Here is a 144,179-nt window from a genome sequence, read left to right on the forward strand (position 1 = left end):
TGTACTCAGTGGGTAGAGAACATAATTCTTTTTTTTTTTTGTATATTTTTTTATTGGAGTTCGATTTGCCAACATATAGTATAACACCCAGTGCTCATCCCAACAAGTGGCCCCCTTAGTGCAACTAAAGAGTCATGTAGCTTTGAGCTCATTGTTTTGGTACAGATGCATGTGTAAATAGGATATTAATCTGCATAAAAAGAGAAAGGATCAAAATAAAGAAAGGGGCAGACACTTGAGAGCCTTTGATTCAAGAGATAGTGAAGGGAGAGGAGGGAAGAATAACTGTCTTGGTAACTGATGACACAACATTCCTCCATTCTATCACCATATGTCTTTGATAGGAGCATTTAATCAATTTAGATAAAAAGTATTTTTAAATTTTACTTAAATTCAATTTAATTAACATATAGCATGTTATTATTTTCAGAGGTAATTTAGTGATTCATCAGTTTCATATAACACACCGGTGCACATTATATCCAGTGCCCTCCTTAATTCTCATCACCCAGTTACCTCATCCCCCGCAGCTCCCCTCCAGCAACCTTCACTTTGTTTCCTCTAAATTATCAGTCTCTTATGGCTTGTCTCTCTCTCTCTTTCTCTGTTTTCATCTTATTTTTCCTTCCCTTCCCCTGTGTTCATCTGTTTTGTTTCTTAAATTCCACATATGAGTGAAATCATATATTTCTATTCCTTTGACTTACTTTGCTTAGCATAATAATCTTCTAGTTCCATCCACATTGCTGCAAATGGCAAGATTTCATTCTTTTTGATGGCTTTTTGGCTTTTTTCATTCTTTTTGATTCCATTGTGTGAATGTAATAGACATCCCCCCCCATTGTGTGGGGATAGATAGATGATAGATAGATAGATAGATAGATAGATAGATAGACACACACCACGTCTTCTTTATCCATTCACCTATTGACGGACATCTAGGCTCTTTCTGCAGTCAGTTTGGCTATTGTGGACATTGCGGCTATAAACATTGGGGTGCAGGTGCCCCTTCTGATCACAATGCTTGTATATTCTTTAGGAAAATACCTAGTAGTGTAGTTGCTGGGTCCTAGGGTAGCTCTATTTTTAACTATTTTTTTTTCAAGATTTTATTTATTCATTCATGAGAGAGGCAGAGATATAGGCAGAGGACTCCCTGCAGGGAGCCCGATGTGGGACTCGATCCCAGGACCCTGGGATCACACTCTGAGCCAAAGGCAAATGCTCAACCACTGAGCCACACAGGCATCCCTGTTTTTAACTACTCAAAGAACCTCCGTATCTTTTCCAGAGTGGCTGCACCAGCTTGCATTCCCACCAACAGTGCAAGAGGGTTCCCCTTTCTCTGCAACCTTGCCCACATCTGTCATTTCCTGACTTGTCAATTTTAGCCATTCTGACTGGTGTGAGGTAGTATCTCATTGTGGTTTTGATATGCATTTCTCTGACAACAAGTGATATGGAGCATTTTTTCGTATGTCTGTTGGCCATGTGTATGTCTTCTTTGGAGAAGTATCTCTTCATGTCTTCTGCCCACTTCTTGACTGGATTACTTGTTTTTGGGGGGTTGAGTTTGAGAAGTTCTTTATAGATTGTGGATACTAGCCCTTCATCTGATAAGACATCTGCAAGTATCTTCTCCCATTCTGTAGGTTGTCTTTTGGTTTTGTCGGCTGTTTGCTTTGCTGGGCAAAAGCTTTTTATCTTGATGAAATCCCAATGGCTCACTTTTGCTTTTGTTTCCCTTGCTTTTGGAGACATAGCTAGCAAGAAGCTGCAGCCGAGGTCAAGAAGTTGTTGTCTGTGCTCTCCTCTAGGATTTTGATGGTTATCTTTGTGTATGGTGTAAGAAAGTGGCCCAGTTTCATTCTTCTGTGTGTGGCTGTCCAGTTTTCCCAACAGCATTTTTGAAGAGACTGCTTTTTTCCATTGGATATTCTTTCCCACTTAGTCAAAGATTAGTTGACCATAGAGTGGAGAGTCCATTTCTGGGTTCTCTGTTCTGTTCCGTTGGTCCATGTGTCTGTTTTTGTGCCAGTACCATACAGTCTCGACGATCACAGCTTTGTAATGCAGCTTGAAGTAGGCATTATGATACCTTTGATTTGGTTTTCTTTTTCAACATTCCTCTGGTGATTCAGGGTCTTTTCTGGTTCCATACAAATCTTAGGGTTATTTGTTCCAACTCTGTGAAGAAAGTCCAGGGTATTTTGATCGGGATTGCATTGAATGTGCAAATTACTCTGGGTAGCATAGACATTTTCACAATATCTCTTCCTCCAATCCATGAGCATGGAAGTGTTCCCATCTCTTTGTGCCTTCCTCAATTTCTTTCATAAGTGTTCTGCAGTTATTAGAGTACAGATCCTTTACCCCTTTGGTTAGGTGGATTCCTACGTATCTTATGGTTTTAGCTGCAATTGTAAATGGGATGATTTCTTGATATATCTTTCTTCTGTCTCAATGTTAGTGTATAGAAATGCAACTGACTTTTTTTTTAAAGGTTTTGTTTATTTATTCATGAGAGATAGAGAGACACAGGCAGAGGCAGAAGCAGGCTCCACGCAGGGAGCCAGACATGGGACTTGATCCCGGGTCCCCAGGAGCACACCCAGGGCTGAAGGCGGCACTAAACCGCTAAGCCACCAGGGCTGCCCTGCAACTGACTTTTGTGTATTGATTGTATATCCTGACAATTTGCTGATTTCCTGTAAGAGCTCTAGCAATTATTGGGTTGAGTCTTTTGGGTTTTCTACGTAGAGAAGCAAGTCATCTGTGAAGAGAGAGAGTTTTACTTCCACTTTGCCAATTTGGATGCCTTTGTTTCTCATTGTTGTCTGATTCTGAGGCTAGGACTTCTAGTACTATGTTGAATAACAGCAGTGAGAGTGGACATCCCTGTCGTGTTCCTGACCTTGGGGAAAGACTCTCAGATTTTCCCCATTGAGAAGGATATTGACTGTGGGCTTTTCCTATATGGCTTTTATGATATTGAGGTGTATTCCCTCTATTTCTACACTGTGGAAAGTTTCATCAGGAAAGGATGCTATCTTCTGTCAGATGCTTTCTCTGCATCCATTGAGAGGATCATATGGTTCTTGTCCTTTCTTTTATTAATCTGGTGTATCACATTGATTGATTTGTGGATCTTGAATCGCCCTGTAGCCCAGGAGTTAATCCCACTTGGTCACTTGGTCCATTAAAAATTGGATAATATTTTAAATGTACTGTTGGATCTTATTGTCTGAAATTTGGTGAGAATTTTGGCATCTATGTTCATCAGGGCTATTGGTTTGTAGCTCTCCTTTTTGGTGGGTTCTTTGTCTGGTTTGGGGATCAAGGTAATGGTGGCCTTATAGAATAAGTTTGGAATTTTCCTTCCATTTCTATTTTTTGAAACATCTTCTTTAGATGTTTGGTAGAATTCCCCTAGGAAGCCATCTGGCCCTGGACTTCTGTTTCTTGGAAGGTTTTTGATGACTGCTTCAATTTCTTCTCTGGTTAATTGTCTGTTCAGATTTTCTATTTCTTCCTGTTTCAGTTTTGTTAATTTATAGGTTTCCAGGAATGCATCCGTTTCTTCCAGGTTGCCTAATTTGAATGCATATAGTTGCTCATAATGTTTTTAAATTCATTTGTATTTCCTTGGTGTTGGTTGCGATCTCTCCCCTTTTTAAAAAGATTTTATTTATTTATTTATGAGAGACACACAGAGAGGGTCAGAGACATAGGCAGGAGAGGCAGACTCCCTGCAAGGAACCCAAGGTGGGACTCGATCCCAGGACCCTGGTATCATGCCCTGAGCTGAAGGCAGGCGCTCAACCGCTGAGCCACCCAGGCAGCCCCAATTTTATTTTTAATGACTTAAAAATATAGTATTTATTGTGGGAATAATCATGCATATATCTTAAAGACCTTGATTGCTTTTTGCCTGGATTGTAATAGTCTTTTTTAAAAAAGATTTTATGTATTCATTTGACAGAGAGAAAGAGAGAGAGCGTATACACAAGCATGGGGACTGGCAGGCAGAGGCAAAGGGAGGGCGAGAAGCAGACTCCCCATGGATCAGGGAGCCCGATGCGGGGCTTGATCCTCCTACCCTGGGATCATTACCTGAGCTGAAGGCAGACACTTAACCGCCTGAGCCACCCAGGCACTCCATGGATTGTAATAGTCTTGGAAACCAGTTCGCTGCTTGCTCTGCGTTTCTTCTAGTCTCTTGAACACTGTACTTAACATCTTCTTTCTGAAGTACTGCTCAGAGTATGTCAACAGTCAGCTCAGACATATTTAAGACTCTCCTTTGCTTACTAAAATAAATTTGAACTCCTCACCTTGGTTCCTATGACTCAGCAAACAATCCACAATGTGTTTCCTTCGGCCTTTTGCCATAATCCCTCCACTCCATTTCAGGATTCTGCCTTTCTCAAACCTAATTATACACTGTAGCCTAATCTCGGTTTGTACTTTCACTCTTTCATGCTTTGTCCATGAGGATCCATTCTATCTGTGCCTCATGAAATTCTTTCTTACCCCACAAACTCACTTCTTGTTTCTTTAGTCTTTCACTTCTTGAAATTACCCCACTCAGAATACTGGGTGTTGCTTGATTTATTTCTTTTTTTTTCTTTTTTAAAGACAGATTTATTAAGGTATAACTAAATAGCATTATTTTATTTATTTTCATATTCTCAGCTTGTGAGTCATAATGGGTACACAATATCTGATGGAATGAATAAATGACTAACTGAAAGAGTATTTCTTCTTGACACTTATTGTCTCATTTTTATAATTATATTTGGTCTCTCTCTATTTCTCTCTGTCTCCATACGTCCTACCTGATCATGGAAGGAGCTGCCAACATGTTCCTTTTGAGAAATCCACCATAATTGGACCAAACTATATACAGGCATTCCTTAGGGAGCACAACTATTTATCCTACCTTCAACCAACTATCTAGTAAGAGAGACAGACACATGGATGTACACACGCATGTGCACTTGCATACACACACACACACACACACACACACAAAATGGCAATACAACTGATAAGTACTTGATTAGTACTCATGATTTATTGAGCAACAAACACCTTTAAGGTTGGGGCAGATCTTGCAAAGTAGTTCCATTTTCCAAAGAATAAAATTTTTGCATGTGTGTTGAATATCCAAACTCTGTTTTGTTCTGTTTGACTCTTCAGTTATCTTTCCTCTTTCATTTATGATTTTATTCACTTGAGTCTTTTTTATTTTTACTAAGTCTGGCTAGGGGTTTATCTATCTTATTAATTCTTTCAACGAATCAGCTCTTCGCTTCATTGATCTGTTCTACTGTTCTTCTGGTCTCTATTTCATTGAATTCTGCTTTAATATTTATTATTTCTCTTCTCCTGGTTGGTTCAGGCTTTATTTGCTATTCTTTCTTCCGTTCCTTTAGGTGTAAGGTTAACTTGTGTATTTGAGATTTTTCTGTTTTTTTTGTTTGTTTGTTTGTTTTGTTTTTTTTAGGGAGGCTTGTATTGAGATGTATTTCCCTCTTAGGACTGCCTTTGCTGTATCCCAAAGGTTTTGAACAGTTGTGCTTTCATTTTCATTAGTTTCCATGAAACTTTTAAATTCTTCTCTAATTTCCTGGTTGACCCATTCATCTTTTAGTACGATGCTCTCCAAGTGTTTGAGTTCCTTCCAAATTTCTTTTGTGAGTGAGTTCAAGTTTCAAAGCATTGTGATCTGAAAATATGCAGGGGACAGTCCCAATCTTTTGGTATCAATTGAGAACTGATGTGTGACCCAGTATGTGGTCTATTCTGGAGAAAATTCCATGTGCAGTTGAGAAGAATGTGTATTCAGTTGCATTTGGAAGGAATGTTCTGTATATATCTGTGAAATCTATTTGGTCCAGTGTGTCATTCGAGGCCCTTGTATCTTTGGTGATCTTCTGGATAGAAGATCAGTCCTTTGTGAGAGTGGAGTGTTGAAGTCTCCTACTATTAGTGTATTATTATCTATGTATCTCTTTACTTTGGGTTATTAATTGGTTGATATAATTGGCTGCTCCAACATTTGAGGCATAAATATTCATAATTGTTAGTTCTTCTTGTTGGATAGGCTCTTTAAGTATGATATAATGTCCCTTTTCATCTCTTACTACAGTCTTTGGTTTAAAATCTAATTTATATGATATGAATATTGCTACTCAGCTTTTTTTGAGGTCCATTTGCATGGTAATTAGTTCTCCAGCCCCCTCATTTTCAGTCTGAAGGTGTCTTTAGGTCTAAAATGAGTCTCATGTAGACAGCATTTAGATGGGTCCTGCTTTTTTATCCAGTCTAATACCCTGTGTCATTTGACTGGAGTATTTTGCCCATTCATGTTTAGAGCATTTTGCCCATTCATGTTCAGAGTAACTATTTAGAGATATGCATTTAGTGCCCTTGTATTACCTGTATCACCCTTGTTTCTGCAGATTGTCTCTGTTTCCTAGGGCTCCCTCTTTGCTTCAGGATCCCCCTTAATATTTCTCACAGTGTTGGTTTGGTGGTCACATATTCTTGCAGTTTCTGTCTGTCCTAGAAGCTCTTTATCTCCCCTTACTTTCTGAATGACAGCCTTGATGTATAAAGTATTCTTGGTTGCATGTTTTTCTTATTTAATATCCTGACGTTATCATGCCAGCCCTTTCTGACCTGCCAGGTCTCTGTGGACAGGTCTCTCTTAGTCTAACATTTCTCCTGTTTATTAGGAATCTCTTGTCTTCAGCTGCTTTCAGAATTCTCTCTTTATCTCTCAAATTTGCAATCTTAACTATTTTATACCAGGTGTTGATCGGTTTTTGTTGATTTTGGGAGTGGTCCTCTCTATCTCTTGGATGTGAATGTCTGTTTCCTTCCCCAGAAAGTTCTCAGCCATGGTTTGCTCAAACATACCTTCTGGCCCTCTCACTCTCCGTGCCCTCTGTAGTCCTAATAATACGGATTTTTTAAACTATAATTTTATTCTCAGAACCTCTCCTCATGGACTATTAGTTGTTTTTCTCTCTTTTCCTCAGCTTCCTTCCTTTCCATCAACTTGTATTCTGTCACTTATCCTCTCTTTTGCTTCATTTACCCTAGCTATTAGAGCATCCAGCTTAAGCTACATCTCAGAGTATTTTTAATTTTTTTCTGATTAAGTTTCTTTTCTGCAGTAAGAGATTCTCTAGTCTTTTATGCTTTTTTCAGGCCTAACAAGTAACTTGATAATTTAAATCCTGAACTTTGCCTCTGACATTTTACTTAAATCAGAAAATAAAAGAAAAAAGACAAAGAGAAAGAAAAACCAAAAAAAGTGTGCAGGGGAAGTGGTAGGAGAGAGAGAATATAATCTCACAGAGTGGACAAAACAGGGTGATTCACTTGGTTCTCAGTGGTATTTTCATCTGTATGTCAGAAGATACTTAATTCCAAGATTATATATTTCTTAAAAAGCAATATATATATATATATATATATATATATATATATTCTTACATATATAATACATATATATGTATTATTGAATATGGTGAAAGGAAGCCAAAAATGAAGAATATATCTATAACACATAATTGTAAAATATGAAAGTTAAAAAAAACCTTAAAAACCAAGAGTTATAATGGTTAAGATGGAAAAAAAGAAGTATTGGAAAATTTTAACCTGAAAGATAAATGAATCATAAGAAGAAAACTTCAAGTTCTATGTACTATTTTACCCTAATCCTGGAGTTTTCCAGTCCTCTTTGGTCAGTAAATTTGCTGTTCTGTTCTTTCAGCTGGTCTTCTGGGGGAAGGGCCTGTTGCACGGATTCTCAGGTGTCTGTGTCTGGGGAGATCTGTACCGCCCCTTGCCAGGTGGCAGCACTCAGTGTAAGCAGTTTATCATGTGAGGTCTTTGTTCCTGGAGCTTTTCCTTGGGGCAAAAAGAAAAAAATTGTCGCATCCTGAGAAAACCCAGCACATGCCAAACTGCAGATTCTTATAGTGTCCACACACTCAGATCCTTCCCATGGGCAGGCAAGGGGACATTGATTTGTGCAACTGCAGGACCCTGCCTGGGAGTACTTTTGCTCACTTGTGCATGAACTCACTCCACCCTCCCAGAGTAAGTGGAGGGTTGCCCCACTTCTGTCCCTTTTAGGGCCCTGGCATAGAGAACATTCATCCTGTTGAGTGGGCACCCATTCCACTTCTCCCAGATGAAGGTGGAGGGTTGCTGCAACCAGTCCTTTGCAAGGACCCAGTATGGTGAGCAGCCTCCTGACTAGTCTGGTTTGTGGTTTATGCATAACAAGCTGAGCCTCTCCCAAACTCACTGACCTGTTTCCCTACCCCAGTGCTTGGGAACTCTGCTGGCTCAGATGCCACTATTCTTTCTGTACCTCTGAGAATATTGAGACCCTACTGTTCCTCCTGTGTTTCTTCCCTTTTTCACCACTGACTACCTTTCAGGCAGGGAATTTTTCTCACAGGAGCAGATTTCTAAAGATCCCAATTTTGAGCCCCAGAGTTGTTTCACTTTCCTGCAGCAAGCTACAAAGTTTCACACCTCCCACCATTTATTTTCCAATATACCCCTTCTTGGGTTTCTCTTCTCTGCACTCCTACCATGCAAGACGTGGTCACTTTTCTATTTGTAGAGTTTCAGCCATTCTTTCTTTACATCTAAGGTTGAATTCATAGGTGTTCAGGATGGTTTGATAGTTATCTAGCTAAATTAAGGGGACTAGATGAAACAAGGACCTGTACTCTTCTGCCATCTTGCCTCCCCTCCTCACCTCATTCATTCTTTACTAGGATGCTCTTTAACAACCATGTATTTGTATTCCTTCCAAATTCTCTCCTGTGCTTGAGTTCATTTTTTAAAGCATTGTGGTCTCAAAATATGCAAGAAATAATTCCAATATTTTGATACTGGTCAACACCTGATTTGTGACCCCGAATCTGTTCTAATCTGAATAATGTTCCATCTGCACTTGAGAAGAATATATTCTATTGTTTTAGGATGGATGGCTCTGAACATATCTGTGAAGTCCATCTCATCCAGAGTGTCATTCAATACCTTTGTTTCCTTGTTGACCTTCTGTTTAGATGATCTGAATGTTGCTGTGAGTGAGGTGTTGAAGTCCCCTACTATTATTGTATTATTATCAATATGTTTAATTTTTTTATTAATTGGTTGATGTAATTGGCTGCTCCTGTGTTAAAGGCATAAATATTTATAATTATTAGCTCATCTTATTGGATAACCATTTAATATGATAGTGTCCTTCTTCATCTCTTATTATAGTCTTTGGTTTAAAATCTAGTTTGTGTGATATAAGGATGGCTACTCCCACTTTCTTTTGATGTCCATGAGCATGATAAATGGTTCTCTGCCCCTTAACTTTCAATCTGAAGGTGTTTTTAGGTCTAAAATGAGTCTCATGGAGACAGCATCTAGATGGGTCTTGTTTTTTATTTTTTTATCCAATCTAATATCTGAGTCTTTTGATTGGAACATTTAGTCCTTTTCCATTCAGAGTAATTATTGAAAGATATGCATTTAGCGCCATTGCATTATCTGTAATATCACTCTTTCTGTAGATTGTCTCTTCCTTTTTGGTCTTTGTTACTTTTGGGCTCTCTCTCTGCTCAAATGATCCCTTTTAATATTTCTTGCAAGGCTGGATTAGTGATCACAAATTCTTTTAGTTTCTCTTTGTCTGGGAAGCTCTTTATCTCTCCATCCATTCTGAATGACAACCTTTGCTGGATAAAGTGTTCTTGGCTGCATGTTTTTCTTCTTTAGCACTTTGAATATAGCATGCCATTTTTTTCTGGTCTGCCAGGTCTCTGTGGACAGGTCTGCAGACAGTCTTATGTTTCTACCTGTGTAGGTTAAGAACCTGTGGTCCAGAGCTGCATTTAGGATTTTATCTTTATTTCTGAAATTTGCAAGCTTCACTATTTTATGTCAGGTTGTTCATCTATTTTTATTGATTTTGAGGGGGGTTCCTCTGGACTGATTGCTTGTTTCCTTCCATTGACTAGGGAAATTGTCAGCTCTAAATTGTCCACAACTTCTGCCCCCCTTCTTTCTTCATCTTCCAAAACCCCTATTATTTAAATATTATTGTGCTTTAGAGTATCACTGATTTCTCAAAGCCTCCCCTCATGATCCAGGAGTAGTTTTTCTGTCTTTTTCTGTTTCTTTACTTTCCACCATTTTGTCTTCTATGTCACGGACTTTGTCTTCTGCCTCAGTTGTCCTAGCAGTTAGAGCCTCCATTTTTGACTGCATCTCAGTAATAGCATTTTTAATTTCAGCCTGATTAGATTTTAGTTCTCTTATTTATGCAGTAAGGGACTCTTTGTTGTATTCTATGCTTTTTTCAAGCCCAGTCAATATCTTTATAATTGTTGTTGTGAATTCTAGTTCTGACATCCTGCCTATATCCATATTGATTAAATCTTTGGCAAAGAATACTATCTCTGGTTCTTTTGCTGTGAATTTATCCTTCTAGTCATTTTGTCCAGAATAGAAAGGAGGAAGTAAAGAGCAAGCCGAAAAAGAAAGAAAAACAGCCAAAGCAGCTACAATAACAATAGTATCTTCAGAAAGTGATTCTGGTGTATGCTGTGTACACTCTGGTGGCGTATTTTGGCTGCTATTTCCCACTGGTCCTTCTGCTACAGAGTTCCTCCTTGCTTGTAGTGGGGAGTGTTCGGTCCTTTAAGTAGATATGCTTTGATTTGTTTGTGAAATTAAGCCAGAAGCAGAAGTTTTGGACCTTTCTTTAATCATTAGACTTGGTAAATGTGGCAGTTTCTGTTGGTCTTCTGAGGGAGGGGCCTTTTGTGCTGGCTCACAAGCTGATTTGCCCTTGTAAAGACACTCCTGCCAGGTTAGAGGGGTGGGGTTTAGCATATGAGACTCCAGCCTTCATTAGAGGTACTGTGTTTCACTCTGGAGTTCTGACTCTGCTGGAAGACAGGAGGGGACATTGTAGAAGGTAGAATATGGACTCACCTCACCTTTTTGTCTCTGAGGAGTGGAACTCAAAGCAGCTATTGCTCAGGAGGCCCTCTTAGAAAAGTGAGCAATCTCCTGTGACCTGGGTCAGTTCCCTGCCCTAATCTGTCTGTGCCCAGGTCGTTGGCATGCCCAGAGCCATATATTTCATGTATTTTATCTTTGGCCAGTGACTGGGACTCAAAGTTCCAAGTTTTAAAGGGCTTGGCAATGTGCTCACCCACTCTTGTCCCCAGTTTGGGAGGCTCAGGGCATCCTCAGCACCTTTCTATCCCCAAAAAGCCATCACACAGTGTGCATACAGACTAGAGATTATTGTAAGCTCACTGAAAAGCTTGTAGCCAGGTTATTAGCCATCTGCACTCAACTCAGTCCCCTACTCCTCTTGTCCCAGAAAAGCCATCACAGAACCATGACTCTATTGTGGCAGGCAGCAAAAAGCAGTGGCTAGGTTATCCACAACCAGCTCCAGTCTCTGCATTCTGCTCATTCAACCCTAGAAAAGTGGCCAATGAGCACACACACAGAGGGTTAAGCCAATTGTGGTTCACACTGAAAAGTTAAGAGCCCTCTGTGCACCCCTCTGGCTCTGCTGCTGATTTCCACTCAACAGTTCCCCAGCTGTCCCCTTGTATCTGGAGAGGACAAATATGGTCCTCCAAATGCCCTCTAGGAAGAGGAGCAATCACTCTGATCAACCCAAGGATCCACTTACCATAGCTTCTTGTATGGTCATCATCTTCTGCACTCTTTCCAACTTTCTCCCTCTTCCTGACTTTGCTCCAGTACTGTGCTTCTTCTGCTTCCCAACTTCAAGACTCCCCAAAGCCCAAATCAGGACTCTAAACCTCACCTCTGCCAAATTCACTCGCTCCAACTGTGTAGCTTGTTTCTGCACTCCTCCGATCCTCTTCTTAGTTGTTTAAAATAGTTGAAGGTTGTATTTGTATCTAAAGGATGAGGCAAAGGTCAGGGTTCTCCTACTACTCCTCCATCTTGGAAATCCCAAGAGTCTACATTCAAATAAATTTTTTTAAAGATTTGTTTATTTATTTATGATAGACATAGAGAGAGAGAGAGAGGCAGAGACACAGGTGGAGGGAGAAGCAGGCTCCATGCAGGAGCCCGATGTGGGACTTGATCTCAGGTCTCCAGGATCACGCCCTGGGCTGCAGGTGGCGCTAAACCACCACCAGGGCTGCCCCTCAAAGAAATTATTGATAGATGTATATTTATTGCCATTTTATTTTGTTTTGTGGTTGTTTCTGAGGATCTTCTGTGATCCATTCTTGTCTTTCTCTCTTCCATGTCTTGCTGATTTTCCTTAGTGATAAACTTTGGTTTCTTTCTTTATATTCCTTACATGTTTATCAGTTATTTTTGATATATGGTTACATTTAAGTTTATATATAACCTCTTCTACATATAAAAGTCTATGTTAAGTCAATGGTCACTTAAGTTTGAACTTATTCTTTTCTCCTCTCCTCCCCATGTTTTAGGTATATGTTATTATATTTTATCTTTTTTGATAAGTTCCTTGACTGCATTTTCACAGAAATATTCATTTTTTACTGCTTTTCTGTTTTCTACCTTTACTTTGTCACTTTTGGTCCCTCCTTTCCACTCAATGAGTCCTCTTTAATTTTTCTTGCAGGGCTGGTTTAGTTGTCACAAACTCCTTTTGTTTTTGTCCGGGAAACTCTTTATCTCTCTTCCCCTTTTAAAAAAGATTTTATTTATCTATTCATGAGAGATACACACAGAGAGAGGCAGAGACATAGGCAGAGGGAGAAGCAGGCTCCTTCCAGGGAGCCTGATGTGAACTCGATCCCAGATCCTGGGATCATGCCCTGAGCCAAAGGCAGATGGCCAACCACTGAGCCACCCAGGCATCTCTTTATCTCTCTTTCTATTCCAAATGATAGCCTACCTGGATAGAGTATTCATGGGCTACAGATTTTTTTCCATTTAAAACTTTGAATATATCGTGCTACTTCCTTCTGGCTTGCAAAGTTTCTGTTGAAAAATCTGCTGGCCTTATGATTTTTTTCCCTTGTAAGTTACTAACTTTTTTTGTCTGTTGCTCCTAAGAATTTTTTCTTTATCACTGTGTTTTTCCAATTTAATGACAATGTGTCTTGGTATGGGTCTACTTTTGTTGATTTTGATGGGAGTTCTCTGTGTCTCCTGGATCTGGATATCTGTTACCTTCCCCAGATAAGGGAAGTTTTTAGCTATTATTTCTTCAAATAAATTTTCTGCCCCCTTTCCTCTCTTTTTTTCCTGTGGGACTCCTACAATATGAATGTTATTACATTTGATGGAGTTACTAAGTTCCCTAAATCTATTCTCATTTTGTGTAAATTTTTTCTAACTTTTGTTCAGCCTGATTACTTTCCATTACTTTGTTTCCTAGGTCATGAATTTGTTCCTCTGCTTCTTCCATCCTCCTGTTCACTCTATCAAGTATGTTTCTTGTTTCATTTATTAAACCCTTTATCTCTTCTATGTTATTGCTTATCTCTGTGTTAAGGATCTCACTCATGTCTTGCAGGCTTTTCTCAAGTCCAGTGAGTATCCTTATGTTCATTGCTTGAAATTATCTATTAGGCATGTTACTTATATCTGTTTCACTTAGCATTCTGGCTGTGGCCTTGTCCTGTTCTTTCATTTGGGATAAGTTTCTCTGTCTGCTCATTGTGTCTGCCTCTCTATGTCTGTTTCTGTGTGTTAGGAAATTCAGCTATGTTTTCTGCTTGTGAAAGTATTGACTGGCACCTGGGGGCTGATGCTGGAGTGGTCAGAGTTGTGAGCCTCGGTGCATTGCATGATGATGGCTGGATGTGGTTGGGCCTGGAGCACAACAGTGGCAGGAGCTGGGCAGCTGGGTGCTGTGGCTGGCCTGGGCACATGGTGGCAGCCATGTACTTGGTGGCTGGCTGGGGCATTCACACAGATTTGACAAAATTTGCCCTGAGCCCTGGTTCAAGGCTACAAGTGTCTGTGCAGCCCTGCCTCCTGCAGATGGGTCTGTGTTCATGCTGGCAGTTGGGGAAATAAATGGCATCTGTCAGCTCCCTCATTTCCAAAGAAGTCCCCCAGCATGCTCCAAAATCAGTATGAACAGATCTGTCTCCTATTTACCCCAGTGTTGGGTAAACTGCCATTTTTATGTTGCTTCTCTACTCAAGCTGCTACCTATTTAAACACATCAAGCAGCTATCACTCACTTTCTCAGCTAGCCCAGTCTTGAGTCAGCTGACCTTTAAAGCTCTGAGTTCTAGGTCCCACTGGTTCACAAACTCATGGAATTCAGCCCCTCTGATTTTTAAAGCTAAATGTTAAGGGTATTAGTCTTCCTTGTGTGAGCTCTCTGGCATGAAGGCCCATTTATCTGCCTTTTGTATGTATGCAGCTCCCTCCATCCTGTGGCGGCCTCACTCTGCCTTTCTGTTTTTTCTAGACTTTCAGATCTAGCTTCTCTGTATTTAGTTGTGGAGTTTGTTATGCCAATCTGTGTGTCAATCTCCAGTTTATTGACTTTAATATGGATGCTATCTAGTTGAAAAATACGAGTTTTGTTGAGCTCAGAGTTCTTTTACTCCTCCATCTTCCATCCATTCTTCTGTTGATGGACACTATTATTTCCCATTTTTTCTCATTTGAACAAAGTTGCTATGAATAAAATTCTTGCTTCTTTGAGTACATACCACAAAGATTGGTATTTTCAGGTTCATAAGGAAGAAATATATTTAGTTTCATAAGAAGCTGTCAGACCATTTTTCAAAGTTGTAATATTTTAAATTACTCCTTATAAAGTATTAGATTTTTCATTGCTTGACATTCTCATCAATATTTGATACTGCCAGTTGTACTTATTTATCCTTTCTGGTGAGTGTGTAGTGCAATCCCATTGTGGTTTCAATTTGATTTTTCTGGTGACTAACTATGTTGAGCATTTTTTCATTGAGTTGCTTGTCTTGTCTTTGATTGTAACAATTTTTTAATATACCCAAGGTACCAGTTCTTTGTCTGTCTGATATATGCTTTTGAACCTTTGCTCTCAACTTGTACTTTGCCTATTATTTTCTTTAACATATTTTTACATGAGCAGACCTTTTAAATTTTGATGCATTCTAAATGTCAATTATTTTTCTCTTATGATTATTTCTTTCTATGTCTCAACTAACATACTTTCCTTTTCTCTGAAGAATTTCTTTTAATATTTCTTGCAAGGCAGTTCTATTGATTACAAGTTCCCTCAAGTTTTGTTTGTCTGAGAAAGTTTGTATTTCTCCTTCACTTTTCAATGATAATTTCACTGGATACAGAATTTTAGATTGGTGGGGGTTTTTTTCTTTCAACATTTAAAGTATTTATTTTCCTTCTCTTCTGGTTTGGCTGGCTTCTGAAGAAAAGTCTGATACAATTATTATTCTTGATTCTTCTATAGATAATTTGTTTTCCCTCTTCTGGCTTATTTCAAGGTTTCCTTCTTTAATTTCCCACACTTTGAATATGATATACCTACATGTAGATTTTGGGGGTATTTACCCTGCTGATGTTTTGTGAGATGACAAAATCTGTGGGTTTTGTATCTGTCAATAATTTTGGAAATTCTCAGCCATGATTAATGTAAATATTTTTTTAATTTAAATATTTTTCAACTCTGCCTTTCTTTCCTTTTCTGGTATTCCTATTGCATACATTGCACCCTTTGTAAATAGCCCATAGTTCTTGGATAGTTTGTTCTATTTTTTCCCTTTTCATTTAAGTTTGGGAAGTTTCTATTGATATAGAAACTTTTATGCTTACGACTCTTTCCTTGGCTATGTCCAATCTACTGATAATCCCATGAAAGTCAATCTTCATTTCTGTTACAATTGTTTTGGTTTCTAACATTTCCTTTTTATTCTTTTCTATCCATCTTTCTAATTACATTACCCATTTGTTCTTGCATGTTGTCCACTTCTTCCATTACAGCCTTTAGCATATTAGTTATAGTTTTTTTTTTTTAAGTTCCTGGCTGATAATTCCAAAATTTCTACCATTTATGAGTCAAGTTCTAACACTTGCTTTGGCTCTTCAGACTGATTTTTTTTTTCTTGCTTTTTAACATACCTTGTAATTTTCTTCTTGAAATCCTGATAAGATATGTTGGATAATAAGTACTGAGGTGAACCAAACTTTAATGTGAGGCGTTATGTTTATCTGGTTGAGAGGCTGTGTTTAATGTTTCTTAGAGCTGTGTCAGCAGCTCAATTTTCTCTAGTGTCCTTTTTTGGTGTTCCCTTTTGTCTTTGAGTTTCCCTAGAAACTCCTTCTTAAATAGTCTTGTAGTTTTCTCAGTTATACTCCACTGTTATTATATTGGGGCGCTGTTAATGTGTTAGTAAGATTTTGAGGAAGAAAACCATTCTATAATCTTATGATTAAGTCTGTGTTTTAGAGGACCAGTGTATCTGGGTGTGACCTTCAGAAAAATTTCATAGCCTTTTTTTTCTTAATTCTATGTGAGACAGGAAGGCTAGATGGGGATGGAGCTGCTGTCTAATTGCCCTTTCCCTACATCAGATAAGGCTCCGGTAAAGTAGACAGAATGTTCTACGCTTATTTCAAAATGGTTACTTCCTACATGCCCTTGCATAGTTGGGATCAAGAGGCTGTTTTTCTCTGTTCTTCCCTGGGGAAAAAAGAAAAAAAAAAAAACCTGGTTGGACTCTTGGAAGTAAAGGAGACACCCTAACGCTGGATCTTAAGGTTATTTTTTTTTTAAAGATTTTATTTATTTATTCATGAGACACAGAGAGAGAGAGAGAGAGAGAGGCAGAGACACAGGCAGAGGGAAAAGCAGGCTCCATGCAGGGACCCCAATGTGGGATTCGATCCCAGGACTCCAGGATCACGCCCTGGGCCAAAGGCAGGCGCCAAACTGCTGAGCCACCCAGGGATCCCTTTAAGGGGTTTTTAACACTCAAGCTCGTCTACACTTAGTCTCCAGTGATTTTTTCAATTACCATTAAGTGTTCCTACCAGTTTATAGCTCCAGTGGATTCTGCTCCTGATAGACTGTGATCCTCTGTATTCACATGTCTCTATAGTTTTCAAGGCAGTGGTCTGCTTTGTGACTTCAATTCTCTCATTAATCTAAGAACAACAACAAAAAAAATCTAAGAACAATGTTTATTTTAAGTTTTTTCAGCTTTTTTCTTGTAGGAGAACAGGAGAGAAGACTTCTATGCTTTTCATATGTTAGAGCTGAAACCAGAAGTCTAGTACATTAATTTTTGAAAGTCAAATCAATTTTTAATTCTTGGGAAAATATCATTTGGTCATAATTTATTATTATTACTATATTATTTTAGTATTTCTCGATTCAATTTGTCAGTATTTTGCTTAGGACTTTTGTGTTCATGATTAATATTGATCTGTAGCCTTCTTCTAAATATTCTTTTCAGGTTTTTAAAAATCAAGTTGGGGTGCATTCTTTCCTGCTCTGTTTTCTGAAAGTGTTTATGTATGATTAGTATTATTTTATTTTAAATATTTAGTTCAATTCACTTATGAAGCTCATTATTCTTCTGTTACTACTTTCCTGCCTTTCTTGGATGAGTTCACATTTTATTATTATATTTAATTTCATGTATTGGCCTTTTAGCTATGTATTTTTTAATACTTTAAAGGGGTGCTTTATCCTAGAGATTATAATGTGATCTAAGTTATTGTTGTCTATCTTCAAATAATAACACACTAACTGACAAATAGTATAAGAACCTTACAAGTCTTTTTCCAGTCCCCTATTTTATTCTTATTGTCTTATATTTTACTTCTAGATATATGATAATTCCCATAATCCTTGGTTAATATTTTAAAAAGTAATTTACACATTAAAATTAAAGATATGCACATATACACGCTCACCTCACTGTGGTCTGTGTTTTTCTGCAGATTTAGTATTATATCCGGTATTGTTTCTCTTCAGCCTGAAGAACTTTCAGTGTTTCTTATAATACAAGTCTTCTGAAGACTAATTCTGCTGTTGTCACTCTGAAAATGTCTTTATTTTACTTTCCTCTTAAAAGGATCTTGTCTCCTGATAGAGAATTCTAAGCTGAGTGTTTTTGGTTTTCATCTATCACTTTATTTTTTTTAATTTTTTTTTCATCTATCACTTTAAAGATGTCACATTGTCCTATGTCCTTCATTGTTCCAGGTAACTAACATATTGACTATTATTTATATGGATTTACATTGTATGTAATGTGTCTTCTTCTTTTTGACTCAATCTACCTAAAAGCTAAAAATCTACTTTAAAAATTTACTACTTAGTTTTGTTTTTTCAGCAATCTGACTTTTGTATTTGAATAGATGTGATGTTTATGTTTATCATGTTTGGGGATCATGGAACTTAAAAGGTCTGTGGATTGCTACCTTTCATTAATTTTGGAAAGTTTTAACTATCTTTTCAAATACATTTTCAAATATTGTTCTGTCATATATATTAAGCCATTAAGTTTTTTGATGGTTTGTTATACAACCAAAGGGAAGTGAAAGAGTAATTGGTACCCAGAAATGGATGTTGTTTCAATAAACACCTGAAATGTGTAGAGTTATTTTTAGGATTGGCTGGTGGTGGGAAGTTGGAAAAATGTTGAGGAAACTATGACAGAAGACTGAAAAAATGGGAACCCATTTGGTGAAATAGTCATTTGTGATATTTGGAATGTACTTAAACAAATGTTGGCTATGGGCAAGGAGGTCTCCCAGTGGAAACTTGAAAAGACCAACTGCTTCTATGTAGCTGCATATAAGGTAGTACAAAATGAGGAACTCAAAAGAATTAGTCAATTTGCAATTTAAATCATATGGGACTCAAACCTAATGTGTTTGATAAAACTTTTGAGGTTCCTGGGATGAGCATATGTTTCAAATGGAAGGAGTATGAATAATTCTTGTCTCTTGTGGACTTGAGGTAGATCTTTTTAGTGACTCCAATCATCCCTTCTTCGTATAACTATGCTCTCTGTCATGCAAATTTTCAGTACCTTTCCACTCTGACTCTGAGCTTGGTCATATGACTTTCTTTGACAATAAATGTGGTTGAAATATCAGCATACCAGTTCTGAGCTTAGCCTTTTTAAGAAAAGGTTTTACTTTTTAAATTTACTTAACAAGTGAGAGAGAAAGTACAAGTAGGCAGAGTGGCAGGCAGAGGGAGAGGGAGAAGCAGGCTCCCCACTGAGCAGGCAGTCTCATGTGGGGCTCAATCACAGGACCTCAGGATCACAAGTGGATCTGAAGGAGATACCCAACTGACTGCACCATCCAGGTGTTTTAGAGATTTTGCTTAATGCACTTGCACTCTTTCAACTTTGCCATCACCACAGTAAGGTCATGCTCAGGTTAGTTCATTGGCCCCCCTGAGAAAAATAAAGTCACATAGTTTAGAGTCAACATAGAGGCACATGAGTGAACTAGATACACCTCATGAATGAGAAGGCCAGCCAAGATCATCCACATTTAGCCTAAATCAGCAGAACACCTCCGAAGCTTAAAAAATATGTTTGTTGAATATCATTGAGAATTTGTGGTTAATTAGCCATTTTGTAGTAATAGCTAACTGATAAAAGGAGTATCCTCAGAGTTTAGAGAAACTCTTTTGTACACTCTGAGAAACTAACCAATTGTAATGCTCTAGGAATGTGCAGTGCACAACTGCCAAGTTTGTGCATTTGGAAAGCAATTCCTCTTCTCTGATTTTTGACTGTTGATTTGCTAATGTGCTTGAAAGTCTGCCATCTGGGCTAAGGCATTACCTTCCTATACTCTGCTATTAAAATAAAAATACCCTGTGAAAAGAGTAACATATTGTCATTATTGACAAGTATTAAACATGCATTTATCAGATAACTCAGTTCGAAGAAGGATATACAGAGCTTGGTAATGGGCAAATGGATATGCCAGGAAGAGTTGGGCAGAAGTGGAGAGGTAGATAGAAGCTAAAAATAAATATTGCTTTTCCACAGTTTTGTCTTAAGATTTACCCTGTCTTGGGGGTTAATTTAATGAATCAAATAATATTAAATATAACTATATTTACACAATATAACTTAAAGCATTGTAGTATATAGTTATAATGGTATATAATTATATATATTTTATATAATTTATATATATTTCATTTTACAGACAATGAAACTGAGTTCTAGTGACCTATAAAAACTGGAAAGGGAAGGGACAAATTCGTAATGCACTTGGAAGTGTGATTAGGAATTGGCTTGGAAACGGATGAATTATTGGACTCTACATCCAAAACTAATATATTGGTTAATTCAATGTATTTATTTATTTTATTCTTGATTTCAAGTTGTTTTTTTTTAAAGATTTTATTTATTTATTTATGAGTGACACAGAGGGGGAGAGAGAGAGAGAGAGAGAGAGAGATAGATACAGAGACACAGGCAGAGGGAGAAGCAGGCTCCACTCAGGGAACCCTACGTGGGACTTGATCCCAGGTCTGCAGGATCATGCCCTGAGCCAAAGGCAGGCGCTGAACCGCTGAGCCACCCAGGCGTCCCTGTTAATTCAACTTAAATTTTAAAAAAGGAATTGGCTTGGTTTTGAGCACAGCAACTTTGTCCCTAGTTCTCCAGGATATGGCTGCATAATAGATTTTTAGTATTTATTTCATTTTACTTTTTTGCTTATTAAATTTTACTCTTCTCTTATTTGGGGGGACACCATCAGAGGTTTTTTTCCTTAACTGTTCAATGATCTATTATCTGGGTGTCTACTTACTAGCTCAGATCAGAAATGATGTACTCAATTTGCTCATTGTATGAGACATGAGGTGCTTGACTGGCCTTGCATTAACTTGATCACTCAGATAAGATGTCATAAGAATTGTTATCTTTCTAGTATGTCCACTGTCCTGGACTCCTTCTGCTATCTAGTATAATATTAAGGAATACTTGGATTTTACCCACATTTTTTAGCCATACATTGAAGTCCCTTTCCTTGAATAATTTGTATATCAGCAATGAGGATCACATCCATGGTTTGCTCATGGTTAAGCTCCATGAGTATGACCCCAAGATTATTCCGTTGGTGCCAATTCACTTGTCCCCATCTTTTGAACCTAGATGATGTAAAATGATGAAATTATGTGAAAATATTTACTTTCTCATTTGGGCAGATAAGCTTAATTTTTTTTCATGAATAGAACAATTACAGGATAGCAAACATGAGAAAATTCATGTGATTTAGATAAAGTAAAATGGAAGACTAAAGAGGTGCTCATGTTTTTGTTTCTTCCATTTCCTATAGATTATAGGAATAGACTAGCCTAAACCACATGACGTCATGCTCTTCTATTGAATGTTTTTCATGTCTGAGTATTCCCAGAGGGAAGAAGTTCATTACACAGCAATGGCCATGGTCTCAGTTGGCTGAAACAGGTTATCCAAAGGCTCCATGAAACATCACTATTCCATGCTAGCTGTATAATCCAATTTAATTTAGTTTAATAAGCATTTTTGTCCAGTGTTTGAATTAGTATTGACTAGTGTAGAATGAACAATAGTAGTCATGACATAATTTAATAGTAAGGAGTAATGTTTAATGGTGTTGCACAGGAAATATCATGGTGTGGAGGTTTTCTTTTTGTTTGTTTTTGTTTTTTGCAATTAAGGAATTTGTTTTCATTTGGACTCTAATTGGGTTATGAGTAGTGATTGCCCTCTAAAGTAGTGACATGCCAAAGAACACAGAGTGGTGTTGAGTTTAAAGAACTGCAGCTTCATTAAACACATGACAATCTTATACTAGCAATTAAAATAAACAGTCACATTTACCAGGACTAACAGGGGAAGAGAAATTTTGTAGGGACTCTAAAGAGAACCTGATGTGTTTTGGGGTTCAAAGACTAAAAATTATATACAAAGAATATAGAGAATCTGAAACAAGAAAATGGCCTCCCTGCTCCCAGCATCATTAGAAAAGACTTGGGGAACATATAGGGTTATAAGTAGAATAAGGATAACAACAGATGACCTGAGCAGAGACAGAAGTCATGTAGGTTATTATTGGGTGCATAATGAATAGGTATTTGAAATTGATGTTATCATCATCACCACACTGATATGTTTAATACTTATTGTAATGTAGGCTTTTTACTAAGTGATTTATGAGTTTCAGTTTAACCAATTTCTCAAAGAATTCTATGAGGCATATTCTCTTATGCTGACTTTTAAGATAATGGAGAGGATAGCTACATTGTCAGGGATCACACAGCTAGTGTATAATGGAGACATTACTTAACTACATTGTTCTTTATTCTGATCTTAATCATCACACAACATGGCCTCACCCATTAATACTATATACACAGCTTCTATTTCACCATTTGGGTTCCTGCCTCCCAGCAAGTTTGTTATTATCTGTTTTAGAGTTAAATATGCCTTCCAAATATATTTGTGTATAGATACTATAAGGAATGCACCCTTTCTACCCATTGCACTCAAAATTCTGGTAACCAGAGTTGACAGAAACAGGTTTGCTTTACAGAATGGCCTGCTTACAAGAATTAATTCTTTCTGGACATGCTATTACAGTCCTTATTGCAATAATTTGAGGTAATTTTCTATCCACACACACACAAAAAAAAACTACTAAGGCAAACGTGTAAAATCAACTTACAGGGGCATGTCTAGAAGAAAATGATGATTTTTTTTAAGTTAGTAAAATATTCTACATAGAACAGAACAGTCTGGCACTCTGACACTGCCAATGCAGCAAGAACTCTGCTATCAAGATGTTTGATACAAGATAGTTCTTTCCAGAGAACTAGAACACTGTAGTTGTGATTTGAACATTGAAAATCCTCAATGCTTTCTCTTCACTGTTTCTTTTTTAGTTAGTTGGAATGTATTTGCCTTAAAAGACATTTCCATTAGATAAATATCTAGTAGTGCAATTGCCAGGGCATTGGATAGCTTTATTTTCAACTTTTTGAGGAACCCCCATACTGTTTGCCAGAGTGTCTGCACCAGTTTGTATTCCCACCAACAGTGCAAGGAGGTTCCCCTTTCTCTGCATCCTCACCAGTAACTGTTTTTTTCTGAGTTGTTAATTTTTAGGGGCACATGCACCCAAAGGGTTACAGCAGCAATGTCCACAAGAGCCAAAATATGGAAAAAGCCAAGATGTCCATCAGGAGTTGAATGAAGAAGATGTGATATATATATATATATATATTACTCAGCCATCAAAAAGAATGAAATCTTTCCATTTGCAGCAACATGAATAGAACTACAGGGTGTTATGTGAAGTGAAATAAGTCAATCAGGGAAAGACAAATATTTTTTTAATTTTTTAAAAGACTTTATTTATTTATTCATAGACACACACACACACACACACACAGAGGTAGAGACACAGGCAGAGGGAGAAGCAGGCTCCATGCAGGGAGCCTGACATGGAACTTGATCCCAGGTCTCCAGGATCACACCCCGGGCTGCAAGCAGCGCTAAAACACAGTCACCAGGGCTGCCCAGGGAAAGACAAATATCATATATTTCACTCATATGTGGAATTTAAGAAACAAAACAGATGAACTTAGGGGAAGGGAAGTGGAAATAAAATAAGATGAAAACAGAAAAGGAGGCAAACCATAAGAGACTCTTAACTAGGAAACAAACTGAGCGTGGCTGGAGAGGAGATGGGTGGGAGGATGGGGCAATTGGGTGATGGAAGTTAAGGAGGGCACTTGATGTAATGAGCACCAAGTGTTCTATGCAACTGATGAATCACTAAACTGTACCTCTGAAGCTAAGAATACGCTATATGTTAATTAAATTGAATTAAAATTTTAGAAAATTTAAAAAGGTACACATACAAATCTGCACACTTCCCTGTAGCAATTAGTTTCAAATTTTTAAATAAAAACTGGAACTATGAAGAAAAAAAAAAGATATTTCTATTGTTTCAGAAGGCCCAGCAGAGGAAAAAAATCTCTATCGAATACCAATGCTAGCTTTAAAAAAAAAAATCATCATTTTCTTCTAGAGATTTTTTTCTCCCTCTGAATAAAAAAAGTGAATCATTTTTGTTTGTTTTGTTGGCATGATTGTATTTTGAGTATGATTTTAAATATGTAATTTAAATATGATTTTATTAGAGTGATTAATTTTGGGTCTTCATGTCGAAACTAGTGATGACTGCCTGTCTGATAATGCAGGCCTTCTGATTATTCTTCCCACCTATGCCTTTTTACATGCTGCAGCCAAAAAGGATTAAAAATGTTCTTTTCACAGCATATTTTCCCTTTTGAATTTTGCCTTTCCCTGAAGGTTCTGATAAAATGATTCACTCTTCTCACTTTGTATTTTGTAAAAGTGATGAAATTGTCTTTTATTACTTCAATTTTTTGCATCTAGAATTCATTTTGTATAAAAAGATATCCCTGCTTTTTCCTCAGGTAATATTCAGAATATTCTTCATTATTTTGAGTGTTAAAGGACTGAGATAAAAAGGATTATGTATATTGGTGGAATTTGATATCATTATAAGCAATTGTTATCTGTAAGTGAAGCTAACTTGTCCCTTTAACACCAATGATTCTATCATATACTCTGTGGTTTTACATGTAGATGTGTATATGCACGTGTAATTTATTCACGAGTACAATTCTGATAATTTGTCCTTAGCATCCTCCCTTTTGCCAGAATTTTCTTTTTCTAGAAGAAAGTTCTGTCAACCCAGTGACCATCTGATAGTAGTAGGAACGTATTTAGGGAATAACTAATTGTGATGTTCTAGCCAAGGTTGTTTTGAGCACAAAGGCATTTGACAAAACCATACAGAAACTTCACCAAAACAAAGTATCTATAGGTATTTCACACAAATTGTGACTGAAAAAGTGAAGGGATAGAGAAACGTCTATTATACAAGTGGATGTCAAAAGAAAGCCAGAGTAGCAATACTGATTTTGAATAAAATAAACTTTGAAACAAAGACTAACAAGAGACAAAGAAAGACACTATATAATAATAAAGGAGACCATTCAATAAGATGTAACAATTATAAATATTTGTGTACCCAACATAGAAGCACCCTAATACATAAAACAATAATAATGAGCATAAAAGAACTAATAAATAATAATACAATAATATTGGAGAATTTAAGACCCCACTTATATCAATGGACAATTATCTAAACAGAAAATCAACAAGGAAAAATTTCTTTGAATGACACACTGGAACAGTTGAATTTTACAGATATATTCAGAACATTCCATCTTAAAACAGCAGAATACACATTCTTTTCAAGTGCACATGGAACATTCTCCAGAATATATCACAAATTAGCCCACAAAACCAGCCTCAACAAATTCAAGATCAAAGTCAACCTATGGATCTTTTCTGATCACAACACTATGAAACTAGAAGTCAACCACAAGGAAAACTCTGGAAAGACCACAAATACATGGAGATTAAACAACATGCTGCTAAAAATGAATGGCTCAACCAGGAAATAAAACAAGAAGATTAAAAAAAATACATGAAGAGGAAGGAGTTAATATGCCAGAGGAGTAGAGGACCATAAGTTTGTCTGTCTGATTCCTGAAATTCAGCTAGATAGTTATCAAATCAATAGAAATCAATTGGAGATCTGAGAAAAGAAATGCTGCAATTCTACAAATAGAAAAGTGACCACTTTTTTGGAAAGTATCAGGTGGGGAGACTTGAATCCAGGGTGTTATTTCAGAGGAATGGCAGAGGGGAGGGACCTTGCTTAAGGAGGCTGCTGTAAAGTATCATAAGCAGCAGAGCACAAAATCAGAACTTTTAGCAGTCTGCTACAGTGGGGGACATCCCTGGCTTAAAGGTGCTCAGGTAGTGAGCAAGGTGAAATCTCAGTGACATTATGACCATAATCTTGTGACATTATGGTCTCAGGATCCCCAGGGTCACAAGAAGAATTGGGGTGCCTGAGTGCAGCAAAGTTCCCAGGCATAGGATTGGGAAAGCCAGTCAAAAATAGTGAGTCTAGGTTCTGGCTTTCTGCTTAGTGTTGCTAAAAATGAGAACTGCTATATGGTCATATATGACTGCTTTCTTGGCAGGAGTCCAACAAAAGGCAGAAGCATATTGAGGCCCTCCTCCCTCCTCCTGGAGGAACAGTGCAGGTTAAGCCACAAGAGTCCATAAAATTTGGGAATTTTAAAACTCAGTCACGTGCCTGTGATAAAAATAGTCACAGGCCAGATGAACACAGAGTTCTGATGGAAACCAGGGAGACAGACAAGTGATTGACTGCTTTTTCTCTGAGGACTCAATGAAGAGTGGAGGGGGGTACCAACTTTCAGCTCCTGGGCTAGAGAGTGGTGTGCTGTTATTTTGACCCCACCCATTCATCCTGAAAACCTTCAGGGAGCAAAACAGCACCACACAGTGGAATCTGGAGCTGCTTATACTGAGCCTAGCCCCCTGGCAAGGGAGGTGCATTTCCACTGGGGCAAAGGCATCTGAGAATCAGCACAACAGGCCCCTTCCCCAGAAGACCAGCAGGAACACCTGACTCACACCAAGTTTACTGATTGTAGAGTGCCACAGAGCTTCAATTCCTACGGAAAACAGTACATAGCATTTTTTGTTTCTTTAAGTCTTTAGTCTTTCAGTATTATTTTTGCAGTTATCTTCTTACTTTTTCAATTCTTTTTTATTCTTTTTTAATTTATAGTTTTCTATGTACATACTTTTTTCTTCCTTTCATTGTATTTTATTTATATTTATGTATGTTTTTCTTTCCTTCTTTTTAGAATCTAGTTTTTTTAACAACCAGACCAAAACACCCATGATCTAGTTTTTAATTTACTTTAGTTTTAGTTTTTTCTTGTTTTGTCTAGTTTTTTATTTTTTCTGATTTGTCTTGTTCTGTTTTCTGTTCATTGTTGTTGTTTTTACTCTTTCTTTCTTATATTCTTTTCTGAACAAATTGACAAGATGGAAAAATTCACCCTAAAAGAAATAATAGGAGATAGTACTCACTGACAGGGAGTTAATCAACATGGATATAAATAAGATGTCTGAACTAGAATTTAAAACAATTATAAAGATACTAGATGGGCTTGAAAAAAGCATAGAAGACACTAGAGAATACCTTACTGTGGAAATAAAGGAAATAAAATATAGTCAGGCTGAAAGTAAAAATGCTATTACTGAAATGCAGTCCCAAATGGAGGCTATAAAAATAAGGATAAATGAGGCAGAAGAGAGAGTCAGTGATATAGAAGATTAAATTATTAAAAAAGGAAGCTAAAAAGAAGAAAGAAAACTACTGGATCACAAAGGGAGACTTAGAGAACTCAGTGGTTCCATAAGGCAAAATAATATCTGAATAATAGGGGTCCCAGAAGATGGAGAGTAATAGAGAGAGGCAGAAGTTTTATTTGAACAAATCATAGCTGAGAACTTCCCTAATCTGGAGAAGGAAACAACCATTCAAGTCCAGGAGGCAGAGAGAATTCCCCTCAAAATCAATAAAAATAAGTCAACAACTCAATAGATAACAGTAAAGCCTTCAAATTTCAGAGATATAAGGAAAATCCCGAAAGCAGATCAGGACAACTTTTAACCTACAAAAGTAGACAAATAAGGCTATATATAGCAGACCTATCCACAGAGCCCTGGCAGGCCAGAAAGGACTGGCATGATATATTCAAAGTGCTAAATGGGAAAAATATGAGTCAAGAATAAATAATAGTGAAAGGGAATATAAGGGAAGGGAGAAGAAATGTGTGGGAAATATCAGAAAGGGAGACAGAACATTAAGACTCCTAACTCTGGGAAACGAACTAAGGGTGGTGGAAGGGGAGGAGAGTGGGGGGTGGGGGTGAGTGGGTGACGGGCACTGAGGGGGACACTTGACGGGATGAGCACTGGGTGTTATTCTGTATGTTGGTAAATTGAACACCAATAAAAATTATTTTATTAAAAAAAAAAGAATACTTTACCCAGCAAGGCTTTTAGAATAGAAAGAGAGATAGAATTTCCAGGAAGAACACAAATTAAACAGATTTGTGAACACTAAACCAACCCTATAAGAAATATTGAACGAGATACTTTAAGCAGAGAGAAAGAGAACTCAAAAGTAACATAGACCAGAAAGAAACAGAGACAATTTACAGAAACAGTGACTTTACAAGTAATACAATGGCACTACATTCATATCTTTTGATAACTGCTTTGAATGTAAATGAACTAAATGCTCCAATCAAAAACCATAACATATCAGAATGGATTAAAAAAACAAGACTCATCAATATGCTGCTTACAAGAGACTCATTGTAGACCCAAAGATACCTCCAGATTGAAAGTGAAGGGATGGAGAACCATTTATCATGCTAATGGACATCAAAAGAAAGCTGGAGTAGCAATCCTTCTAACAGACAAACTAAATTTTAAGCCAAAGAATGTAATAAGAGATAAAGAAAGAAAGAAAGAAAGACACTATATAATAATAAACAGGTCTAGCCAACAAGAAGATCTAACAATTGTAAATATTTATATGACCCTAACTTGGGAGTAGCCAAATATATAAACCAATTAATAACAAAATTAAAGAAACATATTGATAATAATACAATAGTAGGGGACTTTAACACCCCACTCACAGCAATAGACAGATATATATGCAGAAGATCAACAAGGAAACAAGGGTTTTGAATGACACACTGGACCAGATAGACTTCACAGATACATTCAGAGCATTTCACCCTAAAGCAACAGAATACACATTCTTCTGAGTGCACATGGAACATTCTTCAGAGTAGGTCACACACTGGGTCACAAATCAGATATCAAGTGGGATGAAAAGATTAAGATTAGACCATGCATATGTTCAGAGCACAATGCTTTAAAACTTGAAGTCTACCACAAGAAAAAATTTGGAAAGACACTAATATATGAATATTAAAGAACACTCTACTAAAGAATGTATGGGTCAACCAGGAAATTAAAGAAGAATAAAAAAATACATGAAAGCAAATGAAAATGAAAGCATGACAGTTCAAAACCTTTGGGATGCAGCAAAGATGGGCCTAAGAGGAAAGCATATAGCAACAAAAGCCTTCCTCAAAAAAACAGGAAAGGTCTCAAATACACACTTAATTTTATACCTAAAGGTGCTAGAGAAAGAAGAACAAATAGAGCCTAAATCCAGAAGGAGAAGGGAAATAATAAAGATTAGAACAAAAATTAATGATATAGAAATAAAAAAAATAGTAGAACAAGTCAATGAAACTAGGAGCTGATTCTTTGAGAGACTTAATAAAACTGATAAACCCCCTAACCAGACTTTTCAAAAAGAAAAGAGAGAGGAGCCAAATAAATAAAATCATGAATGAAAGAGGACAGATCATGACCAACACCAAAGAAATACAAACAATTTTAAGAGAATATTATGAGCAAATATATGTCAGAAAATTAGGCAATCTGGGAGAAATAATGTATTCTGAGAAACATATAAACTACCAAAATTGAAATAGTAAGAACTAGAAAACCTGAATAGACCTATAACCAGTAAAGAAACTGAAGCAGTAATCAAAAATTTTCCATCAAACAAGAGTCCAGGGCCAGATGGCTTCCCAGGGGAATTATACCAAACAATTAAAGAAGAATTAACACCTATTCTTCTGAAACTGTTTCAAAAAAGAGAAATGAGGGATCCCTGGGTGGCACAGCGGTTTGGCGCCTGCCTTTGGCCCAGGGCGCGATTCTGGAGACCCGGGATCGAACCCCACTTTGGGCTCCCGGTGCATGGAACCTGCTTCTCCCTCTGCCTGTGTCTCTGCCTCTCTTTCTCTCTCACTGTGTGCCTATCATAAATAAATAAAAATAAATAAAAAAAAGAGAAATGAAAACTTCCAAACTCATTCTATGAGACCAGAATTACCTTGATCCTAAAACCAGACAAAGACCCCACTAAAGGAAAATTACAGACCAATATCCTTGATGAACACGAATGCAAAAATTCTCACAACTATACTAGCTAATAGGATCCAAGAGTACATTAAAAAGATTATTTATGGGAATTTGGGTGGCTAAGTGGTTGAGTGTCTGCCTTTGGCTCACACTGTTATCTTGGAGTCCTGGGATTGAGTCCCTCATCAGGCTCCCCATAGGGAGCCTGCCTCCCCCTCTCCCTATGTCTCTGCCTCTCTCTATGTGTCTCTCATGAATAAATAAATAAAATCTTTTTAAAAGGAAGATTATTCACCACAACCAAGTGGGATTTATTCCTGGGCTCCAAGGGTGGTTCAATATCTGCAAATCAGTCAATGTGATATACCACATTAATAAAAGAAAGGACAAGAACCATATGATCCTCTCAATGGATGCAGAGAAAGCATTTGATAAAACACAGCATCCTTCCTAGATTAAAACTCTCCACTGTGTAGGGATGGAGGGAACATAATTTAATATCATAAAAGTCATATATAAAAATCCCACAGAGAATATCCTTCTCAACTGAGAAAAGCTGAGAGCTTTTCCCCTAAGGTCAGGAACATGACAGCGATGCCCATCTCACTACTGTTTTTCAATATAGTATAGAAGTCCTAGCCTCAGCAACCAAACAACAAAAAACAAAAGGCATCCATTTTGGCAAAGAGGAAGTAGAACTCTCACTCTTCACAGATGACATGCTTCTCTATGTAGAATACCCAAAAGACTCCACCCCTAGATCTCATACAGGAAATCAGCAAATTGACAGGCTATACAATTAATGCACAGAAATCAATTGCATTTCTATGCACTAATAATGAGGAAGAAGAAAGAGAAATCAGAAACTGATCCCATTTAGAATTGCACCAGAAATCATAAGATACCCAGGAATAAACCTAATTAAAGAGGCAGAGGATCTCTTAAAACTATAGAACACATAAAAGAAATTGAGGAAGACAAAGCTAAATGGAAATATATCCCATGCTTATGGATTTGAAGAAGAAATATTGTTAAAACATCTATGCTACTCAAAGCAATCTACACATTCAATGCAATCCCTATCAGAATACCCTGGAATTTTTTCAGAGTTGGAACAAATAATTCTAAGATTTGTATGGAACCAGAAAAGACCCCAAATCACCAGAGGAATGTTGAAAAAGAAAACCAAAGCCAGAGTTATCACAATGCCTACTTCAAGCTGCATTACAAAGCTGTGATTGTTGAGACAGTATGGTACTGGCACAAAAACAGACACATGGACCAATGGAACAGAACAGAGAACCCAGAAATGGACTCTTCTCTCTATGATCAACTAATCTTTGACTAAGTGGGAAAGAATATCCAATGGAAAAAAGCAGTCTCTTCAAAAATGCCGTTGGGAAAATTGGACAGCCACACACAGAAGAATGAAACTGGGCCACTTTCTTACATCATACACAAAGATAAACTCGAAGTGGATGAAAGACCTAAATGTGAGACAGGAATCCATCCAAATCCTAGAAGGGGAACACAGGCAGCAACCTCCTTGACTTAGGCTGCAGCAACTTCTTGCTAGCTATGTCTCCAAAGGCAAGGGAAACAAAAGTAAAAGAGCCATTGGGATTTCATCAAGATAAAAAGCTTTTGCCCAGCAAGGCAAACAGCCGGCAAAACCAAAAGACAACCTACAGAATGGGAGAAGATACTTGCAAATGTCTTATCAGATGAAGGGCTAGTATCTACAATCTATAAAGAACTTCTCAAGCTCAATCTCCCCCCCCCAACAAGTAATCCAGTCAAGAAATGGGCAGAAGACATGAAGAGATATTTCTACAAAGAGGACATACACATGGCCAACAGACACATGAAAAAATGTTCCACATCACTTGTCATCAGAGAAATACACATCAAAACTGCAATGGGATACTATCTCACACCAGTCAGAATGCCTACATGAACAAGTCAGGAAACAACAGATGTGGGTGAGGATACAGAGAAATGAGAACTCTATTCTTTGTTGATGGGAATGCAAACTAGTACAGCCACTCTGGAAAATAATAAGGAGATTCTTCAGTTAAAAATAGAGCTACCCTAGAATCCACCAACTGCACTACTAGGTATTTTCCTAAAGAATATACAAACATTGTGATCTGAAGGGGCATCTGCACTCCAATATTCATAGTAGCAACATCCACAATAGCCAAACTGTGGAAGGAGCCCAGCTGTCCATTGACAGTTGAATGGATAAAGAAGATGTGAGATATATATTACTCAGCTATCAAAAAGAATGAAATCTTGCCATTTTCAATGACATGCATGGAACTAGAGGGTATTATGCTATGTGAAATAAGTCCATCAGAGAAAGACAAATACATGATTTCACTCATTATGTGGAATTTAAGAAACAAAACAGATGAACATAGAGAAAAGGAAGGAAAAATAAAATAAAATGAAAAGAGAGCAAAGTAAACCATAAGAGACACTGAACTCTAGGAAACAAACTGAGGGTTGCTGGAGGGGAAGTGTGTGTGGGGGAAGGTAATTGGGTGATGGGCATTAAGGAGGGCACTTAATGTAATGAACACTTGCAGTGTTATTTGCAACTAATGAATCATTAAATTCTACCCCAGTAAATAGTAATACAGTATATGTTAAATAAATGGAATTTAACTAAATAATTTTTTAAGTAAAAATAAATAAAAGAATCACCAGGGTCCTGAGGTTTCTAAAGTCTTACCCAGGAAAAGGATGGTGGTTTCAGAACCAAGGACAGCACCTGTGCCCCACCTCTCCTATACTGGATTTTATTTTCCATCTACACCTGTACGAGTGTGATCAGATTTTCCCAGCCACAGATTAAGGTACACCACTCTAAGAAAATAATACAACCAATACAATAATAGTAGCAATGCCTTATATTTAGAGCTCAAAAATGGTAGACACATATTGTTTCAGTTAATTCCCATTATAACCCTATAAGATATTTTTATTATCCCCATTTTACAGTTGAGAAACAAATTCAGGACAAGAATGTCAAGTGACTTGCCCAAGATCATATGGAAGTAAAAAATCAGAGCCAAAATTGGAATCCAAATTAGGTATTTATTATTGTTCAATTTGACATTTCTAATTACATAGCTCTTTGCCAAAACTATTGTTATCCTGAATAATTTTTTATAATGAAGCACTATTTCTAGTAATACTATCAGAAATATGTACATTTAACTATAATAACACTGTTGATCATTAATTAATCTTGGGACATTGAGCTCCCATGAAACCAGGTAACAGGTGGAGCCCCCAGCAAGGAGTCATAATGAGAGGCTGAGGTGGGTGTCCCCTAGTTAACCACTGCTTTCAGTCTTAACTCATGAGTGACGCAGTTACTGCCACCAATAAGGAAGAATCAGTAAAGGGAATAGTTATGGAAAATTACTGTCTTTCAGAGGCTTTGTTAGGCATTTTTTGCAATGTGTTGAAAATTTGATGTCCACCTTTGAAAACAGAGCTTATTAATTTTTAAAATTATAATACATACTCAAGAGAAAAATAAAAAGGAAAAATCAATTAATTTTAAAATGGCTAAATATAAACACTCTTTCTCTTTTTGTATATTTCTCTTTCTCTAAAAGCCTTTTCTTTATAAAGTTAATTTTATCAGGTCAGGGAGTGAGTTAGGATCCTGGTTCCAGTGAAGTAAGTCCACTGGAGAAGGACAATCATCATATGGTTTCACTTATATTCATAATATAAGAAATAGTAAAAGAGACTATAAGGGAAAGGAGGAAACTTGAGTGGGGAAAAATTAGAGAGGAAGACAACCATGAGAGAGTCCCAACTCTGGGAAACAAAGGGTTACAGAAGAGGAGGAGAGTGGGGATATATAATGACTGGGTGCCGGGCACTAAGGAGGGCACTTGAGGGGATGAGCACTGGGTGTTATACTGTATGTTGGCAAATTGAATTTAAATAAAAAAATTTACAAAAGAAGGATGTAGAGGCAAAATCTCAGTGCTCAGCACCATGTAGGTTGCAGGTAGAGGGGAGCCAGAGAGAGTCAGAGCAGACCCTATGAAAAGCAGGGCTCACGTCAGTGCCTCTGGCTGTTGGATCTAAACACAATGATGCTTCATCTATTGCAGATTCATTCTCTTGACACTTCCATTTCCTACCTATCTCTGCTTTCTTGATTTCCCTAAAAGGATTACCTTTGGAACATTCATATATGGTATTTTTTTTCCTCTGGACAAAGTTTATTCCTTCATTGCCATATTTGAATCCTGTGTCCATGTCATCTGGCTGAGTGATACTTTATTTTTTATTTTTTTTGACTGATACTTTACAAATAATATTAACGACAATTATACATTTAAAAAAAGGGTGGGGGTGGGGTGCCTGGGTGGGCAGTTGAGCATCTGCCTTAGGCCCAGGGTGTGATCCTGGACTCCCGGAATCAAGTCCCGCATTGGACTCCCTGCTTGGAGCCTGCTTCTCTCCCTGCCTGTGTCTCTGCCTGCCTCTCTCTCTCTCTCTCTCTCTCTCTCTCTGTGTATCTCTCATGAATGAATAAATAAATAAAATCTTAAAAAAAAAAGGATCTTGGTTCCCCGTATCATTGTCTCAAACAAAGCTGTTAAGCATTTACTAGCTAAACATATTAGGGCCCCAACTAAACTCATTTGAAGAAAAGATATCATTAGTTTTTAAATTTTAACTTTAAAAAATTTATCTAGGAAGGATTTTAGATAAGACTGTTCATATTTTTTTTTTATCTCAGTTTCAATTATAAACCACAAATATTTGTAGTTGATGTAGTGATCCCACTGAAGGAATCTCAACTCAAATCTGGGGATTTCTAAAACTCCAATATCTACTTGCTGTCTACATAAACACCACTAGGTGGTACTAGGCGATTTTTCTTTTTAATTCAAGTAGGTGTGTGTGTGTGTGTGTGTGTGTGTTCCTTCCTTGGGCCTATTAAAAACAGTGAAAAAAGCGCAAATGGGCTTGAGGAACATTTTGGGGGTGATGGAAAATTCTAAAACTGGATTGTAGTGATGGCTCACAAATTTAAATCTCAAAGTAACTAACAAGTCTTGAGTTACCTCAATAAAACCGTAAAAGGATAAAAGAAAGGCAAGATAAAACTTTCCATACATGGTATATCTTGATAGCATTCATATACTTTGTGTATATATTCATGAGAAAGCTCTCTGCTTACAGCAAGTTAAAATTTTAAATTCATTTATATAATGTGAACATGCTTCCACCATGGTACTTTTAACTCCTTTAATCAGCATCCTTTCAAAATTGCCTAGTAACATCAGAAAACCATCATAATGCTGCAAACAACTAACCAGTATATTTAAATAAATATTTAAAATCTCTGTTCCTAGGCTATGTTGTACACTAAATAGAAACTACCCAATGTTTAGTTATGGCCTTTTAACTTATTTTATTTATTTATAGATTTAATTTTTTTTTTTTTAATTTTAGAGACTGTACATGAGTGCTGGGCAGTGGGGGAGGTAGCAGAGGGAGAGAAAGTCTTAAGTAGACTCTGTGCTGAGTGCAAAGCTGACATGGGGGCTCAATCTCACAACCTGAACCAAAACCAAGAGTCAGTCACTTAAACAAATGCAATGCCCTGGCTCCCCTCTTTATTTCTTTTTAAATTATACTTATTATTATTATTATTATTTTTTTTAGTAATCTCTATACCCAACCTGGGGCTCAAACTTAGGACCCTGTGATCAAGAGTTGCATGCTCCTCTTACTGAGCCAGCCAGTTGCCCCTGGCTTTTTAATATCTTTAACATGCAAAGTATCTCCATTGAAGAGTAAGATTTCATAAACCCACATTTTAAATTTGGATAACATTTTCAGCATTTGATTGTAGGTGTTTTTTCCCTACAAATTAGTACATGACATAGCATATTCTTACTAATCCAGACATCTCTTACCAGGGAACTTAGAGAATTGAGAAGTAAGCAAATCTCGTGTGGTAGTTAAGCATCTCTTAGATCTAGGTTGAACTTCTTGTAATAAAATTTGAACTTTGACAAGTTACTTAACCTCTGTAGGCCTTTTCCTAATCTCTAAATTTGAAATAAGTTTTTCTTATAAAGACTTTGTGAGGATTAAATGAGTTTGACATCAGCAACATAAAGGGGGAAAATGATACTAAAACTGTCATGGCCAATTGTGCTTACCATAGTGGTTACTATAATTTATTTCAGTTAAACTAAATCTCTGTTCTTGTATTTACTGCTAGGAAAGAAGGAAAAAAAACGACTAAAAGCTTTGACCAGTGCTGTTAAGTTTAAGATCCAAAGTACATATATAGCATTTTTTAATAGACTGATATAGTAACTATCGTACCCACAAACTATTGTTTGTGTTATTGCAATGTAACCAAGTTTTCAATTCCCCAGCCTTCCTTAGCCTGCTATACAAATGTCTTGTGTGAGTAGTTTGAAAGAAAAATCAAGAAAAAAGTGCTGAGGCCCATATCTGGCTTTGTATGGAGCAGAAAGAGCAGTTGTAGAGACAAACAAGATAAAATACTTGGAGGAATACACACTTGGGGCTAGTTCCTACTGAGCATAAGCCCTGGAGAAGTATATTCAACTTCTTACAGGATGTGGGATAAATGGTTCTAACCAATCTGTGCTTAGACCCCAAACTAAAAGGATTAAGTAGTAAATGGTTATAATATTTAAATTACTTAGTGCAGTGACTGATATAAACACTCTCACTGTGTATATACATACATATATGTATATACACATACACATACACACACACATATAGTTGAGCCTAATTATTCATGGATTCTATGTTTGTGAATTCACCTATTTACCAAAATTTACTGTAGCCTCAAATCGGTATTCATGTCATTTTTGCAATCATTTGTGGACATGCACAGAATAGCAAAAAATTTGAGTTTCCAGATGCACACATTTCCAGGCCAAGTTGAACAAGGCAGTGCTGTGCCTTCTTCAGCTCTCATATTATTAAGTGTCTTCTTGTATTTATTTTATTTTGTGCTGTTTTTGTATTTTTGTCTTTTTTTGGTGATATCACTGTTTAAATGGCCCCTGAGGAGTGCTGAACGGCTATCTAGTATACTTAAGAGAAGAAGGCTGTGATATGTCTGACAAAGAAAATACATGCATTTATTCAGGAATGAGTTATATCACTGTTGGCCATGATTTCAGTGTTAATGAAACTAAGTTTTATTTTTTTAAGATTTTATTTATTTATTTGAGAGAGAGAGAGAGAGATCATGAGCAGGGGGGAAGGGCAGAGGGAGTAGACTTCCTGCTGAGCAGGAAGCCCAATGTGGGACTCAACCCCAGGAGGCTGGGATCATGACCTGAGCTGAAGGTAGATGCTTAATTGATTGAGCCACCCAGGCACACTAAGTTTCTCTAAACAGAAACACACAGTAAAATACTGCAATACGATCTTGATGCTAACCACTCGGGGATTAGCATCATACTCCATAGATTAAGGGAGGGTCTCCAATAACACCATTCTTACTTCAGATTCCAGCCACAAGTTTGAGCGTGTATACATGGAAATCACCTTTAAAAAATCCACAGCGGGGGATCACTGGGTGGCTCAGCGGTTTAGCGCCTGCCTTCAGACCAGGGCGTGATCCTGGGGTCCCAGGATCGAATGCCACATCAGGCTCCCTGTATGGAGCCTGCTTCTCCCTCTGCCTGTGTCTCTGCCTCTCTCCCCTGCCCCCCTTTCTATGTCTTTCACGAATAAATAAATAAAATCTTTAAAAAAAATCCACAGGGAGTATGATTGTGAGCCAAGTATTGCATTTGACATCAGGGGAAGGCTGTGAGTAGATGGTGCAATAAGGAGAGGGGGTACTTCACAAGAGTTTGTTTCTGCTTTGTTATGTTTAAGGTAGGAAGCAGGAATAACAATGATTCTGGAAGTGGCTACAGAACACCTATAACCTCCTGTCCTAAAGTTGTTTAGGTAGAAGAAAAGTCACCACTTACCTTTAATATCTTCTTCTGAAAATATAATCCATCCTTGTGGATGGATTACTATAAACAATTTAAGAACATTGTGACACCTGAAGTTATTTGTAGCTTTGTTATTTGGAAGCTTCTAATATGTTATTTGCTATTTACGGATTAAAAGTATATGAATATCATATTTCTTTTTTTAAAGATTTTATTTATTTATTCATAAGAGACACAGAGAGGCAGAGACACAGGCAGAGGGAGAAGCAGGCTCCATGCAGGGAACCCGATGTGGGACTCGATCCTGGCACTCCAGGATCATGACCTGAGCCAAAGGCAGCTTCTCAGCACTTAGCCACTTAGGTGTCCCGAATATCATATTTCTAAGAGTCAAATATTCAAGCCCTTTTGTAAAAGCAAGATCTCTACAAAAGCTATAAAGAAAAAATAAAGATCAAACAGTCAGGAAAAGCTACATAACATACATTTGTGTAGTTACCGAGTAAAAAGTCTGATTCAATCACCCTACTTAGGTTATACAGAATTGCCATAAATCTAGAAACTGAAAATTAGGGATAAAATCCCTCTCTGCTTTGGTTATCCAAGTAGAGAGATGTTGTTGGTCTTAAAGACTTGTTAATTTTATTTTCCCCAAGAAATATATTCAGAACGTATTAAAAGGGTAAAAACTATATCCTCAATGAATGGGAAATGTATAGAAAAGAGAAATTATGACATAAACATTCTTCCTAAGAATTTTCACCCTCACTGGTATATTATATACTAGCAATAGAAAAAAATAGTAGGGAGAAAATGACTTAGGAAAACTAAAATCTAGCTAAACTGACAATAAACAGCACATTCAAGTTCAAATATTATTTTAGAATTAAGTAGCTCTTGCACCTAAAAACTGAACCAGAAGTACTAGTTCAATTAAAAAAAAAGTTTTAGGGGATCCCTGGGTGGCTCAGCAGTTTGGCGCCTGTCTTTGGCCCAGGGCGCGATCCTGGAGTCCCGGGATCCAGTCCCACGTCGGGCTCCCGGCATGGAGCCTGCTTCTCCTGCTCCTGTGTCTCTGCCTCTTTCTCTCTCTCTCTCTCTGTGTGTCTATCATAAATAAAAATAAATAAATAAATCTTTAAAAAAAAAAGTTTTAACATCAACTGGAGAACTGTATCTACAGTATGTAATAGAAAGTACATGGTTTTTGCATAATCTTTGCTGTAGGAACATAACAGTTTATATACATTTGAAAGAAAATCAATTAACATTCAAGTAATTGTCAAGGAAGCCCATTAAGACAGGATTGCTTAGGATACTATATGGCATATGTACAATGGAATATTAGCCATTAAAAATGAAATCTTGCTGTTGGCAATGACATGGCTGGAGCTAGACTATTATGCGAAGCAAAATAAGTCACTCAGAGAAAGACAAATTCAAACATTCCAAATGTTGAATTTATTTTAAGACTGTATTTATTTGAGGAGAGTACACGAGTGCACGAGTAGTGGGATGGGCAGAGGGGGAGGGAGAAGCAGACTCCTCACTGAGCAGGGAGCTTGACTCAGGGCTCAATCCCAGGACCCTGGGATCATGACCTGAGGTGGAGGCAAGACGCTTAATTGACTGAGCCACCCAGGTACCCCCATATGCAGAATTTAACAAATGAATGGAGGGGGAAAGAAAAGAGGCAAACCAAGAAACACTCTCCTAACTACAGAGAGCACACCAATAGTTACTGGAAGTGAGATGGACTGGAGGAGGGGTTAAACAGGAGATGGAAATTAAGGAGAGCACTTGCTGTGATGAGTACCAAGTAAATCACTAAATTCTCCACCTGAAACTAATATACTGTATGTTAATTACTGGAATTTAAATAAGAACTTGGGAAAAAATATTGCTTAAAATACCAAACCATTCCCCAAGTAACATATTACTACAAATTGAAGATGGCGACACTGTGAGACTGCCCAGATGGTCCTACCTAGGAGGTAATGGATGGGGTGAAGGGGGCGCCTGGGTGGTTCAGTGGTTGAGCGTCTGTTTTTGCCTCAAGTCGTAATCCTGGGATCTTGATTGAGTCCCACATCGGGCCTCTTGCAGGGAGCCTGCTTCTCCCTCTGCCTATATCTCTGCCTCTCCTGTGTCTCTCATGAATAAATAAATAAACTCTTTAAAAAAAGGAAACCTGGGTGACATTTTTTTAAAAAGGGAAAACAAGTGAGATTTTAAAATTTGCACATGCTACTTATCCTGCTGCCTCTGTTCTGATCAACAGAATTAATGCCCACATTGTCCACTTGATCTGACATTGCTGCCTGATGAAAACATAAACTATGACAAACCAAGATTCAATACCTGCCCATACTAACTCTGGATTTGGTAATAGTAGCAAACTTGACTCAAACAAGCTTGTAACGTGTTTCCATGTTTCAGGGTCTTCTCTTGGACCACTACCACCAAAATAAAATGCTGGGGCTAGCCTGCTGAAAGGATGTGAGACAAGTCATCCCAGTCATCCTGGACTGGCTCACAACCCAGCCCCCAACTGAGCTGACCTGCCAGCTGATTGTAGAAACATGAATAAGTCTAGCCAAGATCAGCAGAATCACCCAACTGACTTGCAAATCCATACAAATAAAAAAGGAGAGTTTTTAAGACACTTACATTTTAGGGTGTTATGCAGCAATAAATGCTAACAGAGTGGTCAGGCTAGCCCATTACTGAGATTGTTCTCTCTGCCTCTGGCATAACCTGGATGGGTTAGAGTTGACCATAATAGGGAGTGGCAAATGGAAGTTAAGACTGAGAACTAAAAGTTATGGTTTCTTTACAAATTCTCAAAGATATTCTTTGACCTGGATCCAAGCCCTATAAGCTATAAATTAAGCCTATTTACCTTAAGCTTATGATCCTCGAAGTGTATGAGGTGATACTGTTTATTCTTCCATAGATTAATAAGTGTCTACATGATGCTTCCACATTCACCATCTTTTTTGTGCCCATCCCAAAGCACTTTGTCATACATTAGTTTAATAAATAACAATTTTAAAGACCCTCCTGGGACACCTGGGTGGTGCAGTCAGTTGATCTCAGGATTGTGAGACAGGTCCCACGTTGGGCTCCACTGCTAAGATTCTCTCTCCCTCTCCATCTGCCTCTGTTCCTGGCACTCACCCTCTCTCTAAAATAAATCAATCAATATTTTTTAAAAAAGAAAAAAGACCTTCCTAACTTCTTTTAGAAACATATAGATTGGACTCAAAACATTTCAGAGTATCCAAACCAGGTCTACCATATCAATTCTGCCAAAAGCAAGTACAACGTAATTAACAGGCATACGCAGACTGTTCAGTTGTCCATTCACACACACAAAAAGCTAACAGCACGAATAACAGAACAAAATTGGTCTGTTATTGCAGGACCCTTAAGACCTGTAGGAGGAAAGTTTAATGGCCCGACATAGCTGATGAAGATTTCTTCCATTCAAGAATGGATAGTATTAACTTGAGCCATTGCTGGCTATATTTTCTCACATTCTTTCTCAGCACTCTCCCTGGCTTTCAAATAGCTCTGGTTGCTTGAATCAATGTAATCCAAGTTCCACTGCACACTCTATACCCAAAGAACTTTTGGAAAATCTTTCTACTAAACAGTGGTACATGGGCCAGCAGCATCACAGACCCTGTCTAGTCCTACTGAATCAGAATCTGCATTTTTAATGAAATCCTTAAATGATTATTTTCACTTACTTCACTTCAGCTTTTATTTAGTTCTTACACTGAGCTATAACTAGGGGACTATGACAATAGGATTCTCTGTTAGTCTCAGCAGCTAGGCAGCCAATCTTAAAAAACTACATCACATAGTATTGCTCTTTCCCACTGTTCACAGTAGCAGGCATAAAAGAGGAATGCTACACAGCCTTCTGGAGCCTTGAATCACAGCTGCAATGAGACTATGAATCCCTCTTCTTCCTCTTGCATTTTATCAGAACTGACTCCACTCATTCACAGCTCTGCTGAATTAAGAATCAGTCCTAGTCCCAATATTTTATCCCATAGTTACACAGTTTTTTTCTACCAGACAGTACATATTTTGAGAACATGTACTGAAAATCTTATGCAGCTTTTAAAAATCCCCCAAACCAAATATGGTGCCTAATATAGGGTAGGTATTTGATAGTATCCTCTCTTTTTATTTAATGAATGAAAATACTTAGGTCACTAATTAAGTAGCTGATTCATCAAACTTCAAATACAAGCAAAACTATCTTACCCCTTCTGAAGTTTACAATTATGTATTTTCACAGACAAGTCATTTTTGTTTCTGCTATAGTCCACTTCTCCTATAAGGTTGATTCCAAAGATTTTGGTACATCTGATAGAAAAATATTTAGGCAAAAAGTTTACATATTTTTTCATTTGTAATGCATATGCTTTTTTCCATTAACAGCTTGTCTTAATCATCTTTGAATCACTAATGATTCCTGTAGTTTTTAGTATATAACATGCACGTAAATGTTTGTTGAATGATTAAGTTATTTTTAAATTACCATGAAGTTTGTTAGCAAATTATAATTAATGAAGAAAAGATCAAATGCAAAACATTTTAATAGGTTGTCAAATATACAGTTATTAGAATTATCTAAATATCACTTATAAAAATCAGTATATCACATTAGATGATTCTATAAAATAAAAACACAAATCACACATTGACAATAACCCCTGCAGTCCAAGAATACCCCCATCAATACTACAAATTACAAACACATTTTAAAAAAGAAAGACATTATTTAGACATTTAAGCCAAAGTAACTTTGACTACACTAAATACATTCATTCATCAAGTACAATAAATTTAGCATAGTCACTAATACAATTTTAGGTGCAATTTCACATGCTTTCATAAATCTTCCAGTACAGCTCCTTATAGTAAAGTGTCTTTGTGCACGCCAATTTCATTTATATGCAGGTGCATTACACATCATACTTGAAACTATTTCACTTCATAATTAAACTTGTTAACATGTATTGTAAGTGAACACCAGGCCAAAATTTAACCCCATGATGACAAAGTTTAACAACTAAAAGTTTTCAAAGTATTTCCTAATTTATTTAATCACATGAATGCTATTTCCTCTTATTAGACACTATCAACATAAGTAACAAGAATTTAAACATCAAAAAAAAAATGGAGACTCCAACCTTCCTAAAATATTAACAAGCATTTTAAGTAACAATACTTCACTCTGTAAGTCAAAAAGTAATTTCATTTTCATTGCCAAATTTAAAATATCAATAATTTGAAGATGAGACTGAGGCCTAAAGTATTTGTACTACTTGTAAAACACAAATTTTAAAAATGTGCAGTAATTTGCTTGTGAATATGTAATGGAATGTTTTTCACAGTAATGTTCTGTTAAAACACTACTCTCAATGGGCAGCCTAAAAATAAACGTACCTTTACCGGCAAGAAAGTGAAAAATTAAGGCCTTTTTATCCTATCTATAATTGCTACCTGAACTCAGGAGTCAAATAGAGGTTATAATGCTGCTAAATATTATTTTTAACCTAATATATTGTCAGTTACTTTGTCTCCGCTCATTACCTTATCTCTACACAAATTCAAATGCCAGTTAACTTTATTATTGTTAAATGCATATTTTTCTGTATCTCTATTTTAATTAGGTCCCCAAACCCACCCCATCTAGACAGAATGCAGAAAATGGTTAGGGCTTTGCCTGATTGGTTCACAACTGTATATTCAGGGGCCGAAAATGCTTTATTCGGTAGACATCCACTAAGTATTTTTGAATGAATTAAGTAAAGCCCGGCCTCCATAGGCAACTCTACTTGTCTTCCCAAAGCACTGATAGACAATTGCTACCTCTTTACATGATTAAATTGACATTTTTTGAAGAAACTATAAAAATATTACAGGATGTAGTGGAAGGATAACTGAGGCTACAAACATCAAATCAAGATTAAAGGCACTGGATAAGGAAGATTATTACAAAGCATTGTAAACAATTTTAAGAGCAAATCAAGTTTTAAATTAACAAATGCCTAACTGCTAAAAGAGTACTAAAATGATGACAATGTTTTAAAAAGTGGACAAAATTTTTGCAATTTCACAAATAAAATTGTTTCATTCCATTTTCTTTCATCCTGTATTTTCTACAATATTCCAAATCCTAGAAACAAATGTCTTCAGTTGCATGAAAATAAAAATTACAACTGAAATATCTCTAAAAATTAATTCCTTTTTCTTAAGTTATATTAGGAATTTAATATACTGACATTATAGAGATAGTATGAAGAACATCGTCTTGGAAATCATAAAATAGTAGGTTACACTCAAAGTAAAAAAAAAAAGTTCTTATTCAGTTGAACATAACCTTAAGCCCCAAAATAGGAAATTGTAGTGTAAGAGGCATAGTAAGATCGTTCCAGACACATTAAACAAAGAATAATGAATACTGAGTTGAAAATACCAAGCTCCATGTTAGAGCCATTTTAATATACACATTTTCACAACTGTTTCTTGCAAAACTATTTAGATAAAATATTTAGCACTTATCAATTTTTAATTTATTTCAACCTATGCAACTTCCCACCCATATTAAAATATCAATTAGTGTAAATACTTCATTATAAAACTATTATCCAATTTAAATTTTTATTAGAGAAATGTATTATTCACTATCCACAATTTTTCAAAAGTCCTTTTCATGAGTGCATTCCATAAGAAATACACTAAAATCATTATTTATGTTTCCTAGGGGGGAAAAAAAACTATGATAACCCTATTAACTCAAACTATATCCTTATTATGCTTATTTCTTAAACATGTACATGTTTAAATATGCTTGGTAAATAGTGATCATTCTTCCCCACAGTGGTAAATTTCAGCATAATGTTAAATAACTGGGCTAGATAGTAAAATATTCACATGTAGATTACATAAATACTTACTCTGTGACATGTAAGGTTGACTAATAAAGTAACAGAAAATGGGTATCGGATAACAGTGATAAAAAAATGTAAACAGAATTAAATGTTAATCTCTTCCCTGAAAAACAAAAGATAAAAGCGCTTCTTGTTTTAGTAAAACAAAAGATGATCTACTGTATCAAAAAGGTAAGACTGATTTTTACAAAACTGTATTTCCAAATATGGATAAAGAAAATCTGGAACAGCTGATTCACACTTTATTGAGCTAAAATGTGCAAAAAGTCTGGTAATACTTAAATTTATTAAATTCACTGTATATACGCTGATACCATCCCATACAAAAAAAGCCTCTTGTTAAGACTCAAAACTGTTAATTATCTGAGCTTAAGACTTATTGAACTACTGTCCGAGTAACAACAACAACAACAAAAGTCTATACTGTAGGAGAAAAAAAGTAAAATTAAAAAATTTTTTACTATTTACTAGGACTTGAAATTCATCCTCACAAAAAAAAGCTACAGCCAATACTCATTTAGACAGTAGAGAAAAATATGAAGTCTCTATGAAAAATACTTATACTGACCCTAAGTAAAAAATTTAAAACAAATTTTGCTATAACAAAATGTATATGAATTTTAAAGTAATTCGGGTTTAATAGACTTACTAAGCATAGAATTCACAGAGCATTTGGTACTTCTGTTTGTGCTTAGGTATTTGCAAAGTACACTTAGAGAGGTTGGGAAAGTGAGATAAATATAAAAAAATTGTGATACTTTCCTCCATACCAAAAAAAAGCTGCTTAGAATTAAAACTTGAATTTGTAATTCTAGGGGAAAAAGAGAGGGCAAAAGTCCAACAGCCCACAAATCTAAAACATTTTCCAGGAATATGACAAAACTCTTAACTACTTAGCAGGGTTATTAGTGAATCAAAGTGCAAGTAATGCTTTCATAAATATCTAACATATTTGTAAATTTAATTTCAAAGTTTTAAATGTTTTCAAATAATAGTTATTTTTTAAAATGGTGATATATGTGAACCACATATAATACTTAAAAAAATCTAATTTTTCCAGGAAAAATGGCATCTCCGCCACCTATTACAAAAGTAAATCATAATCTCTCTCTGGAATAGGATATAAAAACATTTTGAGTAAGAGTGAAATAGAAGCATGGATTTAGATATGCACCAAATTCATAGTGATGCACTAATTTACACATAATATTTTTGGTAACACAATACTGGATGGTGTCCTTCACTACTTATTAGAATTCTGAGAATTCTAACATATATTTATACTAGTGCTGAACCAAATGGGGACATGAATTTTAAAAGAGAAAATTCTCAATAGCTATTTAAAGGAGAAATAAGACAAAGCTTCAATCATCTATGTTTTGAAGCTGCAGTTAGAGGAAACGATATTTATATGGTTTACAACACCTTTCACAATGTAGTAAATATATATTCCAATTTTAAAAGAAAAACATTATGTTCCTGGCAAATAACTTCTCTTTTCTCCTAACCTTGGCAAGAATAATTATTAATGACTCTAATTTCAAGATTTTTGTTGTTGTTGTTGAATTATCTTTCTTGTGAAGTATAATATATTGAAATAGGCATATAAATGGAAATTAAAGAGAAAATCTGCTTTTGGAATACAATGATTCTGAATTGCTTTATTAAGAAGCACCTTTTGATATGCTGGTCTGAACTTTTAATATAAAACAAACAGTACTTAACTGTTCTGAAGTAGAATTTTCTCCAGTTTTAATAACTTCATACATAGTAACACTAAGGACATCAACCTGTGCTCTCTAGATTTTTTAAAGTGTTCAAATAATTTAATGAGTTTAGATATGGCTCATTGTCAAGGTTGGGTGGATAGAGATTTCATGACAAATTGGCTACAGAAAGCTAAATAAACTCTTAATGACTGAATAATGGTTTGCATTTTGCTTGAGCCAAACAGATGTTTAAGCCATGTACCACCACATTCCCTGCTTAACATTCCTAAGTTTCTTTATTCTTCATAGTTTTCTAATGAACAAATAATTAGTTTTCCTGAGTAAGATTATAAAAAAGATAACCCTTCTACCAAAAGTATAAAGACAAAATGTAGACTCACAATACAAATTTTTTACATAGCTTTACAAGTGCAGAGATATCGACTGCTGCTCTTATGATTGCCCCATCCCTTAGAAGACTGCAGCAAAGGATTCAATTGTCTAAAATACTTTGCAGCACAGTAATTAAATGCTTCAGCCCATAAACATATCCCTCATCTATTGTGTTGCTAGGGAACACATGAGCAAAATCTATCATTCGCACTTCTGCTTCTGAAATCTCTTGGCAACCAGTGGGAAGATGATAGAAAACTTTTTCCAGTTGGGAAAGTACATTTCCATTTAAATGTTCCTGTGACATGCTTTTCCACCCATTGTCTTGCTCTATATTTTCAACTTCCAATGAAGTCTGACTGTGATGCTTTTTTGAACACATTTTTCTGTGACGAGCATACATCTTGGACAAGCTTTTGCCTACTGAAGCATCTATTTTCCCATTCTCTGTAGAATTTAACACATGAAAGTTATTATTGTACTCCAGGACATCTGCACCTGACAGTTGCCCTTTGGACAAAAACTTTTCTACCAAAGTTCTGTCATTTGATTTTGTAGTAGTTGGCCGAGATGAACCTTCATAAACAAACAGTAATGAACTTGCATAAAAGTTAAGCTGCTTCTGATTTTCAAACCACTGCAGAATATTCTCAACTTTCTGAATACTGGCAGCAACAGCATCTTTTCTTAAGCAGAATCCATTATGAAAAAACCTGGAAACTCCTATAAATAGGAAAATATTGGATTATAATGAAATTATGAACTCGCTATCACCTGGGAAGTGAATTCATCTTAGATAGAATTCTTCAACTTTTTCCCATCACCCCTTGCAATTAACTGAACAGGTAAAATTCTAGTCAGAGAAACTTGGACCTCAAACTTAATTTCTAGTGTGGAGGACTCTCTTACTAGAAAATGACACTTATGTAAAGTTAAATATGTAAAGTGAAATATACTACTTAGATTTAAAAAATTATTACACTAGGATTGGTAGTTTAGTTCTCTATATTCTCTTGAGGAACGTGATAAGATTTGCTTCATTTGCTAGTGTGAGGGATTTTTTAATAAGGTTATTTGTTTGTTAGAATCATACTCAAGAGCTAATCTAAACCTAGGGTCAAATCACAGGCACTTGTAATAGCATCAACAGGGATCCCTGGGTGGCTGGGCAGTTTGGCACCTGCCTTTGGCCCAGGGCGCGATCCTGGAGTCCCGGGATCGAGTCCCGCATCGGGTTCCCGGCATGGAGCCTGCTTCTCCCTCTGCCTGTGTGTCTGCCTCTCTCTCTCTCTCTCTCTGTCTGTCATAAATTAATTAATTAATTAATTAATCTTAAAAAAATTACCAACAGCCAAAATATCAAATAATGAACTATAATAAATCCTTTTGTTCTTAATAAAGTTGATTAAATCAGTCTTCACAAAAGTTAAGCTCTCTTTGGGGATCAACACTACTCCAGGTTGAATATGTTCTTCAAAATTGAGATTTTTAGATGTTTTAACCTATCAGATTATTAATAATCTTTTAAGATTATTTATGCTTATTTTATTATATTTGAGAATTTATGGGTATATATAATTTGATTTCTGCCCTTAAATAGTTTGTTCCTCCACTCTGGGACAGAAATTACTTATAAAAATATATTCATATTAGCCTGCAAAATATTTTAATAAAGAGCCAATTGAATATTATCCTGCTGTTGGTTAAGCAAACCAAGGCAAATACTGTTAAGATCACACAGTGTATGTTTGTTTTCTATATATAAAATAAAAATTTTTCTTCAAACTATTTACACTACACATAAACTCTTTCCCATCTTAGGCAAAGCTAAGAATAAGCGTTTAATAGAATAATATTTCCAGAAACCTATTAAGGTATTATTGTTTTTGTAATAGCTTGGTTATTTTAGAAGCATGTATGTTAACAGGCTTTATTTAAACTGCTTCTAAAGCCATTTATTTATTATGTAGTTGTAGAAACTTATAATACACAGTTAAACTACACATGGGAGATTTCAATAAAAATACATTATATACAATAATACACATTTTAAAGTTCTCTTATGTAACAGTATACAGTTTTAATACACTATGATTTACATATTAGGATTTGAAGACAACTCTAGTTTAGGACTTGGACTGTATTACTGGTTCACTGATGTCCATTATTTTTTTTTTTATGTATAACAATAAATAAGAAATGAACTAAATGTAAAAGAAAGCATTCATGGATCCATGGTTTTGGTGTATTACAAACCAGGGATTATGATTAATGCGGTTTTATCAATTTAAGGGTTTTTTAGAGTTTACTTATGGATTGAATCACTATAACAAAGAAGAATTAAGATTGAAATTACTTTAGAATCATTTTGAAAACTGTGCAGTAATAGTATGGTTTTTCAATCCTTACCATCCTTTAGAGTTTCTTTTGTTAAACTTCTTCCATAGTGCTGGTTTTGTGTCTCATAGCTATCAGAATGAACATGATAAACCTGTGAGAAAAAGCACTAAATATTAAAAACGAATAGTTCTCGGCTATATGAGATTTATACAGCGATGCAAGGATAGTAAAAGACAGGAAGATCTACACATATTTCATTCTAATGGATTTAAGAAGAAAAATATTGTATTGTATCATATCAATGGATGCTGAAAAGGCATTTAAAAATTTATATACTTGGGACACCTGGGTGGCTCAGCAGTTGAGCATCTGCCTTTGGCTCAGGGCATGATCCCAGTGTGGGGATTGAATCCCGCATCAGGCTCTGCGGGGAGCCTGCTTCTCCCTCAGCCTATGTCTCTGCCTCTGTGTCTCTCATGAAAAAATAAATAAAATCTTAAAAAAAAACATTATGGGGATCCCTGGGTGGTGCAGCGGTTTGGCTCCTGCCTTTGGCCCAGGGCGCGATCCTGGAGACCCGGGATCGAATCCCACGTCGGGCTCCCGGTGCATGGAGCCTGCTTCTCCCTCTGCCTGTGTCTCTGCCTCTCTCTCTGTGTGACTATCATAAATAAATAAAAAAAATTAAAAAAAAAACATTATGAAAGTAGAAAACAGATCCAACACATGGATGCTTAATGCACTTGAAAAAAACTGACATAAAATTATTTAAAAAAATGTATACCCTCTATTGATGAAAACTCTTTAAAAGGAGTTTAAGTGATGAATATTTCCAATATGAAAGAATTATCTATAACATTATCAATCCACCAACAGCTAGCCTCAAGTTTAGAAAAGGAAATAAGGAAGTACCTGTTCTAAAATATAAGAAGCTTTAAGAAAAAGTATTCTACCACAATTTTTTTTTATCATCTATCTAATATTGTTCTGGAATTTCTAGCAAATATAAACTGACAAGAGAAAGGGTATAATAATTTGGAAAGAAGGAGATAAAAATATTAATCTTTGTAGATAATGGTTGTATATTGGAAAATCAACTGAAAAATTAATCAAACAATAAGAACTTGAGTACAAACTGGTATACAGAAATAAGCTTTCATATATACAAATAACCAGTTAGAAAATGTAATGGCAGACCCCATTTACAAGTGCAACAACAAAGAAATAAAACATAGAGATAAACTAAGTAAGTATAAGTCTACATAAAGAGATCTTTAAAACATTCCTAAGACATACACACACACACTTAATGTTCTCAGAGAGGAAATTCAACATCATAAAAGAGATCAATTCTACTTAGTCAACAACTAAAATGTGATTATAACAAAACATCTTTTTTAAACCATATAAGCAAATTCTGAAGTTTATATTAAAAAATAAGAATAGGCAGGAAAAATCCAAATAAGAGTACTGAGGGAATAGCCTTGCCATCCTACTAGATACTAAAATATATTTTATTTATATTTTCCCACTTGATTGAAATATATGAGAAATAATTATATATTTTTAGTGTACATGATTATTTGCTATAACACTGTATAATGATTACTAAGATCAAGATAATTAACACATGCATCACTTCACAGTTAACTCATTTTTTGTGCATGTGTGGTGAGAAGGCTTAAGATCTACTCTCAGCCAATTTCAAATATACAGTACTATATTATTAACTATAGTCATCATGCTATATATAAGATCCTCAGAACTTATTCATCTTGTACCCTCCAACCTACATCTCCCCACTTTCCCCTCCTCTAAACCTCTAGGAGCCACCATTCTATTATTTCCATGAAATCAGCTTTTTTTCTTTAGTTCACTTATAAGTGGTACCACACATCATTTGTCTTTCTTTGTCTGGCTTATTGCACTTAGTATGGACCCTTCAGGTTCATCCACACTGTTGCACAGCAGGATTTCCTTCTTTCTTGTGGCTGAATAATATTCCATTGTGTGTATGTCTGTGTGTGTGTGTGTGTGTGTGTGTACACACCACATCTTCTTTATCCATTCATCTGTAAGTGACACAGGTTGTTTCCATATCTTGGCTATTGTTAATAATGCTGCAATAAACATTGGGAGTGCAGATATCTCCAAGATATATTGATTTCATTAAAACATATTTTTAGAATCAAATACATGAGAAGTTTGTATGTGATAATAGTACTTAAAATCAGTAGAAAAAGATGGATTATTTATTAAATAGCCATAGTGTGATTAGGTAGTGAACTGGAAAAAATAAGTTGTATTTAAACTTTATACCAGAATAAATTCCAAATACATCAAATATCAAAATGCACAAAATGAAATGATAAAAGTGTCCCCACAAAGATGGAAGACTCCTTGAATAACTGATATTAGGGAAAATATTTCCTACCAAAACTCAGAAACTCCCTTTATATACATTGTTTTTTAAAATGTTCATAGTGTTTTTGCCATGCAGAAATCAAAAGACAAGACACAGAGAAAAGGTATTTAAAATTTATATAATGAACAAAGGGCATGATTACTCTTATGGGAAAATGAACAAAGGATCTGAACAGTTCACATAACCCAATCAGCTCTCAAACATACCAGGAGCACAGCCCCTGCCCCAAACCATGAAAAATCATGTCTCAGACTTTGCCAAATGTCTTCCTGGAGCAAAACTGCCCCTGGTTCAAAACCACCACTCTATATATCAAGCAGACTGCCAATATCTACCAAAATATAAATGAATATAAGCCCAGCAATTCCCCTAGGAACTTGTCCCATAAATATGCTAGCATACTGGTGGAATGAGGTAGGCCTCTGTTTACTAATTTGTAATATTATTTAAAAATAGTGGGATCCCTGGGTGGCGCAGCGATTTAGCGCCTGCCTTTGGCCCAGGGCGCGATCCTGGAGACCCGGGATCGAATCCCATGTCAGGGTCCCGGTGCATGGAGCCTGCTTCTCCCTCTGCCTATGTCTCTGCCTCTCTCTCTCTCTCTCTTTCTCTGTGTGTGACTATCATAAATAATAAATAAAAATTAAAAAAATAAAAATAAATAAAAATAAAAATAGCAAAAGACTGCAAAAACAATCAAAGGATTCATCAAAGGTAGTTAAATTGGGTAAAAAGGGTTAAATGATGATATAATAACAGGATATAAAACTGTGGAGACATCTTTATGATTTAAATAGGAAAAAAGTAAGACACAAAATCATGTTCAAAGTAGGTTTTATGATCAAAGAACACAATATATGCAGTATTTGTATATATTAAAAATATCTCTGGAAGGATACACCGGGGAAAATATATAGCATCCTATGTGTAAGGTGACTTCTCACTGTATATGTTTCTATACTTTTGGAATCTGAAGCATACAACAATGTATCTTCTTAAATATTAATATATTTTTAAGAGATTCATTTACTTATTTTTGAGAGAGAGAGTCTGTGCACAAGTGGAGGGAGGTACAGATGGAGAGAATCTCAAGCTAACTCCCTACTGAGCGCAGAGCCTGATCTGGGGCTCATTCTCATGACCCAGTCTTGGTCAGCAGCAAAGATATTTGTAAATCAGAAGATATACCCCAACTTTGAAAATATCTATATATGTAGCCAAAAAAATTTTTTTAAATCTACTTTTCTTTCTTTTTTTTTTTTTTTAAATGGAAAGGAGAATTGGACAGGAGTAGGACAGACTAAGAACAAGACTTTTGAACAAGCAAAAGTTGGGGTGCCTGGCTGGCTCTCTCAGTGCGGCATGTGACTGACCTTTAATCTCAGGGTTGTGAGTTCAAGCCCCACATCAGACATGGAGCCTACTTAAAAACAAACAAAATGAAACACAAACAAAAATGAAAAACAAAACAACAAGAAACAAGCAAAAGCAAGTGCTAACCTTCCTGGATCATATTTCAATATATGAATTGAACTTAAAATGTCAGGAGCAAACAAATTCAAGTATCTTTAGCAAAACACCTAAAAAGATATACAGAGTCTGATCTTTAGACAATGCAATCAATACCAAAAGAGAAGAATCTTTTCCACAAGTAACTAGTAATCAGTGATTAAGAAAAGGTACTTCTCTCCAAAAAGTATTTCTTTGTCAAAACTTAAAGCTGTTGCCATAAATATACTGGAACATCTGAAAATTAAGTCATTTAAAATCTTAAATTATATGTTTTAAAGATATTTCAGGTAAGTTTCTATGAACTATATTTTAATTACTTTAGGCTAATAAATCCCTGTAATTACATAGGACTTGTTTTCAGAATCAATACAAAACTGGAAAATTAAACAAGAATGTATACAATAGTTAATCTATAAGGACACTACCTCAAAAATCAGTAAGTCCTAAAGCAAGTTACTGATATACTCACTTCTCTCAAGTCTGATACTTTAAGATACTATATACCCCACCTACCTACATACAGTATATTCCAGTCACCTTACATAAACTCCTGTTTCACAATATGGTCTTCTTCTCAGTTTTCTACCTATTAGAAACTTTCTCTTGTTGCCAGTTCAAAAGACAGGTATCCCCTGCTTTTCAAAAGTTTGTGTTATGCCACTTTACTTTTACAAAAGAACTACATTAATATCTGTTTTTGCTAGTCAAAAGAGATCAAAAGAGGATTTTCACTTCTATAAAGAAAAGCAAAAAGTGAAAATAGCGTTTAATCAAATCTTTCATAGGAACACTCTACTTTCAGAGAGCAGGGAAAAACTGTACTATCTTTTCTAAAGTCACCCTATAACCTTCCTCTCTTGATTCCCTTGCTTTTATAGGGACTACTCTATTTCAACCTCTTTTGTAACAGATATTCCAATAACCCTTGTTATTAAATCAATGGTGAGTCTTTTTTTTAAGATTTCTTTTTCATATTTAAAGTCCTCTCTACACCCAGCATCCTGAAGCCAAAACTTGTATGCTCCACTAACTGAGCCATCCCGGTGCCTCAAAATTCATCTTTCTTTTTAAAGATTTTTTCTTTTTTAATTTCAATTTTAGCTAACAGACAATGAGATATTGGTTTCTGGAGTAGAATTCAGTGATTTATCACTTACAATACCCAGTGCCCACCACATCAAGTGTCCTCTATAATACCGATCACCGATCTATCCCATCCCCACCCACTTCCCTCCATCAATCCTCAGTTTGTTCTCTATCATTAAGAGTCTCTTCTGGCTTGCTTCCCTCTCTCCTTTTCCCCCCTCTTGCTATACATCTGTTTTCTTTCTTAAATTTCACGTAAGTGAGATTACATGGTATTTGTCTTTCTCTGACTTATTTCATTTAGTATAATACACGCTAGTTCCAACCACGTTGTTGCAAATGGCAAGATTTCATTTTTGAGTCTTATCATCTACACCATCTTGGGATCAATGTATAAATAAAGTATAATTACTGAAAGTTATTAAAAATAAAGAAACCCTAGGGGTGCCTGGATGGCTCAGTCAGTTAAGTGTCCAACTCTTGATTTCAGTTCAGGTCATGATCTCAGGGTTGTGAGACTGAGCCCTGTGTCAGGCTCTGGGCTGGGTGTGGAGCCTGCTTAAGATTCTCTCCCTCTTCCTTTGCCCCTCCCCCTGGCTCATTCACCCTCTCTCTCAAAAAAATGTTTTTAAATAAATAGAAAGATACTAAATCAGCACAGAAAATTGGCAAATTATTCTACCTACACAACTTCTTCTATTACTGGTTGAGCAGAACAGAAAAATATTTAAATGTATTTTAAATATTTGATATATTTGGTAAACTTCAGTCTAGTCAGTGACATCAAGGGATTTTTTGTTTTAAGGCAGACTTCCCTGGAGGGAAATTTTTACACTTTATAGAGTATTAATTCTAAAATTATCTAACTCTATTATTAGTCTATAAACCCACTATGACTAAAAAAGTCAAATTTACCACCTTCCAAAGAAATAAACTATTTGAGAAATTTAACTCTAACATTACTCTTATTAAAATTCAAGGTTTATCTTCCAATTTTAATATCCTAGAATTGTCTAAGCAAATCTATATTCACATCATTTTCATTTTTTAAAAATTTTTATTTATTTATTCATGGGAGACACATAGAAAGAGAGGCAGAGACACAGGCAGAGGGAGAAGTAGGTTCCATGCAGGGAACCCGATGTGGGACTCGATCCCCAGACTCCAGGATCACACCCTGAGCTGAAGGCAGATGTTTAACCCCAGGAGTCCCTCATTTTCATTTATCATCTCATACTTTAATCATAACCTTTCTCAGATAATTAAACAATATGTTAACTACTATGTAAAGGAAGTTACGAGAACAAAAATAACAGGAACACAAATTGATCCAGTATGATCCCCACTAAAATCCTAATTGGCATTTTTTGGCAGGAATTGACAATTACAACTTAATTCTAAAATGTATGTGTAAATTTAAAGATGATCCAAAATTAGCCAAAACAATCTTGAATAAAAGAAGAATAAAGTTAGAGCTGTTAAGATTTCTGATTTTAAAGCTTACTCCAAGGCTACATTAATAGACATTGTGGTTCTAAAAAAAAAAAAAACTGCAAATCATACATTTGATAAGGGGTTAATATCCAAAATATATAAGGTACTCATAAAATTTAATAGAAAATATAAATTAAAAAAAAAAAAAAAAAAAAAAAAAAAAAAAGAAAATATAAATTGGGTAGAGCTACTATGCAAAACAATATGGAGATTACTCAAAAAATTAAAAACAACTACCATATGATCCAGCAACTCTACTTCTGGGTATATGTTCAAGGAAACAAAAACAAAATATCGCAGAGATATCTGCGTCTCCATATTCACTGCAGCATTATTCACTATAGCCAAAATATGGAAACAACCTAAATGGCCACCAATAGATGAATGGATAAAGATATGGTGTACATATATACAACGGAATTATTATTCATTCATGAGAAAGAAAAAAATCCTGCCATTTGAAACAACTAGGGTGCACCTTAAGGGCATTATGCTACATAAAATAAGCCAGACAAAGAAAGACAAGTACTTCATGGCATCACTTATGTGTGGAATCTCAAAAAAAAAAAAAAAAAAAAAATCAAACTCATAGAAACAGAGTAAAAAAGTGGTTGCCAAGGGCTGGGAGGTGGGGAAATAGGGTAAAGTGAGTAAAAAGGTACAAACTTTCAGCAACAAGATGAATAAAGTCCTGAGGATCTAATGTAAAATAAGGTGACTATAGTTAATAACATTGTAGTGTATAACTGAGATTTGCTAAGAGAGTAGAATTTAAATGTTCTCACACAAGTAAAAGATAAATATGTGAGGTAATTGATGTGTTAATTAACTAGCTGGGCAGAATCCTTTTAAATGTCTATGCATATTAAATCACCATGATGTACACTTTAAATATCTAATAATTTTATAGGTCAATTATGCCTCAGTAAAGGTTAAATTTTTTTAAAATGTGATACTGGCATAAAGACATAATATGAATCAAAAACACAGAATTGAAAATCCAGAAATAAATTCTCACATTTATAGTTCACTTATTTTCAACAAGGGTGTCAAGACTATTTGATGAGGTCTTGAAAGAACGGCCTTTTCAACAAATGGTGCTGGGACAACTAGATATCCATATGCAAAAGAATTAAGTTTGTCGCCTTCCTCAAACCACACCCTCAAAATAAACTTAAAATGCATCACATAGCCCAATGTAAGAACTAAAACTATACAATCTTTAGAAGAAAAATAGGAGTAAATTTTCATTCCTTTGGGTAGGCAATGTTTCTTAGCTATAACACCAATGGCATAGGTAACAAAAGAAAATGAAAAAAATAAATTAGATTTCAAAATGAAAACTTCAAAGGAACTGTCAACAAAGTAAAAGAATGGGAGAAAATATTTGCAAATCATATATCTGATTAGGGATTTGTATAAAACTCATTAGTAAAAAGACAACCCAATTTAAAAATAGGCAAAGCATTGGAAAAAACATTTCTCCAAAGAGGATATACAAATAAGATCAATAAGCACATGAAAAGACGCTTAACATCATTAGCCATTAGGAAAATGTAAATCAAAAGCATAATGAGATACTACTTCACATCCATTAGGATGGCTATGGTTTAAAAAAAAAAAAAGGCAGTAACAAAGGCTGCACAAGGATGTGAAGAAATTAGAACCCTCATACATCACTGGCAGGAATGTAAAATGGTGCAGGAACTTTGGAAAAACACTACAGCAGTTTCTTAAAAGGCTAAACTTAAAACATAGGACCCATCAATTTCAAACTTAGAAATCTACCCAAAGGAAATAAAAACATATTCACATGTAAAAACTTGTGCATGCATGTTCATAAAAGCATTAATAATAGCCAGAAAGTGAAAACAAACCCAATGTCTATCAATAAATGAATGGATAGGGACTTTCAGCAAGATGGCAGAAGAGTGGGAGACCTCATTTAATCTAGCCCCTTCAATTTATTTAAAGAACTATCAAAGTATTCTGAGCACCCATGAATTCACCTTGGGATATAAGAAAAGAGTCTCTGGAACTTTACAAGTAAAAAAGCAACCACTTTTTGCAAGGTAGGAGGTGTGGGGAAGAGAATCTGAGAGAAAATAGGGGAAAATAAATGGAGGGGAGAGCCTCTCTAAGCTGTATATAGCCCAGGAAGGCAAAATTGAAACCTTGAGAAAGTTGCTTTAGTGAGAGACATCCCTGGTGCTCTGGTGGTGAAACTGGAAGAATTCGGGGGGCGGGGTGGTGGTGGTGAAGGACAGTGTGGTCTCAGGACCCTAGAGTCACAGAATTAACGGGGGTTCCTGAGATGGTGGAGTTCCCAAGCAGTGGAGCAGTGATACTGGTTAGGATCAGCAAATCCAGGGGAGGCTCTCAACTTGGGTTAGCCATAGACTTCAAGCCCAGCAGGACGATCAGGGGACTATCTCTACCCCGGGAATCTGCAAAGGACTGGAATGCAGGCACCCTCCACCTCCCCAAAGGGAGAGGGTAAACACAGGATCCTGACAGGTGGCCTCAGTGCCAGCACCCTACATAGTGCCATGGGGTGGGATACTCTGACTTCCCAGGGGAGGATCAGTGTGGGCACATACAGCCGCCCCAGTTAAATATGAGGACCTTTTGTCCCTGAGGGTTTGCTGAGGAGCCGGGCTGGAGATCAAGGTGCAGCCATTTTTGTTTGGATTCTCTAAAGAGGCAAGGAAAACCTTCAGGAATCAAAAACACACAGGATCAGCTTACGCTGAGCCACACCTCCTGGCAAGGGGTTGTGCAACTCCAACCAGGCAAAGACATCTGAGAAACCAGGCAGCAGGCCCCTCCCCCAGAAGATCAACTGGAAAGAACAGGTGCACAGCAAATTTACAATTGCCACAAGACTGTAAAACTCTAGCACTAGGAGAAAAGCGGTTATAGAATGAATATATGGAATGAAGCTTTTTTTCTCATGATTTGTTTATCTCTCAATTAAAATTTTTTCCATTTTTTCCTTTTCAAATAGTTTCTTATTTTAAAAACTGTTTTTTAAATCTTTTTTTAACTTTCTTTTTTTATACTTACACTTCATAGATACTTCATTTTTGGCTTCCTTTCATTCTGTTCAATTTTATTTTTGTATATATATAGGTTTTGCTTTCCAATTTTGGGAAATATTGTCTTCAAGCACACAAACCAATACACATTTAGGAACAAGTGGATCACTGTGTTTTGTCCACCCTGTGAGATTATATTCTCTTTTCCTCCCTCTTTTTTCTTTTGCTTTTTCTTTGTTTTTCAGTTTTGCTTTCTGACCTCATTGGATTTGTCTAGTGTGTATTTTCCTTGGGTTGTGGTTGATATTTTTTAATCTGTTCACTTGTTCATCCACAATTCTCTGGACAAAATGACAAGAAGGAGGAAATCACAACAAAAGAAAAAACGAGAGGTAATACTATCTGCTGCAGATCTAATTGATATGGATTTTTTTGTATATTTTTTATTGGAGTTTGATTGCCAACATATAGCATAACACCCAGTGTTCATCCCATCAAGTGCCCCCCTCAGTGCCCATCACCCAGCCACCCGATCCCCCTGCCCACCTCCCTTTCCACTACCCCTTGTTCATTTCCCAGAGTTAGAAGTCTTTCATGTTGTCATCCTAATATTTCCCACTCATTTTCTCTCCTTTCCCCTTGATTTCCTTTCACTATTTTAATATCCCCCAAATAAATGAGACCATACAATATTTGTCTTTCTCCGATTGATTTACTTCACCCCGTATAATACCCTCTAGTTCCATCCACGTCGAAGCAAATGGTGGGTATTTATCGTTTCTAATGGCTGAGTAATATTCCATTGTTATACATAGACCACATCTTCTTTATCCATTCATCTTTCGATGGACACCGAGGCTCCTTCCACAGTATGGCTATTGTGGACATTGCTGCTATAAACTTTGGGGTGAGAGGTCCTGCCGTTTCACTGCATCTGTATCTTTGGGGTAAATCCCCAGCAGTGCAATTGCTGGATCATAGGGCAGATCTATTTTTAACTCTTTGAGGAACCTCCACACAGTTTTCCAGAGTGGCTGCACCAGTTCACATTCCCACCAACAGTGCAAGAGGGTTCCCCTTTCTCCACATCCTCTCCAACATTTGTTGTTTCCTGTCTTGTTAATTTTCACCATTCTCACTGGCGTGAGGTCGTATCTCATTGTGATTTTGATTTGTATTTCCCAGATGGCAAGTGATGCGGGGCATATTCTCATGTGCTTGTTGGCCATGTGTATGTCTTCTTTGGTGAAATTTCTGTTCATATCTTTTGCCCATTTCATGATTGGATTGTTTCTTTGCTGTTGAGTTTAATAAGTTCTTTATAGATCTTGGATACCAGCCCTTTATCTGAGATGTCATTTGCAAATATCTTCTCCCATTCTGTGTTTTTTAGTTTTGTTGACTGTTTCTTTTGCTGTGCAGAAGATTTTTATCTTAAGTCCCAATGGTTCATTTTTGCTTTTGTTTCCCTTGCCTTCATAGATGTATCTTGGAAGAAGTTGCTGTGGCCAAGTTCAAAAAGGGTGTTGCCTGTGTTTTGAGTTTATCTTTGTGTATGGTATAAGAGAATGGTCTAGTTTCATTCTTCTACACATGGCTGTTCAATTTTCCAAGCACCAATAATTGAAGAGACTGTCCTTTTTCTAGTGGATAGTCTTTCCTGCTTTGTCGAATATTAGTTGACCATTAAGTTGAGCGCCCATTTCAAGGTTCTCTATTCTGTTCCATATCTATGTGTCTGCTTCTGTGCCTGTACCATACTGTCTTGATGATCACAGCTTTGTAGTACAACTTGAAATCCAGCATTGTGATGCCCCAGGCTCTGTTTTTTTTCAATATTCCCCTGGCTATTCCAGGTCTTTTCTGATTCCACACAAATCACAGGATAATTTGTTCCAACTCTCTGAAGAAAATACATGGTATTTTGATAGAGATTGCATTAAATGTGTAAATTTCCCTGGGTAGCATTGACATTTTCACACTATTAATTCTGCCAATCCATGAGCATGGAATATTTTTCCATCTCTTTGTGTCCTCCTTAATTTCTTTCAGAAGTGTTCTATAGTTTTTAGGGTATAGATCCTTTACCTCTTTGGTTAGGTTTATTCCTAGATATCTTATGCTTTTGAGTGCAATTGTAAATGGGAATGATTCCTTAATTTCTCTTTCTTCAGTTTGTTAGTGTATAGAAATGTCAATGATTTCAGGGCATTGATTTTGTATCCTGCCACGCTACCGAATTGCTGTATGAGTTCTAGCAATCTTGGGATGGAGTATTTGGGTTTTCTATATACAGTATCATGTCATCTGCAAAGAGGGAGAGTTTGACTTCTTCTTTGCCCATTTGAATGCTTTTATTTCTTTTTGTTGCCTGATTGCTGAGGCTAGGACTTCTAGTACTATGTTGAATAGCAGTGGTGAGAGTGGACATCCCTGTCATGTTCCTGATCTTAGGGGAAAGGCTCCCAATGTTTCCCCATTGAGAATGATATTTGCTGTGGGCTTTACATAGATGGCTTTTAAGATACTGAGGAATGTTCCCTCTATCCCTACACTCTGAAGATTTTTTATCAGGAATGGATGCTGTATTTTGTCAAATGCTTTCTCTGCATCTATTGAGAGGATCATATGGTTCTTGTTTTTTCTCTTGTTGATATGATCTATCACATTGATTGTTTTACGAGTGTTGAACCAGCCTTGCATCCCAGGGATAAATCCCACTTGGTCATGGTGAATAATCTTCTTAATCCTACTGGCAAGTATCTTGTTGAGAATTTTTGCATCTGTATTCATAAGGGATATTGGTCTATACTTCTCTTTTTTTGGTGGGGTCTTTGTTTGGTTTTGGAATTAAGGTGATGCTGACCTCATAAAATGGAGTTTGGAAATATTCTGTCCCTTTCTGTCTTTCAGAACAGCTTTAGTAGAATAGGTATTGTTTCTTTCTTAAACGTTTGATAGAATTCCCCTGGGAAGCCATTGGGCCCTGGACTTCTGTGTCTTGGGAGGCTTTTGATGACTGCTTCATTTCCTCCCTGGTTATTGGCCCATTCAGGTTTTCTATTTCTTCCTGCTTCAGCTTTGGTAATATGTGGTTTTCCAGAAATGTGTCCATTTCTTCTAGATTGCCTAATTTATTGGCGTATAGCTGCTCATAATATGTTTTTAAAATTGTTTGTATTTCCTTGGTATTGGTTGTGATCTCTCCTTTTTCATTTGTGATTTTATTAATTTGAGTCTTTTCTCTTGTTTTTAATAAGGCTGACTAATGGTTTATCTATCTTATTAACTATTTAAAAAAACCAACTCCTGGTTTTGTTGATCTGTTCTACAGTTCTTCTGGTCTCTATTTCATTGAGTTCTGCTTGAATATTTATTAACTCTCTTCTTTTGTTGGGTGTAGGTTTTATTTGTTCTTTCTTCAGTTCCTTTAGGTGCGAGGTTAGCTTGTGTATTTGAGTTTTTTCCAATTTTTTGAGGGATGCTTGTATTGCGATGTATTTTCCTCTCAGGACTGCTTTCACTGTATCCCAAAGATTTCGAATGGTTGTATCTTCATTCTCATTAGTCTCCATGAAACTTTTTAATTCTTCTCTAATTTCCTGGTTGACCCTTTCATCTTTTAGCAGGATGATCTTTAACCTCCACGCATTTGAGTTTCTTCCAAATTTCTTCTTGTGATTGAGTTCAAGTTTCAAAGCATTATGGTCTGAAAATATGCAGGGAACAATCCCAATCTTTTGGTATCAATTGAGAACTGATTTGTGACCCAGTATGTGGTCTATTCTAGAGAAAGTTCCGTGTGCACTGGAGAAGAATGTGCATTCAGTGCATTCGGATGTAAAGATCTGTATATATCTGTGAAATCCACCTGGTCCAGTGTATCATTTAAAGCTCTTGTTTCTTTGGAGATGTTGTGCTTAGAGGATCTGTCATTTGCAGAAAGCACCGTGTTGAAGTCTCCCAGTATTAGTGTATTATTATCTAAGTTTGTCTTTACTTTGGTTATTAATTGATTGATATACTTGGCAGCTCCCATATTAGGGGCATAAATATTCATGATTGTTAGGTCCTCTTGTTGGATAGATCCTTTAAGTATGATATAGTGTCGCTCTTCACCTCTTACTATAGTCTTTAGGATAAACTTTAATTTATCTGATATGAGGATTCTACCCCTGCTTTCTTTTGAGGACCATTTGAATGGTAAATGGTTCTCCAACCTTTCATTTTCGGGCTGGAGGTATCCTTAGGTCTCAAATGAGTCTCCTGTAGACAGCAAATAGATTGGTCTTGCTTTTTTATCCAGTCCAATACCCTGCATCTTTTGATGGGATCGTTTAGCCCATTCATGTTCAGAGTTACTATTGAAAGATATGAATTTAGTGTCATCATAATAGTCCCTGTTGTTGTGGATTATTTCTTTGGGCTGGTTTGGTGGTCACATATTCTTTCAGTTTCTGTCTATCTTGGAAGCTCTTTCTCTCTCCTCCTACTCTGAATGAGAGCCTGCTGGATAAAGTATTCTTGGCCGCATGTTCTTCTCATTTAGGACCCTGAATATATCGTGCCAGCCCTTTTCTGGCCTGCCAGGTCTCTGTGCAGAGGTCTGCTGTTAATCTAATATTTCTCCCCATATAAGTTAGAGATCTTTTGTCTCTTGCTGCTTCAAGGATTTTCTCTTTATCTTTGGAATTTGCAAGTTTCACTATTAAATGTCGAGGTGTTGAACGGTTTTTATTGATTTTAGGGGGGGACCTCTCTATCTCTTGTATCTGAATGCCTGTTTCCCTGACTAAATTAGGGAAGTTCTCAGCTATGATTATGTTCAAATATGCTTTCTGGCCACTGTACCTCTTGGCACCCTCTGGAACTCCAATTATATATAGATTTTTCCTTCTGAGGCTGTCATTTATTTCCCTTAACCTTTCCTCATGATCTTTTGTTTTTCTCTTTTCTCCTCAGCTTCCTTCCTTGTCATCAACTAGTCTTCTATGTCACTCACTCTCTTCTACCTCATTAACCCTCGTCGTTAGGACCAAACTAGGACTAATCCTAGTTTGGATTGCATCTCATTTAACTGATTTTTAATTTCAGCCTGATTAGATCTAACTTCTGCAGTCGCGAAGTCTCTTGAATCCTTTATGCTTTTTCCAGAGCCACCAGTAGCTTTATAATTGTGCTTCTGAATTGGCTTTCTGACATCGAATTGTAAATCAAATTCTGTACCTCTGTGGCAGAGTACTGTTTCTGATTCTTTCTTCTGTGGTGAATTTTTCTTTCTAGTCATTTTGCTCAGTGCAGAGTGGCTGTATGAGTGGCCTGTGTCAAGAATATCAACCACGACCTAAGTAAATTTCACCCTAGATAATTCTGCTGAGGTCAGAGACCAGAAATTGAAAACAAAGATCAGAACAAAATAAAAGGACCATTAAAGTGAAAAACAAATTTTGAAACAAAGTGGTAAAAAATAAAAGGCCAGGAATCCTAAAGAAGAAGAGAGAAAAAAAAGAAAGAAAAGAAAAAAGAAAAAACAAGGAGAAGAAACCAAAGGGGGTTGCTGGGAGATGCTGGTGGTGATGAATTTGTAGTGGAGGGAGAATGTAGTCTATCAGAAGGGTTCTAGAGGGTGATCCTATTGTTTCTGAGTATATTAAGTTCTGTATGTTAGAAAATGCTCAGTCCCAAATTTATATAAACCAGAAATACTTGTAGAGGGCCCTAACAATGACCACCAAAACATAAATGAGATAAAAGAGAGGGGCAGAATGGGAATGAGGAATCTCACAGAATGAAACAGCACTGTACACCACTTGGTCTGGGTGCATGCTGATCATGTTTTAGAAGGTATTAACTTCTGCCCTTGTAGAACAAAATGAGGTAGAGAAAACAACACAAAACAGAAAAAACAGATCTTGTATATCTCTCAAAATTAAGTTGATTATTTTGAAGGGAACCTAGAATTGGAAAATATATCTAGGACCTGTAATTATAGAAATATGAAAGTCAAAAAGGAAGAATCTTAAAAATGAAGAGGTGGTAAAATGTTGTAGTTAATGTCAGAAAAGAGAAAAAAATGGAAATTAACAGTCTCATATAAAACCGAGTTGTACTGGAAAAAGGAAGAAAAAAAAAGGGAGTGCCCTCTGGTTCTGTATACTGTAAATCCCTCGACTTCCTCTGGAGCTTTCCAGGGCTGCTTGGTCAAGAACGTGCTCTTCCCCTGTCCTTCCAGCTGGTCTTCTGGGGGAGGGGCCTGCTGTGCTGACTCTCAGGTATGTGTACCTGGGGGAGCTGCCTCGCCCCCACTGGGTGCCAGGCTCAGTGGGAGCTGTTTATTACCCCATGAATCCTCTGTTCCTTGGTGGCCCTGCCTCTCCCAGGCATAAGGTGACACAAGGAGGAACAACAACACTGGTGGTTGCCAGATCTCCAGCCCTGGAGTCAGCAACCCCAGTAACTACTGCAGTCTCTGAGTCTGCACTGGCCTAGATGGTCCCGGGGCGGCGTGGGTGTGCTGATCTGCACAGGTAAGTCCTCGCTGTCCTGTGCCCTCCCCGCCTCCTTCTGTCCTGGGGGGAGTGCTGGATCGCTAGCTTTGTCCACCCAGCACCCTGGGATCTGGGACCTGTCCAGCTGGAATCACGCTCTGGGGCCGGGGCTCCCAAAGGCAGCAGGGTGCAGACCCCTCCATCTGGAGCCCCCACCTGACCCACTGGTTTATCCCCAAGGCCCTGCCAGGTGTGCTCCAGCCCTTTACTGAGATTGGCCCACAGTCTGTGGCACGCTTTCACATGGGTGCCCTTCCTCTATTAGTGACTGGAGGCTCCACTGCCCCTCCTACGATTCTGCTCGATTTCCCGGCTAAGTGCCTTTCCATCCAGGAAGAATCTGGTGCGGCTTTTTTTAAAGTTCCTGCTTTTCTGGGACTGGGCTTTCCTGTCCTGGGAAGCTTTTGCCAGCCGGCCTTAGCCGGGCACGACACGTGGGCCCTCCCCCACTTGATTCTTTTTAATTTTTTTCCCCTGCCTTCCTACCTTGCTAAAAGTGAAAACTCTTCTCTCTGTAGCATTCCAGCTGTTCTCTCTTTAAATCTCAGGTCGAATTCGTAGGTTTTCAGGATGACTTGAAAGTAATCTAGGTAAGTTGGTGGGCCCAGGTGAGTTGAGGCACCTACTCCTCTGCCATCTTGCCCTCCTCCTCCTGATACAGATTTAAGTAAAATGTCAGAGATGGAATTCAGGATAACAATTAGAAAGTTACTAGCTGGGCTTGAAAAAAGCATAAAAGACTCTAGAGAATCACTTACTGGAGAAATGAGATCTAATCAGGGCAAAATTAAAAATACTCTAACTGAGGTGCAATCTAAATGGGACACTCTAACGGCTAGGATAAATGAGGCAGAAGAGAGAAAAAATGACATAGAAGACAAGTTGATAGAAAGGAAGGAACCTGTGGAAAAGAGAAAAAAAAAAAAAAAACAACAACTAACAGCTCATGAGGAGAGGCTTTGAGATATCAGTGATGCCATGAAAAGAACCGACATCAGAATTATTGCAGTGCCTGAGGGTGGAGAGAGGGGGAGGGAGGGAAGTAGAGAAAGAGAAGGCTGGAAAGTATATTTGAGCAAATCATAACTGAGAATTTCCTTAATCTGGGAAAGGAAACAGGCATTCATATCCAAGAGATAGAGAGGACCCCTCCCAAAATCAACAAAAACCAATCAATACTCCAACATGTAACAGTGAAGCTGGCAAATTTCAGTGATAATGAGAAAATCCTGAAAGCAGCTCAAGACGAAAGATTCCTAACACAGAGGAGACATATTAGACCAACAGCAGACCTATCCACAGAGAGCTGGCAGGCCAGAAAGGGCTGGCATGATATATGCAGCATACACACACACACACACACACACACACACACACACACACACACACTGGGTAAGCATGCAGCCAAGAATACTTTATCCAGCAAGATTGTCACTCAGAATGGAAGGAGAAAAAAAGCTTCCAGCTTCCAGGACAGACATAAACTGAAAGAGTATGTGACTACTAAGTTAGCCCTGCAAGAGATATTAAGGGGGATCCTGTAAGCAAAGAGGGAGCCAAAAAATAACATAGACCAGAAAGAAACAATCTACAGAAACAGTGATATTACAGGTAATACAATGGCACTAAATTCACATCTTTCAATAGGTACTCTGAATGTAAATGGACTGAATGATCCAATCAAAAGACAGAGGGTATCAGAATGGATAAAAAAGCAAGACCCATCCCTATGCCATCTACAAGAGAATCATTATAGACCTAAAGACACCTCCAAATTGAAAGCAAGGGGGTGTAGAACCATTTATCACCATGGACTATATGGATATATTCAGAACATTCCACCCTAATGCAACAGTATACACATTCTTCTCAACTACACATAGAACTTTCTCCAAAATAGATCACATACTTGTTCACAAATCAGGTCTCAACTGATACCAAAAGGCTGGGATTATTCATTGCATATATTCAGACCACCATGCTCTGAAACTTGAATTCAATCATAAGAGGAAATATGGAAGGAACTCAAACCTAGAGGTTAAAGAGCATTCTACTAAACAAGGAAGAGGTCAACCAGGAAATTAAAGAAGAATTTTAAAAATTTATGCAAACTAATGAAAAGGAAAGCACAAAGGTTCAAAACCTTTGAGATATAGCAAAGGCAGTCCTAAGAAGGAAGTACATTTTAATACAAGTCTCTCTCAAAAAATCAGAAAAATCTCAAATGTACAAGCTAACCTTACACCTAAAGAAGCTGGAGAAAGAACAAATTAAGCCTACACCAAGCAGAAGAGAAATAATAAAGAATAGAGCAGAACTCAATGAAACAGAAACCAGAAAAACAGTAGAACAGATCAACGAAGCTAGGAGCTGGTTCTTTGACAGAATTAAAAAAATAAGTAAACCCCTAGCCAAACTTATCAAGAAGAAAAAAGACTCGAAAAAAATCACAAATGAAAGAGGAGAGATCACAACCAATACTAAGGAAATACAAATGATTTTAAGAACATATTATGAGCAACTATATGCCACCAAATTAGGCACTCTAGAAGAAATAGATGGATTCCTAGAAACCTATAAATTACCAAAACTGAAATGGGAAAAAACAGAAAACCTAAATAGATTCATAACTAGAAAGGGAACTGAAGCAGTTCCAAGCAGTTCCAAAAACCTTCCAAGAAACAAAAGTCCAGGGCCAGATGGCTTCCCAGGGGAATTCTACCAAACATTTAAAGAAGAACTAATACCTATTCTCATGAAGCTATTTCAAAAAATAGAAATGGGACTCGTTGTATGGGGCCAGCATTACCTTAATCCCAAAACCACACAATAATCCCAACAAAAAGAAGTACAGATCAATATCCCTGATGAACACAGATGCCAGAATTCTCACCAAGATACTAGCCAATAGGATACAACAGTACATTTAAACGATTATCCACCATGAAGTCCTGGCTTCAACAATCAGACAACAACAAGAAATAGAAGGCATTCGAATTGGCAAAGGAGTCAAATTCTCACTCTTTGCAGATGACATCATACTGTATGTGGAAAACTCAAAAGACTCCACTCCAAAATGGATAGAACTCACATGCAATTTGGCATCACGGCAGGATACAAATCAATGCACAGAAATCAGTTGCATTTCTATACACTAAAAATGAGATTGAAGAAAGAGAATTAAGGAATTGATCCCATTTACAACTGTACCAAAACTCCTAAGATACCTAGTAATAAACCTAACCAGAGGTAAAGGGTCTGTATTCTAAACACTAAGAACATTTATGAAAGAAACTGAAGACACAAAGAGATGGAGAAACACCTCATGCTCATGAATTGAAAGAATAAATATTGTTAAAAATGTCTTTCCTACCCAGAGAAATCTACACATTCAATGCAATCCCTATCAAATACCATCAACACTTTTCAAGGAGCTGGGACAAACAATCCTAAAATTTGTATGGAACCAGAAAAGACCCCAAATAGCCAGAGTAATGTTGAAAAAGAAAACCAAAGCTAGTGGCATTACAATGTCTTACTTCAAACTATATTACAAAGCTGTGATCATGAAGATAGCATGGTACTGGCACAAAAATAGACACATAGATCATAGATCAGTGGAACAGAATAGAGAACCCAGAAATGGACTCTCAACTCTATGTTCAACTAATCTTTTACAAGTAGGAAAGAATATCCAATGGAAAAAAAAGTCTCTTAAATAAATGCCATTGGGAAAACTGGACAGCCATATGCAGAAGAATGAAAACTGGACCATTCTCTTACACCATACACAAAGATAAACTCAAAATGGATGAAAGACCTAAATGTGAGATAGGAATCCATCAAAGTCATAGAGGAGAACACAGGCAGAAACCTTTTGACCTCAGCCACAGGAACTTCTTGCAAGACATGTCTCTAAAGGCAAGCAAAACAAAAGCAAAAATGAGCTATTGGGATTTTATTGAGATAAAAAGCTTCCGCACAACAAAGAAAATAGTGAACAAAACTAAAAGGCAACCTACAGAATGGGAGAAGGTATTTGCAAATGACGTACCAGAGAAAGGGCCAGTATCCAAGATTTTAAAGAATTTATCAAATTCAACACCCAAAAAACAATCCCCTCAAGAAATGGGAAGATATGAACAGACATTTCTCCAAAGAAGAAACATAAACGGCCAACAGACATATGAAAATGCTCTACATTACTTGCCATCAGGGAAATCTGAAATCAAAACCACAATGAGATACCACTTTGCACCGGTGATAATGGCTAAAATTAACAGAGCAAGAAATAACAAATGTTGGCGAGGATGTAGAAAAAGGAGAACCCTTTTGCACGGTTGTTGGGAATGCCAGCTGGTACAACTACTCTGGAAAACAGTATGAAGGTTCCTTAAGAAGTTAAAAATAGAGCTACTTTATGGCCTAGCAATTGACCTAGCACTACAGGGTATTTACCCCAAAGATAACGGACATAGTGAAACGAATGGGCACTTGCACCCCAATGTTCATAGCAGCAATGTCCACAAGAGCCAAACTGTGGAAGGAGCTGAGATGTTCTTCGACATATGAATGGACAAGAAGATATGGTATATATACACAATGGAATACTACTCAGCATCGGAAAGGATGAATACCTACCATTTACATGGATGGAACTGGAGGGGTGTTACACTTATTGAATTAAGTCAGAGAAAGACAATTATCACATGGTTTCTCTCGTATGCAGAACATAAGAAATAGTGCAGAGGACCATAAAGGAAGGGAGGGAAAACTGAATAGAAAAAATCAGAGAGGGGGATCCCTGGGTGGTGCACGGTTTAGCACCTGCCTTTGGCCCAGGGCGCGATCCTGGAGACCCGGGATTGAATCCCACGTCGGGCTCCCGGTGCATGGAGCCTGCTTCTCCCTCTGCCTGTGTCTCTGCCTCTCTCTCTCTCTCTCTCTGTGTGACTATCATAAATAAATAAAAATTTAAAAAAAAAAGAAAAAAGAAAAAAGAAAAAATCAGAGAGGGAGACAAACCATGAGAGACTCTTAACTCTGGGAAACAAACTGAGGGTTGCTGAAGGGGAGGTGGGTTGGGGGATGGGATAGCTGGATGATGAGCATTAAGGAGGGCACATGATGGGATGAGCACTGTGTGTTATACACAACTGACGAATTATTGAAAATTACATCTGAAACTAATGATGTAAATATGTTGGCTAATTGAATTTAAATAAAAAATAAAAATAAATGAATGGATAAAGAAAATGTGGTATATATGGAGAATGAAATACTATTTAGCAATAAAAAGGAATACAATACTGACATATGCAACAACATGGATGAACTTTTGAAAACATTAACTGAAAGAATCCAGGCACAAAAGACCACCTATTGTACTATATGATTCCATTTATATGAAATTTCCAGAAGAGGCAAATCTATAGGGACAGAAAGTAGATCAGGGTGAGGTGAAAGACCGGAAGAAAAAGGTGACTGCTAATAGGTATGACATTTCTTTTGAGGGTGAAGAAAATATTCTGATGTTGAATGTAGTGATGGTTGTGCAACTCTGCAAGTATACTAAAACCTGTGAATCTTATATTTAAATGAGTGAATTGAAGGATATATAAATTATATCTAAATAAAGCTGTTATTTAAAAAAATACAAACAGAACAACTTCTCCTTGTTTGGTGAAACCACATCCCAAGAACACCAAATGACACAAGGTCTTATTTATCCTGTATATGTATGTACCCAAAAGGTAACAGAAACCCACTGAAGAGTTTTTAAATAGGGGAATGTCATAATTAGATATACTTTTGCAATGTTTGATCAACAGATTGGAAGAGAGCAAAACTGAACTTGAAAGATCAGTTAAGAGACTAGAGACTGGAAAGGGATTATGGGAATTAAGATCAATAGGACTGATGGATGATTCTGAGATGTGATAGTACAAGTTTTCTCCTTTGTAAAACTGTATGTATGGTGGTGCTATTTATTGGGGTAAGGAATAATAGAAATGTTACTATTGTTGTGGATGTTAGTTTGCAACAGGGATGTAACAGTTTTTTATGTATTTGTTCTAGATGTCTTGACATTATCCAGGTAAAGATCTAGCTATACAGACTAGGAGAGCAAAGAAAAACCAGAGGCAGAAGGTATACATTTGGGTGTTACTGTTGTAAATGAAAATGAATCAATTAAAAACAAAAAGAAATAGAAAGAAAAAGAGGGACTAAGATGGAACTGAGCAGAATACAACATTTAAAGAATAAACAAAGAAATGAACTGGTAAAGAAGACTGCAAAGTGTCTTTGCAGGAGAGGGTGTCATGAACCCCAAGAGGAAAGTTTCAAGAAAGACTTAAAACTGAAAGTTGTTTTCAAAGTAAAGTGAATAATGAAAACTGTCATTTGGATCTAGTAACAATGGAGATTGTCAAGGTTTTTAGGGACCTTAGTGAGAGCAAATCTGGAGGGATGATAGAATAGAAGCTAAACTGGAGTAACTTTAAGAATGTTGAGTGGAGGGGTGCCTGGGTGGCTCAGTAGGTTAAGGGGCTGACTTGATTTTGGCTCAGGTCATGACCTCCGGGTCATGGGATCAAGCCCCCCATCAGGCTCCATCTCAGCATGGAGTCAGCTTGAGATTCTCTTTCTCCCTCTGCCCTTCCCCACTTGCACATGGCATGTGCATGTGCTTTCTCTCAAAGAAATAAATAAGTAAAATCATTAAAAATATAAAAGAATACTGAGTGCAAAGGCAATGGAAATAACTGGTTCAATTCTGGGAAGCAAGTTGAATCCACCACTGGAGGGCAGAGCACAGTAAAGGCAGGTTTTGATGTTTCATTACTGAAAAAGTTGAGCAATTTGAATACATTTAAAACAAAGTTAGAGTTAGGAGAGAGAAACAGAAGTTGAAGATATAAGAAAAACAAGAGAGAATCAATAGCACTAGGTTCCTAAAGAGGTGGGAGGGACCAAGATCCAGAGGACATAGGGAAGGGTTATGCTTAGACAAGAGGATGAAATATTCTTCAACAGGAGGAAGAAATAAAGAGGGAATGAAAGTACTTGAAGGTTAGGTATGTACATCTGTTAACAGAAAATTAAAGGAAATCCAGTCTGATAGTTTTTATTTTTTTCTGAAGCAGAAGGCAAAGTCACCTGCTAAAAGTGAGAAGGAAAGTGGGAGGGTGAGAGATTTGACAACAGTGAAGGTTTAAATAGTTGCCCAGTTAGATTCCTGTGGGATGTTTATTCTCTGTTTGTTTTAACATTATTCCATTACCCTTTTTTTCTTTTTTCTTTACCATATATCCACATTTAATTATAGTTTTCTAAAATGAAATAACTGTATAATATTTCTTTGGTTTTATTTATAATCAGAATACCAAATTCAACTGTGCTGTTGTTACCATCACATTAACAATTCATCTATATATAATACTTCCTATAAACTCTATTTAAAAATAAAAATGAAAACCTATATATCTTACACAATGAATTTCAAAACTACCCATTATGCTCATATAGGTAATCAATCATTTATCATATGTACAAATTTTATCTCCACACACCTAGAAGGCATATGATTTATTTAGAGGATTTTATCTACATTACTTAAATGTGGCATACTATTTGCAAAGATGGCCTCAACAATCCCTCCCATCCTTGTGCACACTGCCATTTGCATTGTGACTTCTCTATTCCAACCATCAGAAGGGGAATCTGTTTCTTTTCCCTATCATATGGGTTGGCCCTGTGATTTACTCTTTCCTATATAATTCCATAGACGTGACAGCAAATGACTTCCTAAGCTTTCCTGTAGCTCTCATGCTTGGCTTCATGGAATATGATGAAGCTCCAGCTAGCCTTCTGGAACATGAGGGATCACAGGGAAAAAGGCTCAGCCAACAGTACCATCTCCCAGACGTGAGACCGAGGTCATTTCAGACCATCTAAGCCCTAGCTGAGTCATCAAATGAGGACCCTAAGTGGACCCTCATGGACCCTAAGTGAGATCAGCAAATTGTGTACCTGAGCCCTACTCGGACTGTCAACCTACAGAATTATGAGCAAATAAGACAACTTTTAAAATATAGTCTGAAGCTGTAACCTAATTTTTAATTTCCCTTTTCTATTTTAAAAATATAGAAAAAAAGGAATATAAAAACTTAGTACCTTTCTGTGGAAAAATCATAAATAATATCACATTACTTATCACATTATTTTGCATGTAAATTTAAGCTCCTTTAAAATAAAATTACCAGAGTCATAGTCCAGTGGTTCAGCCATTCATTCACTTATTAATTACATACGATGAATCAGAGTCATTCCATACACTGACCATATATTAGTGAACAAAAGAGATTAAAATCTCTGCCTGCATTGGGGAGATATGGACAACCCAAATCCAAAATATATTATCTTCTAATATATAAGTATTATAACAACATCTACATTTTTCAAGGGAAGAACAAGTAAAGAGAAATGTTACCAATAATCACTCTTACCCTCATGCCAAGCACCAAGAACCCAATCTCTTCCATTAATGGGTACTTGCTGACCTGTTGCTTAATCTTCTCAGATGAGGCAAAAGGATCGTAACTCTTTCGCCCTATCTTTACATCCATAATACAGGGCTTATTAAATTTATGGGTCACATCTTCCAGTTTTAAGTATAAATCTGTTATTAAAGAAAAACTAATTAGTAATAGGCAAACATATTACTATTCAAAAAACTGCCAGGGGGAAAACAAAATAAGGAAATCTTAAAAACTGAGAAAAAAGTTAAAATAAAATCCAGAAACAATTATTATTACTCCATCTGAAGAAAAAAAAAAAAAGACTGACCAACAAATTTATATCAAGTATAAATATCACAGAGATACTCTTGCAAGAAGTGATTAAATACTATTCAATCATAAGCAAAAGGTATGAAATAGATCTAAGGTTTCTACGGACATTAAAATGAGATTATTTCAAAAGCTGTTTCAGAAAGCATTCCCCTTATGTTTTTTCCCCCCTTTTGAATATATTTTATGTCATCTGTACCTCAGCAGATCTCTTAGTATTTTAATAATTTTTAAAATTCTTCATTTTAAATTAGTAATAGGAATAAATCCTTCCCACAGTGTACACAACAGAAATATAGCTTAAGAAAGGTAAATCAATCTAAATTATGGTCACTGCCAAATTTACATTCTAGTTTTACTAGTCTCAAAAGAAAAATAAATATCTTGCTTTTTAGAATATAAGTGTTCATCAAAAGTTCATCTGTAAACCACTTTGGCATCCTTCATACATCTTCCCACAGATATATATATATTATATAATATGTAATAATATAAAATATACATGATATTATCTATTACAAATGGAGATTCAAGTAAAAGACTATAAAAGTCCCATTTATTACATACTGTAGCTGAACTAATTATAGCTTAGCTTGAAAATAAAGGTTTAAGTACACTAAGGGAAGGAAGGAAGGAAATTCTTCCTCTTTCTACTTGATAAAAGAATCATCCCAAAGTTCTGAATGAGCTCATAATTTTCTGTTATGAATGTGAGAAGCATGTCTCCTAAAAACTTTTTCTCAAAAACAGAAAAGATTTTATCTGCTTCTTACCAAAGTAACAAAGTTAGAGAAGGTATGTGTTTTCAGTGAATTCTGTAAGAGGCCACCAGAGAAAAAGGAAGACTCTTACCCTCTTTGCCTTTATCCTGACCCACAAAGAGTAGCAGTTATTTTTTTTTTTAAGATTTTATTTATTTATTCATGAGAGATACAGAGAGAGAGGCAGAGACACAGGCAGAGAGAGAAAGAAGCAGGCTCCACACAGGGAGCCCAATGTGGGACTCGATCCCGGGTCTCCAGGATCACGCCCTGGGCCGAAGACAGGAGCTAAACCACTGAGCCACCCAGGCGTCCCAAGAGTAGCAGTTATTAAATTACAATAAAGAAGTCTGTGTGGAACCAAAAGTGAGAACAACCCTGGGTAGGCCTTGAGAAAGTTTTAAGCCTTCAGATTTAAGAGGCATAAATCTTTTCCCTGAAAGGATAAGAAATAAAAAGTTAAGTTTTATCCTTTAGTCAAAGGAAGATGGGAGCAAAGTCATGATTGTATAGAACTAGGTGAAGTCAAGCCCAAATATGACAAAAAACTATAGCCTAAGAAACCAGCACCCACACAAGAGAAAGTATAACACATTTTAAAGAAACACTCACAAACAGACATGTTCAGCAAGAGAAAACAAAAGGTCTGGAGACAGACAGGGGACTATTAACAGTGAAAGGTAAGGGCACAGTGGGAATACCCCAACCAAGAAACTGGAACCTAGTCAATGAGCTTTTGTGCTTTAAAATATAAGTACAGGATAGTGTGAAAAGATGGGGAAGAAAGCAGCAAAGAACTTCTGGTCTTCTTCAGATTCTCTCCTCCTGTCTCCAGCTACCTTGAGTGAAAGTAAACAGACTCATCCTTTTCCTATAGCTGTGTAAAAATTTCAGTAACATGGTTTATAGTTCAAATATCAGAAAAGACTAATTAAAACCTAATACAGTAAATTACTGGCATTCACAAGTATATCATTAATTTCCATAACGCAAGAGACTGCAAAAGTCCTATTGAGGTGAGGCTACGTAAGGGAGTACACAGAAAGTGAGTGAACCTAGCTAACTATCATAGCATCTTTATCTCAGTGTAGCATTATTATTTTCTACTTGACAATTTGGTAGTGATCAAAACAAATAATAAACTTTTTTGTAATACGAGATGACAGAAGCAAGAGTAGATTGCATTATCTTAACATAAAATCTCTATTTCCTCCTTCCCCTCTTGAGAAAGAGGAAAATACAAATGCAAATCTCATATATAGTAGGAATATAATAAATGTTTGCTGAATGAATGAATGTTTGCCCTTCTCATTCCTATTGCCCAGTGGAACTTTGGGTTTGGCCTTACTAACATAATAAATTGAGTCATTCAACAGTAAACAGGCCTGAGTATCTTGGGTTTTATTTCAACCAGCCAAATGTGTTTTTCTTTACTTTCAGGTTCTTGATATGTGATATATGACTCAAATTACCAAATAACTACTAGATTATTTATAGCCTTAAGTTAATAACCCTTAAATTAAGACATACTGAGTTGGCTTAGTCTTTTCTTTTAGTTCCTGGCCCTAATTTTTTTTTTAAGTGAAACTAAGAATTTGAGACTGTAATTTTTTTTTTTGAGACTGTGATTTTTATTGTTCCCTCTAAGTTGTAAAAATAAACATCAAAACCTGCTTTAGAAAAAAAAAACCTGCTTTAGAGATGCAGAGTTTTTAAGAATATGTCATCATATATCTCGCAGCTTGTCACAAGTACTTTTGAATGAAATAAATACTTGAAAATGGGACATGATCTGAGCACTGAGACTTTTACTGATTTTTACAGGTTGTCATCACTAGAAATAAGTCTGAATACTAATTATCTCTGAAAAAATGCTATTAGCAAATTATTTTGCTAGCACAGAGCTTAATTCAAAGTAAGTCATTCTTGAGATTCAGTAACTTAAATGCTCAAAGGCATTTTACTACAGGGCTTTGCATGTAAGGCAATACCACAGACTGGATAACAAAGGACACTTTTTCAGCCAGGCCACTCAGGGTATAGAATGGAACAGTATTTTTTAATTTTCAAGTAAACAGAAAATATGTTCTAAATTCATCCAATGGACACCTTGGTGGCTCAGTGGTTGAGCATCTGCCTTTGGCTCAGGTCATGATCTAGATCAGGTAGGTCCTGGGATCTAGTTCTACATCGGGCTCCCCGTGGGGAACCTGCTTCGTTCTCTGCCTCTGCCTCTGTTTTTCTCACAAATAAATAAATAAAATCTTAAAAATAAAAATAAAACTCATCCAAAAAATCTGATGGACTAAGAATAACATAAATTTTCTATCTGGGACAGTTTTAAGTTCATTCTGACCAAGGTTAAGGAAATAATTAAACTACTTTAATATGATGTTTGGAAAAGAGTAATTATGGTATGATTTTTTTTTAATTATGGTATGATTATTTAATATGATGGACTTGCAAGATATGATTTTGAATGAAAAGAGGTGATTTTTACATTTTTACATATATAGGGGTATATTTATTTGTGTGTGTATAAATCATAAAGATTGATAGAATAATTAGAATAATAACTAGATTTACTTTTTTAAATTCTGTAAAGCTCTATTTAGGACAACAGATTCTGATAAGGCCAGTTTGCCAGAAGTCCAAGGACTGGCATTTGTGAAACTCAGATCTAAGGAGATATTCCATAATGCCTAATGGTATTTGTATAATAAATATAAGGACATCTACTTTTCATAAATACGTGGAGCTCATTACAAGAGGTCACACTCCTGGAAATAACTTAGTTTAGGAGTCTATGGCTGTAAGAGATAAATCTATAATTTATCTATTAATTTATGAAAAGTATACACATAATTTCTGTAAATCATTAATTTTTTGAGGTTAAAGTCACAAAAATAACTACCAGAAATAACTACCAGTGGTGTATTTCTAAATACATGCTGTTATAAGCAGATTACTAAGAAGATATCTAAGTCATTTTAACAATGACATGGTTAGCATGCTCAAAATATTTATACACTTCATGCTGTTGATGACAGTATAAGATTACCCAAAGTTACCATGGCTGAAGAAAGCTTTCCTATTTTAAATATATTTTCTGTTTAAATACATTTGATTATAATTACCTAAAATATGAATACAGTACTTACATTGTTTTATAATGTAAGCATAAGAAATTATTGTTAAGCATAAGAAATTCCTATAGCAAATTTTCTATGCTGGAATATAGTCCTGACACTCTAAGAAAGGCAGAAAATTCTCAGTATCAAAAGAGAAAAAAACAGAAATATTTGAAATACTGTAGAAAAACTGAAAGACCTACATATAACTAAACAGTAAAGATAAGATAATTAGATCCTTTAAAAGAAGGACAAGGGAGAGGGCATTTAGGAAGTTGAAGGGAGACTTACTTAGATATCCTTACTGAATATTTCTGATTGTATAAATTATGAGAACATGGGTTTCAAGTTGTATCAAATTCTTCCTCATCATCTCTAGAAAGTCTACTAGGTATTAATTTCCATCTCAATTTCTGAACCTCTCAACAAGGAGAAGAGGCCAGATGAGAAGCCCGGATGAGAAGCCCCTGCCCAACTATGAAGCCATATGGAAAAACAGAGAATGTTTTGCTTCCGCTTTCTACTGCAATTATCGGTCATTTCTGAGAGCAAGATAACCTAAAAGTAGAAAGAATTATAGGCCTCTTTGAGCCTCCAAATTTGACTTAAGTTTGAAGGAGAGAATAGACATGTATGCCAGCTTATTTTAGTCCATGCGTCCTAAAATTTGACTAGTGGCTAGATCCAGAAATGTAACAATCAATCAGGCTAGAGATTACATTTGAAAACTCTCAATATGCTCAAATCTACCTGAAGATATACTTTCCTCTCTCTCTAAATAATTATCAGTAAAAGGCTTTTGATGGTACATGTACTAGGCATCATATGTTTATACAGATACAAATGAGATTTAATATATACAACTAGCTTAAAATCTTCAAAGATAATTTACTAATATTTTATTTTTTAAAAATCCCTTAGTAGCATTCTAAAATTAGCTAATGGTGATGATGCTCGTATAATTCTATGAATATACTATGAACTACTGAACTGTATACTCTATAAATTCTTTTTCTTTTTTTCCCTTTTTTTTTTTTAAGGTTTTATTTATTTACTTGACAGAGAAAGCACAAGCAGGGGGAATAGCAGGCAGAGGAAGAGGGAGCAGCAGGAGCTGCTGCAGTACTCAATCCCAGGACGCTGGGATCATGACTTGAGCTGACAGCAGACATTTCTGGGATCATGACCTGAGCTGAAGGCAGATGTTTAATTGATTGAGCCACCCAGGCGCCTTGAATTGTATACTTTAAATGAGTGAGTTTTACAGTACATAAATTATGTCTTGATAAAGCTATCATAAAAAAATCAAAAGAAAAAATCTTATTGGTCAGCACATTCTTTATGCTTCTCTCAAGTTAGAATAATTTGCTAAACAAATTGGCAGTACTTTCTATATTTTACTACTTTGAATTGTAAGAACTATCTCAAGCTTTATAAAACTACTCTGAGCACCTAAAAAAAGATGCCCAGAAGGGGAGAAAAAAAAGCCCAGTTATTCCTATGTAAAATACAGTAATGTAAACCATAACGTTCTACTAAAATTCAATATAATATTTGGTTTCATAATATAAATATTTCTATTTATTTCATTTGTTATCAGAAGGATAAAAACAGAAAAATGATCCCATAAACTCTCTAGTAAAATCAAAGCTAAACACCTGCATTGTGCAACAATTTTTGTCCAACTTCTTCCAGAGCTTTAAAAAACTGAAAAGGAACAAGAAATTCCGAGGCAATTGTTGGCATTACTGAGCCACTCTGTACAAATATATTTTTTTATTCCTGTCCTTCTCCCCCTTATATTTACATTTTCTCCTCTCTTTTCTCATTTTTCTCACTTCACCTTCTCATCCCAATAGCACCAATTTCTCCATTTATAGTCAAATAAGAGTATTAGAATTTTCAAAGCATTCTTACATAACATAACATGCATCTATCTTTTCGACTCTATGTGGTATTACTTTCAATTTATAGAAGAAAAAGTAGAAATCAAAAAGGTTAATGAGTTAACCAAGTTCAAAAATTTGGAAAAAAATCATGGTAAAAACCAAGTCTTTTGAGCTCAAAGTTACTGCTCTTTCTATTTTGACATCGATGTCCTTCTAGTCAGTACTAAAGACGAAAAAGCTGTTGACTACTAGCAAGTCCTTGATTTTTAAATCATACGCTAGTAATTCCAAACTATAAAATGTTATTTTTAAAAAATATTTTATTTATTCACTAAACAGAGAGAGAGAGAGAGAGAGGCAGAGACACAACACAGGCAGAGGGAGAAGCAGGCTCCAGGGAGCCTGACGTGGGACTCAATCCCAGGTCTCTGGGATCACACCTTGGGTTGAAGTCGGTGCTAAACCACTGAGCCACAGGGGCTGCCCTAAAATGTTATTTTTAATTAAAATATTTCTTCTCTCACCCAAATTCTTTCTATATACTCTAGTTTTCAAAATAATGATGCTGTTTCCTCAGTTATTCTACCCCTTCTTAACAATGTTTTTAAACTCAGTATTTCTTTCATCTAGATGTCGAATCTAGTACCATCCTCAACAACCTTTGTTAATCTTTCCATGTCACTCTACTGACAAGTAATGATTTGCTCAAAATTAATCAGCAACCAGAAGCGAAATTTGATGGAATCCAGATATCTTACAATGGAAATCTCTATAAGTAAAGGTGATCATAAAGATTGGTGAAATAATTTAAGTAATGTGTTGATCTGAATCAAGTAGATATATATATATATTTGGGGGGGAGGACTAGAAAGAAAGAAAGAAAGAAAGAAAGAAAGAAGAAAAAAGAAAAGAAAGAAGGAAGGGAAAGAGGAAGGAAAGAAAGGAAACAAAAAGAAAGAAAGAAAAGAGAGAAGAGAGAAAAGAGAGAAGAAAAAAGCTAAGCTCACTCTTTTTTTTTTTTTTTGTATTACTAAAATACAAAAGAATCCTAAATACCCAGGGAATCATAGATTTACTATTTCCTAAATGAGGATACTCAGGGAGATATCATGATTCCCTACAAATGCCACTTGGCACACTTTGTAAATGAATAGAAGGACAACAACAGATGAACAAGCCCAAGCTAGAGACCCTTCTTTCCCTGTTCTCAAAATGTGGTCCAAGTACTAACTATATAAAAAAAAAGTGTAGCTTTTTAAAAAAGAGTTCATTTATTTATTCATGAGAGACAGAGAGAGGCAGAGACATAGGCAGAAGAAGAAGCTGGCTCCCTACAGGGAGCCTGATGCAAGACTAGATCCCTGGACCCGAGGATCACACCCTGAGCTGAAGGCAGATGCTCAACCATTGAACCACTCGGGCATCCCTGTAGCTTTTATTTTAAACAGCATATCACTAAACTCCAACATTGATCCACATAAACAAAAAACTGGGAGTTGAGTCTATTAACTTGCATTTTAACAAGCCTCTAGGTTATTCTTAAACTCAGTCAAGTTTGAAACTCTTCCCCCATTCACAAACCTTCTTCAATCATTAGGCAATCATGCTACTTGTTTAATTAATTGTATCTGCTCTGTCAAAGGCTTTAAAAAGGCAATACTCCTTCAAGTTTTCATTAAGAGATGCTATGCCCTTACATAGATCATTTTGTTCTCTAACCATGAAACTTAGCATTATTTTTTAAAAGATTGAAATTTTTTTTAAGAGAGGGAAGAGGGGGATCCCTGGGTGGCTCAGCGGTTTAGCGCCTGCCTTTGGCCCAGGGCGCGATCCTGGAGTCCCGGGATCGAGTCCCACATCGGGCTCCCTGCATGGAGCCTGCTCCTCCCTCCTCCTGTGTCTCTGCCTCTCTCTCTCTCTCTATGTCTATCATGAATAAATAAATAAATCTTAAAAAAAAAAAGAGAGAGAGAGAGGGAAGAGGAAGGGACAGAGGGAGAGGGAGAGAAAGAATCTTAAGCAGTCTCCAAGTCCAGCATGGAGTCCGACGCAGGGCTCAATCTTACAACCCTGAGATCATGACATGAGTAGAAATGAAGAATTGGATGCTTAACCAACTGAGACACTCAGACTCCCCTAAAAAATTGCAATTTAAAGCATAGAATGAAAAAAAATGAAAAAAAAAAATAAAGCATAGAATGAGATACAGAGGAAGTTATGCAAACAAAATATTTTTCTTGATTTTCCTACCCAAAATGGAAATATTAGGAAAATACTAATTATTTGGAAAATAATAAAAATAATAATTAGGAAAAAAATAATTATTTCCAATAAATTAAGAAAAAAGATCATCTGTAAATTAACACAGAATTAAGTACATATTTTTTTATTCAATTATAACAAACTGGTCATTAATTTTTTTTTTTAAAGATTTATTTTAGAGAGCATGCACACATGAGCGGAGGGTTGGGAGAAGGGGCAGAGGGGGAGGAAGGGAGAGAAGAAAAGAAGAAGACTCCTTGCTGACCTTAGAGCCAACAGGGGGCTGGATCTCACAACCCTGAGATCATGACCTAAGACCATAACAAGAGTTGGACCCTCAACGGACTGAGCCACCCTGGTGCCCCATTGGTCATGTTACATACCATTTAAGAAACTGGGTATGAAAAGCAAAAGTAGAAGTGCCTTTGTGGCTCAGGTGGTTAAGCGTCTATCTTCAGCTTAGGTCATGATTCCAGGGTCCTAGGATCAAGCCCTACATCGAGGTCCCTGCTCAAGAGAGAGTATGCTTCTCCCTCTCTCTCTGCCCCTCCCCCCGCTCATGCTTGCTCTCTCCCATGCTCTTCTTAAAAAAAAAAGAAAGAAAAAACGAAAAGCAAAAGTATTAGTAAGATTTCCTTAATGAAGTAGAAAAAAAGACTAGAAAGGAAAACACATACATTCTGTCTGTATAATACAAGGCTTAATTTTATATAAAGCCTTTTAAAAAGCCATTCTCATGAATTAATAGCAAAGGATGGATTTTTGAGAAATGATTACCATTTGGTGCAGTGGGAGGCGACCAGATGCCGTAATATTTTGGCAAATATTTTCGTAGCTCTAAAAGAATACCATCAGTACAGTCAGCAGCATAAACCTGAAACAAAGAGAAATACATTTTTATGGTAGTGTCCTATAATACTTTACATTTGCCTCTACACATTTCTCAAATAAAACAATACTGCTGAATCATAATTTATTTGGTATGAATTTCAATTGGAAATACATTTGGAAGGAAAAAAAATATTACTGTGTGTCTCCAACAAAAAAAAGTATGTATTGTTTAGAGCACATTTTGGGGAGGGGGGTATCTAACTCTAGCCTTTCAATGTCCTTGAACTATTTTACAAATAAGTAAGTTGTAGATAAAACTTTCAGCAAATGCAAAATAATTCTTGTCCATAAAAATGTAAGTTCTGGCCAGAGGAGGTTTTAATTCACTTCCTTCCACTCCCATCCGTCATGGGAGGGTGGAATTTAGTGTCCACACATATGTACTTATTTCAACTTCCCTTCATTCCTTATAAATGCTTCTTGGGATGCCTAGGTGGCTCAGTGGTTGAGTGTTTGCCTTCAGCTCAGGGAGCGATTCCGGAGTCCTGGGATCAAGTCCCACATCGGGCTCCCCGCAGGAAGCCTGCTTCTCCCTCTGCCTATTCTCTGCCTTTCTCATGAATAAATAAATAAAATCTTTAAAAAAAAATTGTGCTTCTTTAGCTTCTCTTTGCACCAGTTTAATATCTGCTTGGTTCATTCATTATATAATTTGTTTAACAAAATCTTTAACATTTTTTTTATATCTATAAGGGAGTTACAGTTTTATCTTTAAAAAATTATACTTTAACTCAATGTAAGTCTAATTATTGCTCATGTAATTCCTTGATTTATAACCAATAATAATTCTAGAAAATACTAGAAATGTTCAGATATCCTGGAGCTAGATCCTTAGTTTTTTTCCTAGAAGAAAAGGGAATGAAAATATTTTTGTTTTAAAAACAACTTGTAAAGCATGTTATCCAATGAATTCTCACAATATGGCCTATCTAATTATTCAAAACCATTAAAGTTCGCTGGTGTAAAATGCTCATGAAGTCTTAGTATTGCAATTCTAATTATATTTGTCAAGTCATATTCATGTCAAGTAATTATACATACAACAGGATTCTACAGAATAAACTCAAGTGTGACAGAGACTCACCAAATACCCATGTAATACACTCTATTTCCCAGCTTCCCCTATTGAAATGTGAGAAGTGATATGAGTCACTTCTAGGCCAAGGTAATTAAGAGAAGAGTACACCTTATCATACCTTTGTTCCTAGCATAAAATCAGGAAGGGCAGTGTTCATGATGACATAACAACAGGATGGAGGAACCAAGTATATCTCTATGTACTTAAAAGAAGTCCACGATATATTTGTAAAAAAAAAGTATTTGTAAAAACACTAAAAAGAGTATAGAAGTAAACTTTCTCTTCTTAAATATTTTGAAGGGAGAGGTGATAAAAAAAACTTTCTCCCCAGAGAGAAGGATAAAATATAACAAATATTTTCTTAAACGCATAGCTGAGCTCCCAAGGAAACTCAAGAGTCTAAAATGAAAAGGAAATCAAAAGCATTAAATGGAGCAGTGATGTTTGGGTTTCATAAAGGTCTGCCTTGAAGAGTTGAACCAAAGGATCTCTAAATTTATGGACTCCGCATAGATGAAGACAGTTACTATACTGAAACAGAGAGAGTAAATGAAAATATTAAACAGTAAAAACCCAGGCATCATCTTCCTTCCCCTACCACTACACTCTAAAAATGCTACAGGTCACACTGATTAAGAAAAAGTTAAAAGTAGCAAAAAACCAAACAATATCAGCAGTAAAAAAGGAATCATATCTAATCCAATTATATTTTACTATTACATTAACAAAAAGTCAAGATCAGTGCCTAAAAATATATCCTTTCCCAGGGGTGCCTGAGTAGCTCAGTCAGTTTAGCATCTGGCTCTTGGATTCAGCTCAGGTCCTGATCTCATGGCTCGTGAGATGGAGTCCTGTGTCCGGCTCTATGCACAGGAGTCTGCTTCTATATTCTCTCCCTCTGCCCCTCTTCCTGCTCACATTCAATTCATTCATTCATTCATTCATTCATTCATAATACATAAATCTTAACAAAAAATCCTTTCCCAGGAAAGAAGGAATGACCAAAAAAAGGATATAAAAAAAGAAAGCAAAAAAGAAAGACAGACAACTGGCTACACTGATGATTTACATTTAAGTTCCATCAAGCAAGCCCTTAAGGAACAAAATCCTTATCTGATAAAAATTCTTCCATAAAATAGAAAAAGAAATGCCCCTTGATTCCTTTTATGAGTTAAAAGAAACTTGATATCAAAACCAGACAAGGAAAATATGTGAAGAAAACAATAGTTCAATCTCATTTTTGAGAATAGCTGGAAAAAATATTAAATAAAACACTAGCAAGCAAAATCCAGCAAGGCATATTATTAAAAAAATTAAAAGGACATCTACAAGTAGGCTTTACTCCAAACATGAAAGGTAATGATAGATTAGAAATCTATTATGGCATTTATGTTAAGATTAAAAGAGGAAACTCATAAAATCATTTCATCAGATACAGAAAAGGTAGCTGAAAAATATTCAATAGTCATTCATGTCTTAAATTGTTTCTTGAAGTAAAAACAGAACAGATGCTATGTATCTTCCCCTTTTTTCCAAGAAGCTAACTTCAATCAACTGCATCAGTGGGTGTCCCTTGCCCTCCTGCCATTCATTGTCTCTTAATAGTATCAGACAGTGGAAGGTAGGAAAAGTGTTGAGGTCAGGTTATTTACTTTTCTAATTCCCTCCTTCTCTGTTCATACTTTCTCATAAAGTTACCTTCCTTGGGCTCTAGTAACTTCTCCCTTTCTTTGCCCTTTCAGGCCCAGGGATGGTATAGCATTCACTCTTGAAGGTGGCCTTAAACTCTGACCACACCTTTGTAAACAGTCCCTTTATTAAACTGACAGAGTACACCATTTGTTTCTTGACAGAATCTTGACTCACACAGAAGGCAATTTCCTCAACCTGGGAAGAAGTATCTATCAGAAACTTAAGAGAGAAAGCTATACTTACAAGGAGAAATATTAGAAGCACTTCTATTAAATGAGAGGAAGATGCCCCCACCATCACTGTTTCTATTCAGCACTGAACTGGAAATACTTGACAGAACTATATGGATTCAAAAGGAACAGCAACAACAACAAAAAAACCCCTTCCAATCACAACAGCTTTACTGTCTACACAGTAAACAATTAGAATTAAGAGACCAACCAGATTACTAGATAAAAGAAATACAAATATCTATTTCATTCCTGTATATTAGCAATCATTGGGAAACAATTCAAAAAATTATAATAGAAACAAAAAATGAAGTACTAAAAATAAATTGAACAAAGTATATACAGGACTTTTATAGAGTGAATATAAAATACATTCTTCAAAAAAGAGGTTGTATGTAGCAGTTAAAAGCTAAACAAAATGTGGCATGAAAGTAAAATGGAACATTACTCAGCCATAAAAAGTGACAAAATATTGATGCAGACTATAATGTAGACAAACTTTAAAAACATGCTAGGGGCACCTGGGTGGTACCATTGGTTAAGTGACCAACTCTTGTTTCAGCTCAGGGCATGATCTCAGGGTCATGACACTGAGCCACAAGTTGGACTCCATACTCAGCATGGAATCTGCTTGAGATTCTCTCTCCCTCTGCCTCTCCTACTCATGCTCTCTCTCTCTAGAATAAATAACTAAATCTTTAAAAAAATACACCATGCTAAACAAAAGCTAGACACATACTGTATATTCCATTTACATGAAATATCCTAAATAGGTAAGTCCATAGAAAGAAAATCAGTGGTTGCCAGGGATGGTTTAACAGGTACAGGGTTTCCTTTTGTATGATGAAAATGTTTTGTAACTAGACAAAGGTGATGGTTGAAAACACTTTAAATGTAATAAAAAAGTATTCCTAGTCATAGAGTTAATTAAAGGTTTAGTATGCCCTTTCCTCCTCCCCAACTTTGGAAATTCATGGCATACATCAGCACATTTAAGGTTCTAAAAAAACCTGTAATAAAAATAAAAACACTTATTTAAACTCAGCATTTCTGATAAATACAAGTAGTCTCTCAGTTAAGCAATTTAGCAGATCAGAATAAGAATCTTTACAAAATGAAATGGAGTATGGACGCCTAGGTGGCTCAGTCAGTTGGGCAGCTGACTCTTGATTTTGGCTCAGGTTGTGATCTCAGGATCATGAGATCGTCTGCCCCTCTTCCTCCCCCCGCTCCTGTGTGCATGTTCTCGCCCTCTAAAATAAATAAATAAAATTTTAAAAATGAAGTATAGTGGAAAATATTAGACTGTATCAGTAAAGATAAGCATTGTATTTCATAAAGCTTTTTTTATTTCAGTCACATACACAATACAGCAGAACATAAGTCAAATATATTTCTTACCAAGTCATCAGAAAACTATGAAAAACTCTTTGACTACAATGAAACAAATCTTACCTTACTTACCATATTATAGAATTCCAGCTCTCTTGGACCCCTTGGAGGTGGCTGTAACTGTTTCAAAACTGTGCCATCAGGATGTTGCAGGATACCTACAGAACAAAAATCAGATTTTTTTTAAATGCTTTGATAATAGTGTACCTTGCATCACAGGATAGATGTGTTCCTAAAGTTACAGATAAACCACTTTCATAAAAATTAAGGGGTTTCCATGTTTCAGAAATTTTAACATTTAACCAATACATTTCAGCACTTGGTATATGCAAAGAACCAGAACACAAATTCTGAATAGTGTGATTTTGTTGTCTCCAACTACTACACTCCTTAGAGCCCTCTCAGACTTTCTACTAAATAGAACATATTTCTAAATTTTTATAGAAATGGTCTTTCTGGGAGAGGTTATAGTTAGACAAGAAGTTAAAAGCAATAGTTTAAATTGATTCCATTCCTGTAAACAGAAAAAAAAAAATGTTAAAGGTGGTACTATATGAATTTCCTATTCTGTAGCTTTTTTATAAGGTTCTCTCATTTATCATAAGAAAACAACTAAAAATTTTTCCTGATTCAGATGCACTATGTACTGATAGTATGAGAGCACATAGCCACTAGGAAAAGTGGGGGCTGAAATCAGATACTAACACTGGCACTGTCCCTATACTGTTCAGACTTATTACCAAATTTATATGCTAAAATCTTAAATTTTTAAGTACTGAGATTTCAAAAAATCATGTGTTAGAATACAATAGGGTACAAATAAATATATTTATTTTGATAAAATATGTCACCTTAGTTTCTGTTTCTTTTGGCAAGTATCAATAATTTTTAATCATGACAAAAAATTCAGAATTTAATCAATAGCAGCAGAAATCTCAAGAAGTACAGTAATCAAGATTACTTAAGACCTAAATATAGAATAGAAAGAAGGTAAATATTCAGCCAAAAGACTGGTTGATAAGCAGCCAAAAGATTTTGGGAAATTTAAGGAGAAATCTAATATAACTAAAAATTACTGAAGAGAAATTCTGTTCTTGAAGATCGGGATGCTGAACAAGAAAGGCCTTGATTCCTATGGTAACAGACATTTTCTATGGGCTAATGAGGAGTGGTAGATGCAACGAAGCCTTGATGAACTGAATCCCACAGGAGGGAAAATGAAGCATTCATACATGAGGAGAGAACTATGCACCTTCCCTACCTTGATCCAGGGACCTACTCTAGATACAGGTGAACCTACCATTGGACAAATATATTTTACAGGCAAGCAGATATCAGCTACACTATAGGCAACCTTGTGGTAGAGCAAGATGGTTTAAAGACAACAGTCCTCTAACACAAAAACAGTCTGCTTGTCCCAGCAATTCTCCAACACACTACTCACTCTGTAACATTTCACACTCCAAGTTTTAAAAGAAAGTAGCTATGGAGAAGATAGTAATCCCAGGTATTCTCTGGATAAAGTGAATTCCAGGATCCAAAAGCAAATCAACAGTATCTTAAATAACAGCCAAACCCCTCCTAGCTGAAAAATTGGCAAGGTAAAAAAAGAAAGCAACTTGAAAGGGTGAGTCAGCAACATTAACTGGTTAAAATGTCCACACTACTCAAAGCAATCTACAGATTTAATGCAATTTCTATTAAAATACCAACAGCATTTTTACAGAGTTAGGACAGAGAATTCTACAATTTGCATAGAACCACAAGAGACCTTGAATAGCCAAAGCAATCCTGGAAAAGAATAACAAACCTGGAGGTATGACAACCCCAGATTTTAAGGTATAGTACAAAGCTGTCATCAAAACAGTATGGTATTGGCACAATAATAGACACAGATCAATAGAACAGAATAGAACACCCAGGAATAAACCAAGCCCATGATTCAATTGGGAGGTCAACAAAGGAAGAAAGAATATACAATAGGAAAGACAGTCTCTTCAACAAATGGTGTTGTGATAACTGGACAGCAACATGCAAAAGAATGAAACTGGACCACTTTCTTACACCATTCACAAAAATAAACTCAAAATGTATTAAAGACCTATTTGGAGGACCTGAAACCATTAAAATCCTAGAACAGGGCACAGGTAGTAATTTCTCTGACATCAACCCTAGCAACTTCTATCTAGATATGTCTCTTGAGGCAAGGGAAACAAAAGTAGAAATAAACTATTGGGACTTTATCAAAATAAAAAGTATTCCAGTGAAGGAAACAACAAACAGGGATGCCTGGTTAGCTCGGTGGTTGAGCGTCTGCCTTTGGCTCAGGGCATGGTCTTGGGGTCCAGGATGGAGTCCCATATCAGGCTCCTACTGCCTGTGTCTCTGTCTCTCTGTCTCTTGTGAATAAGTTAATAAAATCTTAAAAAAAAAAAAAGTAAACAACAAAACTAAAAGACAAGCCAATGAATGGGAGAAAATATTTGCAAATGATATAGTCAATAAAGGATTAGTACCCCAAATATAAAGAACTTACACAACTCACACCCAAAAAACCCCAAATAATCCAATTTAAAACAGGCATAAGATATGAGCAGACATTTCTCCAAAGAAGACATCCAGATGGCCAGCAGACATATGAAGATGCTTAACACTACTAATCATCAGGAAAATGAATCAAAACCACAATGAGATATCACCTCACACCTGTCAGAATGGCTAATATCAATAATACAAGAAATAACAGTGTTGGTGAGGATGTGGAGAAAAAGGAAGACTTGTGCACTGTTGGTGGGAATGAACACTGGTTCAACCACTATGGAAAACAGAATGCAGGTTCCTCAAAAAGTTAAAAATAGAATTACCATATGATCCAGTAATTCCACTAGTGGAATTACAAAAACACTAATTTGGAAAGATACACATACTGCATTTACTGCAGCATTATTTACAATAGTCAAATTATGGAAGCAACCCAAGTGTCCACTGATAGATGAATGGATATCATACACACACACACACAAACACACACACAGGAATATTACTCAGCCACAAAAAAGAATGAAATCTTGACATTTCCAACAACATGGATGGGACTAGAGATTATAATGCTAAGTGAAATAAGTCAGAGAAATGATTTCACTCATATGGAATTTAAGAAACAAAAAAAAAAAAAAGAAAGAAAAAGGAAAGGAAAAAAGAGAGAAACTAAGAAATAGACTCTTAACTACAGAGAACACATTCATGGTTACCAGAGGGGAGGTGGGTGGAGGAGATGAGTAAAATAGGTGATAGGATTAAGCAATGGACTTGTCATGATAAGCACTGACTGGGCAATGTATGGAATTGCTGAATCACTATATTGTACATCTGAAACTAATATAACACTGTATGTTAACTATATTGGAATTTAAGATAACATTTTTTTAAAGTTTTACCACCAATAAAGTATCACAGTTTGTAAACTATCAATCAATAAATAAAATAACAGACTAAGTTAATATAAGACTGGAGCTCAGCACCAGCTCAACTAAATTCCAAGAGGAATATGACTTATTAGACCATCACCCTAAACATAAGAAAGGGCTTATATTCTACATAGAGGAAACAAAACAAATAGTACACTTCACTCCCTATTCAAATAAAATATCCAAAATCTAATTTAAAAAAATTATGAGACATATAAAAAATCAGGAAAATATGACACATAACCAAGAGAAAATATAGTCAAGAAAAGCTGACACACAGATAACCAAATAATTATAATTAATCAACAAGTATGTTGAAACAACAATCTTATATGTGCTAAAGAAATTATAGGCAAAAATAGATATAAACACTGAAAAGATGAGGTATTTCAGGAGAGAAGCAGTCTAAAAGAACAACAACAACAACAACAAAAAAAAACTCTGAAGCTGACATGATACAGAGTATCTGAAACAATTTTAATTGATGGATTACAATACTGTTTCAGAGAAAGGAACAAAGAACTTTAAGGATGATTCAAAATATCCAAATGCAAAGAAAGAAAAAGTATCTAAAAATTAAAATGGAATAGAGCACTAGGAACCTGTAGGATAATATCAAGCATTCTAACAAACATGTAGTGGGAGTATCATAAGGAGAAAAGAGAATAGGTCAGAAAAAAATTTCTAGACTTCCACTTTTACCTAAGATACAGAAACCTAAAAACCCCATCCCAAGAATCAGGGTCATAGGGCCTTCCTAATATTGAAGCTGGACCAAGACAAGGAACACCCCTTACACCCTTACATCAGGCTAGTAATCACCAAGTAATAAGCAACAGTAATCTACATTTGGAGAAGTGGCATGAACATGGAAAAAAACTATCTCTGAAGCATGAGTGCACAAGGAAGACCTAAAGCAGAGCACTAAACAGGAATGCTGAGAAAAATCCTCTGGCAAATCAACCCCACCCTAAACAAAAGATTACAACAGAAAAATTTCAAGCCTGTGGTGCTGTGAAGGTGTTGTCAGCTCCAGCTTCCATAACAAAATACCACAGACCAAGTGGCTTAAAAAACAAAAATTAATTTTCTCACAGTTCTAGAGGCTAGAAGTCACAGATCAAGATGACAGCCTATTCAGCTCCTGGTGTGAGTTGTCTTCCTGGCTTGTAGATAGTTGCCTTCTCATTCTGTCCTCATATGGTGGAAACAATGAAAGAGAAAACATGTTCTCTCAGATCTCTTTTTGTAAGGACACTTATCCTTTTGGATCAGGCCCACCCTTAAGTCCTCATTAATCTTAATTACCTCCATAAAGACCCTTTCCAAATACAATCATATTGAAGGTTGTTGTATCAGCACAGGAATTTGGGGCAACACATTCAAATATTCAATTCATAACAGAAAGTGACTGTAATAACAAAATTCCACCTTAGTTCAATCACCAATGCTATCTGCCTAGCAGAAGAGGCATATGCATTTCAATCATAAATATTATTTGCCTTCAGTCTCACATGTGATGTCCAAATTTAATACAAAATTAAAGACATATGAAAAAGGAAAAAATACTGCCAAAAGAGAAGATGCAACATACAGAACAGCTTCAGAGATGATACAAATATCAGAATCATCAAAAGAACTTAAAATAACCACAATTAACATATTAACATGTTAAAGATTGTAACAGAAAATGTAAACAACATGCATGCAAAAATGAGGCATTTAAACAGAGAAATTTCAAGAGTCAAATGGAATGTTAGAAATGAAAAAGGGGGGATCCCTGGGTGGCTCAGCGGTTTAGCACCTGCCTTGGGCCCAGGGCGCGATCCTGGAGTCCTGGGATCGAGTCCTACATCGGGCTCCCTGCATGGAGCCTGCTTCTCCCTCTGCCTGAGTCTCTGCCTCTCTCTGTCTCATGAATAAATAAAATCTTAAAAAAAAAAAAAAAAAGAAATGAAAAAGGGACACCAGGGTGGCTCAGTTAAGCAACTACCTTCAGCTTAGGTCATGAATCCAGGGTCCTGGCATCCATCGAGTCCTGCCTTGGGCTCCCGGCTCATAGGGAGTCTGCTCCTCCCTTTCCCTCTGCCCCTCCCCTAGCTTGTGCTCTCTCCCCTTTCACTCACTCTCTCTCTTAAATAAAAACATAAAACAAATTTTAAAAAAGAAATGAAAAAGGAAGTAAAGAAACAAAATTATGTTTATTACGGTCTCATCAGTAGACATAAAAGAGGAAGGAATCAGGGAATTTGATAACAGGTCAACAGAAATTACCCAAACTGAAACACACACACACAAAGCGTGGAAAAAACTAGAAGCATGCATCTAAGATCTAAGGAACAATATTAAACAGTCTACGATAACTATAAGAATCCTAGAAGAAATAAAAGGCACACTCATGTTCACTGCAGCCATTATTCACAATAGCCAAGAAGTGAAAGTTACCTAAATGTCCATTAACAGATGAACTGATTAAAAAAATGTAGTGTATACATATAATGGAATATCTTTTAGCCCTAGAAAAGGAAATTATTCCATGCAACAACATGGATGAACCTTTAGGGCATTTGCTAAGTGAAATGAGATAGTCATAGAAGTACAAATACTGCATGATTCCATTCACATAAAGTATCTAAAGCAGTCAAACTCTTGGAAATAGCAATTACAATGCTGGTTTCCAGGTCCCTGAGGGAGGGAGAGGGGGATTTGTTATTCAAAGAATATAGTGTTTCACTTTTGCAAGATGAAAAAGTTCTAAGAGATATGTTACACAAAAATATTTATATAGTTAACACTACTGTACTGTATTCTTAAAATGGTTAATTTGGTAAATTTAATGTTATGTTTTTTTACCACAGTGAAAAAATTATGTATTTAATAGGATTACAACTATGTAAAATAAATGTATGCTAAAATTTCTATCTGTGGTTAGAACATTCTAGGTAATTTTTACTTTTTTTGTAACTTTTTCCAGAAGTTTCTATAATAAACATACTGCTTTTATTAGAAAAAAATGCATGACATAAGAAATCAAATATGCTACAATGATTAGGTATTCTATACAATTTCAATTATCTAAAGTTATTGAAAAAGATGAAGGGAAAAATAGTTTTAAATGACAGTGTATAAGGAAATACTTGACAAGACAATGTCTAAAATGTTCTAAAACTAATGAAAAACCTAAAAACACAGAACCACGATGTTCAGGGAGTACCAAATAGAATAGAAAATACAACCTACCAGACATTTTAAATATAAAGACACAGATGAGTTAAAAGTAAAAAGATGAAAAAAATAAAATAAAATAATAAAATAAAATAAAATAAAATAAAAGTAAAAAGATGGGAAAAAATATACTAGCAAGTACTTCTGCTAAGAAAGTTAACATATTAATATTACTTTATAGTATTATAAAGACTATGTTAATATTAGACGTAGAATTCAAAAAAAGGAACATTATATGTAAAAAGGTACATTTCATAATGGTAAGTCAAATTGTTTTTTTTTTTTTTAATTTTTTTTTTATTTTTATTTATTTATGATAGTCACAGAGAGAGAGGCAGAGACACAGGCAGAGGGAGAAGCAGGCTCCATGCACTGGGAGCCCGACGTGGGATTCGATCCTGGGTCTCCAGGATCGCGCCCTGGGCCAAAGGCAGGCGCCAAACCGCTGCGCCACCCAGGGATCCCAGTCAAATTGTTTATACATAGCCATCCTAAATGTATATACCTAATAAGTGCTTCAAAATACATGAAATAATAACTGACATAACTGAGAAGATAGACAAAGCCACAATTACTCTCAATAATTGATAAAATAAGTATACAGAACATTTGTAGTGATATATAAAACCAAACAATACTATCAAACAACTTAACTACATTGACACCTATAGAACGCTATATCCAACAGAATACACATTTTTTCATGTACAAATGGAACATTTATGAAGACTATGTGCTAAATGATTAAAAACAAGTTTAAATCTAAAAGGATTGAATATTCTCTGCCCATAATGGAAGTAATAAGATATTTGGGAAAATATCAAATAGATGAGAAGTAAACACACTTGTAATTAATCCACAGATCAAAATTCACATGGGAAATTAAAAAACATTTTAACTAAATGATAACGAAAACATAATAAAATCTGTGAAATGTACTCAAAGAAACTGCTTAGTACCTAGAGGAAAATGAGTAGTTTTAAATGGTTATATTAGAAAGTAAAAAAAAAAAAGTTTCAACTTAAGATGCTAGAAAAAATTAATATATTAACCCAAAATAAGTGGAAAGATAGGAGCAAATAAAAACAAAAACAAAACAATGAAAATAAGAATGGACAACAGAGGGGAAAAAATCAATGAAAAAGATTCTCTGAGATCAATAAAACTGATAAAACTCTATCTAGATGGATCAAGGTAAAAACATAAATTACCATTATTAGGAAGAAGTGAAAGATGGGATTATCATGTTAAATCCTATAAGCATTAAAGCCATAAGATAATTATGAACCCATTTCAATAAATCCAACTTAAATAAAATGAATAAATTCCTTTAGACATAATTAAAAGAAGTAGAAAATCTGGGATGCCTGGTTGAGCATCTGCCTTTGGCTCAGGGCTTAATCCCAGGGTCCTGGTATCAAGTCCCACCTCAGGCTCCCCACAGGGCTCCTCCTTTTCCCTCTGTCTCTGTGTCTCTCATGAATAAACAAAATCTTAAAAAAAAAAAAAAAAGGAAAATCTGAATTGCCCTATGTCTATGAAGAACATTGAATTCATAATTTTAAATATCTTGAGACAACTGTAGGCCAGAATGGTTCAATAGTAAATTCTATTACACATTTACAGAAAAAAAGATAATAATAGCACTCTTACCAAATTTTTTCAGAAAACAGAAAAGTGGGGAACATTTATTTATTTATTTATTTCCCCACTAATTTTATGAAACCATCATCCTTTTAAAAACCCCAACAAAGACTTAAAGGAAAATTATAGATAATTATCTCAAATGAACACAGCGATAAAAATCTTTAATGTAAACCTAATCCAGCAATGTATACAGGATAATTTATCATAACCACTGGACTTATTCCAGGAATGCAAAATTGGTTTTAAATATTTCAATATGAGCAAGTATATTGATGTTTTGGGTAAGAATTCTCAATGAGAAAGAAGGGGTATATAAATACAGAACAGAGGAAGGTAAACAACAACCCTGTGGTATTAGGTTTAAATTATAGATTAAGTATGAGCCCAAATTTTTAAAAATACGAAATTATGTATTTCTTAGTTCAATATGCTGAAAGAACAGCAACCATGGTTAGGTAAGAAAATGTTCTCATTTTTAGGCATTACTTAATTATTTAGAGGAAAGGGGTCATGATGTCTGCAATTTAATCTTAAATGGTTCTGCAAAATCAAGTGCAGAAAGTGATAAAGCAAATGTGGCAAAATATTAATAGGTAAAACCTACATGAATTATACACATTAGCTGATTATACTATTCTTACAACTTTGAAATTTTTCCAAAATAAAAATTATTTTAAAAAGCAATACAATTTACAGTAGCATCAAATATTTAGGGAATGCTGTGTAAGACCTCTACATTGAAAACTATAAGAGAAATTTAAGAAGGCCTAAATAAATGGAAAGATCTACTATGTTCATGTATTGGAAGATACAAGTATTATCAAGAAATCAATTTTTACCAAAGCACCCTATAGACTCAAAGCAGACACAAAAATCTTACCTTTTCTTGGGAAAAATTACAAGTTGATTTAAAATCTACATGAAAATGCAAAGGACCAGAAATCATCAAGACAATCTCAAAAAAGAAAACAGGATGCTTACTGTACCATACATCAAGACTCAATTCTTCAGTGAATTAAGATAATCAGATATTACTGCTATGATAAATTAATCGATGAAAATAAATACAAGTCCAAAAACAAATCCAGGAAACTGACTGCCAAAAAAGTGGAGTATATATGCACAATGGAGTACAACTGAGCTGTTAAAAAGGATAAAGCACTCTTCAAACCGATACTACTGATTTCTAAGATACATTAAATTTAAAATATGAAGTGCAAAAAAGTAAATATAGCATACTACTTTTTGTGTCAAAAAGAAAGATGTGAAAATTTATATAGATCTGAGCGAGGATAAATGAGAAAACAATGGAATGGGATACCTACAAAGGATGCTGAAAATGAATGGAGTGACAGAGAATGGAGTGACACTTCTGATACATCTGACTTTTCAAAGCATGTTAATTTTGGAAGCATTCAAAAACATAAATTAAATAAAAATGAAGGGAAGGAACTGAATTTAAACACAAATGAATCCAACTATATTTCAAATAAATAATATTACCTTAGAGAAGGGTTAAAAAAAAATCACACAAAAAAACAAAAATCCCTAACCCAAATAGCTTTTGAAGAGTTTCCAACTATATACCCTTAAAATAAGGGAATCTCATTCTGAATTCTTAATTCTAGGTTTGTTTCCTGCAGTAGTATGGGCATACAAATTCTGAAAGTTATAGGATCAAGCAAAACAAACAAACCAAAAAACCCAAACCAAAAAACACCCATTAACAATGTCAAGAGCCAGGGTTCTCACTGAGGTAGATGGGAAATACAAATTTAGAATCAGGAGGGGAAGAAAAGAAAGAACTCTGTGGTACTGGAATGAAATCAGAAATATCAATATGAAATTATGATTTCTAAATATTTATACATTCTTCTCAGTTAAGTTCTTTTAAAAGGCCAGGAAGCAGTAACAGTCCAAAGGGAATGAGTACATCCAACACCCAGATCTTGGTTTCAAAATACCATTTCCCACTGAAAATGAACCAGGGCTCCTGAGAGAAATTGCTGATTCTAGAATTGGGAAAGGAAAGTATAAATCTAAAATAACGTGTGACAGAAAGGAAGGAAATGCTCCCACTCACCAAATCTAGGACAATTTGAACAGCAAAATAAATGTTCTATAATGGGTAATAACACTACAAAATAAGAATCCATGAGTCCAAACTATTAGTAAAAAAAACACATACATATATAGGAGTGAAGGGAGGGCTATTTCTTAGAATGCTGTTAAAATAAAGTGACAGAATTAGGGAAAAAAGTCACAATTTTTCAACTTTCAGAGTAAAGATTGCTTCAGGGAAAAATTATCAATATATATGCAATCTAGGGGTGAAGTGTGATAAGGATCTGGATATGTGCATGATCTCAAAGTGTCTCTCCACAAACAGCTTACTGGTTGCAAAGGGAAAAATATTAACTACATACTGGAGAAGCCAGACCACACTGGACCAGATGATCAAATTAATATTACTAATAATGGGCATATAGACATTGTAGGCCTCCAGATGTGACCCCTTAAGAACACACTTGTATAATATTTCAGTCAGAAAGGTATCGCCTGGATCTTATAACAACCCATCAGAAATCCAAACTAAAGAACATTTCATCAAATAACTAGCCTGTACTCTTAAAAAATGACAATGTCATAAAAGATAAAGGCTGAGGAACTGTTACGAATTAAGATTCTAAGAGACGTGACAACTAAATGCAATATATAATCTTGAATTAAATCCTGGACTGAGAAAAAAAATATGATAAAAGACATTACTGGAACTGACAAAATTAGAATATGGATTATAGATTAAAGCATTGTATCACTGTTTAATTTCCCATATTTGATAAATATGCTGTGATTACAGAAGCACACACCAAAGTATTGCTCTGTAAAGGGGCAAAATAAATGCAACCTCTTCTCAAATAGTTCCCTCCAAATAAAGAATACATAAAGAAATTCCACAAAATGTTAAGTTCACCGTATTATCCTTGTAACTTTTCTGTAAGCTTGAAATTATTTTAAGTCAATTAGTTTCAGAACATATCTAATAAAATAGACCATAAACCAAAATAGACAATACCAGTTTAAATCCTTCTTTTACCCATAGACTACTTCATTTCGAGATCTTTAGTTGGATCAGGAAACAAATACCAGATTTAAACTATTTGTTTGAAACTTTAATGACTTTTGAAAAAAATTAAACATGTTAAATACTAAAACAGAAAAAGGATTTCATGCTAACTTTGGTGAGCTTGGGAATTTAAATTGATAGCAATTACACTTTTGTGAAATCTCCCTACAGAAAATGTTGCACAATGTGTAAGGTATACTATAATGTACAAAAATGTTTAATACATTATTTATAATAGCAAAAAAATAGTGAAAATATAAAAACCTACCATTTGAAGAATAAATTATGATACATCCACACTACAGAATATAACAGTTTTTTAAAAGAATGAAGTGTATTATGAACACAAAAATATGGATATACTACATAGTATACAATGAAAACAAAAAAAGTTGTTGATATATCCAGTTGTACAAAAAATTAGAGTTCTGTTCGTGTGTTTACATAAGTGCTCAGAAACAAAAACCTGAAAGAATGCACCAGCAGTAGTTTACCAGTGACTACCTCTGGGAAATGGAGAGTAGGTGTTTGAATTTTTTTCCTAAAAGATCATGTACTACTTTTACAATCTTAAAATAACACTTTTTATTCTTAGAAATAAGATTGAAATATTTTAGTGAAGAACATAAAATATAACTCTGATAGCAGAACTATAACATATTCTTATTATTTAACTATAACAAGATGTTATTATGTCCAAGTACCTTTGTACAACTGGTTCCATGTGTTTTCATTTTTAATTTAACAAAGCCAACAACTTCTTTTTGGAAACAGGTAATTTATGAGTCCTAAATTGAAAAATCCTTACTTAATGACAGTAACAAAAACTTTAAAAAGCAAAACAAATATACACACAATGTCTTTAAGAAACTTTATTCTGAGAATTTCAGTTGACAGCCAAACCAAAGTATAATCTACACAATGTACTTTACAACTGTAAGTGATTTATGACAGTAGAGAAACATAATAAATTCTTGAACTTTGAATTACTGACCATCTTGTTATTCACTTTATAAACAGGTAAGATTATCATTCAGGTGTCCTTTCCTTAACAATATATGCTAGGTTGTATAAATAACTATGAATTAAATTCAACAAAATATTTATTAGGTTGCTAGCACAGTATGTTTGCAAAATTGTGTATCAGTAATACAAAGACAATCCCTAGTCAAGAGTATCTTACAAATTTTCTTGAAGTTTATTTTAAATTGAATGCAATAAGTAAAATTAAGGACTCTTTAGAATCTCAACTACTTGGTAAATTAGGTAATTTGGGTGACAAATTAACTCAGCCACTCTTTGCAATATGTTTAAAGTCACATTTAGAGTACATTTGTGAATACACTGAATAGGCTCACTAGTACATACTTTGATAAGCAGTGGTTGCACTCTTAAACGACAATCACCATTGAGAGCATGTTTATGCTGGGATTTTTTTAATCTATCTTCCTTTGCACACAAGTCGATCTCTAAGGACCCTTATGGAAAATTTTTTTAGGCTTCTAAAATACTAAAGGAATAGTATCATTACAATTCATTAAAATAAATCAATGGTATGCAATATATAAATCTATGAACAGGAATTCCATAATTACTCTCAAACTTTCATTAGCCGAAGAGCCACACACAATTATGTGTCTGTGCTAAGCATCTTAAGAACTTTGTTTCCTTACATCTCACCTAAGCACCTTCAGAACTATATTTGTTTCCTTGCCCGTGTATACTAAAAGAATTGTCAATTTTCACTCTTTCAACATTTCCCAGTTGAACTAAGCCCCAATCCCTGTACAAGCCTGAGGATAAAAAGATCTGGTTTCTAACTTCAAAGAACGTACAATTCAGTGGGGACAAAAGCACAATGCATGACATCATCATTAACACCTAACTTTCACCAAGAGAAAAAGAAAGGTAGGTAAAGATAAAGCAGTAAGAAAAGTTGCTCTTTGGGGAATAACATGCATACATTCAAACAAATATTCATCCATTTTGAAAAATCCTGTTTGATGAGTTATCTGCACAGTGAAAAAATAAAGTGCTCTAAGGCAGGACCCTTGGTTTCCCGATTCTAACACACAGTAGCTGTGTGACTTCAGGCTTGTCATTTAACCAGGCTTGGCCTCAGTTACTCATCTAAAAACGTATTATTTCACTACCCTAAACTGGAATCACTTTACTAGCATAAACCAAATTGTATCCAGTGGTTTCCAAGTCTATGATCTGCACTACTCAAATACTCATATATCAGATTCCTCAAGTAATCACGGCCCAGAGAACCAGTGTATCACCAAGAGAATCACCTGCGATAGGTTTGGTATTGTGCTTTGGAATGGCAGTCTTAAAAAGATCATCAAGAATATCTGAATGTTTTAACTGTGTACCTTTCAAGTACAACAACAGGGTATATTTCCTACCATGAATTCGAGTTTCTGCACTATGGGGACCACGCCTGCTGAGAAACCCAAGAGATACCAGAAAAACCTCTCAAGGGGACAGGGAGAAGAAGGCTACTGGATAAGCCGAGACAAGCGTTCCCAATAAATAAGTGTGTAAATAAATAAATAAATAAATAAAATAAGCACCATGTTTTTTCTTCCCCTCCAGCTATGCAGCTGCACACAGAAGAGAAGCACTAGATTAGCATCATCTGCATTTCATTCCGTGTCTTGTGCAATAGCTACCCGCCTATAATAAACAGACCTTGTGCTCAGGGGAAAATTTACTTCCCCGTCCAGTAAAAATGAAGTTCCTATTTTTCAACTAACAACGCCGTCTCCAATCAACATCCACCCTCCTAGGGAGACCAAGCCCTTCTGTCCCCGCCACCTCTGCTGGTGGCCTGACGCCCCCTACCCTAGAAATCTCCCCTCTTTCGAGCTCCTGCAGCAAGGGTCCTGAAGCTCTGGGGACCGCGGAAGAGGCCTGGGGAGCTGTGCACAGACTGGAGGGGAGTCCAGCCCGGCCCGCGAGCGCCAAGCTGCCTCGGCCGGCCGGGGGCTGGCAGAGGCGGAAGGGGAGCGGCGAGCCCCACGCCACCCCCACTTACCCACTTTGTCCTTCCCGTACATGTGCCCGGCCACCTGATGCGAGAGGGGCACGCAGCCGTTGAGGAAGCAGAGCCTGCCGCCTGCCGGCTTCGAGGTGCCCTCTGGGGGGGCTTCGCTCACCGGTGGGGTCCGTATTTCTGGGGGGCCGGGCGCCTCGAGTCGGAGGGGGGGGGATGGTGGCTCCGTTGCCATAACGGAGAGCTGAAGCTGTGGCCACAGCTAGAGCAGGAAAAAAATAGGGCGGAGGGAGGGGGGCGCCGAAGAACCCGGGGGTCGCTCAGGCTCGGCCGCGAGGAGGCCCGGGGGTTCCCGCGGCTGGTGCCCGCTGAGGCCCGGGAAGGGGGCCCATGACGCCGCGGAGGCGCGGGCACTCCCCTGCCCAACTCACGGCGGAGCGCGGCTCCCGACTCCCGCTGCTCTGCCGCTGCGGCCACTGTTCCCGGCGCAGCCTTGGAGACGGAACCGGGGCGAGGAGCAGCGGCAGCGGCGCCCCACGCTCCCTGGGGCCCTGACGGCGACGGCGGCCCCACCTCCTGCGCCCCCGCCCCCTCCCGCCGTCCTCCAGTCCCCTCAGCTGCCGCGCGCGTCAGCGCCGCCTGCACCGCCGCCGCAGCTGCGAGCTTCCGACTGCGCGACCCGCGGCCGCCGCCGCTACAGAGCATGCCCAGAGGCTGCCCGACGGGACCCCCTGCAGCGAGGCGGGAGCTCGGCGCGGCCCGCGGTTGCTGAAGGCTACCGGATGGGGCCCGCGCGCTCGCGCTGTTTTTCACCCCCGCCCCTAAGCTGGCTTTACAATGCCAGCAGGGTTACTGTAGCTTCATTCATTCAGGGGGCGTTTCAGCGTTTCCTGGGGTCCGGCTCAAAGACTCCAGGGGCTTCCAGTTGTGAGGAGCAAAATTGGTCACGTGTTGAGAGTTGGAAGGCCGTAGTGCCAAGCGTGGCTTGCGAGCCCATCCTTTAACTGCAATCAACTCCCACCTCGCATAGAAACAAGAAGTAAAAACAGGCAGCTTCTTAGAAGACTCACCTTCAAAACACCCTTTAATTCTAACGCCGCCCCCCAAATTGGGGCCCGCAAACCGCATTAATAAAGTATTTTGTAATCGACAATTTCCGACTGTAGAAGATAAAAAATAATCTTAGTTTCTTTTTTGAGTACATTTGAAAAAAAAAAAAAAAGAGCCGCTTTGTTTCTCTCCTGTTCAGCCCTTAGCGCAGATTCCATGGTCCTCAATAGATAACTGGCTCAAAAGCGGGGAGTGATGTATACCGGGAGCGAGATGAGGTTCTGAAATAGTACTCCACAATTGATATCTGTGTGTCTGCCACTGGCATTTTATATGAAAACGGGACGTGGCCTTGCAGCTACCGAACTGAGCAAGAAAGCTGTGGATAAAATCTTAGATACCTGATTATGTCAAGTGTTATATCAGCACCTGTTTTTACCCTTAGAAACCTGCACTCCTGGGAGAGACTTAAAATCTGGCCTAGAATCTCTATTCTCAAAGCGCTGCCCCAGGTTCCAAGACTCCGCCCCTTACGATTGCGCATACTCAGTTGCTACCTCTCTGGGTCTCTTCCTCCTCCCCACTTTTGCGGCTGTCAAAATCCAGTCTCAAGACTTCTTTAAGACTGGGACGCAGCTCCGCGCATGCTCAGCATCAGCTGGGGTGCAATACACACGTGCTTACGGCCAGCCGCGGCGCCTGCGCCGTAGCGGCCTGGAGTCGGTGCGCGTAGGACGTTTCTCGCACCTTGACTCCGGCCCTCCGCGAGAGCCTGTTTGTGCTTTAGTGTCCTGTGCACACACACCTTGCAAGCGACGGCGCCATGACTCTGACTTCCAGCGTACGAGGTGAAGTGGGGCCTGGGAGCGGGTGAGGCTGGAGGCCTGCGCACCGGTTGCAGCTTCCTCAGGCTCCTCTCTGGGATATTAGTTACCGTTGCCCTGCGAGCCCGTCAGTCCTGTAACCTTGAGATGTAGAAGGGCAAGCGCAAGGCGGGCCTGCAGGCTCTCTGGGCGGAACGGGGAAAGGGAGCGATGTGGGCATGGATTGGTGATCTCTCCAGGCACAAGTGGCATGGGGGCCATGGAGACATCTACCCAAGTCTGGACGACGTTTCCGTAACTAGCCATATCTTAAAATCTAATGGTCCCGCCGCTAGCTTTTTTTCTTGTTCTCCTTTGAGACACCTCTGTGTTTTTAGATCACAGAGCTTGGAGAAGAGGAAAGGTTTTTTGTTTTTGTTTTTAACTGCGCCCTCTCCTCAAGTTTAAATCACCGTGGAATCAGACCATCAATTTCTTGCAACCCTGGAGCAATGCGTGACTAATCGCATTTTAGTTTTGCACTTTTTTTTTTAGGGGAAAAAACCTAATCCGAGGTCTTCGGTTTTCCCAGTATTGTTTTTTTTTTTTTTTTTTTTTTTAAATCCCTCTGGCATCTGGCACTCTATGGCAGTAGTCCAGGAGAGAGGATTGAAAACAGAGCTTTGAGCTCTCAGCTTTCTTAGCCTCACTTCCTTTGCGCTAGTCTAGCGTTTGGAAACAGGTCCAATTAAAATTAAGAGACTTTCTAGAAGTCGATTAATGTAGAGCCTCACTTTATAACAATTCTTGGTAGTGGTATAACTGTTAATATAATATTGTGCACCAGCTACGTGATACATGTGATCTTTCTGCCCTACTAAACCCCACACTTCATGATTTGATTACCTGTAACAGCAGTTAAGTAAATGTAAAGAGATTGTCCAGAAGTTAATTGAAAAGAGCCCTGTTGATTCTTTTGGTAAATATTGAGCATCTGGAGTGCCAGGTTCTGTAAAGGCCCCTTGTTAACATGAGACCCAATTTTGTAATCCATTCTTTAAATTAGAGAAATCCGCGTCTGTTGCCAAAAGTTACCTGGCAGAGTTAGGATGATAACCCATGACATTTTTAAGTTACTAATGAAGTATATAGGAGGTGATTATTTGCAAAACTTATTTCAAAGGATGCTCATCTTGAGAGTCCTTTAAATAGAGGTACCTTGGTGCAGTTAAAATAGAGAGCAATTTTGTTTTGTTTTGTTTAAAAACCCAAACCTGTGTTTTCTCAGGAATAAGACTGTTGTGTAAAATAAGATACTCATGTGACTTGAGCCACTAGTAATTTTGTAGGAAGAAAATTAGCACTTAACATGATATGGGCTGAAAAACTCCAACAAATGTTTTTAAATGTGGAGTCATATTGTGAAATGTGAGGTAGGTGAACCCTACGACTTCTTAACACTACCTGCTGACTAATCTTTCTTGCAATAAAGAGGAGTTTGTGGTGTTTTTGTTTTGTTTTGTTTTTAATCTAACCATAGGGGAATCCAAAGGTGACTTTCCCACTAGCTTGCTGTTTTCTAAGGGATAGGAAGTTGCCAGAGAAGAGGGTTCTCAGCTTAAACTTGAAGTACTCAACTTTGTTATGAGAAGTAAATACTCTTTATTTCACCTAAAAGTGTAAAGGTTGTTACTGAAACCTTTGTAAATCTCTTTATCCAGCACCTTCTTACCTTCTTCCTCAAATACAGTAGTGTGGCAAAGTAGGGACAGATAATGTATTGGTAATCCACCTTGTAATGGTTAGATCTCAAATTGTTCTCGATTTTTAAGCCACACTAAAAAAATCTAAATTTTTGATCTTTGAATTTGGGGAAGATAAATTAAGAAGATGTCTCTTCTCAACTAAATAGATTAATAATTATTAAGGGCTTAAAATAGTATTGGCCAGTGGTATGCACTTTGTAAGGATATGTTAAATGAAAAATAAGAGTGTGTATCTATGCAGAATTCTTGTTTATATTCAGAAGAAAAATAATCGGTTGTAGGTTATAAGTAAAATTAATGGGGATTAGGCCAGGACAGGAACTTGGGAGAGGCATTGGGGATAAGTGATTGGAATTGAAATCTAGAAATCTTATTCAGTGAGATGGTTCTTGATACCCTTTGGATAGGCGATACCAACTTTGCTTTTCCCTTATTGAGGAATAATCAATGTACTTATGCCCAACGTATTTTTTATTTAATATCTGATACTAGTTTAATATAGTTTCTAACTTCAAGCATCTTTCACTACTATGGAATCCTCTGTCTCTAGGGACTCATGCACAGTATATGACTTTTAGGAAGTTTACTATATGTCTTGCTCCTTTTAGAGGTACCAACCTCTCAAACTCATTGAATCTGCTCTTTCGGGTTATAAATGATAAATAAATATTAAATGACATTAGGGACCATAGATGAAACAGGATTGGCAGTGAGTTGATCCTTGTTGGGGCTCAGTGAGGGTAAATGAGAGTTCATTATAGTAATCCCTGTATATGTCTAAAATGTTCCATAATAAAGTTTTATTTTTAATCTGAAGAAATGTTTTAAGTCTCACATGTGATACAGTAGGTTAAGATGAGGCCAAAGATAAGTCATATGTTATAAGAGCAATGTGATGGTAAAATGGACAGAGGTAGTTACAAATTCAAATTAGTAATCTGTTATTTCTTTTTACTCAGCTAACCTTGAACACCACCTGTATGCGAGGCCTTAAGAAAAAAAAATCATTACCAGGCACAGCCTGTCAATCTATGGGAGAGACCTAAGGATGAGAAAGATTTACACATAGCTCCCCTCCCCCTCTCCTGAAAAGGAAAGAACCTTCTGATTCTGTGACAGTTGACACTGGGCAGGAGAGGACCATTTTGAACAGAAAAGGGGCTAAAGGAACAGAAACAGGGTGAGATCTTGGTCTAAATTAAAGCAAAATAATTTCCACGGTAGAGAAAAGCTGAAGAATGGGTTACGAACAAGAGATTGTTTTCAATCTCTGAAAAATTCTGAGAAAAAAACAGTAATATGTTATACAAACCAGTATTATACAAGAGTAGATCAAGGAAGGAGTGAGAATGAGAAGAATTATTTAGAAATGTATTTTCTGCATTTTGTTTTTCATATTGGTTTATTCATTGTATTTGTATAGATAGAAAGCACTGTTAAGCAAGATTGGGCAGGGTGGGGTTTGATCTAACTAGGAGTACTTTGCCTCGAGAGATGTCTACGGAGAAGGGAAGTGAGGGTAAAACCAGAAGAGGTAGAAGTAGTGCTCAGGATTTTTCTGGACTCCAGTTCAGAAAGTGTCTGAAAGGTGCTAATTGCAATGTCCTTAAAAATTGGTTTTTGGTAAAGTCTTTTTTTGCTTCTGAGATTGTGTTTATTCTTAATAGAATATATCCACTATCAAGAACTAAATGTCACTTGGGTTTTATTGTTTTTATTTATTTTCTTGGGTTTTCAATTCTTTCTCTAATTGTTAACTTTTAAATCCATCATCATTCTTGCCCGTCTCTACATAGTTTCCTTTTCCTTCTTTTCCCTAGAGTTGCCGGTGGCATCCACAGCTTTTTGCCAGAAAAAACTGATTCAGCCTATAATGATGAAATGATAAAACAGCAACATATTTCTTATTCTGGGAACTTTTTACATTTGTCTCTAGTGAGATTAGAGAATTCGGTTTTGGGAAGGGGGGGATAATGGAAATTCTTAAGAATTTGCCTAGCTCTTTGATTCTAAACAATCCATTGGAGCAAATGCAAATCCATTTTTCTAGCACACATATGGTATTATGACATTTATATAGTGTCATAAGTGACCCTTGTTAGGGAGTAGGGTTACAGTTTGTGTTTTGATTCTCCATGGGGCTGCTACTTTTCAGTAACATCTAGAGTCAATTTCCTTTTCTTTCATATGCTATTTCTTCTTTTCTGTGTTATTTATTCTGCCATTTATTCCACTGTCAAAAATTCTAGGGAGGTAAAGGTTTAAAAAAAGAGTCACCATACGGATTCAGTGACTAATATGAGAAAAGAGAATAAAAGACTGTTTTGATGGCTAAGAAAGATTCATTTGGTCTATCATGAGTTTTAGGTAGAAATTCCTAAAAGATTCCCTTTTTATGTTGTGAGACAAATTAATCTTAACCAATGTTAGCTCTTTGGATTTCAGGCCTTTTTGTAATATGTAGGCACTATTAAAGCAAATCTGTTAAGAGATTACTTCACAATTCACCTAAAAAGTAGGGTGTAACTAAAATTAACAGTATTTAGGGAATTGTGTTATTTTACTCCTTTGGGATATTTCCTCCTTTTGAATTTATGCTACAGATAATATTTAGCAAATATAACTGAATGTATACTATGCAAAACAATATTTTATCCCATTTTGTAATAGGTACATTAGCTCTTCAGAGTGGATTTCCATTAGCTTAGAAACAGATTGCTATACCTCCTGATGTAGAGAGTACTTTCTCAAGGGAGTTCCATGGTAAATAATACATCAAAAAGAAATATCATGAACCAAGTTAGAAATCAGAGCAAAGTTTCAGCCCTGCTTGGAATTGCTACAGTGTAATATCATGAAACAGTACTAAAATTCAAGACAAATCTACACAAAATGTGTAGTTAAAAACATTCTTCAATGAGTCCAAAGGTTTGAAGCTGTCAAATAACTTATTAACTTGTTTTCTCAGTCATGCAGCACCTGTGAAGGACATAATGTTAATGTTTATTTTAGAGTATTTTAGCAAGGAGGAATGGAAATGTGGGAAGGAAAATAAATTATCTTGTAGAGAAAAATACTGTGATTGAAAATAGAACCCAAGGAAAGTGCTAATTAGAAATGTTTAATAAAAACTAAATAAATTAAAAGAGAAGATCCAAGATAAAAAGAACTGTAAGAATGGTTGCTTCTTCCCATTACAGTTCTGTAAAAATGAGCTCCAGGGCAGGCCTGGGTGGCTCAGCGGTTTAGCGCCGCCTTCAGCCCAGGGTGTGATCTTGGAGACCTGGGATCCAGTCCCACATCAGGCACCCTACATGGAGCCTGCTTCTCCCTCTGCCTGTGTCTCTGCCTCTTTCTCTCTCTCTCTCTCTCTCTCTCTGTGTCTCTCATGAGTAAATAAATAAAATCTTTAAAAATAAAATAATTTTTTAAAAAATGAGTTCCAATTTAATGTAGGACATTATTAGGAAGGTTTATTAATCACATTAGTGCAATAAGAAATTTGACTCAATAGTGCAAATAAGCTGTACAGATAATTATTCATTATATGTTTTTATTTGTCCTTGGAATGTGTTTTTTGTACTTATCTCTCTAGGGCTTTATTTGATAGTCTGGGAACTTATTTCAAACACTATGAAGATCTGACTCAGGAAGTGCTGGGAAGCAGTCCAGTGTGTTTATCCTGACCCTTGTTCAACTTCTTCCTGCAGTTCACTCCATGCTGGGAATAGACAACTCTCTTCTGAGGCTGAGGCTAACCAGACTATGCAGAACTTTCTTCTCTCCAACATTCTGTGGAACTGGGGTAGTTAAGTGCTTGGGTTTCTAAGGGCTCCTTGAAAAGCAACGTGCAAAAAATAAATAGATGGCCTGTTAGTCAAGTAAATAATTGAGTAGAAAAAGGTCATGAAATTTAAAATGAAGTTTGTAGGGAATTCAAATCATCATCCACTGGTGGATATTGGAAATTTAGAATTTATTAAGTGAGAATATAACTGTAATTATATTAATATTTTCTATGAAATGAATTAATGCATTCTAATTTTTATTCCAATGAGAAAGCACTTTGAAATCTAAAAAACAAAAAACTTTTGAATGACTTTGAAGCCTAGAATCCTGCTGGATATATTTCTTTGAATGTTTAATATTAAAAGTGACTTTATTCGTCCTTTTTTTGTTTTTTCTTCGGATACCAATTCTATTTGTGGTTATGCATTTTAAAATCAGCAAAGGACCTTCTATTTAAATGAACTCTGATGAGTCTGCCAACATAATCACCTCCTGATTATTTGGGTGCGGGGAGTCTTTGTAATCTGAATTTTTTATGTATCAAGGTTTGTTTGTTTTTTTTTTTAAGCAATAGGTATCTGCAAGCTCACATGTTACTTTAAATCTATTTGTGAACACTTTAAAAATTATTAAGCATTGTTTTTCCTTTTCCATCTATAAAATAATTTTGTTTCCCTCTCTATCTTAACTGAGCCATCGTCATTCAATAGAAAATACACAGTTGCCTCAGTAAAGGCTGGGGAAAGTCTTAACAAGAAATTGTTAATACCATCGTGTTGTGATTATTTTGTTAACAGTAAAAACCTTTGACTATTAGAATGCTTAACTCAAAAACTGGATTTCCTGAACATTCATGTTAGTAAAAATACACATTATTAGTGTATATTTTGGTTTTGATAATTATTCCTGTTTTTCTTTTCTGCTGTAGTTGAATGGATCGCAGCAGTTACTATTGCTGCTGGGACAGCTGCAATTGGTTATCTAGCTTACAGAAGGTTTTATGTTAAAGATCATCGCAACAAATCTATGGTAAACCTTCACATCCAGAAAGACAATCCCAAGATAGTACATGCTTATGACATGGAGGATTTGGGAGATAAAGCTGTGTACTGTCGTTGTTGGAGGTCCAAAAAGGTGAGGAAAACAAGTCTTTTATGTTAGTTCCATCTTTAATTTAATATTTCTTTTTAAACTATTCTATCAAAAATGTATCACCAGATATTATTAGGATACCTCCTCCTCTTCCTCCTCCTTCTCCCCCTTCCCTCCTTTTCTTTCTTTTCTTTTTCTTTTTTTTTTTTTTTTTAAAGTAGTCTCTGTGCCCATCTTAATCTCACAACCCTGAGGTTAAGAGTTGCACGCTCCACTGACTGAGCCAGCCAGGTGCCCCTTTTCTTTAACGCATCCTGTTCTTCTCTGTTTTACATGGACTCTTCAGGAATATCGTTCCTAAAATGTATTAACTACTGTGCAGTAAAATTCCATTATTCCCTTATTGAGTTCAGGTGAACATAACTGTGTTTTTGGCCAAGAAGGGAAAAAAATCCCTTATTTATTCTTAGGATTTTCTCTCCAAATGGATCGTTGCTTCCAGTATCCCAGGAAAGAGTGTATGCAGCCTAAAACATGAAGAGAAACAGAAGGGAAATTCTTTTCGTGAGCTTTCAAGCTCCTGGATTCTAGGACAAGTTTTAGAAAATTCAAGAGAAATTTGGAAAACTACCCTTGATATATTGACCCTGTATCTAAGCTTTCTTTAAGCTATAGCTCCTATAGTTAAATACATAATGGGGTTTTTAAAATCTTCTTTTGTGATAACATTTCATCGAGTTCCTTTTGGAGCTGTCATCTGTGATACCTGCAGCTTTTAGGCAACTTTTAGACAGTGATGACAGCTAGTGACCTAAAGATAGTAAAATGCTTTCCTAAGGTCATCTTGAAAAGCTTCATACATTGAATGATTTCAGAATTTCTCATATATTGTGAGATACATGGTCAATATACTGTATGTACGGCCACTATTAGCATTTAAATAAAATGGATTTCACCAAAGATGACACTATAACACATTTAAAAAAGGACAATAAAAGTTATGTTTCTGAAAGCACATGTCAGGGACCACCTCTTCCCACAGTGGAAAGCCATTATCACAAATCAGGAAGAAGTTACATACTAGGTACTGGAAAGTGTATTCTTTTTTTTTTTTTTTTTAAGATTTTATTTATTTACTCATGAGAGACACAGAGAGGCAGAGACATAGCTAGAGGGAGAGGCAGGCTCCCCATGGATAGCCTGATGTGGGACTAGATCCCAGGACCTCAGGATCATGACCTGAGCCAAAGGCAGAGATGCTCAATCAGTGAGCCACCCAGGTGCTCCTGGAAAATGTATTCTAACTCCCTTCCCCAATATAACAATATTGTATAATCTAGTGATCTAGTGCTTAGATAATGTCATTATATCTGAAGCTGCTTGATGAACATATAGAATGTGAACCAAAATTAATAGCCCCATTACAAGTTGTAACTTAAAAAGAACACTGTTCATTTGGTATGTGGGATTATTTGTAAGTACTAGTAGCGGCACTAGAAAATACTCTTCAGTAATATTCTGTAGACTAGACCTGGTTTGCTTTTTAAAATTTATGCCCGTGGTAGGTGTCCCCTCCTGTTGCTCATCAAAATATACAAAACAATACCTTTAGAGATTCAAGAATGTTTAAGTCATTTTGGTAGTTCTTTAGTCAATGATCATATAATGTCTACTATATATGCATGAGAAAAGTTAAATAGTAAAATAGCAGGTATCATAGATCTGTACAGTAGACTCAGTACAGGTGCTTAAAATAAAAGAAAAAGCTTACAGTGTGGGCTAGAATTTTCTGGGAAGGCATACAGATATACATGGGAGTTAAATTGCCCCTGGAAAATTTGTTGGTATTTGAATAAACTAGCAAGTTTGGGGAACTCTTTCTCAAAATCTATAGGAAAGGACCCTTGTGAGTAAGGTTGAGATCAGTGAAGAATCTAGTCTGGTCATTGCTCTTCCATCCCCTGAGGTATAAGTTCAAATTAAGGAGCATCTTGGGTATCTGTGTGTGGGGTTTGTGCCTCCAGACATTGGGGAGCTTCTTGTTGGGTTTTTAGACAAAGTTATGATGCTTACCCCAGAGTGATAGCTCTAGGGATGGATAAAAATGAACAGATACAAGAAACATTTTGAGGGAAGGATAAGCCAAATGTACTGACTGATTTATGAGGGAGATTGGCGGAAAAAAACTGAAACTCGTTAAAGTATCTAAACGTGTTATTAGAAAGATGGTACTATTAACAGAAATAGGACTGCAAGAAGAAAAGCTGACTTTCTAGGACAGTGACCAGGAATTCAATTCCAAAGGAATTTTGAGGTGATGTTTGAATGGAAATGTCCAGCAGATAATCTGAAATGTGAGTCTAAGGCTGAGACATCAGGGTTGAAGATAGAGATCAGCAAAACTGATGAGTCAAACATAAGAATGCAACAGATTCTTGATGCAGATAAAAATCAAGGGCTAAGTATGAAATCTTAGTGAATTACTTACATTTTGGAAAGAGGAATGAGTCAAAAAGGAGATGAATTGAGCCAGAGTCAAAAGAAAACCAAGAATATCACAGTTTCACAGTGGAAATGAGAAAGTTTCAAAGATTTGGCTGTGAACATTGGCTTGTGCAGAGACACCTAAGTGAATATTATTTAAAAAGTTGGATTACACATTTAGGCCATTGACCTTTTAGTGTCATTTCAACAGAATAATTAGAATAGAAGCTATGTCTAAGTGGGTTAAAGTATGAATTATTAATAAAGAAATGCTAGAAGTTTGAGTATATGTCAAAATTTTAGTAAACATGGCAGTGAATGGAAAGGGAAAGAAATAAGATGACTGCTTGAGTGAACTTTAAAGCATAGATTTGGGGTCAAATAAAGGGTGTTTGTTTTGGTTGGGTTCTTCCAGAGGGTAAAGTAGAGGTCAATAAAGCAAATAGGAAATTATGAGGACTAAGATCTTAAGTATTTCAGGAAGAACCACAAGCGCACACCAACTAGTGATTTAAATGTTTATTAGACTTTATAATTCAACAAAACATTCTGGGATTACTTTTTCATCATACAGTTTAGAGTTTCCAGATGGGTAAACTAGAGATGGTCATTTCCCCTAGGTAGATTTCGAGGAAAGGAATGCCAGACCAGTCTTTTTATTTCCCATTTTCTCTCTTATTTTAAGCTCATCTTTTATGCTGTTAGTGATCCTCTTTGCATCTAGGATTTGTCGGTTTTGAATTTTCACTGAATCTTAGGAACTTTTTATTCCCACATGAATCAATTAAGAGTTCACTTTGAATATTATTCATATTAATGGATGTTTTTATTCTTCAGATATTTTTGGAAACCCCACATTCCTGAGATACCTAAGGTTATCACAGTGGTGCCAGCTCACACACTTACATGCAAGATCACAGAAGATTTGCAATTAATGCCTTTGATTAGATGTCTCTATTGAGTTCATATTCAGTAATTTTTTTCTCAGACAAACCAGTTGTGTTTCTAATATGACAAAATGAAAACACCTTTCTACTTATCTTGAAAAAAGCTACATGTGATAGAAATTTTAATTCAGTTCTAATTCATTCTAAGGGTACAATCACTAGTAGCCCATTATGTGGGTCTAACATTTTTGAGTGGTCTTTCCAGGCCTAATGAATCATTTCTTAACAGTGTGCAGAAATTACATTTTAAGATTTACCTTAAGATTTGGGGGCAGCCCAGGTGGCTCAGCAGTTTAGTGCCACCTTTGGCCCAGGGTGTGATCTTGGAGACCCGGGTTTGAGTCCCACGTCAGGCTCCCTGCATGGAGCCTACTTCTCCCTCTACCTGTCTCTGTCTCTGTCTCTCTCTCTCTCTTTCTCTCTCCTATCTGTGTCTCTCATGAATAAATAAAATCTTTAAAAAAATTTTACCTCATTTGTCCTCCCCTCTCCCCACCCCACCCCTTATGCCCTCTGCTGTTTCAGAAACTGGCCTATTTCACAGTATTTCACAAGAGGGCTATCCATATGTGACAGGAGAAAGAAAAGAGGCAATAGAGAAGTGACTGCAGGGAAAGATACTATTTGAGACTGTGATGTCTTGAAAGAGGTAGAAGGAAATGAGAGTAAGAGCACAAATGTGAAACTTAGGAAGGAAGAGAGAGCCTTATTTTCGAAATAAGAAAATAGAACTTTGATGTCAGAGGGAAAAGTATGCAACATAGTCTTGCTAGATTCCCAGCCTACCCTCACTCCCCTGAGTTGTCTGTTGGCCGTTAGGAGGCAGGAGAGAGTTTGAACAAGGACAGTAGAAGGATGCATGCTAAGAAATAAGAACAGAGGGAGGGTGTGCCAGTTACGGTCAGGAACTCAACTGAAGTCGAAATGAAATGCAGCTGAACAGACTATATAGAATCATTTTGTTTCATTTACAACTTTAGGATTTGAATTTTTTTTTGTTTGTTTGTTTTGTTAGTGGTGTGCTTGTTTTTGTTCTGGGGGTTGTATATGTGTTCACAGAAGTCTCCATCCTATTAATGGTTTGGAAGTGGATGCGTGGAGTCCATTTCTTCATACAAATAAAATTCAGAGTGTTGGTTACATAGCTTGTCCAATCTACATAAGGACAGTCTTGTAAAATCTTAATTTCTCTTAATATGTTTTACTACTATCTTACATTTTACTAAAGTAAGTACCTAAGAATGGAATAAAATGTCATGTCCTCTCAGGTAGTGTCAAATCTTACTGCTTTTCTTCCTCAACCAAAGAAAAAGACCATTTCTTAGAGCAGTTTATGGTAGTGAGTCAAAATAGCACCAGGCAACTTCCTTGGGAAATAGAAACCATACTCATTAAGAATACAAAGTTTGGAGAAGAAAGATAAATGTATTTTTTAATTTGTTGCAGATAGAAGAGATAAACAGGAACACTTACTTATTTTTATCTTCAAATACCCAGAAAACAGAAACATCACAACCTGAGATTGGGACCATTAAAAAGAAACAAATCTTGTGTATTTTATGAAGATCGATGATGTTAACTAGCTTTCCAAATGAAAAGCAAGAATCTCTAGGGTTTTTTAAAATCCTAATCATTTATTATAGCCCCTTCTCTAAACCATATAAAAATATGGGACTTGTAGTTTTCTAATTTAGTTAGCCAATATAAGATATTTTCTGGACATTTAGGAAATTCAGCCAATTTAATTTTCAAGCTTTTTTCCGGGATTCATTAATAACAAACACTGGCATGTAAGAACAGATATTTTAAAGATTTTATTTATTTATTCATGAGAGACACAGAGAGAGAGAAGGCAGAGGCATAGGCAGAGGGAGAAGCAAGCTCCATGCAGGGAGCCTGATGCGGGACTCGATCCCGGGACTCAATCCCAGGACTCCAGGATCATGTCCTGGTCCAAAGGCAGGCGCTCAACCATTGAGCCACCCAGGAGCCCCTAGAACAGATTTTAGAACCACTTAATGAGCTAAACTTTTTTCCATCAGTGTTTTGATTCTTTAGGTTTTACTTTTTAAGTATTGATACCACGTGAATTAAATTAAATATACCCTTTGCATTTTTTTTGTAATTTTAGCTCTTTGCTTGACAGTTCAACAAATTTCAAAATTTTAAATGAAAGAGAATAATTCGTGTTTTTGACATGTAATGTTTTTGTTGCATTATTAAAACTACTAGGTTACGATTAAAAGTATACACATATTTTCTTTCTCGCATAGGAAAAGTTAAATAGAACAAGACACTTCCTGAAAAACATAAATATTGTTATGTAATTTACCATTTGAATTTTAATGCCAACTAATTGGCATTCACTTATTTGAGAATCATGAGTTAATTTTAATAAATGTATCCCAGTAATATATACAGTATATTCTCAAGAATTTGCTAATCCAGTCTTGAAATAACTCATTTTGGTCCTGGCTGAAAAAGAAAAGTTTTGGTTTTTCATTAACTTAAAGTGAGAACTCTCTATTGAATAAATACAATGAGAATACCTAATCTTCACATGAAGTTTGGGAGAGGAATTTGATTTAAATCAATGATTCCTGGGATTAATAAAGTTCTATTAAAAGATATCTGTGTCTCTGAATAAAATGATTTTTGATTTTTAATCTTAATTTATGTTTTAAAGTCATAAAAGCTTTATTATAAAAGCATGAACCTTTATTAAACAACTGGCCAATATCTACTATTCACTGCTTTTTAAAGAAATATTTTTTCTTTTAAAACAGGAAACAGGCAAATTTTGGTTTTTAGGCAGACTAGTTTATCATATAAAAAGTATATTCTCAGGGATCGCTGGGTGGGTCAGCGGTTTAGTGCCTGCCTTAGGCTCAGGGCATGATCCTGGAGTCCTGGGATGGAGTCCCACATCAGGCTCCCCGCATAGAGCCTGCTTCTCCTTCTTCCTGTGTCTCTGCCTCTCTCTCTCTCTCTCTCTCTCTCTCTGTGTCTCTAATGAATAAATAAATAAAAATTTTTTAAAAATATTCTCATTTTAGATGTATGGCTTTCTCAATCTTTTATAAGATGTTTTTTGTATATTTCTCTATAGATGTCTTTCCTGTTTTTGATTCTGTATTTAGAGGGAAATGATTTTTAAAACTGTATTATTTTTCTAGTATTTTCAAAATGAGATTAAATAAATAAGTAAAACATGCTATTTCAGTAAGTTATTTGAAGCTTTTTAATTTGTAAATACTTCATTTTTCAGAAAGTTATTTGAAGCTTTTTAATTTGTAAATACTTCATTTTTCAGAAATTTAATTTAAAACCTAAATATGTAAAACTGTATAGTAACATGTTTTATATGTGCCTTTTATAAAAAGTGAGGTCTTTTACGATCTAAACTTGTATTCTCACTGTAAAATAGTCTGTGTTTATATATTAATCATATGTCACCTTGAAATGCTGTTATTTGCTATGGGGTACATTTTAGTTTGATTTTTATGCATTGTTATGGCCACTTTCTTCATCCATGCCAAGAAAAAATGAAAGCTTAGGTTGATGTTTTTATGTTTTTGTTGCAAGGACTTGTTTTTTTTTTTTTTTCAAGGACTGTTTTAAACATGAATTTACTTTGTACCATATCTTATTGACCAAAAAAAAAAAAAAAAAAGAAAGAATGGAAGCTTTATTTGTATATATTGCATTAATGTTGCCATCTACCCCAAAATAGATTATTTACTTGGAAACATTAAACATGCTGGTACCTTGACTTTTTCTGTAATTTTTAACTAGTTTACTATATCTTGGAATAATATACAAATAGTAAAATTAAAATTGAATTTCTTTTTTTTTTTTTTTGAATTTCTTTAACATCAACCAAATATTTTTTTTAATCTTAGAATACACACTTCTAATGTCAAAGTTTAAGATTGTATATTTTCAGGTATCTAAAATCATACTGCCTTCACTGTGAGTAATGAGGCAATTTTAATCCTAAGGCTAAGATTCCTGTTACTTTACTCTTGTACATAGGCCTCTTCAGTGCAATAATGTACCTTATACCAAACAATGAAACTCTAAATTCTAGAGTGTAGGTACGTTTCAGACATCAAGAATGAAACAAAGATGCTAGGTATCATCCTTTGATGTGAAATAGAAATAAACTACATAAATACAGAAGGAAAAAAAACCAAAATACTGATAATTGGACCTTCTAAATGTAAAGTCCTGAGGAGACACCTAAAACATTGTTGAATTCATATCTTTATCATTTAACAGTAGGAAGGATATACTTGCAAAAACCATTGATAATATATAGCATAAGTAGTTAGGTATGAAAATATACTTAATTATGCTAACTATAAAATATATAAGGCAGAAATAATGGTATCAGAGTATGTATGAGACCTACCTGAAAATGAGAATTCCAAAAGAATTTAATAGTACATGGGAAAAAAAATTCTCAACTTTATCTATTTGAATAAAGTTTAATAAAGGTAGGTAGAGAATAAATAGGAAAGGTCTAACAAGAATAAGGAAACCTAGCCCTAATCTAAAGCATATTTTAAACATGGTTATAAAGTCTGCTGTATAGAACACAAATACTAGATTGCAAAGTTAAGAGTGTCTATGGTTTAGTCAGCTTGGGAAATTTTGAGTATTTTTTAATTTTTTTTTTTTATTTTTTTTTTTAAAGATTTTATTTATTTATTCATGATAGTCACACAGGGAGAGACAGAGAGGCAGAGACACAGGCAGAGGGAGAAGCAGGCTCCATGCTGGGAGCCCGATGTGGGATTCGATCCTGGTTCTCCAGGATCGCGCCCCGGGCCAAAGGCAGGCGCCAAACCGCTGCGCCACCCAGGGATCCCTGAGTATTTTTTAATAGCAGAACTTCTTTTAAATAATAATGTATGCTACAAATCAAAAGAATCATATGTTCTTAAAACACAGCGAAACCAAATCACATATTTTAGGATTTAACAACTTTGGAGTACACCTTGACAAGCACTGTGAGAAATTTACTTCTGTCACATTTTCTACCACCGGACCCCAAAATGTCAATTATATTAAATGAAATCATGAAAAATAATGAAAATTTACCACATTTCTAGGAGAAAGATGTCTCCATGAAGAATGTTAAACAGGGAAGCACTGACATGTTTGTATGAAAGTGGAGAAGTTAATATGAAAAAATAAGCAAAATTAAAAGGCTTGGGAAAAATTGCTACAAAGGTAATCAAGAAAGGAATAATATACAAATTGATTTTAAACAAATGAACTAGGCTCTAAACGGACATGGTTCACTAGAAGAGAAATGTAACCGGAACTAGCATATAAACATGGAAAAGATATTCAGTATCCACAATCAAATATCACAAATGGAAATGCAATTAATGATCTGTGTATTATCCACAAGTTAGTGGATATACTTAGTGTATATACTTTACATATGCTCTTTAAGAGCACCTGTATAATGTGGTCTAGGAAGATCTTTTTATTAAGAGTTATCCTGTGTGTTAAATATGTAAATTAAGCATCACCCCCGCTCTACCAAGCTAATACTGATTTTATGATTAGACATTGACATTCTCTCTTTTCCTAGTTTCCATTCTGTGATGGATCTCACACAAAACACAATGAAGAGACTGGAGACAACGTGGGACCTCTGATCATTAAGAAAAAGGAAACTTAAATGGACAGTTTTGATGCTGCAAACCAACTTGTCATGATGTCATCTGACTGTTTAATTAGAATGACTACCACCTCTGTTCACCTCCCCTGGGTTCTAGATGTGATGTATTGCAAATTGCAGCTTTCATATTCACGGCATTTGCCTTATTTGTTGAACCATCGTGGTGCACATTTGTTTAAACAAAAAAAGGAAAAAGTAAAAACCAACCTCATGGCCTGTGGGTTATTTTGGTCTTGTAAGGATCCGTTTCTTTATGTTTAAAATAATTATATTAGAATATAGTTGTATGTCGAAGTTAACATATATTCTCAAAATCATGTATATGCAGGTTGTACTTAGAAGTTTCAAAGAAAATTATCACCTTTTAATATTACTTAGTTAACCTAGAAAGTAAATTGGATGTGATTAAGCTATATTAATGTCTTAATATGACCTTGATTCTCTTCTTGACAGAGTCGATGATATGGAAACTATAGCTTCCATGTTTTCATAGTTTTTAATCAAAATGAACTTGGAATGTTATTCTGCTTAGTTACAAGTGGGCCAGGTCTAAAATAAAAGGGTGCAGTAGCTTCTTTATTCATTTTATAGGTATTTAATTGACCTATTAAAGGAACCATACTGGAAATTTAGATCAAAGTGATATTAGACTTAAAGTAGTCATGAAGAAAGTCTTAAGATGTAATGTTACAGAATTCTATTCCAAGAAGTGGCAAGCACTCAAAGCAGGGACATTGAAGGAATTGGAGCACATGATGTCAGATCTCTTGAACAGAAAGCCATGCATCCATGACAGAAATAGTAGTCACAAAGCTAGATCAAAGACACAGGTAGATTTATTTCCCACTCTTGATAATCAGGCACACAGCTGTTCTCAGTAAAGAAGCTATTTGGGGGAGAAAAGTAATTACATTTTCTTAAATTGTGCGATCTTAAAGGCAAAAGTTTGAAGACAAGTTTTTATTTATATAATATTCTTCAAAGACTCAGACCAGAAACATTACATTCATTCCTGATTCAGAAAAAAAAATGTGAAAACTGAAAATAATTAGGAGCAATAAAAATATTAAGACAGGAATTGTTAATATGTGTATTTTTAAAGAAATTAGTTCTTTTATGGGTTAGAAGGAAAAATTGGGACAGAATATTTACATAACAATTCAACAAGGTAACAAAAATATTCTCATTTTTTTAGTATACTTGAATTCTCAGTAGTCATCACGTTTCTACGTGCTAAAATCCAAAATTACCTTGAAAATCACTGGAATCAAACCAAGTATTAGCATTTCTATATTATATATGATCACAGATATTTTTTAAAATGTACAATGTTGTATATTACAGTAGGTAAAGTTTATACCAAAATTGCGTATACTGGTTTTAAGCAGCCCATGTGACTTATTTGGATGTGTTTTTAAGGCACATTTTGAATACAAAATCTAAAATACTACAAACCCTGATTCTGCCTATCAGTTTCTTGAGGTGAATTTCTTTCTGTGCCTCTGCCCCCTGTTTTAAGTAAATAGGAGTGGGTCTGCAAAAGAAGCATCATACTTTTACAGGTTAATTGTTTTAAAAATAAACCCATGAACTCCCAGTTTCTGATAATGGGACATCCTTTTAACAGACTAAACTGTATTCTTAATTTTGAATTTGAAATTACATTGTTAGTCATGCATTTTTATAGCTAGTGCAGGGAGGGGGGAAATTAGTGCCAATTCTCAAAACTTTCAAAGGAATAAGATTAAGTGTATGTTTGTGGTGGAATTAGAATTGATAGCTGAATTGAAATGCAGATCTACATACAGCATTTTGATAGTTCAAACAATTAGATAAATGTATCCCCAGGGTCATGTTAAAATTTTGTTACATGCTCTTGAACTATAATTCCTTTAAGATATTAAAACTTCCATGTTACTTAACCTAAAAAAGTAAAGTGGGTATGAAGATGTTTTTACACAAAAAATTGTGTGCAAATACTGTTCTCACTTAAGCACCCTAAGGCATCTGATTGCTTATTCATTTGAGAAAACCGACAAATGGGTTTCCCTCACACCACCACTATCTTTTTTTTCTCCACACACTAATGTTCTAATGATTTCTGAAACAGGATTTTGTGCTAGTTAGAGTTTCTTAGGAAGAAACTTGTTTTTGCAGTGATTGAAAGTGTCGCTAATCTGTTAGTACAACAGACATTTATTAAGCGTCTTCCATAGACCATGTAATTGAGAATGAAACATTTTGGAGAATTAAAAGTTCACAGATAAGATTATATGATACGGGAGAACTTGGTTCTTGTCTCACAGAGTCAAAGAATGAATCTTGTGGACACAGGAGAGTGAGTAAAGTGATAGAAGTTTATTAAACAAAGATACAGAGAAAGTTCTCAGATGTGAGAGGGTTCCTGAAAGGGTTGCCACTGAGGGCTTGCCACTGAGGGCAGTCATTTATTGAGAACTGACTGGGAAGCTTGTGGCCTTGAGATTCTTGTGCTGTCTTGGCTTGAGTTAGGACTAGTGATAACATCTTTAATGGCTTACTTCTTCTTTGGGGTCTGGTTATTCTTTGTTGGTCATAGATGACTGTCTATATAAAAAGACACCCTCGCCCCTACACACACACACCTAGGGCAGGGTAGTCTGGCTTGCTCCCTTATCTCTGGTTTCCTTACACCTCAGCATTTTTGGGATTTCTGTGAGCCTGATTCTGTGGCCCCCTACCTAGCCCTGCCTATCCCTGCCTGACCCTAACAACATCATTTATGAGGTAGGTTATATAATTATAATTTGTGGTTTGCGGTTTTCCTTAATAAATTATTATAGGTACAGTTGTGTATACCAAGTCTTTATACTACAAAGTAGGTGGATTTCTTTGATTTTTCATTAGTTATGAAGGATTTGGGTTTGGTTTTAAGATAAACATTCTGATTAGCAACATTAGTGCTCGTGTATCTGAGGTGTATTATCTACTAATTGTCAGAATCTATGCTTTCTCTCTGAGGTTAATGGTTAACACAAGATGATTTCAGGTAAAGCTACTCATCTCTCAGCTTCTATTTAAAAATGGTTGGACAGGGATCCCTGGGTGGCGCAGCGGTTTAGCGCCTGCCTTTGGCCCAGGGCACGATCCTGGAGATCCGGGATCGAATCCCACGTCGGGCTCCCGGTGCATGGAGCCTGCTTCTCCCTCTGCCTATGTCTCTGCCTCTCTCTCTCTCTCTCTCTCTCTGTGTGTGACTATCATAAATAAAAATTTTTTAAAAATTAAATTAAAAAATAAACATGGTTGGACGAAGTGACATTTTAGGCAATTTGCAAATTCTAGGCCAACCTTAACTTTTCAGCATCCAAAAAGGAAATAAAGTAAAAAGTTGATAGGTTATAAGCTTGAATTTAATTTTTATTATAAGATTATTCCAAGTTTTGTTGTATTGAAGGAAATGTTGGTAATAGTATTAGTTGCTTTAAGTATCCTTACTTGGCAAAATGAAAACTTAACAGCTCTGTATTGGTCCCCACTTTAACTCCATGAAATCTAAAAGTCTGGGAACCACTAAGCCAATGTCCTATCTAAAGTTCTGAGACTTACTATCTTATCAAGGTATTAAAATAATACAGTTTTATTCATTTTGATATTTAGTTTATTTGAAATTTTTCATATGTGATTACAGTGTGTTGAGGTTTCATGCAAAGTTATTAATCTATAAGAAATCATTTTTATTTATAGCCTGAGAAAAGGCTATATTTTTGTGGACTTTAATTTCATAAACAAAAGAATTGCATAAGTTAACTGAAGGTGCCAGGAATTATGACAAAGGGGGAAAACTGGGATTTATTTATTGATTAAAATCTTTAAAATAATTTTGAATATTGCCCACCTATCTACCTATGAGCTTATTACTGTAGGATAATTTTTTTGTTGTTGTTGGTAATATTGCCTACTAACATTTTCATTATTGGGTTAGGCAGTGAGTGACTTGTCCAACTTAATATTCAAGATAGATGAGAGATTATGTCTCTTACAGCCCTATCATTCATTACACTTAGCTAAATCTGTTATATTTCAAAATCTCCAACCGTGAAAGGTAGAGATCCATTTATGTACTTCATCTGCACAGAAATTCTTTTTCCTTGTCCCAAATTTTCTTGATATAGGCTTCATTTCTTCATTTTAGACAATAAGGCTGTGTGTTCACTTTAATACCATTTTTTATTCTTTTGAAATTCCTCAGCCTTCTTCTCTCCAATTTGTAGTCTGCCCTGTAATCATCACATGAACCTTTTCCTTACCTTTCACCTCTAGGTCCCTTCCAACAGAAAGCATTTTGATCATCACTAAAGCAAACAATTCTCTTAATACTATTGCTCTTAGGATCCACTGGGAAGCTGTTTCTAGCACAGAGGCTAAAATACATTGGCTTTCCATTGCTGGTTACTCTTCCATTCTGACCCTGGATGCCACCTCATGTAAATTCTCTGATAATAAAAATATTAAACCATAACTTAGATTTCTTAATTTAACATTGCCATACAGTGTATGCCCTTAAGTCCCTGTTCCTCCAGTACCTTTGTACTCCCAAAAGTCAAGTCACTTGTAGCAGCTTGCAGTTTATGGCTTTGTTACTCCTTTATGCTTTTGTCATCTTGTTTACCAAAGTCCTTGGTCATGCTACATGACTCACTTTTTTTGAAACCCTGAAAAAGAAAAATTTTCAAATTTTAATATTACAATATAACCAGTACCCAAAACAATTACAAGCACATAGCAGGTAATCAGTAAACACTTGTTTTAATTAGTAAGAGACTTGAATGTAATTTCAAAAGAATACAATGGTAATCCCCCAAAGTCAGTATTTGTCTTGCTCTACACTCAAAATCCTGGCTAGCTTTTTTTTTTTTTTTTTTTTTTTTTTCAGATTTGCTCCTTTACATCCAGTATTATAAACCTTTGAACATGCCTATTGGGAAAATTTACTAAGTAGCTATATTATCCTGACAAGATTGGCTATAAATTAGTCTAATCAATACTTCTGTGCCTAAACTAGTATAAAAACCAGCAAACAAATACTACAATACAAATCAGCTTGCTTTTAGGCCAGTATGTACATGATGCATTATAATTGGGGGGGGGGGGAATATGGTGCTTGGAATATTTAAAATCTCTGGACATTGTTTTGGGAGAAGAGAAAGCTGCTATGAAAAAGACCAAAAGTTCTGAAGTTTGTCAACCTGGAAGGCTTTCTAATTGCACTTATTACCTCTTTGCGGGTAGTGTGTACACTGGACAACAATTATAGGCTTCTAAGTCAGACATACTCAAATCCCTGATCTGCCACTTGAAGAAGTAATTTTCTGTGGGCTTCTGTGATAGTTGTATATGTCAACTTGACCACCAGAGTGCCCAAATACTGAGTTATTCTAACTGTATCCATGAGGTTGTTTTTGGATGAGATTAATGTTTAAATCAATAGACTAAAGCAAATTGTCCCCTCTAATGTGAATGGCCTCATCCAACCAGCTGAAGGCAGGAATAGAAAAAAACCTGACCCTTTCCAGAAGAATTCTTCCTGCCTGACTGACTGCCTTTGAACTGAAACATCTGCTCTTCCTGAGTCTCCAAAGCATGCCAGTCTTTGGACTGAAACTACACCATTGGATCTCCAAGGTCTCCAGTTTGCTGACTCACCCTGCAGATCTTAGGACTTCACAATCTCATGAGCCAATTCCTTCTAATCACATAATACAAATTGTCTTGGCATCCTTATCATAAAATCATGTCCCCTGCTAAAAGTAGTACAAAAAAAGATATTCAGAGCTGTTTTCTGCACAAATAATACTGAGAAATGATTGAATATTGGCATACTTTTGTTAACATTCCCAGGACATTTTTCTAAAATGGTCCTGTTTTTCTGCATGAGAGGAGGAAAAGCAGTTGAGTTTTTGTTGTTTTTTTGTTTGTTTTTTTAAATTATAGGGTCTTCCTATAACAATCTCTACAAATAATTACTCAGCATCTACTGTTAGCTAGGCTGTAATAAGACTCAAATAATCTACCCTTACAGAGTTTATCAGCCCCCTACTCTTAGGAGGGGTAAAGGGTGGTGTTACAAGTAACAGGCCATTATTAATATGATTAGATGAGATGAAGGAGGTAAGTACAAAAGCTGTGAGAGTACAGGGACAAAAATCCAGAACCAGATATCAGGGCAGTAAGAACTGAAGAATGAGTAAGTGTTTGAAGAGGAGGGCAAGCAAGTTTCAAGTCTAGAAGACCAGTTCAGAGACCTCACCCTCTCATCCAATATGGCCCTGATTGGTTCTACCACTTATGTTGGCAGTGCAACTTTCTGTGGAATGACTGTATTAATAGCATTTTTATCCTAACTTTTAATGTGCAAAATGAAATAAATTTGTCATCCCTGACTAACCAAATGAAAGCAGACAAAGTTAGCAATAAACCCAGATAGAAGAGGCTGGCCCTATTGCTTTAGCCAGAACTTAAAAGGTCATATATTCAATGTATTCAACCTTGATCATGTTACCAGAGTCCAAGAAGTTAAATCAATGATGTTATATATTGTTTTTGTTGCCAAATGAAGAAATATCTGATCTGAATAGAAAGGTTTCATAATCTCAGTACCAATAGTGATGTTTTAAATTAAGCTATACCATAATGTAATGTTGAAAAGGAAAATTAATTGGGTATTTATTCCAAAACCATTCTTAGTATTCACTTAGTATTCACTGACCATCAGTGAGTATCCTGGAAGCCAAGATACTTCCAAGTATCTAACAAAGCCAAGAGCTACAGACTGCCTTTTCCACTGTGTGACCTTAGTCTGATCAATTAGCCTATTTGATCCTCTGTTATACAGGGATTATAGGGCTGACTATCTCACAGCACTGTCATGAAAATGAAATACATATGAAATCTTTTATATAGTGCCCACCATGTGATAAGCACGCTCAGTTGTTCACTACTGTCTATTGTTTTTCAGCTGTATCAGAATGCTGTGTGACTCAATACTACTACATTGCCATGACCATTTTAATTCAAAGAAATCTTTTTTTTTAATCAAAAACTATAGTTGTTTGAGTATAAGGTTGCTTTGATTAATATACCCTTCATTTGATAGATACAGTCTAAAGACCCAGAACAAGAAACTAAAAAAGAATAAAAGCAATAAACACACCACACAAAGTTGATGAGATTGGAAATTCAAACCGAGAGAAGTAACCTAACATTCCTAAATGTTACACTTCCCTTTTCTTCCTTTGGCCTCTTCTATTAGTATCCACTTCATAGAATGAAAGCCTAGTGAGAAATCCAAATTTCTGAAGATTCCCATGTACTTGTTACCATGACCACCAGGGCAAATCCTGGGCATGCCTTTTTCTTTTTTTTTCTTTTTTTTTATTTATGATAGTCACACAGAGAGAGAGAGAAGCAGAGACATAGGCAAAGGGAGAAGCAGGCTCCATGCACCGGGTGCCCGACGTGGGATTCGATCCCAGGTCTCCAGGATCATGCCCCTGGCCAAAGGCAGGCGCTAAACCACTGCGCCACCCAGGGATCCCTGGACATGCCTTTCTATTGCAAGGTAATAGGTGGAGAAAAGTCTCTTTTACAAAAGTTTCTCATTAGTACTTAATCAAGATTAGGACAACTACAGTACTGTTGACTAAAAGGAGTGTACCACTAGATTTCAAAGGAGTAGTTCCAACCAGCAAAATTTTTATTAGCATCCTAAGAAAAAAAGAGAACATAAACCCTGAAGGCAGAATCAAATAGCAAATAATAGCAGATCAAAGCAACTGATCTCAGACTGTTCTATCTATGCCTATGATAACATAGGCACAAAAGAAAGAGCTCTAAGAAACTTCATGTGTAATACCAAGATTTCTAATATCCCATTGCCTTCAAATATATTTTAAACAATAGGAAACCTGTTAAAATAATACCTTTCTTGAGGTGAAGCACATTTCTCTAACCTTGATCTTCTAATTTTTCTGAAAAGTTTGAGATTTGTTTTCCTTCGTGGTAAGGATTGCATATATTAATAATTCTTTGAGAAGGTAAAATGAAGAAAACTATCTACATATATCTGTCTATATTCATATAGGTGGTAAATATGATGTCTTACAATAACAACCACATGCCAAAAAAGTCACTATAGATCTAAATCAAAGTATAAAGTGTGCAATTACAAAAGAAGCCTTTAGGAGTTATAAATTGTATTGGAAAATGTACCAGCAGAAAGTCCAGAGGGGTCGAAGAGAGAAAAGAGACCCTCGTGTTTCAATTGGAAAAGACTGTATGGAGAAAGTCAAACATGAACTAGGTATTAAAATACACATAGGGCAGCCCTGGTTGCATAGCGGTTTAGCACCGCCTGCAGCCTGGGGTGTGATCCTGGAGACCCGGGATTGAGTCCCACGTCAGGCTCCCTGCATGGAGCCTGCTTCTCCCTCTGTCTGTGTCTCTGCCCCTCTCTCTTTGTGTCTCTATGAATAAATAAACAAAATCATAAAAAAATAAATAAATAAAATAAAATAAAATACACACAGTAAGGAAAGAAAGACCTGTCATAGTTGCCTGTTCAACTGCACTAGCATAAACCAATAGCTTCACTTCTTCAGAAATGTTTGAATGTAGATCAAAGCAGCCAAAGAACTCAGTGTGAAATGGAATTTCATGACAGCCTTCCTTTTTTTGCAAATGCCATCATATTCTCTTTATCTTCACTAATCACTTAGGCAATCATTTTAACCCAAATGACTTAAGAAATATCTTTGCTCCTGGGGTACCTGAGTGGTTCATTTGGTTGAGTGTCCAACTCTTGATTTCAGTTCAAGTCGTGATCTCAGGGTCATGGGATCAGGCCCTGGGCTGGGCCATGCTCAGCTCAGAGTCTACTTGTCCTTCTCCCTCTGTTCCTCACTCAGCTAGAGCTGTTTCTCTCTCAAATAAAATCTTTAAAAAGAAAAAGAGAAGAAAAGAAATATCTTTGCTCTTATTCCATTTGCATGATATGCCCTCTCTTTTCTTTCGCGTATGTGTCTAATGTCACTTATTCTCAACATCCACCTAAAATGCTATTTCTTCTGAGAAGCCAATGACAATCTACATATTCAAGGAATAAATATGAAATATCTTACAAATGCTTTGGATACCAATATGAATGTAAAAACAGTAAATTCTAAAAACATAAAATGATTCCAGCTTAGCTGAAAAACTAATAATAATACAACAGTAAAAGGAAATAAAGCTAAAATATAAGTATGTGCAAAGTACAGTGGTTTAATCAATCCAAATCCTGTTCATGAGGGCTAGAGAAATCATCTTTACAGGAAAACTGGCATTTGAACTGGTAGATGAAGGATAAGTGAGATTTTCCCAGTCAGAGAATTGGAAGAAAGAAATTACAGACTGGGGGAGAAAACCCCATTGGAAAGAAAAAGTGAAGAGGGATTAGTTTGCATTGTGTGCTGGTCTCAGATGAAATTATTCAATGTAGTTCTTCTTGACCCACCCTGAATATCTTCTGGCACCATCATTCATCATTCCCAACTCATGCTCTGGAGTCAGCTATTCCAGTCTAATTCAGCTCCCATACCAAACTCTCTCTTGGAATGAGTTCTCTCTTCTTCGAATGCCTCCCCACACCTTTTTTCTTTTTTTCTGGATAAACCCAATTTCTTCAAGAATCAAAGAATTACTTCAGATATTGCATCATCTGGGGACCATCTCTACTCCTTCATTTGCAGCCTGCAGGACTATGCTTATTTTTTTGTCCAAGTACTTATTTTTTTAAGATTTTATTTATTCATGATAGAGAGAGAGGGAGGGAGGGAAGGAGGCAGAGACACAGGCAGAGGGAGAAGCAGGCCCCATGCCGGGAGCCTAACACAGGACTCGATCCCGGGACTCCAGGATCACGCCCTGGGCCAAAGGCAGGTGCCAAACCGCTGAGCCACCCAGGGATCCCTGTCCAAGTACTTATTATACTTAATGTTAAGCGTTTTCATTTAGGCTATAAAGTCTTTTCTATTTCTCTGCTATCTAACATTTGTTGAGTGAGTGAAGCAATCAACAAATAAAGCATAACACCTATTAAGTACCAGAAACTATGGTAGACAGGGGTAAGTGGAGAGGGGATGTAGTAAGAAGGGATGCTCTTAAGGAGTTCACAGTCCAGGTAAGTCATAAGTGGCATTATCAGTGGCTGAGGATGCAAGGATAAGAGTAGGGGACACTGAGTTGTAGGAACCATTGGCTGGCACTGGAGGGAGGAGACAATAAGGGAAGAAACTTATTTTTTCCCCAGTATCTACTAACACAAAGACTGAACACTGGTAGACCCATGACCAAAAGAACAATAGGCAGTTTCTGTTTGTCTCTTTAAGCTAACATTGAAAAATCAGAAGATTTTATATAATAAGATGGATTTCTTCTTCATTTGAATAATTTGGTAACATGGAATCACATCTTCAGATGTGAGGAACAGCTGCCTTTTTCAGATAAGGCATTAATTCTTGCATTTAATATTTTTATATTAAACAAACTTATTTTAGTTAAGAGATGTGTGATTGGCAACTAAGATGGTGGCATAGTAGGAGGACCCTAGACTTGCCTCCTCCCTTGAACACAGCTAGATTACCTATTACATCATTCTGAATACCCAAGAAATTGACCTGAGAACTGACAAAACAAACTGCACAAGTAGAGGGAGAGAAAAGGCCACATCAAGGATGGTAGGAAGTGCAGAGACATCGTTTGAGGGAGAAACAGATCTCAGGTACTGCAGAAGGAAGATAGCTCTGGTGACAGAGAAAGGTGAAAGAGTAGGATACACAGGGGTATGTACAAGAAGAACACTCCCCCAAAGCCACTGGCTGAGAAATCAAGAGGGGCTGATTTTTGTGAGTTTTTGCAACCAACTGGCTCAAAGACTAGATATTTAGAGGTCAGCAGACTTGGCTGGGATAGAGCCCTGAGAGTGCTGTCCTGCTCCTGGAGAGAAGGCACACAAAGCAACCTTGGGGCAGATGGTACTATCTGAGAATAGCTTAAAGCATGAGAGGAGAGATTACTAGCTCTTCTTGGAGCACATCTAGGAGATGTGGCAGTCATAGAGTATGCTCTTCTGGGACAAAAGAGCCAGAAGGTGCCATTTCCCTCCTCTGACCCTCAGCATGGGCACAGAGACACCTGCTAAGGGCAGGTAACCTGGATATTGGCTATTTAGCCTGCTTTGCTCCACATCCCAAACCCCTATATCTTGATGCTACTGCCCTTCTCAATCAAACTTGCATCAGTCCCAGCATGGCAAGACCCTACCCTAGAAAATCAGCACAGGACCCTGACCACAGCAAATCTCTAAAGCCTGGAGTTTTGAAATTCAGCAGGCTTGGCTGGGATAGAGCCCAAAGTACACTGTGCTGATCCAGGCAGACAAGCAACCCAGAGACAGACAGTGATCATAAAAATACTTGGGATATACAAGGGGGAAATTATTCTCTCCTCTGGGAGTGCTTCCCTGAGAGAGCAAGCACGAGGTCCCCTCTCTGGGGACAAAGGAGCTGGCTGGTGCCATTTCCCTCTCCTGGCCCTCAGCATAAACCAACTTCAGTAAACATCACAAAGCCAATACTGGCTGCCTCACCTGCTTACACCAAGTCCCACCCCCCTTTGCTCTACTGGTACTGCTTTTCTCAGGCAAGTGTGCCTAAGGACCAGGGTGGCAGCTTCCTTCCCCAGGAGACCAGCACAAACCTTTGCATACACCATGTCTACCAACCCTAGAGTTCTACAAGGCTTCAGTTCGTGTGAAAGTAGCATCAGGGCTCATTTAACAATCAGACCAGAGCACACCTAGTTAAAACTCACCAAACTCTAGTCAAGGCCCCAAAACTGCCCACTGCAAGCTAGAATAACCTCTGAAGATGCCTGACCTGAGGGATATAGCAGCCAAAACAGCAGCAGTATGCATGCAGCACACACCAGGCCCAATTTCTGAAGCTCCACTCCCTGGACATTATATGACCTCTTTGTAAAGTCATTACTTTCTGGAGCAGGAAACATAACAAGCTTCCCTGACACAAAAGAAGGCAGAGACCTAGACAAAATGCCAAAGCAGAAGAGTCATCCAAAAAGAGCAAGAAGTGGTCACAGCTAGAGATCTAATCAAAACAGATATAAGTAATATGCCTGATGGAGAATTTAAAGCAACAATCCTAAGGATACTCACTGGGCTTGAGAAACACATGGAAGACATCAGGGAGACCCTTACTATGGAGACAAAAAAGTTAAAAAAGCAACCAGGCAGAAATTTAAAAATGTAGTAACTGAGATCTGAAACAGACTGGATGCACTGACCACAAGCATGAGAAAAGCAGAAGAACAAATAAGTGATATAGAAGATAGAATTATGGAAAATAATGAAGCTGGACAAAAGAGAGAAGAATTATGGATCATGAGAGCAGACTTAGGGAACTCTTCATATCATAGAAGACCCAGAAGAAGAGAGAGAAGAGAGCAGGTTTATTTGAGGAAATAATAGCTGAAAGCTTCCCTAACCTGGGGAAGGAAACTGACATATAAATCCAGGGAACTTGGATCAAAATATCCTGTATTTTGATTCAAGATATCCTGTATTTAAATTTGCAAAATACAGTGATAGCAAGACAAAAGAAGTCCCTACTTACAAGGGAAGATCATTAGGCTAGCTGCAGATCTTTCCACAGAAACTAAGCAAGCTGGAAGAGAAAGGCATGATATATTCATTGTGCTGAATGGGGAAAATTTGCAGCCAAGAATATTCTATCCAGTGAGGCTGTCATTCAGAATACAAGAAAAGGTAAAGAATTTCCCAAACAAAAGCTAAAAGAGTTCATGACCACTAAACCAGCCCTGCAAGAAAAATTAAAGGAGACTCTTTGAGTAGGAAAGAAAGACTAAAAGAGACAAAGACTAAAAAGGAAAAAAGAAATCTCCAGAAACAATGACTTAACAAGTAATAAAATGGCACTAACTACAGATCTATCAATAATTACTCTGAATGTAAATGGACTAAATGCTCAAACCAAAAGACATGGGGTGTCAGATTGGATTAAAAATAAAACTCATCTGTGTGCTACTGACAAGAGACTCATTTAAGGCACAAAGACACTTGCAGATTGAAGATGAGATATGGTGAAACTTTTATCATGCAAATGGACGTCAAAAGAAAGCCAAAGTAGCAATACTTATCTCCAAAAACTAGATTTTAAACCAAAGGCTCTAATAAGAGATGAAGAAGGGCACAATATTATAATAAAGGGCACTATCCAACAAGAAGATCTAACAACTGTAAGTATTTATGTCCCCAACATGGGAGCACCCAAATATAAAAAACAATTAATAACAAATAAAGGAACTCATTGATAATAATACAATACTAGTAGGGGACTTTAACATGCTACATACCACAATTGACAGATAAAGCAAAAAAATCAACAAGGAAACATTGGCTTTGAATGACACACTGGACCAGACGGACTTCACATATATATTCAGAACATTTCATCCTAAAGCAACAAAATACACATTTTTCTCAAGTGCACGTGGGACATTCTCCAAAATTGATTGCATACTGGGTTACAAGTCAGGCCTCAACAAGTACAAAAAGACTGAGATGATACCATGCATATTTTCAGACCATACTACATGAAACATGAAGTCAACCACAGGAAAAAAAAATTGGAAAGATCACAAATATGTTGACGTTAAACAACATGCTACTAAAGAATGAACGGGTCAACCAGGAATTCATTTTAAAAAAATCTTTTTTCAACCAGTAATTCAAAGAAGAAATTTAAAAATACATGGAAACTTGACATTTCATTTCAATGAAAATGAAAACACAATGGTTCAAAACCTTTGGGATGCAGCAAAAGTGGTCATAAGAAGAAAGTACAGAGCAAAAGTACAGAGCAATTCTTTTCCTCAAGAAGCAGGAAAAATCTCAAATATACAACCTAATCTTACAACTGTATCAGCTGGTAAAAGAACAACAAATGAAGCCTAAAGCCAGCAGAAGAAGGGAAATAATAAAGATTAAAGCAGATATAGGGATCCCTGGGTGGCACAGCGGTTTGGCGCCTGCCTTTGGCCCAGGGCGCGATCCTGGAGACCCGGGATCAAATCCCACGTCGGGCTCCCGGTGCATGGAGCCTGCTTCTCCCTCTGCCTGTGTCTCTGCCTCTCTCTCTCTCTCTCTCTCTGTGACTATCATAAATAAATAAAAAAAAATTTAAAAAAAAGATTAAAGCAGATATAAATGACATAGAAACTAAAACAAACAAACAAACAAAAAAACAAAAAACAGTAGAACAGATCAAAGAAACCAAGAGTTGATTCTTTGAAAAAATTAATGAAATGCATAAACCCCCCAGCCAGACCTATAAAAAGGAAAGAGAAAGACCCAAATAAATAAAATCACAAATGTGAGAAGAGAAATAACAACCATCACCACAAAAATAGAAACAATGATAAGAGAATACTATGAAAAATTATATGCCAACAAATTGGACAATCTAGAAGAAATGAAAAAATTCCTAGAAACATATAAACTACCAAAACTGAAACAGGAAGAAATAGAAAATTTGAACAGACTGATAACTAGCAAAGAAATTGAATCAGTAATCAAAAATCTCCCAATGAGTAAAAGTCCAGGGCCAGAGAGCTTCACAAGGGAATTCTACAAAACACTAATTTTTTTTCTTAAAGATGTGTTACTTTATATGAGAGAGAGAGAGAGCATCTGCATGTGAGCAAGCACAAGGAGGATGGGTGGAGCAAGAAGGAGAGAGAATCTTTTAAGCAAACACCCTGCTGAGTGCAGAGCCTGACAAGGCTCAATCTTAGAACCCTGAGATTACAATCTGAGCTGAAATTAAGAATCAGTCACTTAATCCAGTGTACCACCCAGACACCCCTCTACCAAGCATTTAATGAAGAGCAAATATCTATTTTCTCAAACTATTCCAAAAAATGGAAATGAAAGGAAAACTTCCAAACTCATTCTCTTAGGCCAGCATTACCCTGATTCTGAAATCAAAGACTCCCTTAGAAAAGAGAACTAAGACCAATATTTCTGAGGAACACGGATGCAAAAATTCTCAACAAAATACTATCAAATCGAAGTCAATGGTACATTAAGAAAATCATTCACTACAACCAAGTGGGATTCCTTCCTGGGCTTCAAAGGTGGTTCAATATCCATGAATCAATCAAATGATACACTACATTAATAAAAGAAAGGATAAGAACTATATGATCCTCTCAACAGATGCAGAAAAAGCATGTGACAAAGTACAACATCCATTCGGGATAAAAAAAATCCTCAACTAAGAAGATTTAGAGGGAATATCCTTCAACATAATAAAGGCCATGTATGAAAAACCCACAGCTAATATCAGTCTCAATGGAGAAAAACTAAGCTTTTCCTCAATGATCAGGAACAAGACAGGGATGTCTACTCTCACTACTGTTATTAACACAGCACTGGAAGTCCTAGCCTCAGCAATCAGACAGCAAAAAGGCATCCAGATCAGTAAGGAAGAAGTAAAACTTCACTATTTGCAGATGACATGATACTCTGTATAGGAAACTCAAAAGATTCCACCAAAATATTGCTAGAATTGACACAGGAATTCAGAAAATGAATACATAATCAATGTACAGAAATTTGTTGCATTTCTATACCAATAATGAAAAAGCAGAAAGAGAAATCAAGGACCCAATCTCATTTACAATTGCATCAAAAACCATAAGATACCTAGGACTAAACCTAACCAAAGAGGTAGAAGATCTGTACTCTGAAAACTATAAAACACTGATGAAAGAAATTGAAGATGACACAAAGAAATGGAAAGACATTCCATGCTCATGGATTGGTAGAACAAATATTGTTAAAATTAACCAAAAAATGTAAAAAGGCAAGTCATACACAAGGACCCTCCCAAAATGATCAATAATCAGGTAGAAGATGCTCAATCTCTTGAATAATCAGAAAAATTCAGATTTTTAAAATAATAACTTGACACTCATCTGATTATCAAAAAAGACTGGCAATACTAAATGTTTGGAGAGAATGAGGGAGTAAAAGTTGGCACAAAAGTTTAGAGTAATTTGGCAATATTGAGTGAGGTTAAAGATGTGTATATTCTATGACCCAGCAATTTCACTTCTAGAATTAACCCAGAAAAACTGCTTAATTGTAAGATCCAAAAAGCAATATCCATTAGAGATACAGTAATGGCAAAAAAACTGAAACAATCTAAATGCCCATGGACATGAGCTAATGGGTAAGTTGTGGTATATTTACACAGAAATTAAAATTAATTATTTAAATTGTATATGCATCAAAATTAATAATGCTCAAAAACATTTTTCTTGAGCAAAGAAAGGAAATTATTGATTGATAAAGTGTGATACCATTCATGTACAATTTTAAGACACAAACCAATATGATATACAAACCAATGTTATATATAACTAATATTTTAATATCGATATAGTTATATATCTAATGTTCTATACAGTTATCTATTCACAAATGTGTGACCAAGTTGTAAAAACATGCAACTGAGTCACACAAAACTTCAACATAGGAGCTATCTCTCCAGAAAGAAGTAGGGGAATGAGATGTCTAACTTTATTTTTAGTTTTTTTTGGGGGGGGACTTTATTTTTAATAATAAATATTGCAAAATATAAATATTCATTATATCTGGGTGGTGGACATTATATCTGGGTTGAGAGTCTTTATATAATTTTGACTTTTCCATATGTGTAAGATATGCCACAATTTAAAGAGTGAAAGAGAAGCAGACAAGCCTGATGTAGTACCAAAGACTTGGTCATCACTAGAAAGGAATAATTTTAAGTAACACATGATTTTCTGCTCACATTCTTCATTGAGCCAAGTCTCCACTCTCCCCATGTGCTCACTCCCAAAGTTTGCTTGAGAGTATTGGAGGTGAGGAAAGGGACAGGGGGAAATTCTTCTAATGTAAACTGAAAGAATAGTATAGTTTTCTTAAATTCTAGAAGACATAGTGATGCAAGGCATGGTAGGGCAAATTTTTCTCACACATTTCCGTTTTGAATCCTGGTATGTATTGTATTAGGGCCATGAAAACAGAGAGAAGCCAAGGTAATGTAAATAAAAGCCAAGAAGGAGATAGATAGGAGGCTAATTTTTTAAGTATAGTTCATACATAATATTACATTGGTTTCAGGTGTACAACATAGTGATTCCAGAACTCTATACTATGCTATGGTTACGCTATGCTCACCACAAATGTAGCTACTATTTGTCACCATATAACTTGACGAGAGGCTAATTTTAACAGTGCAAAATGTTAACTTTCTTTTAGGTACTCCACCATAAGACCAGAGTACAGAGCATGCTGCTTCTCCCTTGTTTGTCCTGTTTCAGAATCTGAAAATCCCTGGCCAGCTGATAACCCCAGCAATAAGAACAAGCTAAGCCCTGGGAATGACGGATTTGAAAGGACTGAAAAAATGAGGAGAGGAAAGGAGATAGAGTGAGCCAAGTTTGGGGGCAATTATGGAGAGATTGGTCATGTAGAATCCCCCTAAATCTGGGAAATAAGACCATGTCTGAGCCTTTTGGAAAAGATGGAGATATACTCCACAGTTTCTTGCACCACGCACAGTGTAACCTCAGGGCTCAGCGCCCCAGAAAGCACAGTGCCATTGAAGTGATGTAGAGATTCAGGATATGAATGGTTGTTCGTTTTGGGAAGTCTGGTGAAAGTAGCAGCGGCAGGGCTTGTTGCCCATAACAAGTGCCCTGAGGAAGCAACTCTCCTGTGGGCACTGAATGCAGCAGCGGCTTGGCACCAAGCCCAGTGACAACACTGGAGTCAGGGACACACACAGTACACATACTAATGGAGGGTTTCAAATGGAGGACTACAGAGGAGCCCTTAGGATTCTATGATCTGGAGTTGGATGATTTCCATGCTCTTATCTATGATGAGTCTGTGCTCCTAAAAGAGTACCGGTTGTTTTCCTTTGTTATATATGGTATGGCTTTGGTTCTGGAGTTTGTACATTTGGGAAGATTCACCACATAGCATATTTCTTTAAGACATGTGTGTGTTTGTGTGTTTGTGTGTGTTGTTTGACAGAAAAAGTAGTGATAACATGTAAGTACTTCTTTCCAGGCAGCTCAAAAGAGAGAAAAAAGACTGATGAAGGAAATTTGGCCCAATGCATTCCAGATGTTAAATTATTGAAATTCTTCTGAACCAGGAGATGAGTGCCCACTGCTCAGAGATGATCCCTTCAAGTGCTGCCACAGCTTTCTTGGGTCTTCCCCCAAACTCTGCTCTCCTACCCAGGTCCCTGTGATCTAATAACTAAAGGTCTCCACAATCCTGTTCCAATATTACAGTACAAAGAAATTATCATAAAAAAGGTCTCTACTATTTCTATTTTAGCTTTTGCATTGCTTTACAAAGCTTTGTTTCACCCTCTCCTACTGGATAAATTCCTTTTTTTCCTTCCCTTTTCTACTACTCATATCTAGCTAGCACTTACTTTTCTCTCTATACTTATCTCCACCAAGCTCATTTTCTCCAGATAACCTTTGTAAGACTAAGACATAAAAGTGCTGAATCTTTCATGAGAGAAATGCCCAGCACATAGACTGTCCAGTTTCTAGATGGTCTTGGATCAGCTTATGCAGGCCTTGAGAGTGATTGAGTAAAGAAAGGAAGTTGAAGTTTCTTCAAAAATACATTTCTCCTAATCTCCTTAGTTCATTTCCTTTCAATTCTGACTTATTTTCGTTACCAGGTATTTTATACCTTGGTTTCTCTCCACTAGTCAGGAACAGGGACTGTCAGCCCTGAGGTGTAGACCTGGACTTTAAACTGCCTTTCATCTCCTGGTGTGCATCTGTTGGGAGCAGGAATATGGCCAATTTGTGTTCTGTTTTCTCTTCTCTTTAAAAAGTATGAGGAATGTGTTTTTTCCCCTAATTCAGCTGCTTTCCTCTAAAAATATTGTCTCATTTCTAGAATAGGTAAATTTTTTTCAAATTTGTTTTGTCCACAAAAGGTACTAGGAATAGTCTTTAAATGAGTCGTTCCATCAAAGCCTGCTAAAATGGGTCAATTCTCTGTTTAAAGCAATATAAAGGTCAAATAAAAGCAAAATTGAAATCTCCCATTATTTCAATAGGTTGAATGAAATAAGTAAAATCTTCCTCAAATAAATAAGTAAATTTTCTTAGAAGAACTAACCAGGAATTTAATTTTAATACTTAATGGTATTTTTCCCAGATAACATAAGAATGAAAAAAAAAAGAATGAATGGCTCCTTTAGATTCAGGACTCTTAATATTTACACTAGTTAACATTAGCTGGCATTGCTAGAGAGATTAGCCACTGATCCTGATTCCTAAATCAGTTCAGAGCACACTATTTAGAGTTGCCTGTAGAAAAAGCAGCTTAATTACAAATTCCTGAAATTTATAGCTTCCACTCTGGTTCATTGCTTTTGTACACATTTCACTGTAAGCAAAGCTCAGAATGGTTAAATAATTTGCACACATTCACATAGACAGGTCAAGATTCAAACCCAAGTCTCTCTGACTCTAAAAATCAGAGCTGTTGCACACAATTCCATTTTTCACTCAATCCCAGACAAAGATGAATGCTAAAATTATTATCTGCTGTATTTAAAAAGGAGAGAGAACATTTTGGATGAAGTCTGGCTGAAAAGTCAGTAGTTTCTCTCTACAACAGAGGGAAGAGAAAGAAGAGAGTGAAGAAAGAAGATACTTCAAGATAAAATGAAAGTGAGAGAAAAAAGGAATAGGGAGAGAAAAGACATAAGGGGAGTGTATTAGTTATCTGTTGCTGCACAAGAAATATTACCAGAAATTCAGCAGCTTAAAACAACACATCTTTATTCTCTCACAATTCTGTGGGTCATGAATCCAAGCACGGCTTTACTTGAGGGTCTCATGAGGCTGAAATCAAGGTGTTGACCAGGTTGTGGTCTCATCTCCTGGCTTGACTGGGGAAGGATCTGTTCCAAACTCTGAAGATTGTTAGCAGATATCAGTTCTTGTAGCCTGTGGACTGAGAGCCTCAGTTTCTAGCTGACAGCAGAGGGTATCTTCGGTTCCTGGATAGTTGTTGGCCAAAAGATACCCTCAATTCCTTTGCCCCATAGATGTCCACAACATGACCTTTGCTTCATAAATGACAGCAAGATGGGTGTTACACCTCATGTAATATAATTACAGAAGTGACATGCTGTTACATTTGCAGTATTCTATTGGTTAGAAGCAAGTCACAGGACCCACTCACAATCAAGGGGAAGAGATTTCACAGAGGCATAAGTACTAGGAGATGGGGGTCTTTGGGAGCCATTATAAGTCTGTCCACCACAGAAAGCAAGGAATTTAAGACATCCAGACAAATTTGCCTTTCTCTGATTCCCCAAAAATCCCTGAAATCAAAACCTCGTAAAATTCCTTTCCCATTTCTTCACTTGACAAATATATAATCATCCTTTAAAACACAGGTCAAATCTTTATTTAACTGTGAATGTAGATGCTACATTGTGGTCTCCCATTTGCACCTTCCATTACTCCCTCCTCTGTCATCCCATAGTGTTTTGTTCAAACCTCTAATAGAGATTCTAACAGAGTTGCTTGTTATGCAGGTCAGTGCCTTGGGACTTCTGTATTTGTTGAAGGGTGAGACAAAGTGACCCTTGACATCTTTTCCAAACTTCCAGTCTACGACTTTATAAAACTACTGCAATTTTTTTTAAAACTACTGCATTTTTGCTTCCATCTGGCATCCTATCTATATTTTCTTCTTAAGTTTGATATATAAGCAGAATTTTTTTCATGTAGGTCATGATAAAAGAATTGGAATTGGAAAGAGTTCTGAGTTTTATTCAGCAAAGCAAACCTTAGCCAGCATCCAGATGATCAATTCACCCTATATAATGTATTCTGTCTGTTGAGATAGGGAATGGATGCAGGGATAAGAATTATGATTCACAAATGAGATAACTAACCATCTGTCCAGGTTTGCACTAACCATTTGTGCAGAGATAGGAAGAAGTGAGAAACAGAGCAGATATCACATGTTTTGGCCTGTGTCACAATGGAAATAAAACAGGGATGATATGAGTCTAGGTGTTAGGGATCCATTAAAATGGCTTTCAAAAGTCAAAACTTGAAAGATAATAACAGGAAAGAAGCTGTAAAAAAACTTCAACAAACTTCATCCTTGCTCCCATGTCCCTCCCTGCCCTGGCACCTTTTCCTGTATAAACTACTTCCCTTTTCCTGACCTCTAAAGTACCTTTTTCCCCAAGATAATTTCCCTCTGTCCTCCAAGAAACCCAAACCCTCTTACTTCCTGGTTCTCTTCCAAGGCCTTTGCCCTCCTCTCCATCTCTAGCTACCCAAACTTTTTCTTAGCTAATCACATTGGTTGTGTTCATTTTTCCAGTGAATTTACCCAAGCCTGATTTCTGTTACTGAAGTCTTCTGCCTATCTGAAGACTGGGAGAGCTGACCATCCTGTCCCAGACTTCTCAAGGCTTTGAGAGGGCCCTCCGGAAGAACACAAAAGACCTCCTTTTAAGACTTCCCTGCACTTTCCACCTGTCTGAAAATGGGTGTTTGGGTGCAGTAGGATTTTTTCTTCTCTAGTGTTTGTAGTATGTCTCCAATTCTCCCTCTTACTGTCCATTTTCTTGCTCACTATTTTAAGTTACGCTTTGCACATAGTGCAGGATTCAGCAATATGAGATGAAATGAATCAAATGCATTTTTATGGTGAGCTGTTTTGTTAGAATCAGCAGACAGTACAAAGCATTAATGGATCAATCTTTCGTTTCTACAAGAAAATAATTTGGTTCCAGTTATGTTGAAAACCATCAGTGTCAATTGCTATGAAGGAGACTTGGGCACTGTTTTTAAAAATTAAAAAATGAATATACCATTTGACCCAGAACTTCCATCTCTAGGAATTTACCTGATAGATTTATTCAGAAATAATCAGATATAATCAAAGGATTTAGTTTTAATGTTACTGTATGATGCACTGTTTGTTATAGCAAACCAAAAGAAACAACAACTTAAGATTAAAAAATAGTGTTCAGATTGAATAAATTATAGCATTTGGCTAAAATAAAATAAAATGAAGTCATTAATACTCTATAATATATGTCTATAACATGTTACATAAAAAAGCACATTTTAAAGAGTATGTATGTGCTTTAGTCATAGCTACCTTTTGTGGAAAAATTTATATTTGTGTGTATATGCATATATATATGGTAATTAAAAATCATAAAGTTTTAGGAAGAATCAAAAGCTTTATCCATAGCTACTGTGTTCTAAATATTTGTTACATTGAATACAGTGGCATTAGCTTCTGAAATCCAAGCCAAAACTTAAAGATGACTGGAAATAGTACAATTTTGTCTTAATTATGTAGGTAGACCAAAAGGACGTGAACTTTCTTTTCTAAGTAGGTCCCTCTAAATCAATTACATTCAGCCCTTAGAGTCCTGACAGGCCAGGAGGAGACACAACTTTGCACATTTTCTCATACAGATTTCTTTTATAGCTCTGTATCAAAATAATCCCATAGAGGCTCTGCTCTGTCCTTTTCCCACAGTCTTTTCAACTGTAAAAATCCTTTTCTTGATCCAATAAAAGTCTTGGGCATGTCTTTATGGGTAGGTGACATACATTATTCATATTATTTTATCTTTTTATATTTATTTGTATTATTTTATCTTTTTATCTTCATTTATGTGTTCTAAATTCCCAGTTGGATGCTATGCACCTGCAGGATAATACCACGTCTTGGAGGCAGATCTGGATGCAATCTCACTAGTTAAAAATCACATTGGTAAACCTTGTTTACTTTGCTAAACTCCTCTTAACCTCATCTGTAAAATGAAGCTAATAAAACCTACTACATGGGGTTGTTGTGATGATTAAATCGAGCAAACATGAGAACTGCTTGTACTAGCATCTGACAAGCAAGTACATGTGAGTACCAGATGTGAGTCATGTTTTTCCCCCCAGGTCCTAACAGAGTAATTCTTAGGAAGTCATTAGTATATCTGTACTTATGATAACATATGATTTTTAAAAAGAAAGAAACCAAACATAAGAGTAATTTTCAAAGATGATCAATGTAGCAGTAAAATGTCTTACATATCTGACATATATATATACCCATTCTATATGACCAAACTTGTTTCAGTATTATAAAAAGAAATGAATAATACTCTTAGCCAGAAAATAAATGCTAATGAAGTAGATTTTCTTTTATTTAACTTCATGTATATAAGCATGTTGGTAAAAATAAAAATAATTCAAGTATTTCAGTAAAAATTAAAAACTAAAGCATCAATGCTTTTTTTATTGCATTAGCATGTTTTTTGAAACAGGGGGGAAGTACCTATCTATTGATCTGTGACAGAAATAAATAACATTTTCTGGTTCCAAGTGTTAACTTAGAAAAGTTTGTCAATGACCTATATCTTCACATACAGTAGATTGAATAGCCAGGTTTGTTGATCTATCTTCAAAGCAAACAACATATTTTAATAATTTTAACTCGGAAAAGTTTCTTTCACATGAAGCAATAGACATACAAGTCAGGGAAAGTCTTAAACATGAGGATAAGTTTGGCAGTCTTAAATCAGATTTAACAAAAAATTCCAGAAATGGCAATACTCTTCATGTCTTTATTTTCAAGATACCATGATTCTAAAGACCTTCAAATGTCTCCACAATGAAATTTTTTCATTAAAATTATATCTTTACTAGAGATTACTTTTTCTATAATTTAGTAAAAGCTTCGAAAGTTTTTCATCTTATAAAAAAATCTGAGACAGTCTGCTGTTGACCTTGAAGAAACCTGCCATTTGTAGAGAAAGCCTCCTAGCAAGAAATCCCAGGCTGACTGTAGGAGCTGAATACCTCAGTCCTAGAATATCAAGGAAGTAAAGTCTGCCAACAGATAGTGACCTCCAAAGAATACTTAAACTTCAGATGAGATTATGACCTATCACCTTGATTTCTTCTGAATGAAATTGAGCAGAGGACTGAGCCCACCCATGCCTGAACTTCTGACCCAGGAATACTGTGAGAAATAAATTTGTGTTGTTGAAAGGAAAAGAAAGTCTGAGAAAATAAATGAATAATAGTAAATATTGGCACCTTTTTGATCCATTATTTTAAATAGGTGTCCAATGCTTAGAATTCAAATACTGACTTTTTAATTTCTTCTCGCAATGTAAGACCAGC

The 144,179-nt window shown here is 36.3% G+C and overlaps 2 protein-coding genes across 4 annotated transcripts; one reads left to right on the forward strand and one right to left on the reverse strand.

Annotated features, from left to right (window-relative positions):
* Nucleotides 1-42,603: 42,603 nt before the first annotated feature.
* On the reverse strand, nucleotides 42,604-102,687 carry IPMK (inositol polyphosphate multikinase). The gene is made up of 6 exons (XM_025434703.3): nucleotides 102,215-102,687; nucleotides 87,778-87,863; nucleotides 83,200-83,296; nucleotides 74,038-74,210; nucleotides 49,494-49,575; nucleotides 42,604-47,807 (listed from the first exon to the last, which is right to left on the reverse strand). Exons 1-6 carry the CDS (start codon nucleotides 102,405-102,407, stop codon nucleotides 47,185-47,187), a joined length of 1,254 nt encoding a protein of 417 aa, XP_025290488.1. The 5' UTR covers nucleotides 102,408-102,687; the 3' UTR covers nucleotides 42,604-47,184.
* A 1,103-nt stretch (nucleotides 102,688-103,790) lies between these two features.
* CISD1 (CDGSH iron sulfur domain 1) lies at nucleotides 103,791-120,007 on the forward strand. 3 transcript variants are annotated; one of them, XM_035715546.2, is made up of 4 exons: nucleotides 106,859-106,971; nucleotides 109,387-109,596; nucleotides 110,509-110,714; nucleotides 119,712-120,007. In XM_035715546.2, the coding sequence occupies exons 2-4, from the start codon at nucleotides 109,557-109,559 to the stop codon at nucleotides 119,799-119,801; spliced, it is 336 nt and encodes a 111-aa protein (XP_035571439.1). In that variant the 5' UTR covers nucleotides 106,859-106,971; nucleotides 109,387-109,556; the 3' UTR covers nucleotides 119,802-120,007. The 3 variants fall into 3 exon arrangements, with proteins under 3 accessions (XP_025290399.1, XP_035571439.1, XP_048964725.1); XM_049108768.1 differs by lacking the exon at nucleotides 106,859-106,971 and adding an exon at nucleotides 107,638-107,726 and having other exon boundaries at nucleotides 109,502-109,596; XM_025434614.3 differs by lacking the exons at nucleotides 106,859-106,971; nucleotides 109,387-109,596 and adding an exon at nucleotides 103,791-104,070.
* The last annotated feature ends 24,172 nt before the right edge of the window (nucleotides 120,008-144,179 follow it).

This window comes from Canis lupus, chromosome 4 (assembly GCF_003254725.2).
Source record: "Canis lupus dingo isolate Sandy chromosome 4, ASM325472v2, whole genome shotgun sequence".
Lineage (NCBI taxonomy): Eukaryota > Metazoa > Chordata > Mammalia > Carnivora > Canidae > Canis > Canis lupus.

Excerpts from the sequence above, each read along its gene's own strand:
- CISD1 (XM_035715546.2), top strand. The coding sequence starts at position 109,557 with ATGCAGAACTTTCTTCTCTCCAACATTCTGTGGAACTGGG. Across the intron at positions 109,597-110,508 it reads CAACATTCTGTGGAACTGGG|TTGAATGGATCGCAGCAGTT; the intron begins GTAGTTAAGTGC and ends TTTCTGCTGTAG. Across the intron at positions 110,715-119,711 it reads GTTGTTGGAGGTCCAAAAAG|TTTCCATTCTGTGATGGATC; the intron begins GTGAGGAAAACA and ends CTCTTTTCCTAG.
- IPMK (XM_025434703.3), bottom strand. The coding sequence starts at position 102,407 with ATGGCAACGGAGCCACCATCCCCCCCCCTCCGACTCGAGGCGCCCGGC. Across the intron at positions 49,576-74,037 it reads TCTTGGTGCTTGGCATGAGG|GTTTATCATGTTCATTCTGA; the intron begins GTAAGAGTGATT and ends TTTTTCTCACAG. Across the intron at positions 47,808-49,493 it reads AAAAGAAACTCTAAAGGATG|GAGTTTCCAGGTTTTTTCAT; the intron begins GTAAGGATTGAA and ends TCCTATTTATAG.